The 118325-nt window shown below is 41.5% G+C and overlaps 4 protein-coding genes across 5 annotated transcripts; 2 read left to right on the top strand and 2 right to left on the bottom strand.

Moving 5' to 3' along the window:
• Positions 1-4008: 4008 nt before the first annotated feature.
• Positions 4009-12000, bottom strand: commd8 (COMM domain containing 8). The gene is made up of 5 exons (XM_070920380.1): positions 11880-12000; positions 10650-10805; positions 10217-10369; positions 9159-9314; positions 4009-6008 (listed from the first exon to the last, which is right to left on the bottom strand). The coding sequence occupies exons 1-5, from the start codon at positions 11922-11924 to the stop codon at positions 5988-5990; spliced, it is 531 nt and encodes a 176-aa protein (XP_070776481.1). The 5' UTR covers positions 11925-12000; the 3' UTR covers positions 4009-5987.
• Positions 12001-27587: 15587 nt separating this feature from the next.
• Positions 27588-67220, top strand: atp10d (ATPase phospholipid transporting 10D). Its single transcript, XM_070919764.1, has 23 exons — positions 27588-27874; positions 28865-29059; positions 30403-30607; positions 32552-32637; positions 33290-33396; positions 39738-39869; positions 40135-40247; positions 41049-41301; positions 42979-43211; positions 47240-47431; positions 48641-49322; positions 49448-49554; positions 51394-51520; positions 51628-51812; positions 53957-54257; positions 55448-55524; positions 56108-56233; positions 57010-57210; positions 58466-58546; positions 61948-62052; positions 62289-62476; positions 65078-65204; positions 65569-67220. The coding sequence occupies exons 1-23, from the start codon at positions 27588-27590 to the stop codon at positions 65617-65619; spliced, it is 4161 nt and encodes a 1386-aa protein (XP_070775865.1). The 3' UTR covers positions 65620-67220.
• A 13241-nt stretch (positions 67221-80461) lies between these two features.
• dapp1 (dual adaptor of phosphotyrosine and 3-phosphoinositides) lies at positions 80462-94635 on the top strand. The gene is made up of 9 exons (XM_070920445.1): positions 80462-80525; positions 82989-83111; positions 86652-86785; positions 89268-89398; positions 89806-89853; positions 90045-90107; positions 90275-90360; positions 92666-92753; positions 93517-94635. Exons 1-9 carry the CDS (start codon positions 80467-80469, stop codon positions 93538-93540), a joined length of 756 nt encoding a protein of 251 aa, XP_070776546.1. The 5' UTR covers positions 80462-80466; the 3' UTR covers positions 93541-94635.
• Positions 94636-95258: 623 nt separating this feature from the next.
• Positions 95259-99529, bottom strand: lamtor3 (late endosomal/lysosomal adaptor, MAPK and MTOR activator 3). 2 transcript variants are annotated; one of them, XM_070920471.1, is made up of 7 exons: positions 99437-99529; positions 99146-99195; positions 98993-99027; positions 98814-98872; positions 97162-97295; positions 96325-96388; positions 95259-95654 (listed from the first exon to the last, which is right to left on the bottom strand). In XM_070920471.1, exons 2-7 carry the CDS (start codon positions 99152-99154, stop codon positions 95581-95583), a joined length of 375 nt encoding a protein of 124 aa, XP_070776572.1. In that variant the 5' UTR covers positions 99155-99195; positions 99437-99529; the 3' UTR covers positions 95259-95580. The 2 variants fall into 2 exon arrangements, with proteins under 2 accessions (XP_070776572.1, XP_070776573.1); XM_070920472.1 differs by having other exon boundaries at positions 97162-97226.
• Between the last annotated feature and the right edge of the window lie 18796 nt (positions 99530-118325).

Raw genomic sequence — 118325 nt, 5'->3', positions numbered from 1 at the left:
TTTCTTTAAAAGAAATCTGGTAAAGAATGACCAGTGATGTGACCACGCTTTCAAAATCACACTCAAAATCAAGCCCTGATAAAACACGCTGCTGGTGTTGAAACACTTGGTGTTACAGACTATTATTGAACATTTTTGTCAGATACCTTAACTTATACTGTACATACAATGTGTTACATAATTAAAGGGCAAGCAAGAGATCAATAATTTATTTTTCAGTGGATTACCTCTCAGCTTATTATAAGGGTTATGTAGTCAGGGCTAGGGATCAGTTGTTCAAATTTGCCCCAGCTCCAGTACCAGTCAGGTTCAAAATACATTTTTGAAGACAAATTAGTGGTGAGGAGAGCAAGAGTAAGTATGTCCAACAAGTAGCATCACACAAAATGTATTCAGTAGCCAATTTGGACGATTCCTCTCATCGTGAATTATATTCACCACCACCTTAACCATAGTTTATTTGCCATAACCAAAATCTTGCCCTAAACTTAACCATACCATAGTTGCCATGCACAGAAAAACAGGAGATATCTCTTGCAAAAGAGATATTGACCTCAATGAAATTACCTGATTAAATAAAGGTAATATAATGGCTGTTGACTCCCTTTCCTGCCTAATCTGTTACAGTCCATGAAAGTTCACGTCTAACATGTGATGAGGATATTTCTTTCACTTAAGTAACATCTACACTTGTGTGACGAATAGAAAAAGAAAATCATCATCCAGTGTGTTAGTAAGGTGTTCTTGCTCCAGGATCCTCCAGAACATGACTTTGTTGTATCCACATGGTTGAATGCACTTATTGTAAGTTGCTTTGGATAAAAGTGTCATCAACATACATTTAATGTGATGTAATGAAACAGCTTCTGTGCTGCTTGTCATAGATGAACTCGACTGGAAGGATGAACAGCATTCTTCCAAAATATATCCCTTAAGTTAGTGTTTTGATGACGGCTGTGGAGAGCACTGTCTAACATGTTGCTCCAAAATCTCCCATAGGTCCTCAGTTGGCTTGAGATCTGGTGACTGTGAAGGCCATAGAATATGTTCACACCATTTACATCAAAGCATTCAGTGAGCCCTCCTAACCTGAATAGAAACATTACATTCTTTATATTCCCCTGCTCTTTTATTCAGGATTTTCCTTTAATATATGTGTCTGTTCATCTATTGGATGCTGCATTAGTTAAAAGAAATGATTGAATGACTTAACCTGTTGTCAGTCATGGTCATTTCATCTGAATGTTCCTCAAACAACTCCTGGACATTCTTTGACATGACAGGGAGCATTATTTTGTTGAAAGTGTCCATCATGATAAATCCAGCTACCATGTTACGGTCTTCTTATGCTTTGGTGCTCGTATCAATGTGTTGCTCTACAGGTTACCTAGTGTAAGCCAGTAATTAATACCTGCCAAACAATTGTCACCTGATCCATTGGCATGTGCAATTGCAACCATGTTTGGTTTATGACCTCGGGGTATTTAAGCCACAAACTGATGAGTCCTGGTTCCAGCTGTACCACCATGATGGCACAAACAAGACAGCAGTTTCCTAGTCATCCACAGTGCATCACAGATTTTACTGTGCCAACCCTGTCACCAGATAATAATTAATTACTGGGCAATTACATTGAATAATTTAAATCCACAAGATATAGTTATGGTTAAGGAAAGGCTGTGGTTATGACAAATAAACAATGGTTACTGTAAGTACTGTATGGTTAGGCTTAGGCAACTAAAACACCCAGTTATGGTTAGGGAAAGATTGTGATAGTAAGACAGTAATTTTTAATCGTGTTAACATTGAGCAGGCCACGTGCCCATCCACCACCCTAAGCTCTGAGTCACTTGATATCTCCCGCATTCTTCTTATCTTGATAGACCTGAGAGGGTCTGCCTTAGCAAACATTCTTATGATGTTTCTTTGTGTACTAGCCCTTTCACTGTTTAACTTTGAACCTGCTGCCTTTATATAGCCCATAAAGTATACAGTCTTAGTGAGTCACAATTTTGTTGGCTTTCTCTGTCATCTGCTTACTTGCAAACCAAATGGGGAATAAGAGTCGCTGGCTTTGGCAGAGACATATGCAAATGGTAAAGGAGGGATCACTTCTTTGCTTGTGGCAGGTTTTCTAATTTTCTGGTCCAATTTCCAGTGTGTTTGAACACAGTGGGATGTGAATGTTCAGGGTGGATCAACAGGAGTTCCCCTCCCTCAAGGATAATTCCAATTTATTACAATTTGGACCTTATTTTCATAGATTTGGCCATATTTTCTATCAGCTATACTAATATTATGCTAACCAAGTTACTTGCTGAGGTCAGGAAACACAAGCAGTCAGACGATCAGACAGATTGTAAACAAACCAACTGTTATCCAGATTATCTAAACCACATACTTGGTTGAAAGTGAGTGCACCTGTAATCTCTGTAATAAAGAGATGGGTACAAAATCAAGTGGGTAATGAGCCTTTGGAAATCTTCCTTTAAAACCTGTCTGTAGCAATGTTCCCACTTACTGATAGAAAGTATGTCCAAAACAAAAAAAAATGTGAAAATATAAAATCTAAATGGTTAAAAGTAAAACATTTTTCCCCAGATTCCCCAGTTCCCCAGTTCCCCAGGACTGTTGCTGTATAGTAATGGCAACTTGATGGTTTGGACAAATGTGGACTGCTTGTCTTATCAGGGCTTTAAACAAAAAAACAGCAAAACCAGATAGGCTTCTACAGGACACAATAATAGCAGTGTGCTCTTTCTTCATGGCTGAATATTGTGCCTTTAACAAGAATATCAATATTTTCACAGGGTTTAACTTAACTTCTATCTAGTGAGTACAACTTAAAACAAATCATCTTGTACTTTTTTTAGATTAAGAAACACGAGAACCAGAAACAGAAGCGGACTCTTTAAGATCTTTTCTGAGGCTCTAAAGTACAGTACCGTTATCTAAGCATAGATTGTAGTAAGACATTCCAGCATTCCGATGACAATCTTTTGAATTCAATGCTGAAAAAAATCTCCTGCAAAGCTGGTTTCCACGCTGTCAGTGTTGCTGTTTCTGGACAGAGCAGAGCGGACGGACAGAAGGTGAAAAAAAAAACAGGAGAAAAAACAAAAACAACTTGTCTTTCTTCACAACAAAGGACCCAGAGCAGATGGACATTTTCTGTGGACAGACAAGCTAATGGAAGCCCTGAACAACCAGTTTGCCCACAGGCTGTGGAGGGGGAAGACATGTGCTGGACTTGTGTAAAATTATTGTATAATTTTTCTCTCATGCTCTATATGTGCTCTCAAGTGGAATGCAGTGTGGGTGTGTTTGCGTGTATGTGTCTGTCTGCTTGTTTACAGGCCAACATAAGACACTGTGCAGGAATGGTTGGTGTGTGGGTGTGTGGGTGTGTGTGTGTGAGTGGGAGCATATGGATGCGTGTGAGAGGGAGAAAACACAAAATACAAATTCTTTGTGTCAACTTATGGAGACTTCAAAGAACAGTTTCAATAAAATTGCTGACATCTCAACCAACTACATATACAGTGTATTCTTGCTGGCTTATCAGAAACTAACATTCATATTGGGTTTTTTTTGTTTGTTTGTTTTCGTTTTTTGCTGTTGTTTAATAAACCTCACAACTAATTTGATTGCTTTAATTAGCCAAGCTAATTTGTTTACAAGTAAAACATTTTCCATCAAATCAGAATTTAACATGTCATTCATGTGTAGTTAGGAGGAGTTAGGAGTTTTGCTCTGACATTTTCAGTAGCAGTGGGAAATAGGCTACATTACTATAAAGTTAAACTGTATGGCAGCAGCTTTGAATAAACAATTAGCCTACCTTGCTCATAATGAGAAATATCTGTTCTTTATATTTTATTTCAAATAAAAACTACATTTACAGTATTTTATTTCTTATTTTAAAGGACATACTATGTATTAGTATATATTTAATTTAAATACATTTTCAGTCTATGTATCTAAACAATTTTATCTAACTTCCTTGAATCTGTGGAACATGTTTGTAAATTCTTTGCAAACAAAGAAGTTTGAATCAAATTGTAATTTTCCATGTCAAACATTTTCCAGCACCTCTTTTTCCCCTTGTATTAAACACACCATTTTCGGTAGGCGTACAAATCACATATCTTTATTAAGCTAACGCTTCTCCCTTTTCTAGGGTTAGTATAAACTAGTATTCCTTCCACAGTATATACTTCTGACAGTGATTCCCTTTCTACATTTCATGGTGGTTGCAATTGACTATAAACAACAAGTCCTCATAGCAAAATGGTAAAATTGCAATTGTGTCTTGCAAAACTCCAGGTGCCCAATGTGCCATAGCCAGCCATTTGAATTTCTCACTGCATGAAAGGTACCTTTAGTTTTGACTGACAAGAGTTCAGCTGGGAAAAAGCCTGTTAATGCCTGTTAAAGCATACTGTAAGATCATCTCCCTGAGAGACTGTCTGTCAGCCTATTCTCATTATTAATCAGACAGCCAGCTGCCTAATCGAGTGGAGGTTGTGGCCTGGACACAAACATCAAACATCTGTCATCACAAACAGAGAGAGTACACTGTGACCTCTCTGCCTCCTCTTACATTTAATTTTAGTCTAGAATTTTAGTTCTCATCTATTTTTCGTTTACCCTGAGTAAACATGGCTACCTTCCCTAGTGGTGAAAGTCTGTCTTAAAACAATGCTGACATGCCCATATGTACATTAAAACAAGTTTTTCTTGGTGTTATCATTCTGACTGTTCATACAGACCTACAAAAGATTCCAAATGTGCTTCCAATGTGAGGGAGGATTTTGTCAGCTTTTGGAAACCGAATCTGTTCACTAAACTATAGGAGACTCCTAATACATTTGGTGACCTCCTGATCCTGAAGTCAAGCATTTCCACTTGACTAAATATGTTTTTCATGATATATGCTGTGGATATTCCTGTTTCCCACAGGAACAATACTGCTAGGATGAAGCCTAAGCTCCAACTCTGGGCAAACTGTAAACTTTACAGACAGCATATCTCAAAATCAAATGGGCAGTTTGAAATTAACAATCATGCTTTTAAGAGATAATTTTTCATGGTTTTCCACTAATGCCATCCTCAAGACAAACCTGAAAGTCTTAGCCCCACTAGTCTTAGCTCTTAACTTGATTGATCTCTGCACCTAAATATGACTTGAGAAACAGAACAGCCTCTGTGAAAACCAGGTTGAACCTGTGAAAAGAAGTTCACCCTGATGTTAGTTCTGGTCCTACAGTAGTTGTCTGTCCTTGTTAATTCAGGTGAATTTTACATAACATCATATAGGAGAAAGTTAAAGAGTTTGTTAAATTGTTAAAGCCCAGGTGTGTTTATATGTTTTGTTTTGTGAAGATTTATTTTCCTGGAATGTGATTGGCTGGCCTGACTGACAGACTGCATCCTCAAATGTGGCTCCATCATCACGCATGTTAGACCAATTTCCACTTAACAAGCTGCATGTGGTGCTTTCCTTCAGTCATAAATGTCTGTGAAAGCATGTGATAAAACTATATTCACTTTCCTAGGTCCAGATAGTACTTTACTGTTATTGATTTCCTATTAACAAATTATTTAACACAGCCCTTTTTTTGTTGCTTAACTCATAAACATTCATGTGTTATTGCTCTACCGTACTTGTAGCTAGGTATGTAGGGAAAAACTGGCTTCATACCTGTTTTCTATGATACTCCAATGTATGATACCAGTTTACTTACAACCTTTACTTCGACATGTTCATGATACAACACTGCATTGCAAAAACACAACAAACTGACTAAATTACAAAGGACAGAACTCATCAAAACATCATTATGTCTGAAAAACTGTTATTGTGTCTCCAACACACGAAATCACGACAGAGAATCTCTTTCACACTTTCTGACAACATGACATCCATCAACTGAACATCCTGTAGTCGTAAGCTAAAATGGGATCAGTGGTCCACAATATTTCCATCATTTCAACTGCAGCACCACCTGCAAGACACAAATACATATAAATCATTAGCATTTCATTTGACTGATTAAGTGCAGATATTTACTACTCGTGGAACACTGGAAGTATTTATGGTGGAGTGCAAAGGATGAATTGAGGACTCCCACAGCCTGAGGAAAGAAGCTGCTCTGTAGTCTGGTGGTACGGCAGCGGATATTTCTGTATAGAGTGAACAGGCTGTGGCTGGTGCGGGTATAGACTTTTAGTATCCTTTGGGTTCTGCACAGACACCTCAGCTCACCAATATCACTGATGCTCGGTAGATGGGTACCCAGGATGCGGTTTCAATCACCCGCTGCAGGGCCCTCCGGTCCTGGGACGTGCACTTCCCATGCCAGTTTGTAATGTTTCCAGTGAAGATGCTTTCTATTGCTCCTCTCCTACGGCACAGGAATTTTGCCTTCTTAGGTTTTCTTAAGAAATACATCATTTTCTGAGCTTTCGTTTCCAGGGTGGAAATGTGTGCTGACCATGACAGGTTCTCTGTGATGCCGATTCCCAAGAACTTAACGCTGTTCACCTGCTTCACCTCAGCTCCACTGATATAGACAAGAGTGTGTCTCTATCTCCTTTTTTCTCCGGCATTGAGCACTAGAGTGGAGGAGGTGTGACTGTCTGGGGTCTGTTTGTGAGAAAGTCCAATATCCAGTTTCGTTGTGGTAGAACTGTAAGCTTCCTTGTCACCTAACGGAAAAGTCTGACTCTGGATACATACCATCAGGTTGTTTTGTCACGTGACTGCTGATGACCTCATATAGTTCCTGTAGTGCATTTTTTAAATTTGCGCAGCACTTAATCCAATCCCTGCGCTCCGTTTTCCAACGTTGATGAGTGTTTTTCTGTGATAGGTAATACATGCTTCCATAGATAATACGTGCTTCAGTAATAAAGGAGGTTGTGTTCAAAGGTTTAAATTGGCTGTAAAAAGCACCACCCTTTCACTAATTCTTTTCCTGATGATATAGGATGATGAGCGATATAGATTCTCAGCTGAGGGAATAAGTTACACTAGCTGTGTCTCAATTCAGGGGCTGCATCCTTTTTTTTGCTTTTCATTGACTCAACATTTTATAGTTTAACTGGTATAATTTTCAGTCTATTGTTGTTTATTATTGTTTTTATTTTTTGTCTGTGTTTTAATATTGCATGTTTGCATGAAAGGTGCTATATAAATAAAGCTGAGTTGAGTTGTTAGTCACTTTGGTTAAATATATATATCTAATTGTTTATAATGCTTCGGTCCATCTGGCAGAAGGGTTAGGTACAACAACGTGGTTGTCTTGACTCTACTCAACTCTGATTGTCTGAATATTCATACAATTTCACAAACATCACATATACTCAAGTGTGTTAATGTTTCAGAGTTTGTTCAAAATGTTGTTTTGCCTCACAGGAATGGTTTTGTGGCCATTCCCCTATTTCATACATTTTGTCTCATGCGTTTTGGAGAAACAACAAAAAATCTACTACACACTACTACTACACTACTACAGTAATCAGATAAATTCGACCTTTCCTTTTGTTGGTACTGTAGTTGCCACAGGAATTTTAATATTAATATTAATATTAATAATGTTGGCTATAGAAGGTATTTGACTAACGACTTCATTGTTTCAGAACTTCTTGGAACAGAAAGTTATATTTCTGTGATTTATGGCGCTGTTTGTTTCTTTCCTGGTGTCGCCTATTGGCCAAATTACAAAAGTGACAAAAGAGTGGATAGGGCAGTGAAAAATGCAGAGGGCCTGACTGGAAAAGTTGTTAAATTATGAGGTATGCTAATTCTTAAAAAATATTCTAATAACAAATGGCTATTGTAAGCAAATATCAAAATGTGTTATATAATTTGGAAAATTCCTTTCAATCAACCTCATTCTGTTATTATTTTATACCGTTAATGTGAAACTCAAGTGAAGTTCGACCCATTTCATTTTTAGATCAGTACTTAGAGGCATAACAACTGTTGACGAAATCTCTGACAAGTCATTCAGTGTAATGGTATGACAAACCTGACAACAACCACACAGCCAAAGTCAGCTGTAACAGAGTGAAAGGGTCAGTCAGTTACCTGGTTTCTCAGAGAAATCAGGTTATGTGGGTAATTGGGGAATGTGTTTAGTTAGACAGTATTGACAGATAGGCTAACACATTGTTAAAGGTGGTCTTTTGATTGGATTTGTTGACAAAATGAAATATAGAATAACACTAGACCTATCCTATACTTACAAAATTTGACTCATCAGCCTCCAGACAACGAAATGACCATTAAGTTATGGTTATTTCTTATAATATATAGTAACATACATTCTTTTGCGGCTACTCAATAATGAATTTTTCTGTTATGGTTTATACCTGCATAATGTTACAGAGCCAGTCTCTCTGTCAGATGCTCTCCAGATAATGGTAGTGCACTAGTATCAGAATCAGAATCAGAATCAGAAATACTTTTTTATTCTCTATTTCTTATTTTTATATTTTGTACATACTTTTATTTCTAAATTTATGCTACTTTCTACTCTTGAATGGGAGCACCGGTACTGTACAATTTCCCCCCGGGGGGCAATAAAGTATTTCTGATTCTGATTCTGACTCTGAAACAGAACCTGTTAGTATGCCAACGGTTAGCTGTCATGCTAAAGAGAAAGTCTGTCTTTGTCTTTTCTAGATTTCTAGACATTGGGCGCATGGTGCATGGTGGCGCAGTGGTTAGCACTGTCGCACGGGAGGTAAAGCTGGTTAGAGCGGGTTGGGGGTTCGATCCCCGGCTGCCCCCGTCATGTCGAAGCATCCTTGAGCAAGACACTGAACCCTAAGTTGCTCCCGATGGAGACCTGCAATGCAGCTCGGTCGCCATTGGTGTGTGAATGAGACTTAGCTGTAAAGCGCTTTGGGAACTGTGGTGGTTGAAAAGCGCTATATAAGTGAGATCATTTACATTATAACATAGCATACTTTGTATTTAATTGTTTAAGACTCTCTCTATGCTCAAAACATACAACTAGCCAACTCTCATATTGCTGGAGTTCAAATCATTGGACCACTGGCTCCAGTCCAGACGTGATCTTCTCACACACACACACACACACACACACACACACACACACACACACGAGTATTTAGTGTGTGTCTACCTTAGTAGCAGCCTCTAGTGAACCGATGAGTGTGTTTAACTCCTCTCGGTTCATCTCCATGGTGACAGACCGGAGGGTTCTGTTCTCTGTCACATCCAGACTGAGACTGAGCAGTGGAGTGTGGAGAGATGAGATCTTATCACTTGACAGAGCTAGCTGGAGTGAGAGGACGGGAGACAGGAATAGGAAATAGAAAAGGTGAAATTTAGACATAGAAGCATTGTAGGAACAGTCTGTGGAGACAATACTACTATATTACTGAGACAATGAACTTTGAACATTAGTATGACTTTTCTTCCCTTGACAGCTCTCATAATATGGTATAGGTTGAAAAAACTTATATAACTATTCAGCCAACTGAATGATACAGGTAGGTATTTGACCAATCAGTTGTTATTGTTAAATTAAATACCTAACTTATTAACTTGAATGTGGTATTAATTAATTTACATGAATGTGAATAATTATGGTTCAAATATCCTCAGGTCAAATGATCAACATCAATATCCATCAATATAGCTGTGAATAATAATTTATACTATATTTAATAATCCATATTCTGTGTCATAGCACACCAGAAACAGCTGAAAAATATTCGAATCAGATTTGACAAGCAGCATCTGAATTGCAATCGGAAAGGATAAAATTGAAATGATACCCAACCCTATCTGAGTGTCTTACATTTTGGTAGTCCTGCCAAACATGAACAAACATGTAAAAACATAAATTAGTAAGAATATTTTCAAATAATGCTTTGTAATATTCTTCTGTGTGTTTCATCCTGCCTGCTATCAGCTCAGGTGTGCTGACAGCTAACCCCTACTCCCCTGCAGGAGACCATTTGTTCTGTGTGTTTGCTATGTATCATGCTCTGATGAAGAACTGTTCCACCAAAAGCTTAAAACTAGGTGTTTGTAGTGGAGATATGTGTGCAAATGCTTTCACTTCTTTTCATCTTTAAAATATAATGCTAATCCAGTTAGAACATTTACATTAGAAACACATTAGAAATAAGGAGTAAAGCCAATTAAACACTCAAGAATAAAGCATTAAGTCACCTTAAGCTGCCAGTCAAAGTCCTGCAGAGTGGAAGAGGAGATGGAGGTGGTTCTGTCCAACAAAGCGTGGTAAATCTCCTCTCGTCTGGCTCTCAGCACACTCAACACAGCCTCTGCATGGCTGCTGCCCACATCTGACAGTTCGGCCAGCACCTGTTCACAGCCAGCAGGAGACCTGAGAATCTAACCTGAGAGGAACCACTCACTACTACTGACCACCACAGCCACCATACATCCAGCTGCTCTCCTGCTGTGGAAAGTAAAAGCACCTGATTCCTTGACATAGACTCAGACTATGAATAGATATTATACAGATGAATATGACTATAATAATCTCACATACCATAATTAAAGCCAACATCTCCTTTCATTCCAAATGGCAACTACAACCTTAGCTAAAACAGTCCATCCTGTCGTGTTGTTGCTGTCTCACCTCTTCATCAGAACTGTTGTTCCCCACTGCCAAGTGGAAGAGGGCTGTCAGGGAGTTGAGCAGCTCCAGCCACTCCTCCTGGCTCCAGGTGGTGCTGTAATCCCCCCTCTGAGGAGACTCACGCCCACACAGTCCATCCACCACCCTGTGACACAGCTACACACCAGACAATACTGTGAGGATTGGAGTTTGGCATTTGGTAGTGTGAAAATAACAAGATTTATTATTATTTAGAATTTTTAAGTTACACCCTTGGAATTGATATTTGTTTGATTTTTTTCAATTATTATAAAATAAATTGCTCAAACAAGCTAATTTTGACTGTTGGGCTATGAAAGAGGTCCCAATGTCGCCCATATAGGGGACATGGCTTTAGCTATGACGTGAAACTGACTTGGGATATCCCAGCATGCACTGAGCTAGAGGCAGGGTAAATCACTGGACAAGCCATTAGTTTGGCACAGAGCAACACAAAACATAAACACAGACTGCTTACAAATCTTTAGATTAAAGATTCGACTCTTGATCATGAAATAGAAAATGTGCATATTAAAGCAGGAGACAAAGGAAGTGTGAAATTGAAAACATTGTGTTATAATTAACAATGTTAAAATCAAAATTTTATAAAGTTTCGTTTGTAATTAAAACGAAATGATTAATTCATCATTTATAGACAGAATAGGGGAAAGATTTACCACTTAACTAATGCTACTTTTGTTTTCAGTTTTTGATGTATAATGTCATTGACATTTAAATGAATCACTGTATAATTGATTATAATCAGACACCGACATCTATTTTGGTGGCACACTTCAGACTTTATATTTGATAAAGATTTTGAAATAAATAATGTAATGAAGCCTCAGTTAGAGGCTACACCACGTCTACACCGTGCCAATATTTACTGTATAGTGTTTTGAAAACCAGTAGCCATTTAGGGGCTAGTCTTTAGTAGAGCAAACATATGACCCATCATTTTCAGTACCACTTGAGTAATAGTAATAATATGGTGAGTAATAGAAAATCAATTCACAAAGATGGTATTTTCTGCAACGAAAGTGCTGCTGAATGATGCTGTATGCCCCACGGTAGGTCGGAACTATCTCAATAAGAACTGTATAAAACATTGAGTTAATTATGTTCACGTTTTATGAGGTGCCATCGCCAGTTTCATTAGACATTTAGAAAACTAAATGGATATCATTATTCAATACAACGCTCGGTACTTACTTTAAGACAATCGGTGGCAGGTAACCTGCTCAGTAAAACCACCATGTTGTCATTTGGTTCCGCCTGCTGATCAGCTGATGTCAGTCACATGGTAGAATAAGTCGCGTTCACAGTGCTCGGAAAAATGAACTTCGTCATCTCCAATGACTTTTTAGAATGCGCACATAACGTTAGTCGTGTTAACATATTATTCGGTACTTATATGTGTTTTGCCGTGAAACGATTGTTACAACTGTTGCCCATGTTATTATACAGAGAATGTTATTGAAGTTGCACGCTGAACTCCATTTCCAAATCTACCAATTTAGTGTGACCTTGATCGTTGGCAAGGGGGCAACATGCACAGTGAACCAATTGTAAATGCCTACATTTTTATTTTAGAAAATGTGTACTATAAATCACTTGGATGTCGAATGTAATACAAAGGCCCAATAATTCCTACATTATATTAGCTCACATTAAACTACGCATGTAGTATTGCGGATACTGAAGAAAATTTGAAATGTAACTATTTGTCAGCGGAAATGTGTAGGACATCGCTCCACGGGAAATCGGAACGTCTCGCAGCCAGGCGATTGCGACTAGTATTTCACATCCTGCTTTGTGTTGTGTTGTTTGTGGGGTCCTTTGACTGTCTGTAGACACAGTTATGTGACCGAAGCGACACAGCTGTTGTTATTACTTCATTTCAAAACAGGAAGCGTATGGAAATAAACAGCTGGGTAAGTGTTTTCTGTCATTTTCTCATCTTCTCTTCATGCATTTCAGTAATGGCGAACAACAATGTACAGCACCAACGGACACCTCCTGTAAAATACTTTATGTCAGTTTAGAAGTGAACAGAAATATAGACACTTTCTGTTTCCAGCTGGTCGAGGATAAATACTTACGGGGTTTAGAGATCATCCGGCACGGTGAAAATGGCTTATCATGCGTGTGCTATATTTTGTTAGCTTTGAGTATTGACTAGAGTTGGGTTAACAGGCGTGGTTTACTAGGCTATAGTGCAGTCTGTATTGTATAAAGGTGAGTCCTGTGATTACCTCCAGTTTAACTTTAATGGAAGTAGGTTGTATAAACTCATGCATCCAATTAAAATTGTTGTTCACATAACAAGGCAAACACACATGCAGCTTTTAGGCTATACATAGGCGAGTATAAAACTCAGTTGCCAGTTTATTAGGTCCACCTAGCTTAAACTGATGCAGTCTAACACAACAGTCTTGCAATAAATCCTACTTTTATGAAGGTTCTGATGTTGTTTTTGGTGAAACTGTCTTAGAGAGGTGTTGATTCAATTGTGTGCTCATCATGGAGGCTGTAGTTGGTGTTGAACTTTAATGTGTTATACTGAGAGGTGTTTCCAGTATGTAGTTTACCTGTTTCCCATTATTACAAATTGGATGTTGATGTGAACGGTATTTACAAGTCAGAAACTGGTTACAGCAAAAGTTCCAATGAAGGGAAATCTTATTGCTACAATATACAATTATGATCAAGACAACAGTGTTCTTCCAACTTTGTGTCAACAGTTTACGTTTGTCCCTTTGCTGTTTCAACATGGCAATAACTGTGCACAAAACCAGCTCCATAAAGAAATGGCTTTCTTTTTGTGTCAACAGTTTGTCTTCATCCCTTTCCTGTTTCAACAATGCCTGTGTGCACAAAGCCAGCTCCATTAAAAAAATGACTTTCCAAGTTTGCTGTGAAAGAGCTTTATTGGCCTGGATAGAGCCCTGACCTCAAGCCCATCAAAAACTTTTGGGATGAACCCCAATGCCTACTGTGAACTGTGGCCTTGTCACCCAACATCAATGTTGGATCTCACTAATGCTCTTCTGGCTGAAATGGGAGCAAATCTCTGCAGCCAGGTTCCAACATCTGGTGGATAGCTGAAATGAGAAGAATGGAGGCTGTTCCCTGTATAGTGGCAGATTAATGCCCATGGGTTTTAATCACGTGTTCAGCAAATACATATGGATGTAATGTCAGGGTCATCAACCTGGTTTCAAGAAGCAGGCAGATAAACACTCTGATAATCCACTGAACACTACCTGCCCAGCACCAAACAGCAGGCAGACACAGTTTGAGACTAGTGCACCATATGAGCTTAAAATATCAGTTTAACCACTAAAAAACAGCTATAGTTATATGAAGACCATCGTCATCAACTAAAGAGTATCTTAATTGCCCCCCTCGAGGATTTGAATCATCTGTCAGACACCCCTCAGTTGACTGAGATTCTTAGAGTCGAGCAGTCGTTATTTGTTTTTATCAGTCAAGTTGCTGCAGAGTGAGCGCTCCATCGTTCCACTACATCAAGTCACATTAGCTCGGAGAGCTAACTTGGCCTACATCACTGAACGCCGCTGTCACCCTGAACATCCTGGCAGTTCAATAAAGTGTTGCTTGATAGCCTATACAGAGAGAAGGTACGAATAGTCGACTATTCGTATTGAACAGCCAAATCCGATTCGACTGACAAAATTCTGAATCGGGTACAGCCCTAATTTTAAGTAATCAAAGGTTCTGCTTAGACCATCAAAAGACCAACAATATCACCAGCAACTGATTACTTAAGTAAAACATGGCACTCTATTACAAGTACAATATTTATGCTAATTAGAGATCTGACCAAGCAAATTAACTAAAGATCATAAGGAATGTGAAAATCAATAGCTCTCAAATTGGAGTCTGGGGACTTGCAGGGATCACTGGGTTGCAGGAGTCTCCAGCTACAATATGTGGTACAGTAATTCACTGCAACATAATTCACTGTGAAACAGACTTTTTAAAACAAAGATTTTCACTATTGACATATTATTTACATATTTATGTATAGTGTTAGCAGCTCTACTGCTCAGTTCCAGTGCAACAAAGCTTCAGATAGATTCAGAGATAACAGTGGAGATCATGTGACCTGATGGGTTTCAGTGGTCTAAATATTTCTGGAGGTTCTGTGTTGTCTGGTTAACCTTGTACCTAACAACAGTATAAATGAGCAAATAAAATGGATGGTAGTACTTTCAGGACTGCCCATAAGAAGTGCTGTTTTTTATTACACAGTGTGTGCTTAACACATTCATTCTGTTTTGTTGAAGTAAGTTCAAACTCTACTTACACTTCACCAAAACCATGTTTAAAACTAGTTATTATTAGGAAGGATAGGGCAGGCTGGGACTTTTTAAAGTTCACTTCCCCACAGTATACACTGCATTTGGTCACTGGAACCTGGGCATTTTTGACAAAGGTCTTCTTTGAATATTAGAAATTATGTCCTGTAATTACTTCAAGGTGGGATTTTAGGCCTTTAAGATTAAATATTCAAACTTCCAGGTGCAGGAATAACTCCTAGGCTGTCAACCATAGGAATGTGTGTTTGCGATATTGTCTGCAGAAAAAGATTTACATCCCACTGTGTGGGTTTTCCAACACTTACAACAGTACAAGAAGCCATCATCAGCAGTGACCAAGCTGCAAAAGTCCTGTATTTATGCTATAGGCCTGTGTCCTTTATTTAATTTGATATCATAAAACAAGACATTACATTTGCAGTAGCTTCAGTTGTTATCTCCTATCAGAGTAAGTCATTTTCTCACCCATGTGCTAAGAATGATGGTTAGCGGGTTAGGCATGTCACAGACCTCTGTGAGAGAGCTCCATGCTGTTGTTTAAGGAGAGGGGCTTCTGGCTTTGAGTTGAGACAGACTAGACCACACTAGACAACATTTTAGTTTTTACTTGAATTAACATTTGTGATTCCAAACAATATGCTGCATCATTATTCATGGTTTTCTCAGACTTTGAATTGCACTTGCATGTCCCGAATATGTTTCTTCTTGGAAAGCGCTTATCAAGATTCACCACTATTTGCTGAATTTTTAAAGGCCCTACACACCCACACAGAGGTTTTCAATCACTTTGGTAGATTAGGTATCTGCTCAGGTCAAAGTTGGATTGAGCTACACTGTAAATTGCAACAGCAGCTGTTTTCAATGAAATGAAACACACTGCGATAAACACACTGTATAATACCTGCTTAGCACCAAATAGCAGGCAGACAAAGTACAGAGTAGCTGGTGAACATAGTGGGACATTTAGCAGCCAAAGAGCCAGATATTTTTCTCTGGAGTTGGAGAGCAAACCAGAGCTAAAAGGAGAGTGAATCTTGGACTTACATTCATTGACTTACATTGTATAATTTCCCCCGGGGATCAATAAAGTATTTCTGATTCTGATTCTGATCAGATGGACACAAAGACGATTCTATATGAAGGCTAATGTTGTTCTGTGAGTGCAGGATGTGTAAATAAGAAATTGTTTTCTAACACATTAACTATAGGAACTTAAGATGACAATATGTCTGTATTGTGTTTACAGCTTGAGTGCCCAAGTAGCCATAAAATCTATGTGTGCATCTCTAAAAATGTGTGTTTGAACTCACATGGTTATGCAACATTAATTTGTAGTGAAGGATCCACCATTGAAATTGGAAGAGTTAAAGAGGTTCTATATTCAAGTAATCTAATAAAACAATGCACAGATGTTTCTTTTGTTCACTCTGTGTAGCCTCTGTTCATGCCTGGGTTTGTTTATAATTGTATTTCTGTAATGCTTTTTGCAACAGTGCTGTCAACTGCTCATAAAAGCTTATCATAATCCATTCAAAACAACAAAGAGCATAATAAAACATTTTCGTAAGACTTGGTTTGGTCACTTAGGTGTAAAAATTAACCAACATGCCATATACCTGCTCTGTCTCTGTGCAATATTATACTGCTCATGAGAATGAAGCATTGTTAGGTCAGGTCAGGTGTCTCTGTCAGGCCAGATGCTGTAGAGAGTGTGTCACTCACATGTCAGAATCAGAAATCTGAATCAGAAATACTTTATTGATCCCCGGGGGGAAATTAGACACGTTACAGGTGCTCCCATTCAAGAATAGAATTAGCATAGAGCTAGAAATGAGACTTATGTAAAAATATGATGTAAAAAAAAAATATATAAAAAATATATACATTTGCAGTATTTAAGTGAAAAATATATACAATAACAATGTGTATGTATGTATGTATATATATGTATGTATATGTCCTGTCCTGTTATTACAGTTCCTAGTTACCCTGCCTGAGGGCCTGACCAAAATTATGTCAGCACGTATAAAAGTGTGTCAGAAAACCTAACTCCCAGAATTATTGGAGGCTACTCACAGGAGAGACAAGGATTGTCATGTGCCCATTCCTCTGTGAGTTCATGTTGCCACTTTTGGTAGTTCAAAGACTTGGAAATCAACAACACAATGAATCATTTTAAAATAATTTCACTGTCTCTTTCACACTGTTATTGTGGATTCATCACCATTTTTAGCATTACCCTTGTGATAGGGTTCCAAAAACTGTGTGATCTTTCTTTTCTCCTCCTCTTTTACCTGATAGAATTTGCACATGTTTAAAAAGTTTTGTAGCTGTGGAAATATTTTGTGTATGTGTAATTAAATTTGTGCAGGAATACTTTCAACAGTGAGGTTTCACAAAGTCTAAGAGACGCACACACAAATGTCCTATCTTAAAAATACAAATGGAATGATTTCTCCACTCTCATGCCTTTTCTTTCATCAAGTTCTGAGCCTAGTTCAACAACTGTTTTTATCCATATTTTAACAAGTTTAATTAGAAAACTTAATAGCACTCAGTTTACTTCGTGCATGGCTGATATCGTTACTTTCTTGGTGAGTGTTACTAGCAAGGTAGGTCTTCAGAGTGTGGCTGCAGACCAAAGCCCAATTTCCTAAAAGCATCTTGAGGCTGAGACAATCTTAGTCCCATTGTAACTCCATGGACTAGTCTGAAGGTGATTTGCGGAAATGAAGCCCAGTCTAGTAGGGATTAATTTTGCGGCTCCACTTCAGTAGCCTGACGGAGGAGTTCATGGTAACCCAGGCCAGGGAGATTCTGATGTACAATGACACCAAAGTCTCTGGACTGGTAGGAAGTGGAGGGCACATGAGGCAGTAGGCCAGCTTGGTCAGAGCTCTGGAAGGCTGAGCCACTCAGGATCAAATTCCTGATTCAGTCTGTCTATGACGTCCTCCCCAGCCCATCCAACCTTTTCTGCCAGGGCTTAGCAAAAACTCCAGCAATGTCCACTCTGTCAGAGAAGAGGATCCCTGGAGCATATCCCAAGCTGTTGTACAAAGGCCCTGGGAGAGGGGCACTATCAATGCAGCAGTCAGCAGCAACCAGGAAGGCAGTCTGTCGCCTTTGTCAAGGCCCGGGAGAGGCCGCAACAGCAACCAAGTCCACCAGGGGGGCTCCTTTGCTACAGCACAGGACTGGCAGCTGAAGTTCAATCTTGGGGTTATGGAGCCGCACTGCAGAAGAGCCATTAAGAAGATGTCAACTGCCTCAGAGAAGGTGTCAAGTGGGCTGTTTCATAGGCCACACAAGCTACTTGGACACCAGGGGCCTGATAATCTCCAGCTGGGCCACCTGGGTGAGGGTGTCTGATGTTGAAAGACCCAAAACACCCAATGTCCCCAGGCAACGTAATTGATGAGGTGACCAAGTGGCATCAGAAGGTGTGTGTTAAAACCAAACGATTCCCCGCATCCACATGTCAAAGTGTCCTTAGGCTAGGAGAATCCTTAAGGACCACCCAGATAACAGCGGGAAGATGGTATCAGGCGGCATGGTGGCGCAGTGGTTAGCACTGTCGCACGGGAGGTAAAGCTGGTTAGAGCGGGTTGGGGGTTCGATCCCTGGTCCTTGAGCAAGACACTGAACCCTAAGTTGCATGGCAGCTCGGTCGCCATTGGTGTGTGAATGTGTGAGTGAATGGGTGAATGAGACTTAGCTGTAAAGCGCTTTGGGAACCGTGAAGGTTGAAAGGTGCTATATAAGTGAGATCATTTACCATTTACCATTTATCAAATACACCAAGCCAGCACTGAGGTAGAGCATCTACCCTCAGGCCACTAGGATCCTAAATGTAGTGTCAAGTGAGTTGAGATGTCTCCCGACCCTAACAGCACAAAAAGCCTGTTTATGATTAAAACACACACAAAAACTCTTGGGACTTTCCATCAAAAGGCCGAAGGTAAGGTGATTTCCTACTGCATAAGATAGTGATAGAGCAACACACAGAGCATGTAACCATAAAACAAGTATATGAGGTGATTAAGCACTAGTCGTATCAAGAGTAAAACATGACTAACGATTTATTGATGTGATTATATGTTCACTGATTACTGACTGATTGTATTGTTGAAGTTATAATATAAAAAGTATAAAAACAAGAAGTTGAACTTATGGGTGAAAGTGATTAGGTCAGAATCACGAGTTTATCATGACCTGTGACCAAGAGTGTATGCTTAGCTGTACATGATTTCGTCCAGTTGGACAGTCCGGGAGGAAGTAAAAAGGGGAATTGCAGTACTTGTGTAAGTGCACACACATTTACACACAAATCGGCCAAAGTAACTAACACACACACACAAATACACATAGAATGTTCTAGAAACAACTATGTAAATCTTGTCAACGATGTATAGTATAAAAGAATGAGTCCGGGAGTGGTCGTCGTTCTTTCTCCCTTGAAGATCTTTGAGCAAGTTTGGATTACCTGACTGGATGGACCACTTCAGAGGATTAATTTACCAAAATTTCACGAGACTGAGTTGGTGAGCACCAAAAAGGACCTTGATAAAAATCTACAGCTGTAAAATAGAGACGATCGAGCATTAACCATTTTCCAACCAGTTGTGGATTACAATTCGGAATTATCAGGGTTCTTATGCTCACTCTGCCAACATGGACTGTGGACCTTGAAACACTTTGTGGATTTTGGATAAGATCATGAGGTTTTCTACAAGTTCCTCAGTTTGGCAATAAAGGAAGGATCGCAAGGCGTGGGTGTCTTTCCCTCTCTCTCTCCTAAAATGGACACTGGACTGTTCAGCATCAATTCATTTGATCAGAGTTTCATATATTCTCAGAATTACAATATTTTACTATTTTCCCAATCTTTTCCAAACATTTGTCATACAATTATTTTTGAGTTGTATGCTTTGCCCTGCCTATTGTTGCAATAAATTCCTAAACTGCAATTAAAACCTAATTTGTGGACATTGGCTTTATCCTGTCTTAAGGACTGTGGTCTTAAAGGTATAGTGTGTTTAACAACTTTCATGGTTCCTAAAGGTTACTCTAGCCTATCAAATTAACAGGCCCTTGGGACTTATTTTACGAGTTCCTAAAACATTTCCTAGCACCCATACCAAGTGCACAGATCACTAAGAGGAGATCTGCCGTTAACGGGCGTGGCCAGTGACAGTATCAGGCACAGGGCTACTCAGCCTGGTGCAACACAGGAGTAAGTAGGGTGGACGTTCGAATGAAGGCAGTAAGCAGCTAGGCGTGTCTCCTCGCCACCAGCTTGATTGGTTTTCAGCCACCCTAACCAGGTGATACCGGTAGGGCTGTGAACTCTGAACCTTTTAACGGAGAGCTGGTCCAGTACCTCCTGAACAGAGGTTACGCGTCATCTAACAGTAGTCACTGCCCCCACCTCCCAATCTTACACATATATTTATTACTATTCTTATTCTTCTCTCTAACTCTTAAACTCTACACAGATTGAAGAAACTGGCAGGATTACATTTCACTGTGATTGCACCTTTATATGATTACATGTGACAAATAAACTTGATTAATAAATCAGGGCCAGATAACCTCAGTGCATTTATTTTGAAAACATTTGCAGCTGAGCTTGCACCTGTGTGGCATCTTACTTTTCTGTGTTGTATAGACACATAATTGCTGAAATGTGCAAGACCTCACATATAATACATCTTCCACAAAAAACGTAATAAGGGACCTTGGGATTATCATCTTGTAGCCTTAACCTCTATTGTTATGAAAACTTAGTTTAAAAAAAATAGTGATTCAGCAACTCACCAAGTCTGTAGGTGGCAAACTGGACACTTGTTTGCATGTAAGCGGAATCATAGCACAGAAGATGAAACATCATTGTTGAAGTTGTAACATTGATCCACCTAATACTAAAGCATTTAGACAAGCCCAAAACTAGCTAGGGCCCACTTCTTAGATTTAAATTCTGCATTCAACACAATTCAGCCAGAGCTCTTATTCGTAAAGATAATTCAACTAGGTTCCTCATCTGATTGATCTCAAATACTCAACTTCTTCAATTTCAAAAATGTACCTTCATATTTTTACATGCTTGTTGTCTGTCAGATTATATGTTAAAGCACCATCAGACCACGGTAAATTCCTTGTAATGTATGTTATTTGGCAATGAACAGTTTGATTCTGTGGTATCATTCATTTTGCACAATTCCTTTGACACCACGATCATAGTAATTTTTTTTCCTTTCTTGAGCACTTTTTGCTATTGTCTGAGGCGATCCTGTATGCCTCCTGCATCTGAGCAGCCCATTTGTTGGCGTATTCCTGTCTGGTCTGTGACTGCTGCTCAGGTTCAAGGTCAAACAGCAAATCAATCTGCCAAAGAGAAGAAAAAATGGGGAATAGCCTGTTGCTTCATGTTTGGTGCAATTGTAAACGTGGACTATATGTGGAAGGTGGTCTTTCCACTCTTGCAAAGTGCGGAACATCTGAGGAAGTGTCCTATTTAGATGCTCAACGGTGATAGGGGGTAGTTCGAGAATGGGTAATTCCAGCCAGCTGTTGGAGTTGCTGGAATAGGCTGTTCTCAAATCCCTGGCCCTGATCATGACGTAATTTTTGCGGGTACCCGAAGCATAGAATAAAATCTGAAGATTTTCTCTGCTGCAGTTTTACCCAACTTGTTCTGAGTTGGATAGGCTTGCGTGAAGCGAGTAAAGTGATCTACAAGGACTAAAATGTATTTGTAGCCTTCTTTACTCAGTTCGAGGTTCAGGTAGTCGACAGAGATCAGCTCAAAGGGTGCACTGGTTGAAATTGAGCACACTGGTGCCTTCTTTGGGATGTTTGGTCGCTTCTGCTTAATACATGTATATTGGCAATTTACATAATTTTCGATTTCTCATTGCATGAAGGGCCAATAAAATCTCTGCCTCACCAGGTGGATGACTTTATCTGCCCCTACGTGTCCCATGTCGTCATGCAAATGTTTGAGCACAGTTGACTTGAGCATATTGGGGAGAACCAGTTGTTGATGTTGTCCTGCCTGCCTGTACAAAATTCCCTTGTACAGCTGTAGCCAAAAGTTTTGAGAATGACACAAATATTAATTTTCACAAAGTCTGCTGCCTCAGTTTTTATGATGGCAATTTGCATATACTCCAGAATATTATGAAGAATGATCAGATGAATTGCAATTAATTGCAAAGTCCCTCTTTGCCATGAAAATGAACTTAATCCCACAAAAAAACATTTCCACTGCATTTCAGCCCTGCCACAAAAGGACCAGCTGACATCATGTCAGTGATTCTCTCGTTAACACAGGTGAGAGTGTTGACGAGGACAAGGCTGGAGATCACTCTGTCATGCTGATTGAGTTAGAATAATAGACTGGAAGTTTTAAAAGGAGGGTGGTGTTTGAAATCATTGTTCCTCCTCTGTTAACCATGGTTACCTGCAAGGAAACACGTGTAGTCATCATTACTTTGCACAAAAAGGGCTTCACAGGCAAGGATATTGCTGCTAGTAAGATTGTACCTAAATCAACCATTTATCGGATCATCAAGAACTTCAAGGAGAGAGGTTCAATTGTTGTGAAGAAGGCTTCAGGGCGCCCAAGAAAGTCCAGCAAGCGCCAGGACCGTCTCCTAAAGTTAATTCAGCTGCTGGATCAGGGCACCACCAGTGCAGAGCTTGCTCAGGAATGGCAGCAGGCAGGTGTGAGTGCATCTGCACGCACAGTGAGGCGAAGACTTTTGGAGGATGGCGAAGAAGGGCAGCAAAGAAGCCACTGATATTCTGCAAAAGGTACAGGGATTGGACCGCTGAGGACTGGGGTAAAGTCATTTTCTCTGATGAATCCCCTTTCTGATTGTTTGGGGAATCCGGAAAAAAGCTTGTCTGTAGAAGAAAAGGTGAGCGCTACCATCAGTCCTGTGTCATGCCAACAGTAAAGCATCCTGAGACCATTCATGTGTGGGGTTGCTTCTCAGCCAAGGGAGTGGGCTCACTCACAATTTTGCCTAAGAACACAGCCATGAATAAAGAATGGTACCAAAACATCCTCAGACAGCAACTTCTCCCAACCATCCAAGAACAGTTTGGTGACGATCAATGCCTTTTCCAGCATGATGGAGCACCTTGCCATAAGGCAAAAGTGATAACTAAGTGGTTCGGGGAACAAAACATAGAAATTTTGGGTCCATGGCCAGGAATCTCCCCAGACCTTAATCCCATTGAGAACTTGTGGTCAATCCTCAAGAGGCGGGTGGACAAACAAAAACCCACAAATTCTGACAAACTCCAAGCATTGATTATGCAAGAATGAGCTGCCACAGTCAGGACGTGGCCCAGAAGTTGATTGACAGCATGCCAGGGCGAATTGCAGAGGTCTTGAAAAAGAAGGGTAAACATTGCAAATATTGACTCTTTGAATAAACTCAATGTAATTGTCAATAAAAGCCTTTGACACCTATGAAATGCTTGTAATTATACTTCAGTATACCATAGTAACATCTGACAAAAAGATCTAAAAACACTGAAGCAGCAAACTTCGTGAAAACCAATACTTGTGTCATTCTCAAAACTTTTGACCACGGCTGTACAGTCTGAGTCTTTTCCACTCATGTGTCAGTCTCCGTGTTTCCGGTCCCATGTGTCTCTTGTCTTTGTCATTAGGGTTCCATCCATTGCTTTTTAATGTTATCACCTCACAGATGCACGTATCCCCTTTCTGAGCAGCCCTTATGTCTTCTGGGTTAAACATGGGCGTGCTTGCGGAAAATGAGTTATCATCACTCAAACACAACTGCAGTGCTGCCAACCATGGCACATCCTGGTCTCTCATCAGCTTGTCTCCCTGCCATATGGCAGAAACAACATCTAGCGGCATGATCTCCGTATACTGACCTCCCACATCATGAAGACCCTGGAGAGACTCAGAGAGAGAGAGAGTGGGAGACTCATTCCTCCCAAATATACAACAGAGCGCCACAGGAAATCATTCCTGCCTTTGGCCATCAAACTGTTCACCTCCTCCCTCTGAGTGTCAGACACTCAGACTGAAAATCTGGACCTACTTCACCTGCCATATACTACCTCATTATTTATTCTTTTAAACAGTGCAATATATACAATATTTAAGTGAAAAATAAAAAAATATACAATAACAATGTGTGTATTTATATATATACACATTGTTATTGTATAATTTCCCCCCGGGGATCAATAAAGTATTCTTCTAGTATTCTTATTCTGATTAGCTTGGAGTAGCCGCCAAGATTATCCAGCAGGTCTTGTATGTAGGGAAGTGGGTGGCGGCCAGGGAGGAGTACGGTGAGGTGGACTTCCTGATCCACCCATGGTTGAGCAGCTTTTGTTCTTCGTAAAGAGGCTTCAGAATCGCATTGTAGGACTTTTGTACTGGTGTTTCGTCTTTTAAGTGGATTTGTAGTTGCAGGTTTGGGATGCAACCTATATCTGTATCATCCTTCGCAAACACATCTGACTCACTGAACAACATGTCTGTAGCTGTCTTCTGTTCATCTTCACTGAGATGTGATAAGTCAACAGGTGGATGCCATTTATCTTTAGTTGTTTGTGGATTTGTGTCTCTGTCTTAACTTTTTCTCACATCAGTCTGTTTGTCTGTACTCAGCTGAGCATTTCTTGGACGGTTCGCTATGCTAGATAGATGTCATGTTTAGTGGGGTTTTGAATGGGAATTTTAGTACATTTTGATGACCCACTAGGAGCTCTAGATCCTCTGGGTAGTTATTCTCTGGACTGGGCTGGAACAACAAAGTACCACCCCTTGGCCACCCCCTAACCCTGCACCTAACTTCCTGGATTTGTCCTGCTGGAATAGTTATGCCTGTCTTAACAACTCTTACATTACACTGGGGGGGTGTCTCATGAGACGCCATTATTTCGAGGGCTGAAACTAGGGCTTCCACTGTGCTCTCCTTAACACTCAAAGCCTCCTTTTAAAATTGCAGTGACATCAACCTGATCGCTCTGTTCTTCATTTTCTTTGAGAATCTCTGCAATGACATTACTACCTAGTTAGGAACAGGTACAACTCTGGCTGCCCCTCTCCAGTGACCTCATGACCTTTTTCTATAGACAGCCGATGGCCCGGTGGCCTGCCTGGCCACAAGTAAAACAGTGGGGACAATTCACATTGCCCTTTTGTACACAGTCATTACACCTGCCCCTTGTCTGAGTGGCTGGTGCCTGGGGACGATGGGTGGGTGCGTTAGAGCTTCTGGACGTCACACTATTGGTGGGTTTTACCCTTACGGATTAGCTTGTAAGTCAACTTTGGTCTGTTTAGCCTGGTCAGTCCGTTCATTACTGTCATGCTGAGCGGCACTAGCAGTTATTGGTCTAGTTTTCGCTGAAGTGCCCAGACGGTTTAATCTCCCTTCTTACTCACTTGTAGATTTGGTGATGAGGAAGTCATCACTGACCTTTGTGTCTGAGAGGAAGGGTTTAAGATCACATGACTGCATCTTTCATTTAACCCTTGATAGAGGGTGTGAAGGAAAGTGCCCTGAACAAGCTTTTTGTCATAGTTAAAGCCTGGGCCAGGTTGTTGTGACTCAAAAAGAACTCGCTGCTTTAAACCCATAACCCTGTACATAAACTGCTGCGGGCTCTCTCTATCTTGCTGTCTGGTAATACTTAACTCTTGGAAGAGCTCAGTGACATTTTGTCCCTAATATGGGAGCAAGGAAACCTCTTCAAACCATCAACTGTGAGATCATCTTTACTTGTTAACATGTCCCTGAACGTACCAGGTTTGGTTATCTTTAGTACTGTTCTTATGACCTCGGGTTCACTGAATCCCTCTTGTAAACCTTCATCAAGTTGTTTATAAAGGCTACTATATGACATATCAGAACCAGTATCAGAGATTTGACCACCGTGCAACTTAAATTCCCTACGTGGTAATAGAGCTGCTACATCAGTTAAACTTACCACCTTATCTTACCCACAGGAGCATCACCAATGCCACGGAAGCTGGACTTGGCTGGCATCAATGTGGTGAAGTCCCTGGCTGGGGCATGAGTGTCTCTATTCTCCATGAAAAGATTGGTGCGGTTGAAGAGGTGTGTTCAGGTCGGTGAGTTGGTGTATCTTCCATCAGACAAGGTGTAGTGTTGCCCGCTGCAGTAGCTAATACGTCTGGGTTGAGTAGCAAATCACTGAGCAGATCATCGAGGAGGAGGAGTTGAGTCATGCCTTCATCTTCCATAACTCTCAACTTCTCACTTCGGACATAATCAACAGTCAGTTCATAGAGCTCTGGTTCACTTAGGTCTTCAGTATTCTGACTCTGTCAGCCGTCCTCAATCGAACTCGCAACAGCCTGCAACTGGCTGGCACTCAAATCTGAAAGTTGTTTTTGGATCTTGAAGATCAGCATTCGCCGTGGAGTTACAGTAGCCATCATGACATAAACACTGGTTGCCGCCGCTCTCTGGATGACGTATAACACAACCGCCTTCCTTGAAGCTTTACACAATTTTGTCTCACAATAACCATGCACTCTCTCAGCAGTGTAGCATCCATATCTTGGACGAGCCCCCAAATGTAACTGGCTGCAGACCTAAGGGTATCTGGACCGGTAACATGTAACATGTAACATGTAATTAATGAAGAGACACGTGACAGGTTAGCGTCTTACTCAAGCCAGCGCCATTTATATTCAAATATTCTTAATGTTGCTCTCCAAAATAACAGAAAATACATTTTCCAAGATATATACTATATACTGTAGTATATGTAGTTTATCCAAATAAGGAATTGTGTGCAAAATAACATATAAAGCATCTGAAAACTAACAAATCAGATCTGACCCATTACTGAGACATAAACATACTAGTACAAAAATACCAAATTGACAATAACAACAGCAAAGAATTTGGCCATTACTGCATCAAGACCCTTACATCCTAAGTACAAGTTCAAATGTTACAATAAAGTTACAATATAAACATGTTGCAGGAAAACAACAATGTTACAATGTATGTTACAATAAAGTAATAATGTTGAAATACGTTGATAGTTCTTTTGTCTTTCCCCTCAGTATTGATATCAGTGTTGTTTTTGATATGCAAAATAGTCACACTAGAATGTGATAGCATTAAAGTGGCAATGTTGGGTACTGCCAGCAACAGTTTTAAATATGATAATAACTGGGCTGGGATATAAAAGAATTTGATGGCCGCATAGGAGAAATATGTCAATACAGTATACAACACATTATCCCGTCTGACCAACCAGAAAACACACTTTTTCACCTGCTTTTCCATGTAAATTGAAATAAATAATGATTGATTATTGTTATTAAGGGTAATGACACCAGACACCAGACTAATCCTCTAGACACATGACCCCAGAAAGCCTGGAAAAGAACAAACTATTAAACATGATTTTGTGATTCTCTCTGCAGTATGACGACATTGTGAAAGTCCAATACGGAGCACAGAAGAGCAGGAGGTCAGAGAGGAGGGAGCCCGGCCAGTCTCACAGCTCAGCTAGAGCCTCTGCTGTGTAGATGGACCGGCTTCACTGGGTGCAGCATCGCTTTTGGCAGCTGCTGGCAGGAGACTTAGGGCAAGGCTGGTACTCTTCCCCCGATGGCCTGCCCAACAAAAGCTCCCTGGACACCCACAGCACCCCACAGAGAGTCAGTGGGAAGCGGAGAACAGTGTTTACCCGCCATGGGCCCCACCAACAGGAGTACGAAGCTGTCTTCAAACGCTACAAGGGCAATGCCATCCGCACTACCAAGTACAGCTTGTTGACTTTCATCCCCATGAACCTGTTCCAGCAGTTCCATAGGTCAGATTTTATTTGTGCAAGAAGCACAAAATAATTTAATATGTACCATTGAATGTAATAATAATGTAAAGCATATACTTTACGTAGCTGCTAACTATTTTCAAAAGAATGCCATGTTCTATGTGTTGGAATGTGTTTCTCTAGACAGTCTGTAGTTTCCTACCTATATCAAGTATGTTCCAAGTCGCTGTAAATTATAGTGATGCAGGTTAAACCTGTTTATATGAATGTGTTAGTGTGCAGCCAGCCTTTATGACCCTCCTCCACACTGGCTGGCTTTGGTGAACAGAGTCTGTATCACATAGGGAGATCAGTGTGTTATCAAGCTGTCTTTGGGATTAACTCAGAGATATTGTTCTAATAGTCTGTGTTGACAATGCGGTCTGTAGATTTTTCATAATGAAACCTTGTAAGGCTGTGTTTCATCCTTGTGACAGTGCTCATTTTGCCTATTTTAGATGGAATGCACCCAAAGATATTTGCAATTCTGATTCCAGCAAAGCAACCTGAAACAAACTGAATTTGTGTGCTATTTCAGGGTGTTATTTGTCTGCATTTTTACATCAAATCCACCACATGCAGTTTTTCACCACATTTACACAGGCATTGTATTCTTTGATGTATTCACTGTCCCAGAATTTATTGCCCATTGGTTTAGTTTTAGTCTTTAAAATGGGCAGGAACTGATGATGAATCTTGAGTCACTGACACAGAATCTTGAGTCATTTGGTTAGAAAGTGCTAGTTCAGCTTATTAGTCTTCAGTTTTCTGAAGGCCACACCTTTCATGGCCATCCATTTGACAGTTGTTGAAGATGTTTCAGTCTAAACCAAAGTGGTGGACCAACCGAACGACAGAAAGAAGATGCATGCTGGTCTGGTAGTACACCATTGGAAATGGTCTGGTAGCACTTGGTTGCACTTCCACAGCTTCTGTTATACATGTTTTTGTTTCTATACACTAATTTGAGCTCTGCGCCTTCCTTTGTAGGGCTGCCAACCTCTACTTCTTGTTCCTGGTGTTACTGAACTGGGTGCCAGTAGTTGAAGCCTTTCAGAAGGAAATTACCATGATTCCTCTGCTGGTGGTTCTCATTGTTATCGCCATCAAAGATGCCTTAGAGGACTATAGACGCTACTTGTTCGACAAGAAGGTCAACAACAATGTAGTGCAAGTGTTCTGTGGGTGAGTGAACCTCTCTCAGCTTAAAGCAACTACAAGGAACTTTCATTTTGTATTGACTTGTCCCTGTGGACAAAAGTGGCAGTGTTTCCCATAAAGACAACTTCTTTTTGATCCTGTTTTTTTCTTTTTTAAACACAGCTGTTTGCATAATGCACAGCAATGAGGTACTGTATCTATTTGTGGCTATGTAAAATCAATAACTTAAATATGACGATGGTGAAACAAAGTAAACTTTGTTTTTGTACCGTCCATACACCTAAGTTACATGTAAGCCTACAACTAACAGATTTGTTTGCTCGGTTCTTGGTCTTTGGTCAATTCTTTTGTTTTTCTCTGTGCTGATCCTGCCCCAGTATCTGCTATAACCACAAAATATAACATAAAAAATAAAATTCATTATTGGCATTAAGAATAACTACATAGAAATAGCTGATGGTCTCGTTTGCTTGTGTAGGTCACATAGAGGTATTAAATTGAGACTGTTTCATAACCAGTTATAAATTCTCTTGTAGCATGGCTATGAGGCACTAGAACTATAAACTGTTATGAGAGAATATTGAAATCATTGATCATGAAAATCTAGTCAGCCAGCTCAGGTAGAACAGTGGACTCAGAGCATGTTGGTGGATGCTAGGGTGGAGGTGGGACTGAAATGCTGTACGAACAGCAGTGGCAGAGGTGACAGCCATACCAATGAGTGACAGCATAGCTTTCAGGTAAGCAGAGTGACATCAAGCATCACTGCAAGACTGAATTGGGCTGCCTTAACTAGCTCAAAGCCTTTACTACATATATGATAAATAAACATTGTCTCTTGATTTCAAATTTGGTGCTGGTACTGTTACTGTGTCACTTAGCAAAAAATACTCCATTACAAGTCTTGCATTCGAAAGCTTACCAAAGTAAAAATACAGAAGTATTGTCAGCTAAATCTACTAAAAATATCAAAAGTAAAAGTAGTAACTGTGACAGATATGTTATTATATATCACATTATTAGATGTAAAAGTAACTAGTAACTAAAGTTAGCAGAGTAGTATAAAATGGAAATACTCAAGTAAAGCACCTCAGAACTGTAGTTGAGTTAATGTACTTGAGTTTAGTACAGTACTTGAGTAAATGTTAATTTCCACCACTGCCTGGGATCTCTCTGTACTTTGTCCAAAAAAGTTAAAAAACAAACAAACAAAAAAATATCACAATACTGACCACTCTGGATATGTTTGTCATGTGATTGTGGTAATTTAAACTGTAACCTCATGTACACCAAAAATCTGTGGTCTCATTTGCCTTAGATGTTTTTAATCTTCTGTCTCTTCTGTGTCTACTCATATTGTCTCATAGCAAGCAGAAAGCCTACATTGACCAGTGCTGGAAGGATGTACGAGTCGGAGACTTGGTCCGTCTGTCCTGTAATGAAATCATCCCTGCTGACATGCTGCTGCTGTATTCCTCTGACCCTCGTCGGATTTGTTATATTGAAACTGCAAACCTGGATGGAGAGACCAACCTGAAACAGAAACAGGTGGTTTCAGACCTCCCATTGCAGGTAATACATTAGGTGGATTAATAGGTGTAAGCTGGGTCTTTGCCTCAATTTGTGGGCCCTATAGCAAGTCTGCATTTGTTCACCCCTTTTTGGGTCATTAACTATGTCTATATGTATGCCTTTATAGATCTTTATAGGTTTCTGCTTCCCAAGGACTTTTTTTTAACTTTATTACATTTAGAAAAAAAATATGTTCCTTCAAATGTAATTCATGAAGCCAATGTCATCAAGCAGCAATATTTTCAACCATCTATTAATTACTATTAATGGTAAAACAATTAAGATAAAAGGTAAGATTACCTGTTTTACAACAAATGTAATTTATGTGCTGAAGTGCCCCCTGAAGATTGGATTATGTGCGAATGACAAACAGGGCCTAATGTAGTACACACAGGTGATATGAAAAGCCCTGTAGCTAGACATTTTGCAAAAGAAAAAAGATTACAAGATATCTCAGGTTATTGAACATAGCCTGCCCCACAGACAAAAACGTGATACTGAGAAACCTCTTCATTGAGAACTCTATTAACACCGATTTACAATTTAACACCATAAAACCAGGAACTCCTGGGACTAAATGAACAATTCTCTATAAAACCCTTTTAATAATTAAGATGATTTTGACAGCAGCATTCTCCAAAAGATTATATGTTTCTTTTGCCACCGTGGATTGTTTTATCTATGAAAATGTGATCTGATATAGATTTTTTTTAGGGGCAGATGGTGACTCAAACATTTGGGGAGGGCAGGATGAAAACTAACCCAGAGTGATAAACTTGTGTTAAAGAGGTAGATAGTTTTATAATTATACAGTAGAATATTAGAAAAGAAATTCCAAGCTGTAAATTGCAAACAACCTTTAAACTAAAAACTAAACTAAACTAAAAAAAACATGAAGCAGTGTGCAGTTTTACATTTATCTAGTTAAGTGATCTCAAAATCCTTAAAATAACTTCCCAATAAATGGAACTATAAAATCATATTTCATGCGCAGGCCCTTGTAAATCTCACCCATACCAAATTTATACCAAAATTTTGTGACTCATCAGATTCTGTGTCTATATCACATACTTTCTGCCTGAAAGCCTAACAGAGTAGTTTTGTAGTAGTAGTTTTAAATTGAACTAAGTGGTTTAATGGCTTTTCGCCAGAAAGCCCCGAAGGCAAAAATGAACTGGCAGTATAGCTTGCCATTTGGGTCACATAATCTGATGGGTCACAGAATTTGGTTAAACACCTGAATCCAGTCCTGAGCGGAGTGAAGCAGCACCTCGGGCTGCCACACACCACCATAGTCCTGCTGTGGGTCCAGCCAGGACAGCTGAGGCAGTCCTTCAGGGCTGCTACACTAAGCTAACTGTTGCATTGCTAATGCAAGTAGCTAGCTACTGCTAATTGAGGATAACCCCTGCCTCGCTGTAAAGGTTTGTTTGTGTCCCCGGAGCAAGGGTGTGCGCGCCAAATGTGCGGTCATCGTGCATCGCGCATTACCCCCTGAGCACTTAATTCCCCACCTATTTACCAACTCCAACACTCCACTGACCAATGGTGTAACTTCATCACTCAGTAAGTCACAGATAAACCTTTGTGTTTATGGGGCTGGCCCATGTTTTGCTGCGGTCCAGCAAAAAAGAAATGGACACTGCTGTCTAAAAGAGACACAACGCACCAGATCTGCCTCTGCTTGCAGCCACAAAATAATGAACTCCTCCATCAACTTTAAAAGTGTGTGACAATTTCGTCAGCCTCATTCTCAATAGATAATTGGCATGTTTTATTTCAACAGCTCTACTCTGCCATAAAAGTCACTGTAAAAAATGTAAAATGTGGAGTGGAAAGAGAAGACCATCCCATGTCGTGTGCCACAAGTTGTGGTTTGTATGATTGCATATCTGTATGTGTATTTATCTGCAGGTTTGATTTTTTGTTGTGTGTGTTTCTCAGGGAGTAGAGTTGACTGTTGAGAGCTTCCAGCTTCGTATTGAATGTGAGAACCCCAACGATGACCTCAGCAGATTCAGAGGTTACATGTGAGTTCTTTTTCATGTTACAGTGATCGAATATCATCTATGTTCACTTGAATGAGAGAAATATCAGTATAATACACTTTTCATGGCCGTATCTCCCTCCATTGAGAAGTTAAAATATGCAGGGCTCATATTTATTTAATAATGTATTCATGGTATTGTAAAAAAACACACTGACATAATACTGACCATCTAACACACTGTATACAACCAAGCCCATATCAACACTTAAACATCACTGCATAATGCTTTTTCATTATAAAATTGTAAAACAGTGTTAAAACATTGATGGCGTTTAGACTGTCATGACCCTACATACCTTTATACATAGTTTGATTGATCAAAAGTCTATTGCCCCTAAAGAAACATTGCATTGGCATATTAGAAAACAGACTGAAATGCATCAAATAAAAATCATTTATTGGCACAAATTCAGAAGTGTTATGAGAATATTTCTAAGAATTCTATGTTTTGAAAATAGACACATTAAAGTCCTGCACCATTGCAAATGCACCTCCTCTTGGTTTCAACAAAACATCACACTGCCTGAAACACACTTTTAGTTGTCTACTTGTTGCCTGTAAAACTTGATCATGTCCTGCATGATGCTGAGCCTTAGCCCTGCCCCGTTGTGTGTATGCATGTTGTTTCATAGGGAGGACCCCAGTGGGATTCGTGTCGGCCTCCATAACAGCAACCTCCTGCTGAGGAGCTGCACAATCCGCAACACCGAGACCGTAGTGGGCATTGTGGTCTACGCTGGTAAGAGCACAGCGTCACTGACAAACATCTGACTAATAGCAATAATAGCAATTATTAATCATTAGCCTGCTCACACCTTGGTGTTTTTGCCCGTTTAGTGTAGTTCATTTAGGCTGATGTGAAAGCTGTCAATCTAACTCTGGTGCGGACTAAACAAACAGACCACCTGAACAGGTGGGTCTTAGTCTGGTTCCAAGTTTGTGGTGTAAAAACACAGCAGACCAATCACAGGACTATGATGTGATTTTAGCATGAGTTTACAGACTAAACAGCTATTAAATTCATATTCTGACCATGAACTGTCAAGAAAGCAATCTACAGTATATTTATGCAAGATGATTTGGTTCTTTTAGTCTTTACTATTAGTAGTCTTTTGAATATTTATTGTTAAGTATTATGTAATATTTAGATTGAAATGCATTTTAAAAGATATTCATCTTTTTTATCATGTTCATGTAACAGTATATCTGAGTTTGAACTCTGAGGGCATGGTAATCAAATTCAGCAAAATTGTACAGATTGGTATTGAACAAGTCTGTAGCATTTGATACAATTTCACCTGTAGGTGGTGCTAAAAGATTTGAAATGTTGCTGATGAACTGGCACAGCAGCTCTCACACTTTTGTTATTTTCGCTCTTTATTCTTTCTTTGTTTATGTATTATTCCACAGTTTTTTGGCGTCTATCTACTTCTATACTGTTTGACGTAGGAACTTCATTTCAATTTCAAAACGTACATCTTCTCCAGGAGATGTATGCTATTACTTTCACAGACTCTGGCTCCAAATGACGTCACCAACGCAGCCGTATCTGGGACATTTTGACATTTGGACAAAAAATTTTTGTGTGAGTGGGAGGAAGTGGAGACGCGTCGTCCATCTTTATATACAGTCTATGAGCACAGCCCGTTCCGTGTCATCCACTTACCACTGTGCTCAACAGCATATGACAGCAACAGTAACTTAGCTTGGAAAATAGTGATATGGGGCAATGAATTTGATGAACTTACTGTTTGTCAGACCACAAATGAGACAAGAATTAGGTTGGAAAAAACAATAGATGATCTGACTGGGCCTCACTGATTACAGTACAAAAACACACAACTTTATTCACTGATTTTCGTGAAAATCGATCATATTTTATGGAGAAAATGTTTTCTGGTTTTCCCTCTGATGTCCTCTGGCTGCTCTACCTCAACTCTCTTACGGAGAGATTTATGGAGTATCCTAATGGACAGAAAGCTATATTAAGTAACCGCTAACTGTAGCTGCCATTAGTTCAACTAGCTCTGAGTATCGGGGAGTGTTGGTGTTTACAACGCCAGCACTGGAGCTGTGGACCGCCGCTAGATGCACAGCTAACTAACAAATGGCAGCTACAGTTAGCAGTAGTTAACAATTACTTAAGCAACAAGTGGAGCCATCTGTCCATCAAGAAACTACCTACTACCTACATACTTTCCTACACAACCGAAAAAGCACACTGCAAGACATACTGAACAACCTCCAAACATTTGAAGAGTAATCCTGAGCAGAGCAGCCAAATAACTCAGACACATGAGTGCGTCCCTCTACTTCATTGGTGTGCTTTTTATCTTTTCTTTTCTTTTCTTTTCTTCGTGGCTGTGCTGTTACTGCTGTGCCTGGAGCAGATGACCATATAAGGACATCTGTGCCTATCTGATGTCAGATAGACACAAAGGTAGACAAAACTGTTGGAAACGGAGCGAAGTCTGAAGCCTGAACTTTTCACTCACAGGGATTACTTTAATATATGTTTACCTCATTATTTGGCAATTTTGGCAATGTTTAATATGAATATCCAACATTCTAACATATATATGACAGAAAATAAGGAAAAGCATAATAGGTCCCCTTTAAGAAAATAGTATCAAAACTCTCTGAGCCAGTTTGACTCACACATACAGGCCTTACACACTTCTACAGCCTTTAATACTACCACTACTATGACAGCCTTTACAAGAATTTGTGGGAGAAAACCCTCACAAGGGCCAGATGGGTACAGGTCTCCTGCCACACTACTAGATCTTCAGAGTCTGGTATATTGTAGATTTATTGAAGAATACAACAGTACAATAAATCGAGCTGGTCCCAGAAGCAACTAAACAGGCTGCCTTGTTCATATATTTTTATGGCAAAAGATGCTCCTCCTGATGGATTGTGATGTTTCTGGTAATATAATAATAATAATAATTCAATCACGGAACTTTGTTATTACGCTGTTGCTATGCAGATCACCTATCTGATATGTTCATGATGGCGCCGCGCTGGTGGCAGCCTGTCACAGCAGCTCCGTAACTTTCGATCTGTTTTTAGTTTCTTAAGTGTGTTTTTTTGTGTACTTTTTAAATTATTTTCATATACACGGACCCCTCAGCAAGTACGCAACTATGGATGTTCATCTGGTGACATTAGTAGTTTGCCTATTGCTATTTTTCGGACTTTTGGAAACTCATTCATTCACTGATCCATTGTTTACACTCGGGATCAGCTGATAGCCCTGAGCCGCACACCGCTTCTCGGCGCGGAGAGACCGGACATCCCCGCGGAGGTAAGGAGAAGGAGGAGAGGCTGCAGAGCTGGAGTAAAGCGCCGGGAGCGAAAAAGACTGTATAAGCCATGTATACCGTCTGTCATCTTGGGGAACGTAAGATCGCTCCCCAACAGGATGGACGAGCTAACGGTGCTAACCCGGCTACAGAGGGAGCATCGTGAGTGTAGTCTCATGTGCTTCACCGAGACGTGGCTGAATGAACTTTCCCCGGACTCAAACGCAACCCTGGATGGCTTTCATCTTATTCGGGCCGACAGGAAAGCTGCGGAGAGCAGTAAGAAGAAGGGCGGGGGTACTGCTATGTTTGTAAACGAGAGATGGTGCAACCTGGGACACGTCAGCGTCAAGGAGCAGCGCTGCACCAGAGACATTGAGCTGCTAGCTGTTGGTATTCGGTCATACTACCTCCCAAGGGAGTTCTCGCATGTTATTGCTGTAACCGTGTACATCCCTCCATCGGCCGATGCTGCTGCAGCCTGCGAGCTCATTCACACTGTCGTCTCTCAGCTACAGACTCGGCACCCCCAATCCCTCCTCCTCATCTCCGGTGACTTCAGTCACGCTCCCCTGTCTGCCACTCTCCCCACCTTCACCCAATATGTGAAATGCCACACCAGGGACAATAAAACTCTGGACCAACTGTATGCAAACACCAAGGATGCATACACCTCACTCCCCCTCCCCCCGCTTGGCCGATCAGATCACAACCTCGTTCACCTCCTTCCTGACTACACCCCCCTGGTGAATAAACATCCACCTGTGGAGAGGTCAGTGATGGTGTGGTCTGAGGAGGCCAGTGCAAGGCTCAGGGACTGCTTTGAAACAACAGACTGGGAAGCACTGCATTGCGGACTATATCAACTTCTGTGTGGAGAATACGGTGCCTTCCAAGAAGGTACAGTGTTTTCCCAACAACAAACCCTAGGTGACCCCCGACATTAAGCCCCTGCTGAATGAAAAGAAGAGGGCCTTTAGGTCGGGGGACAAAGAGTAGCTGCGGAGCATCCAGAAGCAGCTCTGGCAACAAATAAGGAAGGGCAAGGAGAGCTACAGGAGGAAACTGGAGGAACATCTGGGGCAGAATAACACCAGGGATGTCTGGAGAGGACTTAAGAAGATCTCTGGACATGGAAAAGGTGAGGGGAGACACCAGGACAGTGGAGACAAGGACTGGGCTAACCAACTGAACCTGTTTTTCAACAGATTCGTTTCTGCGCCACCAAAAGCCTCTTGGATCACTTTACTCTGCCTGACTAGATTTTCAGCCATTTGGAATTAAGTCTGATTGCCCCCAAATTTTCTGTGGATCATTATTGGACCAAGTTTATCAAAAGTTGACAACATTTTTGATTAGAGGATAAACCCCTTGAGATGCACCATCTCATTTTTAAGGGGGTCAGGCACAAAACATCGAAGATAAGAAACATTTGCACAAAAACTAAAAAGTACATACATACATGATAAATAATGCTGATAATAAATGAAACAATCCTACGACACAAAACAATTAACATAGTAACATCAACAAGGACATACACATATGGGCTCTCCCACCATCCCAAACCACACCTACTACATCTGTTGCAAGTGTCATATGTACAAAAATAATTGAAAAATAAAATACATGAAGAGACCAAAAAACATTATGTGAAAATACTGAGTATAAACCAAAAAAAGAAAGGAAAATACGATCAAAAATAAGAGCAAGTAGATTTAAGGTAAACAAACAAAGAAGTCTTGAAGAAGAAGTAATTGATCTGAATGAGTTGGGCAAATTATTCCAATCTGATGGTGCTTTAAACTTTAAAGAAATTGGGAGACGTGTTTTTAAGATTGTAGGTACAATAAAAAAAAGGTTGTTGAGTGTGTCCAAGTGAGTATGATGACCTGAATGGAACTAAAATCTGTTTTAAGTATAAAGGATAGTTAAAGTAAATGCATTTGAAAACAAAGAGCAACCAATTGAAATGTCTCCTGGAGAGAAGTGATAGGACAACTCAGGACAAATCTACAAATATTATTGTCAACTACATTTAAAGGATGAAGATGTTTTTCAGAGGTGTTCTGGTATATGATATCACCATAATGAATAATGGGAAATAAAAGCTGTTGGACAATTAGTTTTCTTACTTGGAGAGTAAAACAATTAATTGACCGATATAGTATTCTGAGACTAGCAGAAAAGCAGAAAATTCAGAATGAATCCAAAGTCCCACTTATGTATATGTATGAACTCTATTAAGTGGAGACCCATCAGTGAAAGTAACCAGTAGCCAACTCAGCAGATGAATAAGATTATATCTAGTACCAAACAAGTGAATTGTTGAATTGTCGGGACTGCATTCACTACGTCATTGAGGGGGGATCTCATCACAGCCAAGGGCCCAGCCAGCAGCTAGATGAAATACGTGGCCCTGTTTACACCATTAACATGCATTTTAGGTGATCAGATCACAAGTGGACAGCTGTAAGTACATCAGTTCACACCACGCACCTCAACCTGTGATTGGATCTCACTTCCCTGCTCTATCAACTGCATCATCTCCTTTTGCAAAGACCAAATGTGTTGTTTTTAACCTGAATTTGATGCATTTACTGTATCAGACTACAAATGAGACAACAATTAGGTTGGAAATATTAGTGTTTCTGGGGGCAGGACCTCATTAATTACTGTATAAAAACACAACTTTATAACTTAATTCACTGATTTTGGTGAAACTGGATATTCTGGTTTTCCCTCTGATGTCCTCTGGCTGCTCTGCCTCAACTCTCTGTGATTTATGAAGTTTCCTGATGGACGAATAGCTTTACTTGTTGCTATAATAACCGCTAACTGTAGCTGCCATAGCTACCATAAACAATAAACTGATAAGCTCAGTTAGTTGTGCAGCAAGTTTTACTATTACCTTTAAAGCTTAAGTAAAGCTTTATTAACCCACCTCTCCCTGGCGGTCCAAAGTTACTGTGCTAGCAGTGTAAACACCAACACTCCCCCAGAGAGTTTGAAGCTCTCAGTTCAGGCAGAGTCAGCTAAGCTAATAGGACCGCTAGCTGCATGGCTAACTGAGCTAACTAGCAACGGCAGCTACAGTTAGCTACTGTTTTGCACTTTAATGAGCAAATGAGTATGAACTTCCACTTATGTGCAGCAGGTCAATCGAGTAGGCGGTCCTTCAATGTGGCCCAGTACACACTGCTAAAAGAATGTGGCCATATGCAGCCCACCTCCGAATGTGGTGCATTCACACCTGTACTTAGAGCTGTCAAATTGTGATTTTGAATTTGTGAATTTGATAGCCAGTTTTCACGCCTAAACTAATGGTAAATGGTCTTCACTTAGATAGCGCTTTTCAACCTTCAGATCAGGTCTCATTTACCCATTCACACACACATTCACACACCAAGCAGCCATGGAAAGTGCTGGCCTCCATCAGGAGGCTCACTTGGACACTTCGACATGACTGTGGGAGCACCAGAGTTTGTTTGAAACCTGAACCAGAATATAACCAAACAGGAGTGAAAGGTGTGAAAGCATCCTTAAAAGATTTGGAGAATCAATAAAACAGAGTTTGAAATTAGTGTAAAGTGGAGCTGATGTAATATAGACTCAAGGAATAAGACTGATAGTGATTAGACTATAAACGAGTGAAGCTTTATGATGCCCTCATAATGTAAATTTCCAGTTTTGCTGATGTTTTTCCTACAGTATAATGATCTGTATGACTGGACATGGCTGTGGTCTGTTCTTCTCTCGCTATGCGACTCAGGTCATGAGACTAAAGCCATGATGAACAACAGTGGGCCAAGGTATAAGCGCAGCCAGCTGGAGAAGCGTCTGAACACAGACGTACTGTGGTGTGTGCTCCTGCTCATCATCATGTGTCTGACTGCTGCTATAGGTTTGTACCAAGAATGACTGACACCACATAACTGTCACTTCACAACATAGCTGTGAAACAGCAGCAGTATTATTGCAGTGTATAGCTGGCAGTGTAAAACAACATGAAGACCACTGAAGGGCCAGTATTTCATGGTAACCAGTGTGTCCAGTCACCAAAAGGACAGTACCAAAAAGCTCCAGAGGCTATGGGATTCAACCATGTCCAGCTTTAATCTTTAGTTGTCAAGAGTCATGACCTGCTTGGCTGTCTTGGTGTTTTTCAGGTCACGGCCTCTGGCTGAAGAACCTGAAAGACCCTGTCTTTCAGGTTGATGGGAAGACGTCTCCCACCCTTGCTGGATTCTATGTCTTCTGGACAATGATCATTGTGCTGCAGGTATAGTGTTAACCATCCCAGGCCAAAAATTGCATTTTAAGTCCCTTATTAGCTGCAGTTATAGATCTACTATATTTATTTGTCAGGATAACTGAAGATATTTGAAAATAAATAAACATTTAACATTTAGTTTTTGTATGGATTATGTAGATGTAGAATTTAGGTTCATGCATTAATTAGAATTCTGAAGGTTTCAAAAAGTACAACTCATTGCAGAACAGTATCCAATTTATCAGTGAACTCTTTCGTTAAACTGACATGAATGTCACAACCAACAGATAACAGAGGCCAAAACTGATGAAGAGAAACAAAAAATCATTTCTCAAAGTAACTTTTACTTAGCTATTACTGCAGTCAAAACACTGACCTTTCTGACTTCATAGAGGTCAGGGGTCAGCACCTTGATTGTCAAAAATTCTTAACATACACATACCCATATCAGAAGAGTGGGAAACAACCAAACCTGATACGCACATGTTGCTTGGATCACCATAGCAACATGAAAACAGGGGTTACGGTCATGATAGGACTAGGACTATTGATATGTAGATGACGCTCACGCTGGGTGTAAATAGCTGAATGGCTGCTGTATGACTATTTGTACCTAGTGCCAATAGACACTTCGTTTTTTTATGTCTAGATTACATAAAGACCTTTGTTTCAAACGCAGTATATGTGTGCTTATATGGAACCTTTACGATACGTGTTACATGTTCAATCAAAGTTGGTCGGTTTCCAGTTTTAGAGGTTCTTGTCAATAAATATATCATGTAGAAGGTGTAATCAATTTCTGTCCAACAGGTGCTGATCCCCATTTCTTTGTACGTGTCCATTGAGATTGTGAAACTAGGCCAGATCTATTTCATCCACAATGACTTAGACCTGTACAACGAGCAGCTGGATTCCAGGATTCAGTGCCGGGCCCTCAACATCACTGAGGACTTGGGTCAGATCCAGTACTTGTTCTCTGATAAGACAGGAACTCTGACAGAAAATAAGATGGTGTTCCGCCGCTGCAGTATCTATGGGGTTGAATATCCTCATGAGGAAAATGGTAAGAATTGATCATATGACTGCTAGAATGCTTTGACTTTCAGTCTTTCATTTACCTCTGTATTTTAACAGCAGTGAGGAATTACCTAATTAGAGCAGAGATCCAGTAGGACAATGATAGTTTTTTTTAACACAAACAAATTAAAAACTGGTGTGTTCTCACAGGCAATATAGTGGGTGGCCAGAAGGAAGGGCTGCTTTGGGCTTTGATCATTGCAATGTGTGCAGGATAAAGATGTCAGCCGGTCTGCATTATAAAATATCAGTAATTTAAGCTTATCAGCGTAATAGTTTTGAACCATGACCTTCAGTATTTGGATCAAGAAACTTGTGAGAAATAGGGGGTGCCAAATTTAGAAGGCTTCATCTAATTTTTTTCTTGTTCACTGCCCTCCAGTGCACCAGCACATTTGAAATCATATGATGTTAAAGGATAATTCTGGTTCATTACAATTTGCATCTTATTCTTTTTGTGATCAACTTTTTATTGAACATTATAAAACATACAGTACATAGGCAAAACAGGCTGGAGAAGAACAAGCAAATAACTTTATTTATGAATAATCTGAAAAAAAAGAGGAACCTGCATTGAAACTGTTAAAATATTAAAATAATCATATAATTAAGTTGAACGACATTGTCCAGTGGAGAGTACACATTCAGAGTGGTTAAGAGGTTGGACACAGAATCAGCTGCTTTACACAAAGCATTAATGGTACATTCAGGATGACACAAATTCAGCTCGATTTCTTGTTCTCTATTCTTACTGACAAAACAAAGTTACCACTCAGTGTTTCGTTTTCATTGGTGGGTGGGCCTTCAGCCTGTTTCTGGTTTCTGTCTGTGTCAAATGTATCGAACAAACAAACAGTTAAAATGTACCTTGGCCAACAGTACTACAACAGTACTAATTGTACAAATATCATATCATATGGTCATGATGAATAATAACTTCATCATCATTACCTTTTTGCATTTATCAGGGATGATCACAAGTTAACGTTACCAAGAAATCTTAGCTAGCTAGCCAACAGTCAGTAACACAGATACTCCCTTTCAGATGTTTAGGGATAATATCAAGGAGGAAAGGTAGAAGCCCAAAAAAACTTAACAGTCTCTTCCTCATCGCCGTCCAAAAAACAATTTCTAACATTTGTGGTTCTACCGAATTAGCCCATGTTAATTTAATTTCTTTTGATTTCTTTTGTTGTTGAAGACACAGCACTCCGAGACTGTACATTGTCAGATTATTTATAAGGCCCTGCTATAGGTGTAGATTTTTTAAAGGTGTATTGAATAAATTACTTATTTCTAACTACACATTACTTACTCATATTTTCAATCGCCTGTGCCGGGCCACTGAACCCTGTCAAAAGACACTTTTCCACTAGTCATAGGTCTTAACAGCAGAAAAAAAAACTTGTATCATAATCACTTTTCCACAGCATTAAATTCTGTCATTTTAATTTGATTACTATATTATTATTATTTTTATATTCATCAGGTAAACTGACATCAATTGATACTTTGTGTGCAATGACAATAAGGTTGAATATAATCTGAATCTAATGTAATTGTTTGATTATAATTAATCCTTGAAACAAACACAGTTGCACGCTCCAGACTTCATAGTTCTGTCCTATAAATGCTCTGTGTTTGTGTTTGCTGTGTGCATCAGCTCGAAGGCTGGAGGTGTACGAGGCGGAGAGGAACAAGGCGGAGAGGAACAAGGCGGCTGGTCACTCTGTGACTCTGAAGTCGGGCTGCAGTGGTAAATCTCTGAGCTGTCGCTCCCTTAGCTGCAACCGCAGCTCTGTGTCTCTGCACACACTCACTGCTGAATCAGAAGAGGAGGAGGACCAACTGTCCAATAACATCCAGCCCAGAACCAGTGCCTTCTGTAGCTGCATGGTCAGACTCACACACTCACAAACACTATAGACACTTTATTTGTGCACTAGCCTTTTTGGTTCCAGAATTGAGAATTGCAATTGCAATTCATGCAGCTGAAGTTATTCTGCAAGCTTGTTTTGATATTGTAGTCAGTTGAAAAGAAGTACTCGGAATGTATCTATGCTTATCTTGAATATTAAAAAACAGGTGAAAGTCACTTAAGATAAATAAGACAAACATTTAAGTGAAAATCATATTAAAAAACATACATTTTGCATTTGACTGTTTGTTAACTCAGCAGGTCATCTGTCTTTATCATTAGAAGCATGTGAACATACAGTTAGGCCCAGAAATATTTGGACAGTGACACAATCTTCATGATTTGGGCTCTGCATGCCAACACATTGGATTTGAAATGAAACAATTAAGATGCAATTGAAGTGCAGACTTTCAGGTTTAATTCAAGGGGTTGAACAAAAATATCCTATGAAACATTTAGGAATTGTAACCATTTTTATACAAAGTCTCCTCATTTCAGGGGCTCAAAAGTAATTGGACAAATTAACATTACCATAAGTAAAATGTTCATTTTTAATACTTTGTTGAGAATCCTTTGCAGGCAATGACTGCCTGCAGTCTGGAACCCATGGACATCATCAAACGCTGGGTTTCCTCCTTTGTGATGCTTTGCCAGGCTTTACTGCAGCTGTCTTCAGTTGTTGCTTGTTTGTGGGTCTTTCTGCCTTAAGTTTTGTCTTGAGCAAGTGAAATGCATGCTCGATCGGGTTGAGATCTGGTGATTGACTCGGCCATTGCAGAATATTCCACTTCTTTGCCTCAAAAAACTCCTGGTTGCTTTCGCAGTATGTTTTGGGTCATTGTCCATCTGTACTGTGAAGCGCCGTCCAATCAACTTTGCTGCATTTGGATGAATCTGAGCATAAAGTATATCCCTATACACTTCAGAATTCACCTGGCTGCTTCTGTCTTCTGTCACATCATCAATAAACACTAGTGACCCAGTGCCATTGGAAGCCATGCACGCCCATGCCATCACACTGCCTCCACCATGTTTTACAGAACATGTGGTGTGCTTTGGATCATGAGCTGTTCCAATTCTTCTCCATACTTTCTTCTTCCCATCATTCTGGTACAGGTTGATCTCAGTCTCATCTGTCCAAAGAATGCTGTTCCAAAACTGGGCTGGCTTCTTCAGATGTTTTTTGGCAAAGTCTAATGTGGCCTTTCTATTTTTGAGGCTGATTAATGGTAAATGAAATGGTCTCACTTATATAGCGCTTTTCAACCTTCACGGTTCCCAAAGCAGCTAAGTCTCATTCACTCACACATTCACACACCAATGGCGATGCCATGCAAGGTAATGGTCTCCATTTGGGTTCTTGCTCAAGGACACTTTGACATGACAGGGGCAGCCGCTCTAACCAGCTTTACCTCCCGTGCGACAGTGCGAACCACTGTGCCACCATGCGGCATGGTTTGCATCTTGTGGTGAACCCTCTGTATTTACTCTCATTCAGTCTTCTCTTTATGGTAGACTTCGATACTGATACACCTACTTCCTGGAGAGTGTTCTTCACTTGGATGGGTGGACGTTGTGAAGGGGTTTTTAGGGAAAATCATTACAAATTGCAAATTATGGGAATATAGGGTGCAAATGTCAGCGAGTGATGGGGGAGATTTCCCCCCTCTGTGCTTTTGATAAAAAAAATGTATCCCCAGTAGAGAGGAGATACGTGTTATCCTTGCTTCTGGTCAAACTCAATAAATGAAATGCATTTCCTATGCCTGCCAGTAGATGGTACAAGTTGATAAGATATACTGACTATCTTAAAAAGACATTATGGATCCTCCTGAGTGGACAGAGTCGCAAGTGGACTGAACTCTCATATGTAACAGTGGTGATGATGGCTGCATCTCACTCTTAGAATGACACAATGAATCCAGTTCCATAGTTTGTTCCTGCCATTGTCAAATTAACCATTACTATAAACAATAATAACTATCAAAAATGAATACACACTGAATGTGACGTAAGGTGACATACAATGTGACTTGCATTACCGTAGGTACGCATAGTTCCTTGTTATCAGGGGTTAACAACCCCTCCTCTATATAGGGGAAATACTCCTCAGCAGGAAGTAACTTTCAGAATTGAGGTGACACTACACTGTGATGTTGATCTCTATTCTCCTTGGTCAAGCTTAAATAAATGCTTCTGCATAAGACATCCAGGTCTACTGACCCTCTTAAAATCTTGAGAAAACCAGCTGTTCAGATTTCCATCACAATGACATTGCGACAACACCAAAACCCAGCAGCCAGCATCACTGGACAACCCTTCCACACAGGTCCAAGCTGATGCTTTCAAAATACCTCAGCAGCTGTCTTCTCTACCCTCCCGCCCGAGCCTTGTTGGTGGTTGTGTCAATGTAGACCGCTTCAGATGGAAAGAGAAGAATGGCTTTCAGTCAGTTCATCTGTACACCCGAGACACATATGATAACTCCACCTCTGCAGGCTGGACAGTTGCTATTACACAATGTCAAAAATATTGTAAATCTCAAATATTTTACTTTTATCTTCATTAATTTAGTTTTGGCACTGACACATACAGTACAATAATGTAATATAATAATAATATAATACAATACTATAATATAATATAATATAATATAATAATACAATATTACATACAATGTAGTGCATCAAGTGTTTGAGACCAGTGTCAGATATACAGTGCAGTCATATGTAAACATCAAATAATGGGGCTCTAGAGCAGCTAGGTAAGAGCTGCGGCTGTTGTCTGCCCCAATATGGCCACCACGCAGACGCAAGGTCAGATCGCGAATGCAATATCTACATTTCTATATCTATGCTTTGGCCACTATGTGAAATTGGCTTTAAAGCCTGGCGCCCCTGGGGCTTGGGCTAGATTGGGAAAACCGATGAGTTGATAACCACTGTTGTGCGATTCCCCTGAAGGTTTATAGCCAAGGCGCTGGTCAACTCCTGACTCAGCAGCAGCGAACCATGAGTTAATGTTAGTGACAGTTATACATTAACAGCGAAATATTGCCGAAGATTAAATGTTTTGATAAGCAGGAAAAATTCAAGTCATTGAAATAATGTTTCAGAACAAAGCCTTAGCATGAATCTGTATATATAAAGAACATTGGCGATATATCGATATCGGAATGTTTTACTTCCTAATCAGACTTTTCTGTTAAGGCTTGTGAGTGAATTTTTTATTTGAAAAGCCTACAATTATCATGGTTGATAAGCAGTAATTAGCATGTACTCTGGGTTTAGCAGACAGCACATTATCGTCCCCTTTGTTTCACCCGACAAATTTTCCTTTTTATTTTTGTGTTCCAGGTTTTTCTTTCCAGCTTGGAAAGGTAAAACCTGCGTGCGAGATAGCCTATAGCCTTCCCTACCCTGTTGACTCTGGACCAAGATGACTGAATCTGAATTTCTTCATTAGCACATTTTAAGCTAAAGTTACCACACATGAAACTAATTAGCCTCATTCCCTCCCACTACCACAAGGGCAATGACAGACAGGTTGCTGAGCACGCCACAACTGAGCAGGCATGGTGGATGTAAGAATATAATTACTGTTGGATGTCAAAATATAAGCCTAATTACTTGACAGTTGGTTCAAGAAAAAAAAGTATTTGATGTTGGATGTTGTTCAAGTTTACCAGAATCTGGGGGGGATTAACCCTTAAAACAAACAAACAAACACACTGGTGTAATCATTTAATCATACATTTAATTTGGTTTAGTTAAATGTTTTAACAATGATTCAAGGTGCACTCCCCCAACTTTACAATTACTCAGTGGACAAGTGATGGTTAATAGCCAAAAACAATTGTTGATATTATCAGGGTTATCTCAGCCTGCGTTACATATTAGAGGTGTGGAGATTCAAAGACTACTTGAAAGTTTTCCGGAATCCACAATTTGTTCACTCTCTAGCCATGATGGATAAGCTGCTGTTGCTCCTGTGTCTATGTCTTCAGGCAAAGGAGGTGGTACCTGACCCTGAGCTGGTGAGGAAGTTGAATTGGCTTTGCTATCCTGTGCTGCCTCTGACTGACGACTCCTCTGGGACTCCATCCAGCCTGGAGCTCACCTACATCACTGACTTCTTCCTGGCTCTGGCCATGTGTAACAGTGTGGTGGTGTCCTCACCCGGCCAGCCTCGACATGTGGTGAGTAGATGACATCTGCAAAGCATGTTACATTATCTATCTCCAAAATGATCTAATCTAAGATCAAGATTATATTTGTCCTTGTACAGGTTGTTCATTTGTTTACATTGTTTGAATTGATTTATTTGGTTGGAGAGATTTGCTTTCCATCCACAATTTACTGACTATAAGGACTGTTGGTATGTGTCTGTTAAAAGCTTGCTTCATGGGTAGTTTATGCAACTCAATGAGATGTAAAAAGTAAAAAGTTGGCTTAACTGTATTGAGTGTGTAAATGCTCTAGTTCAATGTGATGTGGCGTCACAGTTAGCTGATTATCAGGGGTTCACTGCTGATCAGGAGGTCACCTAATTATTAGGTACTGTATTTACCTAGCTATTTAAATCTGTGTTTGATTATTTTTCACATTGTAAAGTTTCAACCAATGATGAGTTGATTAAAATGTGAAATAAAAAAAATGGTTGGAAGCCCCTTGTTTGGAGAAAATGAAGATTGTATTGATGCTTTTGATGGTCGTAAGACAAACAAGGATGAACAGAGGGATGCACACACACAAGCTGCAGATGCTGTATGCCGTGTGTGTCATGAGTTTTAATTTTCAGATGTTTTGGCAAAATAAAATGTGAATCAGTGTTTACATGTTTCTTTTAACTACCATTATACAACTACATTCAAGAGGTCATAAGAAGATGACAAAAGTAACTGAGAAGAAGTAACTTGGATACACCATGGCATTTCATTAATAGACACATCACATGTACCTGAACACTGACTCCACTCCACAAATGTATTTAAATCAACAGTATTTAAATCTCAGTCAGATCTTTGATAGGTCAAAAATGTTAAAATCTATGTGGTAACCATTTTAAACATCCTGACCTGACGAAGATCTGACTGGGATTAAATAGATTCTGATTATGGTGATAGATGGGAGCTGACATGCATGTCTCATCTGAGACTAGACCAGGAACGCTGAGGTAACATCTAAAGTACATCCTTATTCTGTGTTTTTTGGTCTGTCTGGTGTAGATAACAGTTAGTTGTAACATGCAACGCCATGGTATTGTCAAAAAACTGTATCCATCTTCTCTTTTTTGATAGGTTGACTTCTCCACCTTAGCCCATGAACGTTTCACCATATTCCAAGAGACCATACAGATATTGAATTTTCAGAAATGTTCTCTTTTTATTCTTTTCTCTTACCTGCAGTTGCCTGGAGCACAAACACCTCTCCAGTCCCTGGAGGAAATAAAGTTGATGTTCCGGCGCTTGAGCTTCTCTCCTTTCTCAGCCCTCTCCTCTCCGCAGATCAAAGGCAGCCCTCGCAGCTTCACCAGCAGGCTGTTTGCCCAGGGGAAAACTGGCTCCTTCACCTTCTCCACACTCCCCAGCAGCATCACAGACGGGTCAGAATCAGGCCAAGAAAGGAACCTTGAAACCTCCAACCAGAAGCATGAACTAGACTTATCTTCCAGAGTGAAAGGAGGAGATGCTGGACAAGTGGAGGACAGGGAGAAAGAGGATGATATCAAGGATACAAAGACAAACCCTCATGGGGCCAGGAAGGATGTGGAGGACCTGACCAGAGGAGTGGACTCTGAGAGTGACACTAATGATGAACAGTTGTATGAGGCAGAGAGTCCAGACGAGGCAGCTCTGGTCCATGCAGCCCAGGCGTACCATTGCGTCCTGAGGGGACGTTCTACAGAGAGCCTACTGGTGGATTTGCCAGGAATCAGCTCTCTGGCTGTTCCACTGCTCCACATTCTGCCCTTTGACTCCAACAGGAAGAGGATGTCAGTGGTGGTACGCCATCCACTCTCAGGACAAGTGACGGTTTACACCAAGGGAGCCGACTCCGTCATTATGGACCTGACTGAGACACCTAGAGGTATTTAACATAAGGAATATGGGCAAAAAAGTAGGACATATGACCCTGAATTTTGTCTCCTTACTGATCCAAAGACAAATAATAATATTAACAGCAATGTTTGTCTGTCCCCCTGTTACATTCAGGTGCAGAACAGGCTCAGGAGATCTACAGTCACATCAGAGTGCAAACCCAAAAACATTTAGACAGCTATGCCAGAGATGGCCTCCGCACACTCTGCATAGCTAAAAAGGTAACACTCCAAGAAAGTTAGAGCTTTGTACATTATTATCAAAATATACGTTTTCTTACACATTTTCATCAAATATTATTTACGATGTCAGGTGGCTCTAAACAAAAGTAAAGCTCATTAAAGCCCTCTCCACCTCCAAATCTGTCTTTTGAGTTTGAAACACCGTACATTTGAAGAAGTATGCGTTACCTTAGTCTGACTCACAGAATGTAGGCTGTTGGCATAAGCCTGCCATTGACCGACTATTTCGAATTCTCCTCCCCTTCACTACACTATTTTTCTAAGGGCGCCATTGCTGCATCCTGGGCTTTGCGCCACCAAACACGATTGTGATTGGTTTATAGAAATACAAACAAGCCAGAGAGTTTTTTCCCCCTATACAAGAATGATAATGGGTTCAGCCAAACCTTTCTCCAGCACTGGCACAGCGCTAAAATGAAGTGTGGAGTGTGGATTGAGTTCTGGCTATGCGAGACTAGCGTAAACTTGGCCTCACTTCCTTTTGCCAGTAGGTGGTGAAACACAAGTGAGTTATTAATCCAGCAATACATTTACTGGCGGTTGCACTACATGGATATATATTTTCATGAATATTGGACTTTGCATTACGGAGTTCAATATCTCTTCCTGTTTCCACTATGTGGCGCTAGAGAACACATACTAATTATACATCACATTACTGTATATCAAGTGTAAACCTCACAATGTAAATTGAATGTAAATTGAATGATGTTTGTGACATAAGGCTTGCTTCCTGTTGCAAGTAGGTGGCGCTATGGCTACGACTCAATATTGGCTGTAGATATCTTCAGGCCTGGACTTTTATCAAGCATGTGAAATGTTGGGAAGATCAGACAATGTACAGTTGAGTTACAACAGCTTCCTGTTTCATAGCAAAATATGCAAATTGTGTGCCTCACCATGGCAACGGCGTTCCATAAAAATTCAAAAGCTTAGCAATTTAGCATTGTCAAGGTCTTCAAATGTTGCTTGCCAAATTTGAGGTGGATCTGATTAACCTGCTAAGAGGAGTAAAAATATAGTGCCCGTAAATGGCTTGCTCAGTCAAGCTAGCTGAAGGAGTTAAATATCACTTTCTGTTTCCACTACATGCTGATGAACCTCTTGGAGGAGTTCGAAAAAGTTTGCATAAAAGACAGAAATTCAAAATGGCCGACTTTCAGTTGGGCTGAGTTAAATGGTAAATTAATGGTAAATGATCTCACTTATATAGCGCTTTTCAACCTTCACGGTTCCCAAAGCGCTTTACAGCTACGTCTCATTCACTCATTTACTCACACATTCACACACCAATGGCGACCAAGCTGCCATGCAAGGTGCTGGTCTCCATCGGGAGCAACTTAGGGTTCAGTGTCTTGCTCAAGGACACTTCGACATGACAGGGGGAGCCAGGGTTCAAACCCCCAACCCGCTCTACCCTGCTCTACCTCCCGTGCGACAGTGCTAACCACTGCGTCACCATCCCACCCAAGTTAAAGAAAGCCAATGTGCATACATTGAATATCAGAGAATATCAGAGAAATCAAGAATATCAGAGAAACTTTATTGTAAGTGTATATTCTTGCAATGTTCACAGTTTCTGATTTGTGTGCCAAGTTTCGTGAGTTTTCGAGTATACCAAAGACGTCAAAATTGCGTTTGAAGGTTAAAAGTAATTAGGGGGAGCTTTTGAGCCGACGAACCACACCCAAGCCCAATTGTGATGTCACTCACATACTCTCTTCCAGTCACTGCTCAACTCTTCCTAAACATAGACTAGTGTGTGCTCATGAAGATTTGTGTGTTTTTCAGTGACTGTGTGTTCTGTGTCTGGGGCAGGTTCTGGAAGAGGAGGAGTATGAAGTGTGGCTGAAGAGACATTTGCTGGCAGAAAGCAGCATAGAAAACAGAGAGGAGCTGCTGCTGGAGTCAGCTCAGAGACTGGAGACCAACCTCACTCTGCTGGGTAGGAGAGCCGCTCACTGCAGCTGACACATGGACCAGTCATATATCAGAGCTGGGAGCAGTCAGTCGCATCTGCATTTATGTGTCTCTGTATTTATGTGTGTTCAGGCACCACAGGGATTGTAGACAGACTTCAGGAGGAGGTCCCAGAGACCATTGAAGCTCTTCAGAGGGCTGGGATCAAAGTCTGGGTCCTTACCGGAGACAAAAAGGAGACAGCCATTAACATCGCCTACTCCTGCAAACTCCTCTGTCCCAACGACCAGCTGCTGACTGCCAATTGTGGAAGCAAGGTCAGTGGCTAAGGGATAGAAGCACTGTTGTTTGGCTAATTTGGAGAAGTTCATGTGCAAACTAAATTTTACTTAGTTTCACAATTTTACTTAATTATTGTGCCCTACTGGTGGTAGGGACTACTGTACATCAGCCTGTCGGCCAATCACTCTTCAAAATGTACAGTGTTCAGTGTTTCCCAATAATTACCCAGACTATGGCGGCCCGCCACAGTTTCCTAATGAACCAAAAATATTTTTACACTACTGCTGCTGCATTCGAGAAACCAAGGCATTTTGAGGACACAACATTGTTTGAGGTTAGTTAACAGTAACCACTGCAGTTATCCACTAGTCAAAACACATTTTTATCATTATCAATATACGACAGCAAACAGATAACGTTACTGCAGAAGTTATCATTGATAACACTGGGGAACACAATTTTTGTTGAGTTAGGTCTGACAGCTGTTTTTAATAAATTTTTGGGTGCGGAATCCAAAACTGATCTCAGTTTTTCTCTATCACGTCAAGTTTTTGAACTATAGGATCCCTGTTTTCTTAAAAAATATGAAAAATACTGTACTGAACAGATATGTGTGTGATAGTACTGACCTATTGGGAGCTGCACACCCCTCACCGCACTGTCTCAATTGTGACTGCACAAACAAGTTGCCACGTAGCTGTAGATGAGTCCAATCGTAATCAGCTGGCAAGTCTTACTACAGCTAATCAGTGGAATTTTGCTTATCTGGAGGGTAAGCTGTGGAGAAAAAACTTGACGTGCTAGAAAAAAACTGACTGCAATTTTGGAATCAGCATGCCAATTTTAGTTTTAATCAGCATAAAAATCTAACTCAACAGAATTTTTTTTTCAAATTGTTCCCCAGTGTAATTAACGGAAATCATATGCAACAGTGCAATACATACATATACATTGTTATTGTATATATTATTTACTTTTATTTTTCAGTTAAATATTGTAAATGTGTATATTTTTTATTTTTTATTTCTTATTTTTATATCTTATTTTTGTACATACTCTCATTTCTAAATTTATGCTACTTTCTATTCTTGAATGGGAGCACCGGTAATGTATAATTTACCCCCTGGGGATCAGTATTTCTGATTCTGATTCTGAAACCAAAGCTATGGGCTGGGCTAAGCTAATTCTCTGAAAAAGGAAAAGAGACATTTAAACTACCCACACCTGATTTCCTAATATTCTGTGTCAGCCCAAGGGGAGGCGTCTGAGAGACCCAACTCACAAGAAGGTTCAAGTTAGCTTCTCAAGGCCTATACAGTGGTCCATACAGAGAATGGAATTGACATTTGTCTTACAGCCTCATGTTAAACAACTGGATGAAAGGAAGTGCACTACACTTTGGGAAACTTTACACCTTAATTAACACTATACCAATAAACAAAGCTAATTTCCCGGGAAGGGGAATACACCCTGATACACATGTTGGTTCTGTTCTGAATATATAAATGACTGTTGAGGAGAAAAACCCTTATTTACTAACTATTGGATAAGGAGAGAATTAGAACTATAACTCTGTTTCCACAGCTGCCTATTTACTCTCCTCTGCTCCTAGCTGGACTGTTACAGTGCATAACATTCGTCTCCTCTTTCTCACAGCAATAGGCTTTATTTTGTTCCCAGCCTTCATCCCCTCACGGATAACGTCATGTATTCTACTGTTTGGTGCCACTGGGGTGCACATGGAGTTCTATGCGTTATTACGCATGGTGCAGTGGCTTGGGAGAATGAATGTCCACATCTAATTTCATTGAAATCGGCCAGTTATTTTATGAGATAGCTTGTCATAGACCAAATTGTTAGTCAAGAAGAAATTTAATCTGACCTTGGTGCTAGAAGAAAGGTCAGGGGGTCTGGAAGAAAAATAAGGGCTCATCCACTAGGGGCTATATATGTCTATACCAAATTTAATTTGCCCTGAAGATATCTTACTCCAAAATAGTTACACAGACTGACTTACCAACAGCTATCACTATCTTCAGGCCCAGCAGTTTGAAGGATAAAATTATACAAACAAACAAAAAATAATTGCATGCATTGCATAATTGAGAGATTATGGGATACATGCAGTAAATGTACAGTAACTCTACTTATCAGTACTTATGGATTTCTTCTCCATAAGGATACATGTGCAGCTTTACTTGAGGAGCTCCAACTGGAAGTGCAGCGTGGTGAAGACAGTTTGACTGAACTGCCTGCAGCAAGGAATCATGGGGAATCCTCCTCAGGCAATGTGGCCAGCTTCATTCTGGTTATAGATGGCCGCACGCTGGACTGGGCCCTGCAGGAGGAGCTGAAGAGCAACTTTCTTGAGCTGAGCCGTAGATGCAAGGCAGTCATCTGCTGCAGGTCCACTCCGCTGCAGAAGAGCCAGGTGGTCGGGCTGATCCGGGACCAGCTCGGCGCCATGACCCTGGCTGTGGGTAAGGACTCAGCCTGTAGGAAAACTGCTTAGAAGTTTCCTTGTTAAAGTGGCAATAGGCTCTGTCCACTATGTGCCGCTGGAGAACACGCACTAATTATACAATATGTTGCCATATATCGGGTATAGACCACACAATCTAAACTTTATGTAAATCGAATTATGTTTGTCACAACATGTGACTGGGAGTGGTCTATCCATAACCATATGAAGTTTGAGACTGATCGTTCAAAATATTGTTGAGTTATTCCCACATCCTCTTTGGCATGCTGTCATACATCTGGCATGGTGAGTGTTTGACATATCAACAGATGTTGCTGCATAACAAGTGTATACCACACAAAGTAAATTTAATGTAAATCGAATTATTTTTTTCACATATGACTTGCTTCCTAAGGGTGGCAAGATGGTGCAGTCGTTAGTTCTGTCGCATGGGAGGTAGTGCGTGGTAGAGTGGGTTTGGGGTTCGATCCCCGGCTCCCACTTTGCATATGTCGAAGTGTCCATGAGCAAGACACTGAACCCTAAGTTTCTCCCAGTGGAGGCCAGCACGTTGCAAAGCAGCTCGGTCTCCATCGGTGTGTGTGAATGGGTGAATGAGACCTAATCTGGAAAGTGCTTTGGGAACTGTTATAAGTACCATATAAGTGACGTCTATGAAGTCCATTACTTCCTTTTGCCAGTAGGAGGCACTATGACATGTAGAAATCCTCCACATTGTTGGAATCAGTAGTGGTCCATCAATAACCATATGAAGTTTGAAGCAGATCAGTTGAAACATTGCCGAGTTATTCCCACTTCCTCTTTGGCATGGCCTCATGCATCCGCCATGTTGACGGTGTTGAACGCAGATGGTATTATTATTCTATAGCCATTACATTGTGCAATTAACATTTACTTCATCTTGATAAGTCAAAGCAAAAAAAGTCTTTTGCCACTTTAATGAATAACACATAGTCTGGCATTTAATTTCCTAAAACTAAACTTCAGGTCTAAGCCTGAGGTGCATGGCACATAGGGAGCAATTATTATCAGACTTCTTAATAACTGTTCAACAAAACAAAAAAATAAAATACAATACTGACTATAATGGTGGGCAATATGGATAAAATCTTCTATCATGGTATATGTGATATGCTTTGTACATACCTAAACATGGGGGACAATGAAAAGTTGTTTTTGTTCATTAAGGTGATGGAGCCAATGATGTGAGCATGATTCAGGTGGCTGATGTGGGCATTGGGATATCTGGTGAAGAGGGCATGCAGGTAATGACTACGAGACTCATCCTGACAGAACACCCACCAAAATGACATAGGTCTTTATAAATGACATGAAGGTAGCTTTTGTTAGAACATGTTTTATTCAGCTGCCACGGTTGAGACAGTCACAGAGCAAGGAGGAGCTGCAAATTGTTGTTTGTAAACACAACATTCAAAATTGGCCCCTCCTCCCCGGCTACGTAGCTTCCTCATGGATGCCTGCTTAAATCTGGCACCTGACCGCTACAAGTGCCGCCCTAGCACCCTATGCTCTGTTATTGACTGGGGGCTGCACACACAAAGGAAGATGCGAGGAAATGTCCCGAACACAGCAAAATAAGAAAATATAGGCACAGGGCAGGGTCTGTGCAGACACAGACACCGCCACACACTGTAGTGGGTCATAAGTAGTGATTAAGTGGGATTGTTTTTGTATGAGTCTATACATTGTTTTTAGGAAAATCCAACTCATTCCGCCTTTAATTATTAGCACCTATTGTATTTGAAGCAGTCTGAATATAGCCATGTCTTCTATTTCTAAACATTTCCCCTTGTGGCAATACTTTTGTCACTGTGTATCGTTCCCCAGGCTGTGATGTCCAGTGACTTTGCCATCTCAAGGTTTAAACACCTTAGTAAGCTGCTGCTGGTCCATGGCCACTGGTGTTACTCTCGTCTTGCAAACATGATCCTCTACTTCATCTATAAGAATGTGGTGAGAGTTCTTTACCAACTTAGTCTCTGTGTGTATAAAATGTTTATAAAATAGCTTGATTTAAGTATCTAGTTAAGACAGTGGTTTTGGCGCTTTTCTCTACTCTCGAGTAGAGAAAAGTTTCACAAACACCCCCAAAGATACCCTAAAACAGCTTGATGTCAATTCTCGATCTTGATTCTCAAAAATGCTTACTTTGGACAAGACAAGGCCATGTATTTTGCTCACATGATTTTTCCTGCCACAGATGTCACTCAATCTGACATGCCTTAAAACTGATATTGTACAGTCAAATTTCAACCAAGATTATATTAGACCTACCTCATAGTGTGACATGAAGATTGTTGTTATTGCACTGTGTTTAGCTTAAGGACTTTCCCCTAGTAAGTGGAAAATCAAAAGATAAGATACATATACTAAGAAAATGAACAAATAGTTGAAACCTTTGTACTTTGTTTAGCTACTAGCTACTCTGCAGTCCCTTGTTGACACTACAAAATACAAATAAGATTAAAAAAATACAAACAAACATGGTGCGCTTGGAGCTCACCTGGCAGAGCGCGTACAATTAAGGCTGGGTCTGTCTCCCACCTTTCCTGTCTCTCTCTGTCACTATCCATTAGTGGCAAAAAGCCCATTAAAGGCAAAAGGGTTAGGGTCTCTGTCACTATCCATTAAAGGCAAAATGCCCACTAAAGGCAAAATGCCCAAAATAAAAACAAACAAACAAGACAATCCTCAGTTCTGTCTTTGTGTCTGGTTGTCTGTGTCTGCAGATGTATGTGAATCTGCTGTTCTGGTATCAGTTCTTCTGTGGTTTCTCTGGGAGTGTCATGACCAACTCCTGGGTGCTCATCTTCTTCAACTTGCTCTTCACCTCCATTCCTCCTCTCATCTATGGTGTCCTGGACCGAGACACGCCTGCAGACACTCTGATGGAGCTGCCTGAGCTCTACCAGGCTGCACAGACCTCCAAGGTATCAGTTCAGTATTTTATCATAATGTATCATAGTATTTTATATCATAATGTCTGAGGCAGATATTTTCTCTTTTTATTTTAGATGCTAAATGTAAGCTGCTTTTATGCCTTGACAGATACTATTAAAATCGAAATAAGTGCTAACTAATATATTATTTAGCCTCATTAATTAATTGGAACGCACACTGAGTTCCCAAGTGATGATTTAGGATTCACTGCAGGACTGTTACATTGGGTTGTGATACATTGTGCTATACCGGACTAAAACAGGCAATGTTGTGACCCCACCAGGTCGTCATCAGGCAAATAGAGTGTTGCAAGGATGACGTATTTTTTTAGGCAAACCTGGAAGTTAGCATCGCCCTGGTCCCTCGACAAAAAGTGGGATTTTCATTGTAGAAAATAAGATCTGTGGCAAACAAAAGTTTATGATACTTATACGTTTTTGTTCAGCAAGATAATCTTACATAATCTTAATCACTAATGAACACCACTTTTATGATTTTTGAAGCGTAAATGGAATCGGCAGAAGTAAAAAGCTAATGTAAGGCTATAAGCGAACTACACCACGGTCGCATTGCGGTCGCATTACTTCAACGTCACCATCACTGGGCGGCATGGTGGCGCAGTGGTTAGCACTGTCGCATAGGAGGTAAAGCTGGTTAAAGCAGGTTGGGGGTTTGATCCCCTGCTCCCCCGTCAAGTGTCCTTGAGCAAGACACTGAACCCTAAGTTGCTCCTGATGGAGACCAGCACCTTGCATGGCAGCTCGGTCGCCATCGATGAATGGGTGAATGACACTTAGCTGTAAAGCGCTATATAAGTGAGATCATATAGATATATATAGACTGACATAGAGAATAAACACAACAAGGCTGTAAAGGTGGACTAGTGAATAGATGACTTTCCGGCATGAAGATGTTAATGTCCGTGGCACAAAATTGATTGCAACATGCTGATCTCATGGTCAACTGATCACACAAAATTATTTCCATAAAGATCCTCAAGATACATTGTCAAAGATTTTAATGATTGCAGAAGAGTCAATCAATCATTACCCAATGATTATAGTGAGATATTAGACAGCTCCGGTGTCTTTTGTTTTGTGTGGACAACAAATGAAACATGGACCGCATCCATTTGAGCAAGCAAGGAAAGCATGCATGAAGTCAATGGTACTCAAGTCTGACCTCTGTCATGCCTGTTGACACTGTGTCTAGAAGGACTAACACCTGAATCCTGTTTCTCTACAGGTCTATGTTTCCTACATGTTCTGGATCACAGTCCTGGATGCTTTTTATCAAAGCCTTGTCTGCTTCTTTGTGCCTTACTTTGTAAGTACACTGTGTCACATCATTCTGTCCTGTCAAGTAGTTCCTTCATCACTGTTTTTATTCCATTGCTTCACTTCACATGTGTGATGACCAGGGGCCTCATTTATAAAACAGTGCGTAGGATCCATCCTAAAACACTGCATACACACAAACTTAAGAATCTAGTTAAAGGTTCTGTATGGAGTTTTCAGAGAGTCGTTGTTTTTAATGACACCGGTGGCCGTTAAGTCAGTTGTCAGCATCCTGTTGCTCATGTTAGTTATACACTAGGGTTGGGCGTTTTTCCAGCCGGCCATAGACAGCCCAACAGTCAGCGGTTGCCGATATTCACGCAGGTGTGTTTGTGCAGCTAGCCCCGTAGTTTCAGCTGGGAGATGTGTAGGAGTGGCAAGTTCGCTAAGCTCCACATGCTCTCTTACCTTTTTTTAGTCTAATAAATAAACTCACAAAACTACTTTACTTAATAAACAGAAAAATTGCAAACTGCATGCTTTCTGAATTCAAGTTTCTCTCTTCCACTGGACTAAGACTAGCTTAGTGACTTGTAAACTCATCATAAAAGACACTTCTTTCACCAAAACCGTGTTGTTAAGTCTTTCCACTGATCCAACAATCACCAACTCGTCGATACACCTTTGCTTTGTACTGTTACATAATTTATTGTTGGCTAAAATCAACGCCGTTTGTCATAATATATCAATTTGTATCATGGATCAGTTATTATCATTTTTTGTTAGTCATACTGTTAGTGAGCAAGTTAATGTTGGGCAGCTGGCTGTAACTTAGCTACGCTGCATGGATCTGCCATTTATTGCTTCGTATCGTTAGCTGATCAGTAATTTGCAAACGGAAAGCAAGCCAATTTACCAGCCAGATTAGCCCTGAGAGTCTGGATGAATTAGCTGACGTTATCCACTCAAGACAGCATTTTGCTATATTAGCAAAGCAATTTGTCCACCTTAGCAAGCAAGGTACGTGAACTTTGTGTTGGGCTCTGTGTTTCGGTGGGTGCTGGTCTTTTGATGATGACACATTGGCAATAAAAAGCGATGTAAATTGTTGCATATTGTTACATATGGCACCTTTAAGACCTTTTAGAAAATATTCAGATCTATAAAACTGTGTGGCGTACACCTGTAGGCACTTTTCTCGTTACAAGATGAGATAAAATAATACTTTATTAACCCCTCAGCGGGGAAATTTGTATTGTTACAGCAGCATACAGGATAGAGCAATAGCAGAGACATAAGTAAGAAAATCAAAATATAATGAATATAAACAATAAAAACCTTTATTAAAAAAAACAACTATAATTTACAAATTCACAGAACGAAAAAAAATAATGGTAAGGGAATTATACTGTATTGCACATAGAGAGATATAGATATTGCACCATTTGTCATATATATATACGCACACACATATATATATCTATATATATATCTATATATAGATATATAGATATATATATATAGAGAGAGAGAGAGAGAGAGAGAGAGAGATAGGCCCACCAGTGTCATCCCACAATCATTCATAAATGGTCAATGCAAAACAAACTGGAGGTTGAGCACCGTACGGTAACTGTAACTGTTTGGGGGGCTCAGTAAAGGCATCAATGACTGAACAGGCTCGACCATGCATTTCGTTGTACCTTCTCTGCACTGCATTCGGTGCGTGTGCGAAGGAGGTGAGGAGCCATATTGATTTCTGATAGAGGGTACTCACTATCACCTGCATGATGATTGCATGTTTTTAAAATATTGTCCAGTAACCACTAAATTGGCAAATCGCTCGTCGCGTTCTCTAGGAGAAAAAAAGAAAAAACCAAGAAGCCAACTGTCACGCACAGCGCCAGCTTGAAGTCTTCTTCCTACACTACTGTGCCTCACAATAAATGAGACGTGGGTTGAGCAAGGCCATCGAGCCACTACATTTGTCAGAATCATGTCAGCACTGCAAATGACTTGAATGTTTATGGAATGGTAATGTTTGCGATTAACAAAAGCAAATCCGTCATCATTTGGGCTTTTATCACAACATGAATGCAGTCGATTACATTTGGAAAACTGGACATTGCTGCAAATTGCATTTTGATGTTGGCCTGCTCACCCACAGAATAAGCAAACCTTATATAACAAGGGCTCATTTCAATAAGGCAATCCAAGACATCTGATAATGACAGATAATAATAAATATATATAATTAGAATGGAGGCCTATACATTATGAAATGCAATGATAGTGGTGCAATGGTGTTGTGTTTTTAAATCCAAGTACTGAGCTTTATTTTGTGATCTCACCATTGGGTGGTGATTCCCATGTCTGAAAAACTTTGCATAAGTTCTATATACATAGTGCCCTCCGCATGGATAGAAGATGGGGAAATTGGCAGCGACAACGGTGAGGTGATGAATTGAAGCCCGATTGTATAATGAATCCTCTCGCACATTTAATATCACTTAATATCAAATGTTAATTATAGATCCATGTTATCAGGAAAAATAAAACCAGCAGTGTTATTTGTACCTACACTTGTAGTGAGCCGCTCAATATTTCAGCGCCTTCTATCCATCACATTCCCCACCCCCAGAGCACAGAGGAGAGGGCCGGACTGTACTGTAACAAATGAAATCATCATCATTAACATTACATTAAATAACATTAAAGAATTGCAGAACACAGTGGCAGCAGTTTTTACTAATGTCTTCTAATACTGTGCATATCACCAAGTAAGTAAGTAATAAGATTTTAGTTCTTATATAGTTTTTGTGTGTAAAATCGCTGCAGTGAACAGACGGTGCTGTCAGGCGCACAGAGTGCATTGGAGATACCGCTGTGGCTGCCACACATACTCTGGTTTCTCCAGTCACCTCACCCGGAACATCTTCATCACCCGCGCATGGATTGCCATGATTCACAGAGACATACCATTGATCAGCAGGCTAATTTATATACATCAGTATTAATTTGGTGCTTTGCATTTATGGTTGAATGTGGGCGGGTAGAGGGCGGCTGATGTGAGGCTGATCCACGTGCACACATTTCCAGGTGGACTGTGATTTATAAAGGGAACATTGCCTGCAGGTGAGTGTACGCACGGTTTTATATGTCTGATTTTTTTGGGCACACGCCATTTTCAACTTTTGTGCGCACGTACAATTTTAGTATGGATCCTACGCACTGTTTTATAAATGAGACCCCTGGTTATTTAGCTGCAAGAATCTACTGTTACGTACTGTTCCTCAACAAACACTGGTATAAATGTTTTCTTCTACAACCTCCAACCGACAACCTTACAGCTGATGATCAGATGGCATCACATTTAATATCACATAGTAATAAACACTGCTCATACAGTGCTGGTCCCATCCCACTGTAAGATTGTTGTGATGTTTATTTCAGGCATTCACAGGTTCAGACGTTGGGGAGCTGTCCTTTGGTTCTCCAATCAACGTCTCAGCTCTCCTCATCATCCTGCTGCACCAAGTTATCGAGAGTCACACTCTGGTCAGACACAATGCTACACTAAAAGCAGTTAGAAATCACTTATTTTCAAACTAGGTTATGTCTCTCTTGTTTTGCCATTGGAATTAATAATTGTGTGTCCTGGATGTTATGTATGTTATCCAACGACACCAAAACATTGGAGTGTGTAGTGTGCTAAATGTCCAGACAAGAAGTGATATTAAGACTGTGTGTCTCCTGTTGTGTTGTGGAGTTTCTAATCCTGTGTTGTTTTGCAGACGTGGATTCATGTGCTGGTGTTGGTTCTCAGTGGTGGTTTCTACTTTGGTTTTGTGCTGCTCTTCAGTTTGCTCTGTCTGACCTGCAGCCCCCCCACCAACCCTTTGGGGGTGGAAACACTCCAGATGTCCCAGCCTCTCTTCTATATCATATGTGCTCTCACTACTGTGATGGCTCTGTTACCCAGGTACACACACCCATCCACTCAAATGCACACACAACACATATACAACCATATGCATACATGTAAACACACACAAGCTGGGTCCCCCCCTTGCATGGCAGCTCGGTGTGCGAATGTGTGAGTGAATGGGAGTGTGACCTGATCTATAAAGCGCTTTGGGAACCATTAAGGTAAGCGCTATATAAGTGAAGACCATTTACAATTTACAAGCTCAACTTATCTTGGTCACTTTCAGCCATTATGCTTCACAATCAACTGTTGCAGGGAATACTCAGGGCTGAAAAGTAATACTGAATCATCTCTGCATGTTTCTTGGGGAAATAAATAATTTAATTTATATTTTAACAGTTGAAAATGTGTACTTAAATTGGCACCTATATCTTCAGGCCTGGACTCTTATTTATTACTTATATTTATTATTTGAAATTTAAGAAAGATCTGACGATGTGGAGTCGAGTTTCAACAACTTCTTCTTTCATGGCACTTGCCGCATCACCACAATGCCATTTGATTAAAACTCAAAAGCTCCACTATTTAACACCATCAAACGTCTTGAAGAGCAACTTGCAGGTTGAATTTTTTCTCCACGCAACAGAAGTGGCCAGAGGCATCATGTTTACGGGTTGTCCGTCCATCCATCCGTCACATTCTTGTGAATGTGATATCTCAGGAACGCCTTATGGGAATTTGGCACAAACGTCCACTTGGACTCAAGGATGAACTGATTAGAATCACGTCCATCCCATTCTCGTGAACCTGATATGTCAGGAATTCAGGAACATTTCACACAAATATTTGATGGGATACAACAATGAAGTTATGACACTGTGACTGATCATAATGTTCTGCAAAAACACTTTTCTGGCCATTATTCAACACCATAACTCATAAACAAAAGGGGAGATTGTGACCATATTTCATTTTACACTTGGTTGGACACTGAATAGGTGACACTTTTGACTCAAAGCTCAAAGGTCATTGTGACCTCAAAATAGGTTTATAGCCTTAATTTAAGAATTACTTGGCCGATTCGAGATTTCACACACATGTTGACTGTATCCAATCAGTGTTTCCCATTTAGATTCTCTGTAGGGGAGCATTACAGTTTCCTGGTTAGTTAGCGAAAATGGACAACTATTAGTGTCAAACTGTATGCAGACATTGTTCAGCTGAAGTCGTGTATGTCTGTGGAAACACGTAGACATGACATTTAAGACGGCATCACCTGAATGTGACGGTTAGCAGAACAAGGCAAAACCACAGCGTTTCAGGCACATTTGCATTCAGTTAAGTTAAGATTATGTAGACTGTAATACAAACAGTTCAGTTTGTCATGTAGATGCAACATTAATGACAGGTTTTTATGACAATCCTATTTTTCTGTCATAAAAACGATTGAAGTGAGATGAACAGACTAAAAACTTTATCTTTTTAGATAAAACAGATGTTTTCTAGAGCTTTTCTTTGGGGACACAATTTTCTGTTGATAAAAGGTAACACATCACTATGTATCACATTATATGTTATCGCAATACTCAGCATATCGCAATACTATCATATTGAGACTTCAGTATTGTGATAATATATCGTGGGGCCCCTGGTGATTCCCACCCCTACTGTTTACTTTTTTCAAAATAAATAACAAAAATGGTAGGTAACACAACAGCTAACTAATGTTAGGTCTCTGAGATATTCATAAACCTTTGTTTGACCAATTTATTACTGAACCTGGCCGTCACACGCACCGCACCGTCACACGCTTCGCCAATACATCTATGATAATCCTTCATTAATCAGTTCAACAATGTATATTCACTGCAATCATACATACAGTATGTATCATCAATAACGTGATAACTTACATTCAGCCAAAAAATGCACTACCTTTTACACAATTCCTTCCAAGTACTCATTACATCTATGAGCCTGGATAGACATGGATCTGAACTGCAACTTGACTGGCTGGTGGAGGCATACAACCTTGGAGCGATAATTCTAATTTATACTTAACCATATCTGAAAAATTACTATTTAAAAAGTTAATGCAGAATTTTATGTGTTTTAAAAGACATAAGGGAAAAATTCATAAGAAAATGTGGCTGTTTTGTGCAATACAAAAGGAAGTCATCCCTGATTTTGCCTCAGCTCAACGTGCAGTAGTATAATTAACTTGATTGATATAAATGGATATACAGTAAATGCAGCATTATGTATTTATGTATATGAATAGCAATATAATGTATAGTATGTATATACATAGCAAAATAACATTCACATAGTTGGGGGGGGTTCTTTTCTTTTTTTAACCCTGATTTTATTGTGTCCCCCACTACTTAAACCAAACCCGAGCCCTTGAAATTACTCAAACATATCTTTGGCATTTCTTTGCCATGTGTAATTTATTGTGATATATATGTTATATTTGTTAAGTTATTTCATTCAAGTTAGTTGAGTGAAAAACTATAGTAAAAAGAAAGAAGTAGTTTTTCTGTTGGGTGTTGAATGTGCCAATCTCCTCAAGTTAAACATTTACTGATCCAAGTGAAACCACAGTCCTGAAGGACAGACTGATACCCATACTGTCCTGTGTGTTCTCCTCTGCAGGCTGTTGTTCCGGGCTCTGCACAACACCTTACACACCTCTGCTATTCTGAAATCAGCTCAGATGGACAAAGTGGAGTCAGAGAAGTATCGCAGGAGAATGCAGCGCTGGAACCTGAGCCACTCCAGAGTCAACAGGCTGCAAATGTGTGCGGACAACCCTGGCCTGGAGCCCAGCACAACCTCAGTGGTGTCCTGACCTCCCTCTAAACACACACATGCAGAGCTGCAACCCCCCCGTCAGCAGAGCATACCAGTGTATGACCTGGCCAGGGAAACATGGTGACATGCTGGATTTAAGTGCATGTCACTGGCAGAATGGATTCTTTGGTGCAGCTATTTATAGGCTTTTCTGACAGACTGCTCATTTCGCTACATGTCAAAACCAAGGAAGGCGGGGGATATCAATAAATACTTAATGTATCTGTGGGGGGGGGGTTATTTTTTTTGTATCTTCTGATATTCGTCATAAAGTAATGGAAGGACAGTGGTAGACCTCACTAAAAAACAATATTGAAATTCATCGTCTCCTGCATGTGCGATGAAATTAGTCAAATCGCAGTTTCATTTGTTTACTTTCAGATGAATGTCACAGTTGTAGTATTGAGTTATTATCGGGGTCATGAACAACAAAATGAGACACAGAGCAACATTCATATCCCATTAGAGTGATGTTTGTGTCCACCATTTAAGTCCAATATTCCCCAACAGTCCCCTTTTTAGCTCTGGTTTGGTCTCAACCAACTCCTGAGAAAAATATCTGGCTCTTTGGCTGCTACAGTTTGTCTTTGTTCACTTTGTTCACTTGAGTTCTTTGGGTTTTGGTGCTGGGCAGGTAGCATATGGCTAAAGAGAGTAGTGTGACTCAAACATCTATGTGCTGGAGAATCAAAACAATGAGATAAAAAGATGTTGACAGCTGAGCTTGATGATTCATTCCTGTTTTTGGAAACAACAGCTTGGCAAAAAAATTAATCAGCACAAGGTACACTTGCAACACTTGTTTTTTTCCAAAGCTTTCAACTACAACTTCTGGCCTTCCTCAATGGATGGAGTTGCTAAGTTTTTTGAACAGACACAGGAGTTACTATCTTCTTTGTTAATATCAAAAAATAACTCAATCGAAAGAAAGCTTGCAGTGTGGATGTAGCCAAAGAGACTTTGACACTAAACTAAAAGGGTGTTTTTTGTCCCACACAAACAAGGCCTTCAACTTATATATGAAGGAAGCAGGCAGGATCCGAAAGCAACAATATGATTATTGCTTAGAGAGAGCCATAGCAGTACCAGTGCCACCGCTGTGTGTGATCCAGGTGTCTGGATCATGGTCTCATTAGTTCCTGTTGACTACAGTATACAGTACCAAGTTGCCACTTGTTTTGACTCAGTCTTGTCCTGTTAGCTGTGAACAGTGTGAGATCTAACAGCCTGTTGTTGTTTACCTACTCAGCTGCTCTCTCTGCATTGGTGACACCAGAGCAGATGAGGTCAGTTGGTCTGTTTATTTATTTGCTGTTTGTTTCTTGTGTTGCTCTAATCAATATTCACACATGAAGGAAATGGCAATACTACATGAAGGAACAAAGACTGAATCTGAATTGTTTCTCAGGTTAGACTGATGCATCTGCACGAGTCATAATTAAACTACACCAACAATGATTATCAGATTAAATTAAGATTTAAAGGTGATTTTGTTTCCAGTAGTCCCTAATTTGTAATATTTTCCAGCTCACTGTTTTTATATTATTAATATTTTACCCATGATTGAACCAAATAAAATGCAGGTTTGGTTTATTATTGTCTACATTACAGTGCACCAAACTGCTGTCTGTGTGCTTGAGTTGTGCAGTCCATTACAGTGAAGATCAAGTCTGCATTAGGTTACATTATTCTTACATGGTGATGCAGTTTAATTAGAGTTGGATTTGAAAAGTCTGCACTGCACTGTCTCTTACTGTAATTTGCATTGTACAACATTTTTTCAGACTTTATGTTCACTGTGATGGATTGGACCACCAATGAATTTCAAGAGTCATATTGTATAAAAATGTGTGGAAACTGACAGATGCTTGAAATGGTGGAAAAAACACATTCACATTAAGAATGATGTAAAGTATACACAGATTAAAACATGCAGAACCACTGGTATGGCCTAACTGTCAAATTTGGTGTTTAATTAGTTAGGAAGGCAGCACCTAGGCCAGCCATTAGTAATTATGGACAGGGGGATAACATTTTCCAAATTGGGCCCCTCATCCACACCCACTCCAGCACCACCACCACCCACCCACTAGGCTCGAATAGAGTGTTGCAGGGATGACGTAGGCAAATCCAGAAGTTAGTCACCCTGTTTCCCTCAACAAAAAGCCAATGGGATTTTTCCATGGGATTTTGGATCATTTCAGAAAATAAGGTCTGTGGCAAACAAAAGTTCATGATTATATATAGAAAATAAGGAAATGCATAATAGGTCCTATTTAACTTTTAAGAGAATATAGATAGATATAGATATAGAGTATAAATGCAACAAGGCTGTAAAGGTGAGTAGATGACTTTCCGTGTATCGGCATGATACGTCTGCATGAAGACGTTAATGTTCGTGACAACCACTGTAATCTCATTTAGCCACTTGTTTGCAACCGCCTTTTTAAGACACGTAAAACATTCAAAATTCACGAGGGGGGTATTTACTGACTACGTATTTTATGTTGTAGAACACAACGTTGAAATCTCTGAAGCTTATTTAACCACAGACCTTATTCAGAATCAGAATCAGAAACTGTTTATTGCCAAGTAACAGACATTACAAGGAATTTGCTGTGGTCTGAAGGTGCTATTGTTTTGATAACAAATAAGTATAATATAAAAGCTAAAATAACAATAAGAATAAAAATAAAAATAAGATAAGATAAATAACAACAGTGCAGTGACCAGAATAAAGTAAAGTGTCCAGATAAAGTGTCCAGTAGGGGGTGAGTGCGTTAATGTAACGCAGTGGGGACAGGGGTGATGTACGTTAATATAACGTATAGCTTGTGGTAGTGTTCGGGGGGGTGTCAGTGAGAGTTTGTCAGGTTGACTGCAGAGGGGAAGAAACTGTTTTTGTGGCGGGAGGTTTTGGTCCTGATGGACCGCAGCCTCCTGCCAGAGGGGAGGGGGTCAAACAGATGGTGTCCGGGGTGGGAGGGGTCGGCAGCGATCTTCCCTGCTCTCCTCAGGGTCCTGGAGGAGTACAGGTCCTGAAGAGATGGGAGGTTGCAGCCGATCACCCTCTCTGCAGAGCGGATGATACGCTGCAGTCTGCGTCTGTCCTTGGTGGAGGCAGCAGCGTACCAGACGGTGATGGAGGAGGTGAGGATGGACTCTATGATGGCAGTGTAGAAGTGAACCAGCATTGTTTGTGGCAGGTTAAACTTCCTCAGCTGCCTCAGGAAGTACATCCTCTGTTGGGCTTTCTTGATGAGGGAGCTGATGTTCAGCTCCCACCGGAGGTCCTGGCTGATGATGGAGCCCAGGAAACGGAAGGACTCCACAGTGTCCACTGGAGAGTCACACAGGGTGATGGGGGCGGGTGGGGCTGCGCTCTTCCTAAAGTCAACAACCATCTCCACTGTCTTTGAAGCGTTAAGCTCCAGGTTGTTGCTGTTGCACCAGGTCACCAGGTGGTCAATCTCCCACCTGTAGGCAGACTCATCCTCTCCAGAGATGAGTCCGATGAGGGTGGTGTCGTCCGCGAACTTCAGGAGTTTGACGGACTGGTGACTGGAGGTGCAGCTGTTGGTGTACAGGGAGAAGAGAAGAGTAGAGGAGAAAGAACACAGCCTTGAGGGGAGCCGGTGCTGATCGTCCGCGAGTCTGAGACGTGTTTCCCCAGCTTCACGTGCTGCTTCCTGTCAGACAGGAAATCTGTGATCCACCTGCAGGTGGGGTCAGGCACGTTGAGCTGGGAGAGCTTGTCCTGAAGAAGAGCCGGGACGATCGTGTTGAAGGCAGAGCTGAAGTCCACAAACAGGATCCTGGCATAGGATCCTGCGGAGTCCAGGTGCTGGAGGATGAAGTGTAGAGCCAGGTTGACGGCGTCGTCTACAGACCTGTTGGCTCTGTAGGCGAACTGCAGGGGGTCCAGCAGAGAGTCTGTGATGGATTTGAGGTGGGACAGGACCAGGCGTTCAAATGATTTCATGACCACAGAGGTCAGGGCGACGGGTCTGTAGTCATTTAATCCTGTGGGCCCTGGTTTTTTGGGGACGGGGATGATGGTGGAGGCCTTGAAGCAGGCTGGCACGTGGCATGTCTCCAGTGAGGTGTTGAAGATGTCCGTGAACACCGGAGACAGCTGATCGGCGCAGCGCTTCAGGCAGGATGGGGAGATGGAGTCTGGTCCAGCAGCTTTACGCGGGTTTTGTCTCTTGAAGAGCCTGTTCACATCTCTTTCAAGGACAGACAGAGGTGTCGATGCTGGAGGAGTGGGGGGCGCTGTGGGGGGCAGCTGTGGTGGTAGGAGGTGTGAGAGTTCAGCCCCAGGTGTGATGAGGGGGTTGGGGCTGTTGGGCTGGAGCTGGTGGGTGATGGTGTGGGGGATGGTGTCAGGACTGTCCCATTGTCTTTCAAAGCGACAGTAGAAGTCGTTGAGGCTGTTGGCGAGGCGTCGGTCGTTAGCAGAGTTGGGGGCTCTTGGCTTGTAGTTGGTGATCTGCCTGAGCCCCCTCCACACAGAAGCAGAGTCGTTGGAGGAGAACTGGTCTTGTAGTCTCTCTGAGTACAGTCGTTTAGCTTCCCTCACCGCCTTGCTAAACTTGTACTTGGCTTCCTTAAACTCCGCTCTGTTGCCACTCTTAAACGCCTCTTCCTTTTCCAGCCTCAGCTGTCGCAGTCTTGCTGTGAACCAGGGTTTGTCGTTGTTGTAACTCACCCTGGTCCGAGTTGGTACACAGCAGTCCTCACAGAAGCTGATATATGAAGTCACAGCCTCTGTGTACTCATCCAGACTGTTGGTAGCAGTCCTGAAAACATCCCAGTCAGTACAGTCCAAACACGCCTTCAGGTCCTCTGCAGCTTCACTGGTCCACTTCTTCGAAGTTCTCACAACAGGCTTAGAAAGTTTTAATTTCTGCCTGTATGCAGGAATCAGGTGGACCATGTCGTGGTCGGAGTGTCCCAGTGCAGCGCGGGTGACGGCGTGAAAAGCGTTACTGACTGTGGTGTAACAGTGATCCAGAGTGTTCCCCTCCCTGGTGGGGCATTTAATAAACTGTTTGTATTTTGGGAGTTCGTGTCTGAGGTTACCTTTGTTAAAGTCACCGAGGACAATAACTAAGGAGTCCGGGTTGGTCCGCTCCGTTTCCAGTATCTGATCGGCGAATGCGCGCTGTGCGTCCTGCACGTTGGCCTCCGGTGGAATGTAAACACCGACCAGAATGAATGAAGCGAACTCACGGGGGGAGTAGTAAGGTTTACAGTTTATGAAAAAAGTTTCCAGGGAAGGAGAGCAATGCCGTCGGATCACTGTCACGTCGTTACACCAGCTGCTGTTGATGTAGAAACAGATACCTCCACCCTTTGTTTTGCCGGAGAGGTGCGCGTCGCGGTCCGCTCGGAGAAGCTGGAATCCGTCCAGCTGCAGCGCCGCGTCGGGAGTTCTTTCCCCCAGCCATGTCTCCGTGAAGCACAAAACAGCAGATGAATAAAAGTCCTTGTTTCTCCTCATCAGCAGCTGGAGTTCGTCCATCTTATTCCCCAGTGAGCGCACGTTAGAGAGAAATATTCCGGGTAGCGGTGTGCGTTGTCCTCGCCGGCGAAGACGCACGAGCGCACCGGCACGTTTCCCTCTACGTCGGCGTAGAGCTGCAAAGGTGAGAGCACCTTTGACCAGAATGTCCCATAAAACAGTTAAAGGTGCGAGAAATTCGGGAAACAAATCCACTGGAGATGTTCCCCTGATGTTCATGAGCTCTTCTCTGGTGAAAGAGCTCCGTGAACCAAAACAAAAAACACTGTTTACAAACAAAACAAGGCAAAACAATGCGCTCCAACAGACCGAGGCAGCCATCCGCGGCGCCATCTTGGATCACCTATGGCCAAGGTCAAGTAGCTCTCCAGTTTCTAAAAACATGAAGATGTGCGTCTGGCCTGGCGTTATTCCAGGCATCTAACCAAAATCCCACTCAAAAAACCCACTGACTTCAAGACGGGACCGGAATTGTAAAAATGCGAACTAATTTCTTGGTTTTAGGACTCATTCCTGCAGCACTCTATACCAACCATCATGGCTATTAGCCTTGTAGTGACACAGATAGAGGCTCTAACAACCACTTAAAGTAAGTAAGTTGTAAGTAAAATCAAACATTGACTGAAGAAATTGCTGAGATCAAATCATGTGTGAAAAAATAAATGTACTCTTCATCTATCGAATTCAATCTTGAGGGCTACTACCGTATCCGTACCGATACGGTTGTCAACTGATATACAGTGCATCCGGAAAGTATTCACGGCGCTTCACTTTTTCCACATTTTGTTATGTTACACCCTTATTCCAAAATGGATTAAATTAATTTTTTTCCTCAAAATTCTACACACAACACCCCATAATGACAATGTGAAAAAAGTTTTTTTGAAATTTTTGCAAATTTATTAAAAATAAAAAACTAAGAAATCACATGTACATAAGTATTCACAGCCTTTGCCATGAAGCTCAAAATTGAGCTCAGGTGCATCCTGTTTCCACTGATCATCCTTGAGATGTTTCTGCAGCTTAATTGGAGTCCACCTGTGGTAAATTCAGTTGATTGGACATGATTTGGAAAGGCACACACCTGTCTATATAAGGTCCCACAGTTGACAGTGCATGTCAGAGCACAAACCAAGCATGAAGTCAAAGGAATTGTCTGTAGACCTCCGAGACAGGATTGTCTCGAGGCACAAATCTGGGGAAGGTTACAGAAACATTTCTGCTGCTTTGAAGGTCCCAATGAGCACAGTGGCCTCCATCATCCGTAAGTGGAAGAAGTTCGGAACCACCAGGACTCTTCCTAGAGCTGGCCGGCCATCTAAACTGAGTAATCGGGGGAGAAGGGCCTTAGTCAGGGAGGTGACCAAGAACCCGATGGTCACTCTGTCAGAGCTCCAGAGTTCCTCTGTGGAGAGAGGAGAACCTTCCAGAAGGACAACCATCTCTGCAGCAATCCACCAATCAGGCCTGTATGGTAGAGTGGCCAGACGGAAGCCACTCCTTAGTAAAAGGCACATAGCAGCCCGCCTGGAGTTTGCCAAAAGGCACCTGAAGGACTCTCAGACCATGAGAAATAAAATTCTCTGGTCTGATGAGACAAAGATTGAACTCTTTGGTGTGAATGCCAGGCGTCACGTTTGGAGGAAACCAGGCACCGCTCATCACCAGGCCAATACCATCCCTACAGTGAAGCATGGTGGTGGCAGCATCATGCTGTGGGGATGTTTTTCAGCGGCAGGAACTGGGAGACTAGTCAGGATAGAGGGAAAGATGAATGCAGCAAAGTACAGAGACATCCTGGATGAAAACCTGCTCCAGAGCGCTCTTGACCTCAGACTGGGGCGACGGTTTATCTTTCAGCAGGACAACGACCCTAAGCACACAGCCAAGATATCAAAGGAGTGGCTTCAGGACAACTCTGTGAATGTCCTTGAGTGGCCCAGCCAGAGCCCAGACTTGAATCCGATTGAACATCTCTGGAGAGATCTAAAAATGGCTGTGCACCGACGCTTCCCATCCAACCTGATGGAGCTTGAGAGGTGCTGCAAAGAGGAATGGGTGAAACTGCCCAAAGATAGGTATAGGTATATAGGTATAAAGTAAATTTATGTGCTTTGTCCCATTTAAGGGTCAACCATAGACCTTTTCATGGGCCCCTCCTCGGTCCTGGGCCGGGGTCATCTGTACCCTCTGACCCCCCCATGGTAACTTCAGTGCCATCAGTGTGAGTGTATGTGTGTGTAATAGTTGAATAAGAGGCAAATTGTAAATCACTTTGTCCACTAACAGAGAAAAGCGGGTTAGGGTCAACAAATTCTAGATGATCTCATAAACTGTAAACCATACTACTCCCCCCGAGAGTTTGCTTCTGGTCGGTGTTTACATTCCACCGGAGGCCAACGTGCAGGACGCACAGCGCGCACTCGCCGACCAGATACTGGAAACGGAGCGGACCAACCCGGACTCCTTAGTTATTGCCCTCGGTGACTTTAACAAAGGTAACCACAGACATGAACTCCCCAAATACAAACAGTGTATTAAATGCCCCACCAGGGAGGGGAACACTCTGGATCACTGTTACACCACAGTCAGTAACGCTTTTCACGCCGTCACCCGCGCTGCACTGGGACACTCTGACCACGACATGGTCCACCTGATTCCTACATACAGGCAGAAATTAAAACTTTCTAAGCCTGTTGTGAGAACATCAAAGCAGTGGACCATAGAAGCTGCAGAGGACCTGAAGGCGTGTTTGAACTGTACTGACTGGGATGTTTTCAGGACTGCTACCAACAGGATGAGTACACAGAGGCTGTGACTTCATATATCAGCTTCTGTGAGGACAGAAATACTTTATTGATCCCCGAGGGGAAATTGTATAGTACCGGTGCTCCCATTCAAGAGTAAAAAGTAGCATAATTTAGAACTAAAAGTATGTACAAAATATAAAAATAAGAAATAGAAAATAAAAAATCTACACATTTACAGTATTTAAGTAAACAATGAGGTAAAAAATATATACAATAACAATGTATATGTATGTGTTGCACTGAAGTGTATGACTATATATGTATTGCACTTAAACATTTAAGAATAAATAGTGAGGTAGTGTACATTATAAAGAGTCGGTCTAGACCTGCTCTATTTTGTAAAGTGTCATGAGATGACTTTTGTTGTGATTTGGCGCTATATAAATAAAATTGAATTGAATTGAAATGAAATTGTATGAACAGGTGAAGTAGATACAGATTTCCAGTCTCTTCCTGAGTGTCTGACACTCAGAGGGAGGAGTTGAACAGTCTGATGGCCACAGGCAGGAATGATTTCCTGTGTCGCTCTGTTGTGCATTTGGGAGGAATGAGTCTCCCACTGAAGGTGCTCTTGTGTCCGACCAGTACGTCATGGAGAGGATGTGAAACATTGTCCAAGATGCCCCGCAGCTTAGACAGCATCCTCCTCTCTGACACCACCGTCAGAGAGTCCAGCTCCACCCCCACAACGTCACTGGCCTTGCGGATCAGTTTGTTTAGTCTGTTGGAGTCCACCACCCTCAGCCTGCTGCCCCAGCATGCGACAGCATAGAGGATAGCACTGGCCACCACAGACTCATCAAACATCCTCAGCATAGTCCGGCAGATGTTGAAGGACCTCAGCCACCTCAGAAAATAGAGACGGCTCTGGCCCTTCTTGTAGAGGGCATTAGTGTTCTTTACCCAGTCCAGTTTATTGTCTATGTGAACTCCCAGGTACTTGTAATCCTCTACAATGTCCACACTGACCCCCTGGATGGAAACAGGGGTCATCGGCGCCTTGGTTCTCCTCAGATCAACAGTCAGTTCCTTTGTCTTTGTCACGTTGAGCTGCAGGTGGTTCTGCTCACACCATGTGACAAAGTTGTCCACAGCAGCCCTGTACTCCTCCTCATCACCTTTGCTGATACATCCAACTATTGCTGAGTCGTCAGAAAACTTCTGAAGATGGCAGGTCTCTGTGCAGTAGCTGAAGTCCCTGTTGTAGACGGTGAAGAGGAAGGGAGAGAGGACAGTCCCCTGCGGGGCCCCAGTGTTGCTGACCACTCTGTCTGACACACAGTGTTGTAAGCGCACATACTGTGGTCTGCCAGTTAGGTAGTTGACAATCCAGGACACGAGGGGGGCATCCACCTGCATCTCTGTCAGCTTCTCACCCAGTAGAGCCGGACGGATGGTGTTGAACGCACTGGAGAAGTCAAAAAACATGACTCTCACAGTGCTCGCCGGCTTATCCAGGTGGGCGTAGACGCGGTTGAGCAGGTAGATGATGGCATCCTCCACTCCAAGTCGGGGTTGGTAGGCGAACTGAAGGGGGTCCAAGTGTGGCTTGACCAAGGGCCGGAGCTGCTCTAGGACGAGTCTCTCCAGGGTCGTCATGATGTGGGAGGTCAGTGCCATGGGTTTGTAGTCCTTGGAGCCACTGGGTCGCGGTGTCTTTGGCACAGGAATGAGGCAGGACATCTTCCACAGCACGGGGACCCTCTGAAGACGTGGTGAAGTACTCCACATAGCGCCCTGGGGCTGACACCATCAGGGCCTGCAGCCTTGCTGGAGTGGAGTCTCATCAGCTGTCTTCTAACATGGTCGGCAGTGAAGCACACTGTAGAGATGACCGGTGGGGGAGGGGTGGAGTCGTCAGGTTGAAGAGTGCCGTCAGCCTGGGGACTGGGGGGCTGTGAGGAGGAGGAGGGGGAGGGGGGAGTGGAATAGGTGAAGGTTGGAGGCAGACAGCAGAAGAGTCATGGGGGGGTTGAGCAGGGCCCACAGAGTCAAATCTGTTGAAAAACAGATTCAGTTCGTTGGCCCGGTCCACACTGCCTTCAGCTCCTCTGTTGTTGGTCGGCCTGTAACCCGTGATAGTCCTCATTCCACTCCAGACCTCTCTGGTGTTGTTCTGCTGGAGTTTCCACTTCAGCTTCCTCCTGTACTTCTCCTTGGCCTCCCTGATCTTTACCTTCAGTTCCCCCTGGATCGTTCTCACCTCGTCTCTGTTGCCAGCTCTGAAGGCCTTCTTCTTTTTGTTCAGTATGGCCTTGATGTCCTCTGTCACCCATGGCTTGTTGTTAGAATAATAATGGACAGTCCTTGCTTGGACAGTGGAGTCCACACAGAAGTTGATGTAATCCGTGATGCACCCTGTGAGCCCATCAATGTCCTCTCCATGCGGCTCACAGAGCGCCTGCCAGTCAGTCACCTCAAAACATCCCTGAAGTGTCTCATAAGCCTCCTCTGACCATCTCCTCACTGTCCTCGTGGTTGCAGGCTGGCTCTTGACTAGAGGCACATAACAGGGGTTGAGGTGCACTAGGTTGTGGTCTGACCTACCCAGAGGGGGGAGGGGAGAGGAGCTGTATGCATCCTTAACCTTAGCATACAGCAAGTCCAGGGTCCTCTCCTCGCTAGTGGGACAGCTCACATACTGAGTGAAGGTGGGAAGTGTCCTAGCCATGAGTTATAACAACGACAAACCCTGGTTCACAGCAAGACTGCGACAGCTGAGGTTGGAAAAGGAAGAGGTGTTTAAGAGTGGCAACAGAGCAGAGTTTAAGGAAGCCAAGTACAAGTTTAGCAAGGCAGTGAGGGAAGCTAAACGACTGTACTCAGAGAGATTACAAGACCAGTTCTCCTCCAATGACTGTGCTTCTGTGTGTAGGGGGCTCAGGCAGATCACCAACTACAAGCCAAGAGCCCCCAACTCTGCTAACGATGACGCCTCGCCAACAGCCTCAACAACTTCTACTGTCGCTTTGAAAGACAATGGGACAGTCCTAACACCATCAGCCACCAGCTCCAGCCCAACAGCCCCAAGCCCCTCATCACACCTGGGGCTGAACTCTCACACCTCTTACCACCACAGCTGCCCCCCACAGTGCCCTCCCCCCTCCTCCAGCATCGACACCTCTGTCTGTCCTTGAAAGAGATGTGAACAGGCTCTTCAAGAGACAAAACCCCTGGAAAGCTGATGGACCAGACTCCATCTCTCCATCCTGCCTGAAGCACTGCGCTGATCAGCTGTCTCCGGTGTTCACGGACATCTTCAACACCTCACTGGAGACATGCCACCATCATCCCCGTGCCCAAAAAACCAGGGCCCACAGGATTAAATGACTACAGACCCGTCGCCCTAACCTCTGTGGCCATGAAATCATTTGAACGCCTGGTCTTGTCCCACCTCAAATCCATCACCGACCCTCTGCTGGACCCCCTGCAGTTCACCTACAGAGCCAACAGGTCTGTAGACAACACAGTCAACTTGGCCCTACACTTCATCCTCCAGCACCTGGACTCCGCAGGATCCTATGCCAGGATCCTGTTTGTGGACTTCAGCTTTGCCTCCAACACGATTGTCCCGGCTCTTCTTCAGGACGAGCTCTCCCAGCTGAACGTGCCTGACCCCACGTGCAGGTGGATCACAGATTTCCTGTCTGACAGGAAGCAGCACGTGAAGCTGGGGAAACACGTCTCAGACTCGCGGACGATCAGCACTGGCTCCCCTCAAGGCTGTGTTCTTTCTCCTCTACTCTTCTCCCTGTACACCAACAGCTGCACTTCCAGTCACCAGTCCGCCAAGCTCCTGAAGTTCGCGGATGACACCACCCTCATCGGACTCATCTCTGGAGAGGATGAGTCTGCCTACAGGTGAGAGATTGACCATCTGGTGACCTGGTGCAACAGCAACAACCTGGAGCTTAATGCTTCAAAGACAGTGGAGATGGTTGTAGACTTCAGGAAGAGCGCAGCCCCACCCGCCCCCATCACCCTGTGTGACTCTCCAGTAGACACTGTGGAGTCCTTCCGTTTCCTGGGCTCCATCATCAGCCAGGACCTCCGGTCAAGAAAGCCCAGCAAAGGATGTACTTCCTGAGGCAGCTGAGGAAGTTTAACCTGCCACAAACAATGCTGGTTCACTTCTACACTGCCATCATAGAGTCCATCCTCACCTCCTCCATCACTGTCTGGTACGCTGCTGCCTCCACCAAGGACAGACGCAGACTGCAGCGTATCATCCGCTCTGCAGAGAGGGTGATTGGCTGCAACCTCCCATCTCTTCAGGACCTGTACTCCTCCAGGACCCTGAGGAGAGCAGGGAAGATTGCTGCTGACTCCTCCCACCCCGGACACCATCTGTTCAACACCCTCCCCTCTGGCAGGAGGCTGCGGTCCATCAGGACCAAAACCTCCCGCCACAAAAACAGTTTCTTCCCCTCTACAAAAGCCTTAAAAACTGATGTAGTCAACAGCGGTCACTGATGATAATTTATTGGATGTATGCTACAAATTTCCAACTGTTTGATCGGTTCCAGACATTGCAATAAACAATTGTTAAGATATTGTGTAGTCTGTGCAATGTATTCTGAAATTACCTGAGATCTCTCATAGAAGTCATCTTTTTAGATTTGTAATGTGATAGCCAGCCTCAAGAAGCACATTTACAGAAAACCACATGTTTCTCCACAAACAGTTGAACTACATCAGAGTTATAGGATAACATCCAGCCTGAGAGTAACCAGAGTCAGAGTCCCAGCCAACCTGGATGCTACTTCATATTACTGTTTTGTTTTGTTGTTGTTTGTTGTTTTCTGTTGTTTGTTTGTTCAGAATCAGAATCAGAAACTGTTTATTGCCAAGTAACATACATTACAAGGAATTTGCCATGGTCTGAAGGTGCTTTGTTTTGACAACAAATATGTAGAATACAAAAGGTAAAATAAGAATAAAAACAAAAATGAGATAAGATAAATAACATACAGTGCAGTGACCAAAATAAAGTAAAGTGTCCAGATAAAGTGTCCGCAGCATCTTCCCAGCTCTCCTCAGGGTCCCGGAGGAGTACAGGTCCTGAAGAGATGGGAGGTTGCAGCCAATCACCCTCTCTGCAGAGCGGATGATACACTGCAGTCTGCGTCTGTCCTTGGTGGAGGCAGCAGCGTAGCAGACAGTGATGGAGGAGGTGAGGATGGACTCTATGATGGCAGTGTAGAAGTGAACCAGCATTGTTTGTGGCAGGTTAAACTTCCTCAGCTGCCTCGGGAAGTACATCCTCTGTTGGGCTTTCTTGATGAGGGAGCTGTTCAGCTCCCACCGGAGGTCCTGGCTGATGATGGAGCCCAGGAAACGGAAGGACTCCACAGTGTCCACTGGAGAATCACACAGGGTGATGGGGGCGGGTGGGGCTGCGCTCTTCCAGAAGTCTACAACCATCTCCACTGTCTTTGAAGCGTTAAGCTCCAGGTTGTTGCTGTTGCACCAGGTCACTAGATGGTCAATCTCCCACCTGTAGGCAGACTCATCCTCTCCAGAGATGAGTCTGATGAGGGTGGTGTCGTCTGCGAACTTCAGGAGCTTGACGGACTGGTGACTGGAGGTGCAGCTGTTGGTGTACAGGGAGAAGAGTAGAGGAGAAAGAACACAGCCTTGAGGGGAGCCGGTGCTGATTGTCCGCGAGTCTGAGACGTGTTTCCCCAGCTTCACGTGCTGCTTCCTGTCAGACAGGAAATCTGTGATTCACCTGCAGGTGGGGTCAGGCACGTTCAGCTGGGAGAGCTTGTCCTGAAGAAGAGCAGGGACGATCGTGTTGGAGGCAGAGCTGAAGTCCACAAACAGGATCCCGGCGTAGGATCCTGTGGAGTCCAGGTGCTGGAGGATGAAGTGTAGGGCAAAGTTGACGGCGTCGTCTACAGACCTGTTAGCTCTGTAGGCGAACTGCAGGGGGTCCAGCAAAGGGTCGGTGATGGATTTGAGGTGAGACAAGACCAGGCGTTCAAATGATTTCATGACCACAGAGGTCAGGGCGACGGATCTGTAGTCATTTAATCCTGTGGGCCCTGGTTTTTTGGGGAGGCCTTGAAGCAGGCTGGCACATGGCATGTCTCCAGTGAGGTGTTGAAGATGTCCGTGAACACCGGAGACAGCTGATCGGCGCAGCGCTTCAGGCAGGATGGGGAGATGGAGTCTGGTCCAGCAGCTTTCCGGGGGTTTTGTCTCTTGAAGAGCCTGTTCACATCTCTTTCAAGGACAGACAGAGGTGTCGATGCTGGAGGAGGGGGGGGCACTGTGGGGGGCAGCTGTGGTGGTAAGAGGTGTGAGAGTTCAGCCCCAAAACACATTTCAGATGTTAATTGCATGTGGAGCACCTCTTCATATAAAATACATGACAGGCAATTGTGAATTTCAAATGTAGAATCTAAGAAAATATGAATTCACATCTAATATCACATGTGCAACACCATTTCACATGGGAAAAGTTCACACAAAAGAACGTGGATGAATTCACCCAAATGGCATATCAGATATATCACATTTTAAATGTAATATTTCACATGCATTATTTTTGTAATGGTAGATTTAAGTACTTTTACAACACAAATAACAAATGAACAATGAACCTATTAGACTATTATTCTTCTTCTACCCAGGTGATTTCTACCTGGAACCTGGAATTCAGCCCTGTCACAAGCATGAATGTAAAGGGAAAGAACACCCATGTTGTACACACACAGTAGTCTCAGCAAAGCATATTTCCTCTTAGGCGTGTCTGACACAAGCTGACTGCTTTCACTTCTGTCTGGCTGTTGCATGCTTAAATGATCGCTAGCTAAACTTTGAGGTAGTGACTGGATCTTCCTGGAGAGATGAGCTTCTACAGTGATGCGTCCACTGAAGACGTGAGAGATGAGTTAGAATCTTTGTGGTAAGACTGTCTGGGACTAACTTAATGTACTGTATGTAAAGCTCTCTTCTGTTTTTCACCTGTTATACAAACACACTTTAGAACATAAGTATTTACAGTAGCCTGTGATTAAATAATTCCCTGGCATTACATTGCCTTACGTTCTTAGCTCTTCTCAATTGTTTCCACGGCTCACAACAGCTTTGCAAAATATAGAAGAGTAGCCTCTTAAAATAGTTTTGTTTGCAGTTTTTATTGACTACATATATACAAATATAATTTACAAGGGTGAATTACCAGGAAATCGTTTTAACTTATGTTAACAAGTTCTCTCACAGTAATGTTTTTCAATAATAACACAAAGAATGTTAAGATGGTTCAGTGTGCATGTTTTTTTTACACATTCTCAGCAACTCTTAATGCAAATAATAAACTTTCACATCCCTTTACTAGTTTCCTTTGCATCTGTCAGTCTAAGGTTTGTTTAACGGCCTAATTTCCACTTAAAACTACTCAAAGGCCTGTTCTTCCACATTGTTTTTGGCAACAATGTATCTACAAATAGTATTCAGGTTCATGTTAGGTACATTAGGTCAGAGAGCTTTTTCCCCCTTTTCAATAAAACCATTTATTGAATGAGATGATGTGTAATTCTGAGATCCAGGGAGGAATAAATGGTGATTCCAGCTGGTTAGTGATTAGCTTGCTGCTTTTGTACCATCTGCTCTTATCTCATAACTATCCGCTAACCATTCTTCTTTTGTGGAGCAGCCTGTACTTCAACAGAGGAGGGCTAAATAAAACTAAAATAACCTACTGATGGCTTCCTCCATTTTGGACTCAGCTCTCAGGTTCACTCACTCACTCAACTGTTGACTTGCTATTGGTCAATATATTCATTTCATCAACATCCGAGCTGTTCCCACTCCAACAGATCAGATCTGTGCATGCCTATCGAAAAATAATTTTTCAGTCCACTTAAGTCAAAGAAACTTTATTTTTATCTGCAGAAAGTTGTAGTTGGTGGTATGTCTCTGTTCTGAGAGAGCACACTTCCCTGCCCAAAGACCCCCAACACAGCCATACCAGGCAAACCTCCCCGGCCCTCCATGCGCTTACATGAGGAGCTAGCTGTGCAACTTAAGTAGCAAAGCAAATCAGATTAAAATAACATGCAGAGACGCCAATTAAATCTGCACAGATACATAGCAGCCGAAGAAGTTATGCCATAACATTTATTGTATGAGCCAGCAGATCGCGGAGCACTCATTGCTTTTTGAGCATCGAGGATGGTTTGAGCCCAAGAAGAAGAAGAAGATGCCCAAGAAAGCAATTCTCTTTTTGAAATCGCTACTGCCTCCTGCCCTTTTCCTATGACCCCTCTGATGTGGTTTAATTTTTCAAGAGGCAGGGATGCTTGCATCAAGTTGCCATCTAGGGTGATGCTACAGATTTTGGGGCACACACTGAGGGGGTGAGAGAAGGAGCCACAGATTGAGCATGAGAGAGCTTGGTGCCTGTGAAATGCCTACTAATGAGAGCCAGATCGACTACTGACCAATCCAGTCTCAGGTTGAACCTTGGCAGCTTTTGCAGAAAATTACTTTTTATTGTATTCGTAAAATAGTGTTCCTACGTTGTGTGTGCATCGCTGAACCTCTTTTTTTCGCCACCCATGTTAAAAGGTTAGAGCAGCCACACAGCCTGGGTGAGCAGTGTGTCTCAGGCCCATCTGCTATTTTTACAGCGGGTAGTATGCGGTCCTCAGCAAAAAGACAGTGAAAATGAGCTGTTGATAGTCATATTGACACCATACCAGCAACATCACATACATTTCACTACAGTTTCAATGTCTTGTATCTGTAAAATATGTCACAGGCATGATTTTTTTTAACTCAACACTTACAATTGAGCACATGCTTCTTTACCCTTTTCTGTCTAAACTAAATAAAGATTACATTTATAATGAAAGGATATGGAATCTAGTAATATTATATTTCCTCAGATGGTAACAGGAATTTAATGAGGGGCCACAGAGAAGGCTGTACTTTCAAAATAAAAGCCCCAGATGGTAACAGGAGCTTACTGGGGGGCCACGGACAAGGCTGGAATTGCAAAATAAGATTAATTTCTGCATTTTCAGCAGTGCTTTGAAATATTTTTTCTTCTGTATTGTGCTTTTTTCAACAATTTATTACAAAAGTGAAAACCATTGAAATATTACTTGAAACATTACAGGTTAGCTTCCAGCTTTTCTAGCAATGTGTTTCAGCTCTAAGCTTCTTTAGGTATAGCAGTTCAGCTTCCAATTCTGGCAAGTCATTTCATTCTATTCAACCTTTCAACTTTTCCAATTCCAAACTCTGACAGATTTACATTTCAGCTTCAAAACAACCCCCCCCCCTGAAATTTAATAGATCAACATTGCTTCTCATATCACCACAGTATTGAGTTACAGGTTATTTCTCATATATTTTGTTGAAGGTGGTACCACTATGACCTGTCCCGCCATGCTGCTGAAGCCCTTCTCTTGTCCAATGGGACTGATGGAAGTTATCTCCTGAGAAATGGTAATGAGGGACCAGGCTGCTTCGCCCTGTCTGTCAGGTCAGTCTGCATATATCAGAAATACACCATAGTTTTGGTCAGTTGAGTGGCTTATCAGCATCTGATAAGTGGTAACACCATGAACATCTATTGTTACAGTAGATGTTAAAGTAGTTCAACAGATAATAAAACATGTGGGGCCCTATTTAAACGATCTGCAGCGCATGGTCTAAAGCGCATGGTGCAAGTGCATTTAGGGCGTGTCCTACTCCCCTTTTGCTAATTAAACGGCGCATAATCTGGGTGCCCTTTAAGGCGCAAAGGGGTTGTATTTAGTCATAGGTGTGTTTTGGGTGTAACATGATGAGGAGAGCTGCTGCGAGTCCCTTTGAGTGTAACAAGCAAACAATAAAACAATAAAACAATAAAACATGTTTTCTTCGTAGCTGTAGAGATCATAGGCGTAAATGAGGTGATGTAAGAACTTGTGAACATGCGCTTTCCCTCCTGTCTGTTGATGCATGGAGAGCTGCCTTTTTTCCCGACTGGTATAGTGCGTATCGTCTCCTCTTTCTCACAGCAGTAGGCTTTATTTTGTTCCAAGCCTTCATCACCTCACAGAGAATATCAGGTATTCTAATGTGCGGTGCCACTGGGGGGTTCTATGCGCTATTATGCACAGCGCAGTGGCTGGGCATGGAACCCTTATTGTTTCATTGCTTGTGGTACCGGACGGACCCAGTGAGGGTCCATATAGACTATATCCTGCTTCACCCCCCCCAACATAACAAATCCTAATTTAACCCCTGGTATCAAGTTAGTTGTATGTGCGTTGTGAACCCGCCTATGTCAGTGCATCTTGCTATCTGAATACTGCACCCTTTAAATAGCAGGAAAATACTGCGCCAGACTTTAGATCAGGTTTTTGTTTTGCCTCAAGATAGCAATGCGCCAACAATGCGCCTGTCCACAACCCATTTTAAGACCAATACTTCCATGGGCGCTCAGATGGGGGCAAGTACATGTTCTACGTACACAACATGGGCGCTTGGCGTGAAAATGACAGTTGGAAACTAGCAATGACACTTGCGCTGCTCTGTATGCCGCTTTGCGTCGGGTGTAAGATGGTCTTGGTCTTAAATCAGATCCTAGATACAAAACAAATTTTCAATAACCTATATGAAAATCAAGTAGAGAAGAGAGCTAAAGTAATTTCTAGAAGAATGGCCAAACTCTGTTGTCTTGGAGACAAGCAGTTATTATTATAGCATCAGTACTAGCAAAATTATTGGAAAATATAATCCCAGATCTGAGAGACACAGACCTGACGGGCTTTGTAAAAAACAGGAAAACCCAGGACAATGTGAGGCGAACTCTCCACGTTATTGACCATATGAGAAACAGTAATATAGAATCTGTAGTTATTAGTCTTGATGCCCAGAAGGCTTTTGACATGGTCCAATGGGAATGTCATATTATATATTATTATATTGTGTATTTGGTTCTTAAGCACTTTGGCTTCGATAAACAGGTCATTGGATGTCTGAATTCTCTATATTGCTCTCCTGCAGCCAGAATTAAAATAAACAGTATTTCTTCTCAACAGGGATGTCCCATTAGTCCACACCTTTTATTCTTTTTATTGAGCCACTGGCACAGGCAATTAGAGAAGACAAATATAACAGGTATTTGTGACAGCCCTAGGCTTCAAGGCCTATTCTCTGATTATTAGGTTTTTGGGATCTGGGGAGTGGCTTATCAGGAGTTATGGCTGACACCTGGGTTGGTGTGACGCCTCACCTATTTATATACGTGCCTGAGCAGCCAGTCTCTCTCTTCTCCCCGGGTTACTTGGTTTGTCTGGACTTTGATTGGTTTAGTTTTGTTTTCTTACACCTGTACATACACACACACACACACACACTGCACACATTACTGATGAACTGACTGCAGACTTAAGTTAGTTTTCTTAAATACATTTATTTTACTTTAAAGAGTATTGTGTGGTCTCCACATTTTGTCCTTCCTTGGAGCCAGGTCATGACAATATTGATTGTGGATACTGAATGTAAGATCTGTTCGTATGCGTACGACATTCTTGTGACCCTTACCAACCCTAATTTACCCTAATCTCTGCGTACAGAATTTGGTTCTACGAACCACAGGGGACTACAGAATGTATAGATTTAAATAGAAAGGTAACATAATTGAATGTCTAGGAGTACAAATACCTAAAGATTTATCTGCCACCTATGAACACAAAAGCTGATATGATAGCAGATCTAAATCATTAGTCATTATTACCAATGAATATGTACAATCCTAAATGTGATGCAAAATGGAAGGACTTAGAACAAAGTCAAATAAGCATACCTCTCCAATCTATACTGGGTGAAAAAACTCTCCAAAAGAAACACTTAGACAAATTAACTGGATTGCAGTCCCTCTAGACATCTGGCATAAAGAACTCAAGGACTTATTATGTTGGGTGGTATATGACACAGATTTCATACCAGCTGGTATGTGCGTTAGATTTGAACATTGGACAAATATGGGTATTTCACTTCATATTGTATAATATCCTCCAATAAAGGTTTAGATACCTTTCAAAAACTCACAGAAACATATCATTTAGGGACACATTTTTTCTTCAGATGTCTTCAGTTGAGACATTATTTTGATGAAAATATTAAAACTACCAGAGAGAAAGGAATGAGTGATTATAATTTAATTGATGCATGTAAAGGTAATACTAAAAGAAAACAGATTTTCAGGATTTATTCATTTTTACAGCTGATAAAGTTAACTGAAGACGACTGGTTAAACATATGTAGGTCACAGTCTATCAGCTCAATTTCAGATCTATGGAGGGAATTTGCCTGGAAAAACATTTTAAGATTCTTTATAAATCCCCAAATAAAAAAGTCATGAAGTAACAAACCTGAACATGGTCAGAATTTTGAGAATTTGAGAGTCATTTTCATGATTTTTGTGAGTGTCCTAATATTTCTTCTTACTGGGTAGACGTTGCAACAGAGATCAGATCAATAATCATCCCTGAGCTTGATTTAGATTTTAGTGTAATGTATTTTGGAAATGCACCAACGCCATGCAATGTAAACTGTTCAAACTAAGTTAGACATTCTAACTTCATCTAAAGCCCTCTGCCCTTCAGGAAAAAAAGACAAATGACAGACAAAATGTTATTTTAATACCTTAAAGACATTCATTGTCCTTTGGACATTTCATCCACTTAGGTGATATGTAGGCCTAAACAAATAACGTTTATGCGCTGACATTCTTCAACAATATTATCCTTGTTTTTACATTAATTAAGGACAAACTATTTTGATCACATTACAGTAAAACTACAAAAAGAATGTAGGCTACATCTACACAATTTAATTATTAGTCTACACGAAACCATGGTTACAAAAAGTTATGAGAGGGGGAAGTTCGTCCTGAAGCTTGCCGCTGTATCTATACTCATTTATATTCATTCAGCTACGAATGTACAGTGAACATTTTCCAAGATTACTCTATTTTTGCATTTGTGAAAGTACAACATTAAATGTTGTTTGTTTGTCATTTGACACACAGGGCGAAGGATTCCGTCAAGCATTTTCATGTGACACGCAAAGACAACGACTATGTGTTTGGGTTTAACAAGTTTGCAACCCTTCAAGACTTTGTCAACCACTTTGCTAACCAGCCTGTGCTGGGCAGTGACACAGGTATGCATACTTCAGATCTTCACTCAACAAGCTTTCTGCATGTTACCAGCTTATACAGTAAAACAACATATCGCTCTTTTGCCTCTCTTTCTGGTTCCGTGCTTTCATAGCAAAGGTGTGCCTCTTTGTGGTTATACTAGAAATCACTTGCTACAGTACAAGTTTGTGTTAGAAATGTGGGAAAAGCTCAAATCAAACCGGCAGTAGTTTGAAACTGAAATATACAGAGCAAACAGTATTCTAAAACTGTAAGTGAAATATAGCATACAAAAATAGAACCAAAACAGGATAAAAACATTCTTTCAAGAAGTGAAAGATGCTACTGAGTTGTCTAACCTGAGATACCCAAGCCGGGATTTCCGAAGCTGAGGGGCACACACTGAAAAGGCCTGGTGGCTCAAGCAACTAGGAGACCCCTGCCCAAGGATCTCAGGCTGTGCTGTAGAGCTGTAGCTCATTAAATTCAATTGTGAGCCAGTGCAAAGATGCAAGAATGGGAGTGATGTGAGTTACATTGGTCCAAGCGAGAGAAAGGCAAGGACGACTAGTACAGAAGGTATAGTAGATATTGTATGTTTACTTTGAGCTGTGATGACCTGGGTTCAGTTTTCAGCTCACTCACAGCCTTTCTGCTGTTTTCTCACAAAGCCCAGACCAAGCATTAACCAAGCATTGCACAGTGTTTAAACTGTGTAACCTTCAACCACAACTCAAAGGTTTTTACTTGCCTTACCTAACTGTTGACCAATCTTTGTGATAAACAGATGTGTCAAGTTTCTGTATGTCACACTCAACTCCATGGCATTTTTGTGTCTTACTTATGAGGCCATACCTGCCTTTGGGTTTACCTAACTCTTGTCCCTGATAGAGGACATCTTGACCTTTCTAGTGATATAACATGTTGGGGTTTGGACATAATTCAATAGTTCAACTGGAAGCCAATTTGGAGGAATGTTAAAGAGAATTCAAGGTTCAACGCTCAGCTTTATTGTCATACAATACAGGGTAGCACAAGGACGTGCAGTTGTAGCCCCCTCCACGCTACACACACAGAAAATGTATAAACAAATATATATATATATATATACATACACATATTTTAAATTAGAATAAAATAAAACAAAACATGTAATAAAATAGAACACAGTATATAAAAGTAACACTAAATGAAAATGGCAGAGCGGGTTGGGTGGTTCAATCCCCGGCTCCCCCTGTCATGTCGACATGTCCTTGACACTAAGGTGCTCCCAATGGAGACCAGCACCTTGCATGGCAGCTTGGTCGCCATCGGTGCATTAATGGGTAAATGAGTCTTAGCTGTAAAGCGCTATATAAGTGAGATCATTTACCATTTAACTAAATAATTATTTAGTAATTCGTTCATTAGTAGAGTGATGTAGGTGTGCAAACTGGTGAGGGTTCAGGCTGGATGGGATGTTGTCTTTGATGAGCTGGAGAACCAGTTTCTCAAAGCACTTCATATAAATGGGGATGAATGCCACAGGGCGGTAGTCATTTAGACTAGACACTGCAGACTTTTTTAGGTGCAGGGTCGATGGTGGCTGTCTGGCTAGCTGGTAGGCACATGTTCTTAGTACACGGCCATGTTATCAGACCCAACAGCTTTACTCACATTCACTCTCAGCAGGGTTCTTCTCATATCTGCTGTGGATATTGAGAGTGACCAGTCCTCTGGAGGCAGGGCAGACCTGGCAGCTGACTCCTTTAATTCAATTCAATTTTCTCATTTATTTCAATATCTGGGGAGGAATTACCAGTAATAAGATATCAGAGCATAGTATTATCCATCAAAAATATATTTTATTTGTCTTCTGTCGATGACATCAGGTACATCAGGACACACAAACACAAACTGAGGCAGACGCACAATGTCCTCCTCAATGGATATACTGTATAATCAAACAAATCAAAATGTTCATTATTTTCATAATTCTATAGAGAAGAACTTGTTATATAACTCAGGGACAAGTCTTAGGTAAAACAAATACAATACAAAAACATATATATTCAGGGTTTATCAGAAACAAACAGTGCAGTCTGGTGCCAGTTGTCACACTGAGGTACTACACACTTCTTTGTTTGCAGCTGATGATTTTCCAGTGTTGCACAGTGCACTCATGACATACATAAAACATTACAACATACCTCAGCATGGTGGTGCAGTGGTTAGCACTGCACGGGAGGTAGAGCAAGGTGGAGGTTGGAGGCCAGCACCTTGCATGGCAGCTTGGTTGCCATTGGTGTGTGTGTATGAGACCAAGCTGTGAAGCTTTGGGAACCATTAAGGTTGAAAAGCACTATATAAGTAAAGTCCATTTACCATTTATAAAATCTCCATTCCACATTTTGCAATTCAATAACAAGAGGAAAGCCCCACAAAGGTCTGTTGTGTTTGGGTGTTGTATTTTCTTCTGTCTTTTCAGGTAGTCAGATTGTAATCTCCCCTCTGCCTCTGAACCAGGAACCCTCATCGTTCTGAAGTGTCCATACCCGTGGCGTGTGGAGGAGCCGTCCATCTACGAGTCTGTGCGAGTTCACACAGCTGTACAGACGGGCCGCACAGAAAACGATCTGGTCCCAAATGCACCATCGGTATGACAACCACTGCACACACCAATTAATACAAAAAAATATCAAAATACCTCTGTAATGTAATGTGACCAAAGTAACCTACAGGAGGGTTCAAATTCAACTTTCAGCCTTAAAAGATCATTCTATTTTATTATATCAAGGGTATTATATCATATAAGTGTCAGGAAGGGATTAATTGGTCTGGCATCACAAATGCAAATTAGTCTAGAACCTCTCAATTCTTTTTCGACTTGCAAGGTGCAACAGGTGCAGACCAAAATGCCTCTGGGTGGTACAACCAATCAGATGATTTTGGCCCAGATCCAAGTTGTAATAAACCAGAATTATCTTTGAAAGTCAATACTTACATACATACATACACTCACTGTAGAATCATATTTCTACTAATACAAATCATGTCTTTTCAGCTGGGCACAAAGGAAGGCTATCTGGTGAAACAAGGAGCAATTGTAAAGGTAAGAGTAGTGGAACTGTAAGGGAGTTACACCTCACTGTGTCTGAAGACAAATCAGCTTTTATCAGGGATTCTGTTCAGTTGTACTTCTGTGATTGCAGTTGAAAATGTTATCCAACTGCAGTGGAGCAGGACTCTTTTAGAAACATATGGTTCAGTGTTTGAATACATCCACATTTAAATGTTTTGCAGAACTGGAAACAGAGGTGGTTCACACTCAACAGATATGAGCTCAAATACTTCAAAGACAAAATGGTGAGTCTCTCTTCAGTTCTGAGACAGTGTGTGCTAAATGTGCTATTTCGAGAAATTTCGAGAGCAATTGTATTAAGTTTCAGCCACTTCTAGTCACACCAGACAAACAACAAGAGGATTTGAACTTGTAGTGTGTAAGTGTAATCTGTAGAGTGTCTCTGTTGCAGTGTGAGGAGCCTATTCGAACCCTGGATTTGAGAGCCTGCTCTGCCGTCCAGTTTGACTACTCTCAGGACAGAGTCAATTGTTTCTGGTAAGTGATGGTCTATCAGTGACGAGCACTGGGAGCATTAGGGAGTTTGAGTACATGAATGTAGAAATTAAAACCCAACCACACATGTGTCTGTTCATCTTTCAATAGGAGCCATACTCTTTATTTAAAATGAAGTAACGTGCCTTTAATTATTTTCTGTGGCTAAACTGAGCTATTGTAGAGGGAGGGTAGTGGCTTAGGTCCATACACTATGGTATCTGATTAATTAGAAGTGCATTACTGTGCATTTAAAGGACAGTTTTGATGGATTTTCATGCTGTAGCACATTAAGTACATTAAAACTACTAAAAGTATTGCACTACGACTCACAAGATAGTAACTTTTAGTCTTTAGTATGTGTCAAGAACAAAAAAGTAGTGGCGTTTGGTATAGAGTCATTGTTGGAGAAAGTGGTACGTTGCTTATTACATAATGTTTGCGAACAAGTAACCTACTAGCTAACTTGTGGGCATTGACACTCCCACAGTGACAAGTGAGAAGTGGCGGAGACCATTTAGCACCATTTATTAGCTTCCAGTTGGTGTTCAACTTGAAAGGAGAATTTTTAATGTTTGGCTGACCTGCCAGTCTGGTTATACCACCAAGTCATGAAACTGACATTTTGCCTGTCATACTATACTGCCAGCAGGTATGGCCAGATTAACCTGTTTTAAATTTAGATTATGTAATAATCCAAGGGCCTGTTAGATGCGTATTATGCGTGGTACAAATACCCCAAAAATTTGCAAGTGATATAATTGATATAAATATATATGATATAATTAAGAGATATAAATATGCAATATGGACACAAATACCAAAAGCAAAATTTGTGCAATGTGTATCTAATGACACCGATAATATGAAGAAAAAGCTAACCAACTCTATTTCAGATCAGTCACAGCATTGCACTCACAGGGGTGTTTTCTCTGGGCTTTACTTCCCCATGGAAGCAAAGTCTGACAGTTGTGTTGTTTGAAAAAGGGGAAGTCTGAACCGTTACATAACACAACACAATACAACAGAAGGAAACGGGGAGGGAAGGAGAAGTGCACATGAGCTGAAAGGCAGCAGTGGCTTTACCGAGGTTACAACCACTGACCCACCTTTATCTTTTACACAATGTTCAATGGTGCTCAGTTCGTTATCAATCCAAACAGGAAGTGCTGATTTAGATTTCAATGCTCTTCCTTCTCGTCTTCTTTTTTCATCTTTCAGGAATGTGGTTGTAAATGACCCCAATGCACAATGTGGTTAATATGTTAAGTTTGCATTTGTAATGTATTTGTTAGATTGCTCTTATTTTGTTACTTCCTTTGAAACCGGAACTTTATTTTGAAAAGACAATATGCATTTAAGGAACGGAAACCAAACGAAAAAAAGGAGTAAACGGTGCAGAAATGGTCTGTAACTTTTGAGCGTTTTTGGAACGATGAAGGTTGAAAAGCGCTACATAAGTAAGACCATTTATGGCCTCATGGGTAATATGTAGTGCCTGAAATATATCAAGGCATTTTCAGAAGGGAAAGCTTTTTTGTTGTATCCCCTTGTGGGGCATATAATACATTCAGCTGCATTTTAATCATTGAAATGAAAAACGTTTATACATACCCATCATTAAACTTACTAGGGACCTATACCTGAACCTATAGATGGGTATGTTAACTCTTCATTTTACGTTCAGTGATTTTCTTGTAAATTCATACTAATTATAGGTAAAAAAAAGAGACAGTGCTCAGCTCTTACATTTCCAATTCATAATTTGTTAATCAGAATACAGCAGGTCAACTGAATGAAACCTCTGAATGGCCAATACTTGCAAAACCTGTTTCAATGTTCATATGAATTATTGACTTGAAAAATAGTGAATCCTTTAAACTTGAGAAACATAGTCTAAACCATATCCTGACTATGAAACAAAACTCTGCCAAGGTTTCTGAGAAACTACATTTTAAAGGCACTCTAAAACGAGACCGCTTTCTGACTCAATGATTCACTCTTCTTAAAGGTCAGATCTGGTAGCAAGGTCATGAACCCTCCACAGAAACACATTCTGGTCCAAAATCAGTTGTGCAATGCAATTGTATTGTGATGTTTACTGTCTGAACCAGAGAACTAGGAGCGACTAAGAGTGTCTTCTTTCTAGTTGTCTAAAGGCAAATGACAAAGCAAATGTTTAGTCCTGTGTCCACTTTTTAGTGTACACACACAACTTTCATTTGTAAAAAATTAGATAATCTACTGTAATGCACAACTCTTCATTCCTTTCCCTTGAGAGACTCTCCATATCTCTATGTGTCCACAGCCTGGTGTTTCCTGAGAGAACATTTTATCTTTGTGCAAAGACTGGCGTAGAGGCAGACGAATGGATCAAGATCCTGAGGTGGAAACTGGTGAGTTTGTTCAGGCTGTATGTTTTACACAGAGCTGGCAGGAAATTAGATATTTTACCAGCAACGCAAACTGCTGGAGGACCTCCCTTCTCACTCCATATCATAGTGTAGCAAAGGGAAAGAAATTACACAATAACATTTAAAGAAGTACTCATAATGTGCTGTGCATCTCTGGACATAGCAAGGCAAGGTCCTGACTTTCATGGGGATTGTTGGGAAACAGAGGAAATCATTAATTGAAATTCAGTAGAAGCAGACAAGGCAGGTTGAGAGAAAGTTGACAATGACAACACTTCATAACTCAGTAATCTGAGTGCCATAAATCTGTATTTGTGTCTGAGGAAGGATTTTTGCACAGAACAAACAAATTGAAAGTGAGTAATATGTCATATAGCTTGTGTAATATTAACCCACTTCCTTATGATTGAAAAAAAAATCTTCAACCGCTGATCGTAAAAAACACACTGCTGTACTGTATTACAGTATGTGTGTAGCACAAGACTCTGATACTGCCAGTTTGAAATTTAAAGTTGAAACTTTGTGATGTGCATGCTAAGGTTTGTGCACTGTAAAATAATTGGTAAAAAAAAGTCCTGTTGCCATACATTTTTGAGATACTATTCCTGGTGCCTGTCTCGTTTGGCTTGTTTACTATATTACTGAGTGTTGCTGTCACCCTGAACATCCCGCCGAACCCCGTTCAAAAGTGTTGCTTGATAATCTATATGAAAAAAGCTAGCAGTGACACTCTCTTTGTTTCCAGTCCCAGATAAATAAAGGTCGATGACTGCTGTCATTGGAGACACTGGAGATGGAGACAAACCCCACCTGCATAGAAGACTTCACATCAGCAGGATGAACAACGAAGAACAGCATCATTCAAAATTGAAGAAACCTCGAGCGTGAATAACGCTGGGACACACTTCCCTGATTGTCCTGACTGGAGGCTAACTATGGAAGTGTATTGCCAGAAAAAAAGTATCACATTATAACGTGAAAAGCTTATTGTTATAACAAGATATTTTCACATTATTACAACATACAAAAGTAAAAACACGTTATAACAAGAAACTTTTCTTTTCTTCTCTAACAAGAAACTTTTCTTGGTAAAACAAGATACTATTTATCACGTTTTAACGTGAAACGTTTCACACATATTGTTAGAATGTGAAACATGAATGAGGAAACGATGTGCGGAGAACGGCTACATTGAGGCATACAGCTCATTTACACAGTTTGATTAAGTTCTGCTTCATGCTTGGGTTGAGAGATGGTGTGAAGGTGGATGATATTAAGATGAATTTGAGGATACTATGACAAGCATATGGGGTTCTATGCGCTATTACGCATGGCACAGTGGCTGGGCATGTAACCCTTGTTTCATCTCTTGAAGTAGGTGTGCGTTTGTGCTTGTGGTACCGGATAGACCCAGTGAGGCATAGACTATATCCCCCACCCCACATAACTAATCCCAAATTAACCCCAGGTGATAATTTAGTGTATAATAAGTTCCATGCCCCTCCGGCTAATCAATGAGAAATTGCACTACGGGTCAGACTCATTCTTCCCTCTGTACAGCCCCATGCATTACAAAAATCCTTTTTAGTGTACATATAATTATCATAGTATCCTCAACCTTATCACAATATCATCCACCTTCTTGCCATGTCTTAACCCAACAATGTCTTAGTCCGTCTCAGCTCCAAGCCCATTGGTGGTGAGGAAAATCTTTAAAAACGGCTCACTGCGAAGCATTATGTTCTCTCCTGTGTATTTTTAATACTGTAAATTCAGTCTATGAATGAATCAGCTTTATTTTTACATGAGATGTTGAGATTCAGGGAATTTGCCGTACATATTACAATAAAATAGATAAACACAATATACACAAAGGATGCTTTTCAGTCAGTTGTGCGGTTATCTATGTTCATGCACATGATGCGGTCATACTATCACATGTCCTACAGGAGAGCCAGTCACCTCAGCTGTGGGGGTACTGCTTGAGAACCTACTGAAGACTGATGTAGTCAAGAATAGAAAAATATTAGCCAAGTGAAGGATTCTAATCACTCCTCTAAAACTCCAATCATACATGCTACACTTCCATTTCAATGTCAAAAACCCATGTACTCTATTAGTGACACTTTCAATGCTCTTTCAGGAAGAGCAATGGCCAGCGCTGGTAATATAAAAATATGTGGAAATATAAACATTTATATTTCCACATGTACATGGTGTGAAGAATTTGGACAGAGTTTTATGCATATGGCTCCTGGATTTGATGCTGTGTAGGTTTTAACTTTAAAATACTTTTGGCTGCTTGTTGGAAAGACATTATATGGAAAATGGTGTCAGCATCCAATATAGGTTGACTGGATTGCAATTGTCAATGAAATAAACTGTATGGATAAATTGACCTTTACCTTAAGGTTTAAATGTAAAAATACATAATGTTCATATCATAGTCTTAACAATGAAAAAAGCAGGGAAAGCACTTAAGGGGCTAAAAATTTAACATTTATTCAGACTTTTTGACATTTGATTTGACATATAAACTGTCTTAGATGTGAAAATGCTGATGCCTCTAAATTCAATAGAAAATGGCAGAAAGCAAATTCAACAGAATGAAAAGTGTACAGGAAAGTTAAATCATGATGTAAACAGGTCTGAAGATGTTAACACTTCCAAGTCATTGCTTGGAACAGTAAAAACCTCCAGACAGGTTTCCCATAGGACATAAATACACCATAAGATCAGTTAGCAGAATGTGATCAAGACTAGTGATTCTGTTGTGGATCCTGCTCAGGGGTGTCATGCCTGTCAGAGCTTATGTCACCTCCACCACCTGCCTCAGCTCCTCTATTAGTGGAGCCAACTCCTTCTCCAGACTCATGATGAGACCTGAGGACACAAAGTTTACTGTTGTTACTTCACCGGTCGACTAGATGCTCAACAAACAAAGAAGCACACGTGGAAAATAACTCCGCAGTTCAACACAGGGTGAACTTTAATGTCTGTGGTGACCCCCTGACTTTCCTCTGATGATACCACCAGTCAACTCTGCACACAAGATACCCCACAATCTGACTATAGCAGGCAGATAAAACTTAAGGTTCTATATTGAGTTTTCAAAAAGTTGTTGTTTTTAATGACACAGATGGCTGTTCAGTGAACAGTCAGGATCCTGTTGCCAAAACAGTGAAGTGACATAACTGAACCCAGCTGTCACACGCTGTGCCACCCACCACCACCGAATCCGAATCCACTTATTGAATGCTGATCAAATCAGAATCCTTTCAAATCCCTTATCGAAGGTTTTTATGTTGTTTGTTTTGTGGGGAATGAAGATATCTTAGTTTAAAAAATTATATGTTCTGTTTCTATTTCACTCACCTACTGTGCTTTAACAGGGCTTTCCCCCTTACTACTACCACTTCTACAAGTCATTCTATTTCATAATGGTATCTGTGCTTTATTATCTTTAGTATGTGCGGCTTTGAGAGAAGTGCAAAAACTACTGATGTTACTGTGGACTGAGGTAAACAGTACAGTGAACATTGAAAGATTTTACCTGTGTTGGCATTGCTGCTGGCAATGAAACTGATGACCAGTGGTAACCGATTGAACTGCACAATCTGTTCAGCACAGACACAACAGACATGTTAGACACATTAGACTTAACTTTAACACAGAGTAAGCGCACTTTAGATTACCATAATTACGTCACCGTTTGCGCTATCGGAAATATTCCAATGGTTTCTGAAAGCTGAGATGTTGCACTTTACAGCCAATATGGTGTCATTACGGTAATATGGCTTAGGTTTTAACCCTTTAAAACCTAAACCTGGCTGTAAAGCGCAACGTCTCAGCTTTCAGAAACCATTGGAATTTTTCCGATAGCGTAATTATGGTAATCCAAAGTGCGCTTGCACAAACGTGTCTCCTATGACACACTCTGTGTTAAAGGGTTAAGGAAAAGCGCATCACTATAAGTTCACCTAAAAACTGACACATTATAGATGATGGTTGGCCACTGACCACCTGACAGCAGATAACAGTTGACTGACGGCTTGATGTGTCAGTGCCCTTAGAACAGATGTTTTAAGTTTGACTGAAAGCATTCACATCATGTCTGCCGCAGCATTCATGTCTGCCGCAGGATTCATGTCTTGCACTGATATGAGGGGTTATCTAGGAAAACAGCTTGGATGTGTTCAGATCAGAACTTTCTGAGCAGAGATTCCTCATAAACAAGCTGTTCAGTATGTGCAGTTCATGTGCATTTTGGAGGTGGTTGAAACTGACCAAAAAGGGGCCAAAACTTGGCATACAACCTAACATAAATAATCAAACAAACCTATCATAGCTAATTAAACATAGAATCATTATTGGAAAGCTGGCCTCTGACCTGGTAGGTGTTGTAGTAGCAGATGATGCTCTTGTTCTTGGAGAGGCCCAGCTTGCTGCCTTGATCTGTGGCAAGAGCGAAAGTGGACAAGAAGCCAGGTCTTAGAGCGTGGACTGGAGCGTTGTCATTGGCAACTGCAGGGACACAGAAGCAATGTTAACAACCGTCTCCTTTCTGACCACACCATTCATTTCAAATATTGTCTTACAAAATATGCACAATATATATATATAATATATTTGCTTGCTTGTTTTCTTTGATCAGAACATGTCCTTTAACTCCCACCTAAAACAAACTTCAAGGACTGCCCTAGGTGAAAACCTATGTAATGTTGCAAAAATCAGGCACATCCTGTCTCTAGCATTTATTAATTCTAGACTGGATTATTGCAAATCCTTATTATCATGTTCCCCATGGGTCAGGTGAGCCATGAACCATACCTTAGGTATGCTGCTATAGGCCTAGATTTCACAGAGACTTCCTATGATGCACTGAGCTCCTCTCTCCCTCTGTACTAACTGCATGTTACTAACTTGACATCTTTTCTCTCCCGTAGTTGTGTGCTTTCTTGTTTTCTCCTATCTCCTATTACTTTCTGCAGCCATTTCTGCCTTCTGAGCTATAGAGTCTGGATCTACGATTCCAAGCCATCTACTGCCCTCTACTTATTGTTGTTATTGTTTCTATCCTTATTAATATGAATGTTATTGCCACTACCATTGCTTTACATCTCTATTGTACTACTGTATGTTTGCTTTCTCTCTCTCTCTCTCTCTCTCTCTCTCTCTCTCTCAACCCAACCAGTCAAGGCAGATGACCGCCCACCCAGAGCCTGGTTCTGCTCAAGGTTCCTGCCCGTTCTGTCCTTGCCAGTGTCACCAAGTGCTTGCTCATGGTACAGTTGGGTCTCTGTACTCAATACTATTATAAAGAATATGGTCTAGACCTGGTCTATGTGCCCTGAGATTATTTGGCACTATATTAATAAAACTGAATTGAATACTGTTGAATTTCTATTCAGCTAATATACATGTGCAGACATGGGTGGGTATGGTTTTCCATTCAACAGGAGTGAGATCAGTGAGATTGAGCCTTAATGATATGCTGAAGGTATGAGATTCCCCAAAACTGCTACAACCACCTAAGATCAGTTTATAAATTGAACAAGCAGTTAGTGGTAGTATGTGAGTCTCCACCTACCATCCTGTTATTTTTAACTATGGTGCCAGATGCCAAATATCACATGAGCTTTGCAGTTCTATTTGGTCCTGTCATGTTAGAATTAAGTCTTTATGGAACATTAATGTAATTAAGATGTATGAATGACAAAAAGCCATGATTCCAGCATAATTACAGATTACATGTCTGAAAAGGACTAAAAAAGGGTAAAATAAAAATTCAAATCACAGTTTCATCTATGTTAAACAGGCAATACAAAACTACAAAAAGCAAGGCTTTTAAAATGGTGCTTTCTCTGTAGTCCACAGCATGCCGAGCAAACCAGTTTTCTGCTCCCAACAAGACTACAATACCATGGATCAGTGTGGTTACCCTTTGCTGTGGGGTTGTAGTGGAAAAAAAGTATAAAGTATATACAGTATTTTGCCCAATATACAAGTTGACGATCGAAAGGTTCAAAAATGATTTCATACCTTTGATAACTGGGACACCATCCCTGTCTGTCACTACAATAGCATGAAGACCTTCAACACTGAAGGAGAACAGACAGTAGATTTAACAAATTTAAACAACGTTAAACATTCTGATACTTTAACTGTCAACTGTGACATGACACATAGCTTTAATTTTAGGCAACATCAATCATACGCACCTTTGCAACTGCTTGTACAGGTATCTCTTCAAATCCTGCAAAGAGAAATGTGTTAGACAAGCTCTTAGGTGAGTGTCACAACCGAGCGAGAGAAGGGCAGAGACTCGTGAACGAGCTAACTGGAAGAACAATGCAGGCCATAACGTTACTCACATCAGCCATGGTAGCCAATGTTTTATCGTGCGATCCAGACCGCTCGGCAACTGTGCAGAGAAAACATGCTCCATTAAACGTCCACAGCGATGAAGAGTAACATAGCCTGTTAATATAACTGTGGGTTCTGACATGTTAGCTACTTAGCAAGGTACCTGGCGATATTTAGTTAGCTAACTGTTACTTCCTGTAATAAATCAACTACCAACTGTTTAAGTTAATCTCTGCATGCTAAATGAATTTGAAATTATAAAGTAACAGATAAAATAAGAATACAAATCAAAACAGTACCTTCTTTGACTCCTTATTTAACTGGCTTCACAGCTAATATACATACTAAAGAAGAGATACAAGCAGAAATCACGTGACTCGTTTTGTTTCCGGCTCTTGGACGAGTGTTGAGGATTGTCAGTACTGCGCAACAGTGTTGCAACGCATGACACACTGCACACTGCCGCAGCATTCAACAGCTGCTAAATTCAACTAGTTAGTCCCCTTCCACTGCCAGATGGTGGATGTTGTAGAAAATGCAATTTGCCCCAGCTGGTGTGGTTATTCTTAGGAATGAGTGTGTTTGTTTGTTTGTTTGTTTGTTTGTTTGTTTGGGGTGGGGGGGGGGGGGGTTACATTAGATTACATTAAATTTATTATTTAACAGACACATCCAAAGTGACTTACAATAAGTGCTTTCAACAATGTGGATACAACTAAAAAAAATGCAACATCATGCAAGTAAATCAGCATCATCAAACATTTATAGCTTTAAGTGTTACATTTAGAAACAATAAGAGATAAATTGTTTGTTCGTTCCCACACCAATATTTTTCATTTGTTATGACACCCTGGTTAGCTCTGTACAAAAGCATTATGTGCACATTTTGAAAAAGTTGAACAGATACATTTATTTTGGCTTTGTACACGGAGTACTGTATCAAAATATGTCCTGATTGACACTTGAAAATGTAATGTCATTTGTACATTTTATTGACAATGCTTGTTGTTTTAAGTAATTAAAAAAAAACATCAAGCATAGACAGTGACCTTGCAGATTTAGAAAAGAGATAAAGAGGCACTGAGTAGTTGTCATATCCTGGAGACCAGTCCAAATATATGGACATATACAATGCATTGCATTGTAATAATTGCTGGGACAGAGCCACCAAGGTTTTCCAATTATGACTAGTCAAAATGGCTGTGAACAAGGTCCAAAAATCTAATTAGTCCATTTTTGGAACAATAAAGAAACTCAAGTGCTCTGAAGCTAATAAGACAAACAAGATTCAGAATTGTTCAGAAAGTAAAACACGTACATGATAGACAGATGTTTTACAGAACAAAAGAAAAACTGTCAAAACCAAGTTATAAGCCATATTAAATGTTGCCAAAGTTGCCAAATAATGAGGTAAATGTATGTAAAAGTAATCTCCTGTGAGCAAAAAACTCTACACACTACACTTCCAACACTTTTTCTACCTTTGTACCAAGCTGATGTCAGATAGGCAAGGATTTCATTATATGGTCATCTGCTCCAAGCACAGTAGTGACAACACACCCACAAAGTACAGGGATGTGCTCATCCAGCCACTCAGTCTCTCTAAGTTATTAGACCACTCTGCTCAGGTTCAAGTTTTTGGAGGTTGTTCAGTATGTCTCGAACAAATGTCAGAACATGCTTTTTCAGTTGTGAAGCAAAGTTTCTTGATGGACAGATGGCTTTACTTGCTAAAGTAATCACTAACTGCGGCCATTAGCTGTGCAGCTAGCCGTCCTCTTAGCTATAGATATATATCTATATCTATGCTCTTAGCTTGCTGACTCTAACCATCTGATTTTCGGAGCCTCGACCTGAAAAACCTCCTCCACCCAGCTGTCCAAAGCTCCTGTGCTGGCGGTGTAAACACCAACAATCCCCCTGTGCGCCGAGCTAACTGAGCTAACAGCAGCTATAGTTAGCAGCAGTTAGTGGTTACTTTAAAGCAGAGGTGTAGTGCTATTTGTTTCACCATTGATGAATGTATGCATACACATGGCTTGTTTACATACATAAGATTTAATCTAACAAAGATTTAATTTAATAATGCATTTTAAGAAACAGTAAACCCATTATCATTTCACATATTTTCACATTGACATGATCTTTACCAATAAAGTGGATTAGATAACACATGACCCAGCAATTATCAGGGCATGTCATGCTAAAATGTAAGTATTTGCAAGGCTTTGTGAACTACTACAAACTGTATTATAGAAGTTGTTGGTACCAGAAACAAAACTAAAATATAACCAAATATTGCACTTACTGGGAGTACAGTGTTTGGGGTTTTGAATGTCTCTGCATGCTTTGTCTGCAGTACTACTGGACTGCCATGAACAAGACGCAATGCCTCACCATTTAAATAGTTGATTAAAATTGTTATTGTTCTAAAGTGTTAGGGTTAGGGGTTAGCTTTTGATTCGCTAATCCTATCCACGCTGATGGGCAGTGCTGATGGGTTCTTACTGAAGTCCACTGTTATCTTGAGTGTGTTCAGCTCCAAGTTGTTTGCACCAGATTACCACCCTACCCTGTCATTGTGAAGTGAGAGTAGTCAGTGGAAAAAGTAATTTTCCTTTAAATTCCTAATTTAATTTTGATAGCCCATATATCACAATTGAGAGGGTTTTAATTTCAAAATTGCACACCAGAATGAACTGATATTGTCTGAGTGACACTCTGGGGCGGTCTGCTATCAGCCTGATGTGAAATTAGTCTGTGGCAACAGGAAGTTTCCTTTTTAATACCAATCTGAATCTCAATTATAAATATAGCTTTATTAAGAGATTTCAGAGGGCTTTAATTTTGAGATGCAACATCAGAATGTCTTGATACTTTCTGAGTGATACCGTGAGGTCGTCTATGACAAGGAAGTTTCCTTTTTAATTGTAAGCTGAACAGTGCTCATATATGATGCTGCTTTTATTTTGAAATCCATTCTTAGACGCTCTTACTGTCAAGCCTAGTGTATACATGCACCACAAAACAACGTGGGGGCTAGTTTGACCGTGTTTTTCGAAGTGGAGGCTGGCTTGACTGCAGTGGGGGATAGAGTGTGTGTCAAATCAAATGTTTAGGTGTATGTGTGAATATGAGGTAGTATGACAAATCCACTGGAGATATAAAAGCAAAAAAGGAGTGAAAAGAAATATGGACACATTTATATCTGTATATTTTCTCCCTATTTATTTTAGTCCAGAGGATGAGAGAGGGGATACACTGGCCACCATCAGCATCATACATCAGCATACCTCTGAGACACTGAGGCTGAAGAATGTGACAGTTTTCACTATTTGTTGCACTGCTTGCATTTGTTGTTCATGTTCAATTGATAAGTGACATATTTCTCTGAAGAAAAATCACCTTTGCTTCAATGTCCTCTGTTTTGGACACATTTATGTGTTCACTAAATGAAATATATAGAAATACACCACGATAATGATGATTGATGAATGATGAGGATAACACTAAAATAACGTCCTTAGGAAATGTTAGATGTAGACAAAAAATCATTTAGAAGTCTAAAACATCTAAATACAACTTTCAAAATTCAAAAAAGAAAAGAGCAGCTGAGACATTTCTATGATAGATAGTATTTCAGAAGAAGGCAATGAAGTAATTGAAGTGTTGACAGGCACATATAAACAAACTCCCTCAAAGATTGTATCTAAATTGTACAAGAGTTTACAAAAACGAAGTGGAAGGAACTCTCTCTATGTAAAAAATAAATGGGAACTAGAAATGAATATTAATCTGTCAGAGAGTGATTGGCATTCTAAGTGCAGAACACAACAGACATCCACCAGCTCCAAAAGGTGGAGGGAATTTGGTTGGAAGAATCTGATCCGTTTCTTTATCACACCCCACATAAAAAATAAACAATTGAGTAAACAGCAGACATGCTGGAGACAGTGTGGACAGGTGAATCACTCACATATTTTTTGGTCATGTGTGAAAATTCAAGCATTCTGGGACAGTGTCATTCAGACACTTGAGGAGATTTTCCACTGCAAGATCCCTAATGACCCACGGATTGTGTACCTCGGACTGATACCTGTGGATTTAATTCAAAAGGAGGACACCTATCTCTTCAAAATCCTGATACTGGCGGGTAAAAAGGCGATCACAAGGAACTGGTTGAAATGCGACCCTCCTCAACTAGGACAGTGGCTGGATGTTGTGGAGGAAATATGCTCCATGGAAAGATTGACTCATTATTTAAGGATCAAAGCAGGTCTCCATGAACAACGCTGGGGAAAATGGACTGAATACAAAAGGAAACGTGTATCATGTTAGTCTGAAAAAGACTTGTTCAAGAGAGTTTATTTTATTTTTTGTTGTTTCTGTATTATTGTACTATTACATTCTATTCTATTCTATTCTATTCTATTGTACTAAAAATAAATAAAAAGAAAAAAAAAAGGAAAAGAAAAAAACACTACATTTTACAGATGAAAAGATTCTGGTAAAATCATTCATTCTCAGACAAAACAAACGTAAAATTGGGACTTTAAATGAACCAGACTGAAACTTCAAGTGGTGTATGGCACTTGATGCTGACTGCTAGAATAGGTTAGAAATAAAATAACTCAGGCACCCAAATAACTAGGTCTTTGAAGGTGCATGTTTAACTTGACGGAGCTGGTTGCTAGTTGTTTTACTATACAGCAACAAAACTAATCACAATTTCCCAGAGATCTAGATGTTTTTATCCTCATGCTGATGCTGTTTCATTTTAAAGGAATAGTTGGAAATTTTGGGAATGCGCTTACTCACTTTCTCGCTGAGAACAGATCAATACCACTATCACGTCCGTATGCTAAATATGATCCTCTCAACTGAGCTGGAAAAGTCGAGTTTTCACCCAAATCAGCGCCAAAGTGACATTTTCACCCAAATCAGCTCCAAAGTGAAATTATCAGCCAAATCAGCTCCAAGGTGATGTTTTCATTCAAATGAGGTGGAAAACTCAAGTTTTCACCCAAATCAGCTCCAAAGTGAAATTTTCACTTAGATGAGATGGAAGACTCAAGTTTTCACCCAAATCAGCTCCAAAGTGACGTTTTCACTGAAATGAGCTGGAAAACTCAAGATTTAACCCAAATGAGCTCCAAAGTTACGTTTTCACCCAAAACACCTCCAAAGTGACATTTTCACCAAAATCAACTCCAAAGTGACGTTTTCACCCAATTCAGCTCCAAAGCGACATTTTCACCCACATCAGCTCCAAAGTGACATTTTCACCCAAATCAGCTCCAAAGCCACATTTTCACTAAAATGAGCTGGAAAACTGAAGTTTTGACCCAAATCAGCTCTGAAGTGAAGTTTTCACCCAAATCAGCTCCAAAGTGAAGTTTTTGCCAAAATCAGCTCCGAAGTGACGTTTTAACTCAAATGAGGTGGAAAACTCAAGTTTTGACCCAAATCAGCTCCGAAGTAAAGTTTTCGCCCAAATCAGCTCCGAAGTGACGTTTTAACTCAATTGAGGTGGAAAACTCAAGTTTTCACCCAAATCAGCTCCGAAGTGAAGTTTTCACCCAAATCAGCTCCGAAGTGACGTTTTAACTGAACTGAGGTGGAAAACGCAGGTTATGACTGAAAGAGGCCTGAAAGTGAAGTTTTCATTCAAATCAGCTCCAAAGTCACGGTTTCACTCAAAACAGGAGGAATACTCAAGTTTTCAGTGAAAGAGGCCTGAAAGTGAAGTTTTCATTCAAATCTGCTCCGAAATGACCTTTTGACCCAAATCAGCTCCGAAGTGACGTTTTAACTGAAATGAGGTGGAAAACGCAGGTTATGACTGAAATTCAATTCAATTCAATTCAATAAAATTTTATTTATATAGAAATCACAACAAAAGTCATCTCATGACACTTTACAAAATAGAGCAGGTCTAGACCGACTCTTTATAATGTTATTACAGAGACCCAACAGTTCCCACCATGAGCAAGCACTTTAACGACAGTGGCAAGGAAAAACTTCCTTTTAAGAGGCAGAAACCTCGAGCAGAACCAGACTCTAGGTGGGCGGTCATCTGCTTTGACCGGTTGGGTTTGAGAGAGAGAGAGAGAGGGAGGGAGAGAGAGAGAGGGAGGGAGATTTTTTTGATTTTTACAAAAACACTTTATTTACATACTTCACATATTTACAGACAACTCAATAAAGTGCTAATTAAAAATAAGTTATCCAGTAAAAACCTGTGCAAAATGCAATTCATCATTATTAACAGAACAGAAGATGTCTCCGTAGCACCAGCGCTGTCTAAAATCGTCCAAATCACCAATGTGTTTAAAAAACCTGTATTCGAGCCACAGTCTGGCCCTGATGTTACAGAGCCAGACTGACCTGGCCTCCTGTCCCTCACGGTTCTCCACCCGGTTCTTCCTGCTTACATATATGGCCATCTTTGCTTCTCCTGAGAGGAAGTTTAGGAGCTGCCACTTCTCTCTGTTTGTCTTTTTGTAGCCAGCTCCCATGATAAAAACACTCTGAGAAAACTTCACACCAAAGAGACTAAAAACCAACGTTAGAAGAGTGAAGAACTCCATGAGTCTCTGACACTCAGTAAAAACATGGAAGACAGTCTTGCGGAGATCACAGAATGGACACTTGTTAAAAACAGCAGGATTAAGAACAGAAATAAAAGCATTGGAGGCGACGGCATCATGTAAAATCCTCCACTGGAGGTCGGCAGTCCGTTTCTTTAGGGGAGGTTTGTACAAAATCCTCCACTGTGGGCTGGGTCCGGTTTCCCCAGCCAGTCTTTTAGTCCACACAGTGGGGGGCCTGTTGCTCAGTCCTTTTCTGTTGGTGCTTTTTACACAGTTGGAATAAAAAGTATTTTTGTCCGCTCTGTGCAAAGTCAGTTTGTTTGGGTGAATGACAGTCAGCAGGGGGCCGGTCAGGTATCCTAACCCTGGGCTCAGGTAGATCTCCGGAAACGGGTCTGCGGGGTCCGGTTTGGTCGTTCCCTGGCTCCTCTCCTCTCCAGAGAGCCTCTGCCTCCAGAGCTCCAGGACCCCCTGATCCACCCGGACCGAGCGCAGACCCAACAAAGAGCCCAGGGCCACAGCATCGCTCAGCGCCGGCCCCGCCTCATCCACCAGCTGCTGTAGGCACAGGGTCCTGGACCTGCACAGCGCCCCCATCAGGCCGGGTGTGGCGCTGCTGCTGATGTCCAGCCTGGCCCCGTGTATCAGTGGCTCTTTCAACAACCAGTGCAGAGAGTCAGACTTCTGGCACCTTTTTTTATTAAAAAGGGTCCAGGACTTAAAAACACCCTGATAAAACGGAGGCAGCCCACTTAACTTTAAAAGTTTTAAATCAGTTAAGAACAGAGCAGCGTCCAGCCCCAGGTTGTTAGCACGTCTGAGAATGCAGCTGGCCACGTCTCTCCAGATTAAATCTGCTGGACCTGTTAGATATTTCTGTATAAATTGGAGCCTAAAAGTGGCTGTTCGGCTGGCCAGGTGGACGAGGCCCTGTCCCCCCTCATCTCTGGCTAAAAACAGCACCCCTTGTGGCACCCAATGCAGACCGTCCCAAAAAAAATCCACCATTCTCCTCTGTATTTGTGCTAATAGGCCTGAGGGGGGGTCGATACATGTTAGACGGTGCCACAGTTGGGATGCCACAAGGTTGTTTAAAACCAGAACCCTACCTTTAAAAGACATTTGAGGGAGCAGCCATTTCCATTTGGAAAGTTTTCCCTCAATCTTTTCTGTGACGTTCTCCCAGTTCTTCTGGACCATGTTTTCTTTCCCCAGAAACACTCCCAGGTACTTTAGGCCGTCTCTCCTCCAGGCCAGGCTCTGGGGAAGAACTGGGAGACTGCCACGCCACTCACCGACAGCGAGGGCTTCACTCTTCTTCCAATTCACCCTCGCTGCCGATGCAATAGTAAATTTTTCCACCATAGTGGCTAAAAGGTCTGCATCCCTCTGGCTTCCGATAAAAACAATGACGTCATCGGCGTATGCTGATAAAACAATGTTTCTACTAAAACCAGGTAAAACCAGTCCTTGTATGCTGGAGCGTATCTTGTTCAGTAGGGGTTCTAGGGAGAGTGCATAGAGCATCCCCGACAGAGCACAGCCCTGCCGGACCCCTCTACACACTCTAAAAGGAGCACACAGACCGCCGTTAAACTTCAGCACACTCTCCATCTTAGCTATAAAACCTGCGCTGAACCCAAACTTCTCCATGACCTTCCAGAGGAAGTTGTGCTCAACGCGGTCAAAAGCCTTTTCCTGGTCTAGAGAAATCAGACCAGTGTTTATACCCAATGAGCTAGAGACCTCCAAAACATCCCTAATTAGGTAGACATTGTCTACCATGGACCTGCCGGGCACACAGTAAGACCTACGGTCCCGATGGATGACCTGCTCCATAGCTCCCCTCAGCCTGTTGGCCAAGGCCTTGGACAGAAGCTTGTAATCCACACACAGCAAAGACACGGGGCGCCAGTTTTTGATGTCCTGAAGGTTTCCTTTTTTAGGCAAGAGCGTAAGAACAGCTCTGCGGCAGGACATCGGCATGGAACCAGAGGCCAGACTTTCATTAAAAACATCTAAAATATCTACTGCTAAGATGTCCCAGAAGGCTTTATAAAACTCTATTGTCAGGCCATCAATGCCGGGAGCCCTCCGACCCTGCATACTTTGCAGAGCGGCCTGAAGCTCCCGCATCTGCAGCGGCTCCTCGAGCTGGGAGTTAATATCTCCAGAGACCTGAGGCAGTTCACTGCAGAACTCCTCCAGCAGTGTGTCCTCCTCCTCGTACTCAGTAGAATACAGAGTGGAGTAAAACTCCACCGCTCGCCTTCTGATCTGGCCTGGCTCCATGAGCTCCTGCCCCGTGTCTGACAGCAAGGAGTGGATTACCTTCTTCTGTCCGTTCTTCTTCTCCAGGCCGAAGAAGAAGCTAGAGGGAGCATCCATCTCAGCGATGTTCTGAAATCGGGACCTGACCAGTGCACCCTGTACTTTACTGTCTAGCAGGTCGGCTAAAGCCAGTTTTTTTACTTTGAGGACTTCAATATATCCTCGATCTCCTGTGGACTCACTCATTTTCTCTAGTTCCACTATATCACTCTCCAGGTCCTTCATAGATCTGGTGACGTCTCGTGTAACATTGAGGGTGTGCTGTTGACATAGAAGTTTAATTTCAGTCTTCCCATGGTCCCACCACTGCCTGAGACTGCTAAAATCACCCTTCCTCTGTCTAAAAAAAACCCAGAAATACACGAGAACCTCCCTGAACTGTGTTAAAACAGAATTAAAATGCCAATATGCACTTTTCGGCAAAATATTTCTAATAAAAACATGACATAAAAGCAGGGAATGATCCGTAAAACCAGCAGGTATAATTCTGCACATTTTAAATATATTAAAATTATGCTTAAAACAATAAATACGGTCAAGTCTGGCTGAGGAGATCCTACTCTCTCTGAGGTGGGACCATGTGTACTGTCTGCTGTCTGCGTGCATCCTCCTCCACACGTCCACCAGGCCATGAGAGTGGACCAGCTGCCCCAGAGCATGCTGGGATGCTGGATGAGGCTCTGCGTGGTTGCGATCTAAAGACGCATTTTCAGTACAATTAAAATCCCCACCCAAGAATAAAAAATCCTCCGAGGCACAGCTGTTTAAAACATCGTTAACTTTTTGTAAAAACAGCTTCCTCTCTGCACCGTTTGTTGGAGCATACACATTGATAAAAACAGCAGTGAAATTCTCAAACCGAGCTTTAGTTAAAAGTAACCTCCCCTCAATAAAATGCTCGACCTGGAGAGAAGTTCCTGAGAAGAGGAAGCCCACTCCTCCACTTAGAGTGGTGTTGTGGCTTAAAATGGCTTCCCCTTCCCACTCTCTCCTCCAGTCTGCCTCATTTCCAGAATTACTGTGCGCTTCTTGTAAAAACATGACATCAATGTGTTTCATTCTGGCAATTTCATAAATAAGTTCTCTCTTTCCTGCATCTCTGGCTCCATTGACATTTAAACTTCCCACTCTAAAGACATCCATGTTAAGTGAGATATTAAAAACAACAATTAAAACCAATAAGTTAATTAAAACACACATTGGAGTTTTTGACATCATCACTGTTCATTTGTTTCTTTACTTTAAGCACAAGTTTTTTCAACCTAAAACCCTCCTGGTCAGTGAGGCCAGACTCCTCTCTTTGGCTCATATGGAGTCTGGCCAATGAATAAAACACTGATAAATCAGGGAAATGATCTTCCACTTTAACACCATGTTGGCTCTTTGTCTGTTGGAGAAACGACCTGATCTTTTCTGCAGTGTACAGCTTTCTCTGCTGGCTGCTGCTCAGTTTAAAACACGGCACATCACTGCTGTCCGACACACACTCCTCCTCACTCCCGCTTTCATCCATCTGCACCTGTTTCCTCACGGTGTCCTCCCCAACTTTACTTGTTTTTGCCTCACTGGTTGCATTTTTTGTTTGTCTCCTGCGTTTGTTAGCAGGTTTTGGTTTTGCTGTTGCTGCTGCCTCCTCCTCCATCTCAGCTTCCTCCACCTGCTCACTCCACACAACACTTTCCTCACCTGCCTGTATCTCTCCTAACTTACCTGTCTCACTGACCTCACCTGTTCTGTTTATCTGTTCCACCCCCCCACTGTCACCTGTTTCTGACCCCTTTTCTCCCCCAACCTCACTGTCCCCTACTTCACCTACACCCTCACCACCTTTTTCTTCATCACACCCACTTCCACCATGTACATTATCCCGTGACACCCCGTGTACCGGGTCAGACACGGCAGCCAAGCGACGCGTCAAGGCTCGCGGAAGCAACAGCGGCTACCCCGGGTGGAGAGACCGCCGCCGGGGAGCCGGACCTGCCAGCGGCGGCCGCCCCCAGCCCCGAGTCAACGGGCAGCCCCGCCGCAGCGCCGGTCGCCCCCCCCGGGCCAGGCCGAGCCGAATCACCGCGCCCCGGACAGGCCTTCACGGTGTGTCCCTCCTCACCGCAACCAAAGCACTTCATTACCGATGAGTTTGCAAATATCACGTAGTCATAATCATCTACTTTAAGGTGGAAGCGGAGGTTGAGCTCCTCGTCCCGGTTGTTCAGTATCATATATAACTGTCTCCGGTGAGACACTACGTGCTTCAGTAACTGAGATCTGCATCCAGACAGGATCTTTTTAATGGGGGAAACCACTTTCCCGTGTCTGGAGAGTTCTCTACTGAGAAACTCATCGGTAATAAAAGGAGGGACATTAGACAGGACAACTTTGGTTGCCGACGGCGCTGTTCATCCGCGCGGCCGATCTGACACTACCGTGTCAAACCCTGTCCCCCACCGCCAGCCCGATGTCCTCCACACTGCACGGGAAACCGGCGGAGATCTTAATACCGTGTTTCCGCGTGAGCCTGGAGAAGTCTCCATTTACCATGGCGTCTAAGACGCCGGCCAGCAGAGACACCGGCAGGAGACAAAGAAAACCCCAAACAAACCCCAAAAACCACAAAAGTGCACCAACTATCAATTAAAGTAAACCACCACCAAGAAACTACTTTAAATTAAACATATTACTGAAAAAAATAAACGAAAAAAAGTACGAAATCCACTCACTCAGCGTCTCACTCACACACCACAATCTCCCAGCATGCACTGAGAGAGAGAGAGAGAGAGAGAGAGAGAGAGAGACAGACAGACAGAAAGAGACAGAGAGAGAGAGATAGACGTAGAGACACAGATAGACAGACAGACAGACAGACAGATAGGCAGAGATGTATGGCAGCACTAGCAGTAGAAATAGCAGCTATAATTATAATAATACTGGAAATATGACTGATAATAGTAGTTACAGCTGTAATACTAGCTGAGATTAATAATAGCAGCTTTAATAGTAACAGAACTACGACTAAACATAATAACTGTAGTGATGAGAGTCAGGCAGGCCCATGGCAGCAGCACCCAGGCGTACCAGGACCACGATCCACAGCAACCTGCGAGATGAGAAAGCACAAAGAAACTCCGGGGAAGAAATAAAGTTAGTAACATGCATTGGACTGTGATGAATGTGCAAAGATGAAGAGGGAGAGGAGGAAAGCTCAGTGCATCATGGGAAGTCCCCCAGCAGTGTAGCCTATAGCAGCATAACTAGGGGGCTGGTCCAGGCAGGCCTGAGCCAGCCCTTAACTGTAAGCGTTATCAAAAAGCAAAGTTTTAAGCCTACTCTTAAAAGTAGAGAGTGTGTGTGCCTCCTGGACCCAAACTGGGAGCCGATTCCACAGGAGAGGAGCTTGATAGCTGAAGGCTCTGGCTCCTGTTCTGCTGTTGGAGACTCTAGGAACCACAAGCAACCCTGCATTCTGGGAGCGGAGTGCTCTAGTGGGGTAATAGGGTACTATGAGCTCTTTAAGATATGATGGTGCCTGACCAGTAAGAGCTTTGTAAGTCAGGAGAAGGATTTTAAACTCTATTCTTGATTTTACAGGGAGCCAGTGCAGCGAAGCTAATACAGGAGAAATATGATCTCTTTTCCTGGTTCCTGTCAGTACACATGCCGCAGCATTCTGGATCAGCTGGAGAGTCCTCAGGGACTTATTGGGACAGCCTGATAATAAGGAATTGCAATAATCCAGCCTAGACGTGACAAACGCATGGACTAATTTTTCTGCATCTGTTTGAGACAGGATCTTCCTGATTTTTGCAATGTTACGGAGGTGAAAGAAGGCAGTCCTTGAAGTTTGTTTTATGTGGGAGTTAAAGGACATGTCCTGGTCAAAGACAACTCAGAGATTCCTCACGGTGGCGCTGGAGGCCAGGGCAATGCCATCTAGGGTAACAATATCCTTAGATACTGTGTTTCTGAAGTGTTCAGGGCCAAGAACAATAACTTCTGTCTTGTCTGAGTTCAACATCAGATAATTACAGGTCATCCAGGTCTTTATGTCCTTGAGGCATGCTTGAAGCTTGGCTAAGCCTGAAAGAGGCCTGAAAATGAAGTTTTCATTCAAATCAGCTCCAAAGTCACGGTTTCACTCAAAACAGGAGGAATACTCAAGTTTTCAGGGATAGAGGCCTGAAAGTGAACTTTTCATTTAAATTCGCTCCGAAGTGACCTTTTGACCCAAATCAGCTCCGAAGTGACATTTTAACTGAAAAAAAGTGGAAAACGTAGGTTATGAGTGAAAGAGGCCTGAAAATGAAGTCGTCATTCAAATCAGCTTCAAAGTCACGGTTTCACCCAAAACAGGAGGAATATTCAAGTTTTCGGTGAAAGAGGCCTGAAAGTGAAGTTTTCATTCAAATCAGCTCTGAAGTGACCTTTTGATCCGAATCAGCTCCGAAGTGAAGTTTTCACCCAAATCAGCTCCAAAGTGACGTTTTAACTGAAATGAGGTGGAAAACGCAGGTTATGACTGAAAGAGGCCTGAAAGTGATGTTTTGATTCAAATCAGCTCCAAAGTCACGGTTTCACTCAAAACAGGAGGAATACTCAAGTTTTCAGTGAAAGAGGCCTGAAAGTGAAGTTTTCATTCAAATCTGCTCCAAAGTTCTTCACATGTCCACTCGGGTGGACAGCATGCGTTTGAGTTTTCAACTGAAGAAATATGTATTTAACACACCAATAGAACAAAATGGAAATTTTAACTCCTTAGTTGTTACTTGATGTTACCAAATTTTATTCACCTGCAAGGGTCTCCTACTATAGAAGGATTGGCAAGGTATTCCTGAGCTGCTCAACGTTCCTGCCTTCCGTTGGCCATCTTGGTTTTAAGACATTTGTGTTGCACTTACAACGGCTGGCCAGTTGGTGGCAGTGTATGGGATGACGCACTAGCGTCCACTGTAGTGGTTGATGTGCAACTGCACCATTAAAACCCATGCATATGAAAGAAAACAGCTTTTGAATAGCTGTCCACTGTAGTGACCACTATGCGTGAAAGAGTTAACGCAAAATGAGGTGGAAGACGCTGGTTATGACTGACAGAGGCCAGGAAGTGATGTTTTCATTCAAATCAGCAATAAAGTCACGGTTTAAATCAAAACAGGAGGATTACTCAAGTTTTCAAGCTGATTTCGATAAAAACTTGACATTTCCTCCTGTTTTGAGTGAAAACTTCACATTCGCCACACTTTCAGTCATAAACTGCTTATTACACCTGTTTTGAGTCAAACCGTGACTTTGGAGCTGATTTGAATGACAACGTCACGTTCGCCCCTCTTTCAGTCATAAACGGCGTATTACAGCTGTTTTGAGTCAAACTGTGACTTTGGAGCTGATTTGAATGAAAACTTCACTTTCAGGCCTCTTTCACTGAAAACTTGACCTTTCTTCCTAATTTGAATGAAAATTTTACTTTCGCCCCTCTTTCAGTCATGAACTGCATATTACACCTGTTTTGAGTGAAACCTGACTTTGGAGCTGATTTGAATGAAAACTTTACTTTCGCCCCTCTTTCAGTCATAAACTGCGTATTACACATGTTTTGAGTCAAACCATGACTTTGGAACTGATTTGAATGAAAACTTCACTTTCAGGCCTCTTTCACTGAAAACTTGACCTTTCCTCCAGTTTTGAGTGAAAACTGACTTTGGAACTGATTTGAATGAAAACTTGACTTTAAGGCCTCTTTCACTGAAAACTTGACTTTCAGGACTCTTTTACTGAAAACTTGTCCTTTCCTCCTGTTTTGAATAAAAGCTTCACTTTGGCCCCTCTTTCAGTCAAAACTTGACTTTCAGGACTCTTTCACTGAAAACTTGACCTTTTCTTCTGTTTTAAGTTGAAACTTGAATTTCAGGCCTCTTTCACTGAAAATTTGACCATTCCTGCTGTTTTGAGTGGAAACTTGACTTTCAGGCCTCTTTCACTGAAAACTTGTCCTTTCCTCCTGTTTTGAATGAAAGCTTCACTTTCGGCCCTCGTTCAGTCTCAAACTGCATATTTGACCTGTTTTGAGTCAAACCGTGAGTTTGGAGCGGTTTTGAATGAAATGTTCACGTTCAGGCCTATTTCAGTCAAAACTTGACCTTTTCAACTGTTTTGAGTGAAAACTTGACATTCAGGCCGCTTTCACTGAAAACTTGTCCTTTCCTCCTGTTTTGAATGAAAGCTTCACTTTCGGCCCTCGTTCAGTCTCAAACTGCATATTTGACCTGTTTTGAGTCAAACCGTGAGTTTGGAGCGGATTTGAATGAAAAGTTCACGTTCAGGCCTATTTCAGTCAAAACTTGACCTTTTCAACTGTTTTGAGTGAAAACTTGACATTCAGGCCGCTTTCACTGAAAACTTGTCCTTTCCTCCTGTTTTGAATGAAAGCTTCACTTTCGGCCCTCGTTCAGTCTCAAACTGCATATTTGACCTGTTTTGAGTCAAACCGTGAGTTTGGAGCGGATTTGAATGAAAAGTTCACGTTCAGGCCTATTTCAGTCAAAACTTGACCTTTTCAACTGTTTTGAGTGAAAACTTGACATTCAGGCCGCTTTCACTGAAAACTTGTCCTTTCCTCCTGTTTTGAATGAAAGCTTCACTTTCGGCCCTCGTTCAGTCTCAAACTGCATATTTGACCTGTTTTGAGTCAAATTGTGAGTTTGGAGCTGTTTTGAGGGAAAACTTGACATTCAGGCCGCTTTCACTGAAAACTTGTCCTTTCCTCCTGTTTTGAATGAAAGCTTCACTTTCGGCCCTCGTTCAGTCTCAAACTGCATATTTGACCTGTTTTGAGTCAAACTGTGAGTTTGGAGCTGTTTTGAGGGAAAACTTGACATTCAGGCCGCTTTCACTGAAAACTTGTCCTTTCCTCCTGTTTTGAATGAAAGCTTCACTTTCGGCCCTCGTTCAGTCTCAAACTGCATATTTGACCTGTTTTGAGTCAAACCGTGAGTTTGGAGCGGATTTGAATGAAAAGTTCACGTTCAGGCCTATTTCACTCAAAACTTGACCTTTTCAACTGTTTTGAGTGAAAACTTGACATTCAGGCCGCTTTCACTGAAAACTTGTCCTTTCCTCCTGTTTTGAATGAAAGCTTCACTTTCGGCCCTCGTTCAGTCTCAAACTGCATATTTGACCTGTTTTGAGTCAAACCGTGAGTTTGGAGCGGATTTGAATGAAAAGTTCACGTTCAGGCCTATTTCAGTCAAAACTTGACCTTTTCAACTGTTTTGAGTGAAAACTTGACATTCAGGCCGCTTTCACTGAAAACTTGTCCTTTCCTCCTGTTTTGAATGAAAGCTTCACTTTCGGCCCTCGTTCAGTCTCAAACTGCATATTTGACCTGTTTTGAGTCAAACCGTGAGTTTGGAGCGGATTTGAATGAAAAGTTCACGTTCAGGCCTATTTCAGTCAAAACTTGACCTTTTCAACTGTTTTGAGTGAAAACTTGACATTCAGGCCGCTTTCAATGAAAACTTGTCCTTTCCTCCTGTTTTGAATGAAAGCTTCACTTTCGGCCCTCGTTCAGTCTCAAACTGCATATTTGACCTGTTTTGAGTCAAACCGTGAGTTTGGAGCGGATTTGAATGAAAAGTTCACGTTCAGGCCTATTTCAGTCAAAACTTGACCTTTTCAACTGTTTTGAGTGAAAACTTGACATTCAGGCCGCTTTCACTGAAAACTTGTCCTTTCCTCCTGTTTTGAATGAAAGCTTCACTTTCGGCCCTCGTTCAGTCTCAAACTGCATATTTGACCTGTTTTGAGTCAAACCGTGAGTTTGGAGCGGATTTGAATGAAAAGTTCACGTTCAGGCCTATTTCAGTCAAAACTTGACCTTTTCAACTGTTTTGAGTGAAAACTTGACATTCAGGCCGCTTTCACTGAAAACTTGTCCTTTCCTCCTGTTTTGAATGAAAGCTTCACTTTCGGCCCTCGTTCAGTCTCAAACTGCATATTTGACCTGTTTTGAGTCAAACTGTGAGTTTGGAGCTGTTTTGAGGGAAAACTTGACATTCAGGCCGCTTTCACTGAAAACTTGTCCTTTCCTCCTGTTTTGAATGAAAGCTTCACTTTCGGCCCTCGTTCAGTCTCAAACTGCATATTTGACCTGTTTTGAGTCAAACCGTGAGTTTGGAGCGGATTTGAATGAAAAGTTCACGTTCAGGCCTATTTCAGTCAAAACTTGACCTTTTCAACTGTTTTGAGTGAAAACTTGACATTCAGGCCGCTTTCACTGAAAACTTGTCCTTTCCTCCTGTTTTGAATGAAAGCTTCACTTTCGGCCCTCGTTCAGTCTCAAACTGCATATTTGACCTGTTTTGAGTCAAACTGTGAGTTTGGAGCTGTTTTGAGGGAAAACTTGACATTCAGGCCGCTTTCACTGAAAACTTGTCCTTTCCTCCTGTTTTGAATGAAAGCTTCACTTTCGGCCCTCGTTCAGTCTCAAACTGCATATTTGACCTGTTTTGAGTCAAACCGTGAGTTTGGAGCGGATTTGAATGAAAAGTTCACGTTCAGGCCTATTTCAGTCAAAACTTGACCTTTTCAACTGTTTTGAGTGAAAACTTGACATTCAGGCCGCTTTCACTGAAAACTTGTCCTTTCCTCCTGTTTTGAATGAAAGCTTCACTTTCGGCCCTCGTTCAGTCTCAAACTGCATATTTGACCTGTTTTGAGTCAAACTGTGAGTTTGGAGCTGTTTTGAGGGAAAACTTGACATTCAGGCCGCTTTCACTGAAAACTTGTCCTTTCCTCCTGTTTTGAATGAAAGCTTCACTTTCGGCCCTCGTTCAGTCTCAAACTGCATATTTGACCTGTTTTGAGTCAAACCGTGAGTTTGGAGCGGATTTGAATGAAAAGTTCACGTTCAGGCCTATTTCACTCAAAACTTGACCTTTTCAACTGTTTTGAGTGAAAACTTGACATTCAGGCCGCTTTCACTGAAAACTTGTCCTTTCCTCCTGTTTTGAATGAAAGCTTCACTTTCGGCCCTCGTTCAGTCTCAAACTGCATATTTGACCTGTTTTGAGTCAAACCGTGAGTTTGGAGCGGATTTGAATGAAAAGTTCACGTTCAGGCCTATTTCAGTCAAAACTTGACCTTTTCAACTGTTTTGAGTGAAAACTTGACATTCAGGCCGCTTTCACTGAAAACTTGTCCTTTCCTCCTGTTTTGAATGAAAGCTTCACTTTCGGCCCTCGTTCAGTCTCAAACTGCATATTTGACCTGTTTTGAGTCAAACCGTGAGTTTGGAGCGGATTTGAATGAAAAGTTCACGTTCAGGCCTATTTCAGTCAAAACTTGACCTTTTCAACTGTTTTGAGTGAAAACTTGACATTCAGGCCGCTTTCAATGAAAACTTGTCCTTTCCTCCTGTTTTGAATGAAAGCTTCACTTTCGGCCCTCGTTCAGTCTCAAACTGCATATTTGACCTGTTTTGAGTCAAACCGTGAGTTTGGAGCGGATTTGAATGAAAAGTTCACGTTCAGGCCTATTTCAGTCAAAACTTGACCTTTTCAACTGTTTTGAGTGAAAACTTGACATTCAGGCCGCTTTCACTGAAAACTTGTCCTTTCCTCCTGTTTTGAATGAAAGCTTCACTTTCGGCCCTCGTTCAGTCTCAAACTGCATATTTGACCTGTTTTGAGTCAAACCGTGAGTTTGGAGCGGATTTGAATGAAAAGTTCACGTTCAGGCCTATTTCAGTCAAAACTTGACCTTTTCAACTGTTTTGAGTGAAAACTTGACATTCAGGCCGCTTTCACTGAAAACTTGTCCTTTCCTCCTGTTTTGAATGAAAGCTTCACTTTCGGCCCTCGTTCAGTCTCAAACTGCATATTTGACCTGTTTTGAGTCAAACCGTGAGTTTGGAGCGGATTTGAATGAAAAGTTCACGTTCAGGCCTATTTCAGTCAAAACTTGACCTTTTCAACTGTTTTGAGTGAAAACTTGACATTCAGGCCGCTTTCACTGAAAACTTGTCCTTTCCTCCTGTTTTGAATGAAAGCTTCACTTTCGGCCCTCGTTCAGTCTCAAACTGCATATTTGACCTGTTTTGAGTCAAACCGTGAGTTTGGAGCGGATTTGAATGAAAAGTTCACGTTCAGGCCTATTTCAGTCAAAACTTGACCTTTTCAACTGTTTTGAGTGAAAACTTGACATTCAGGCCGCTTTCACTGAAAACTTGTCCTTTCCTCCTGTTTTGAATGAAAGCTTCACTTTCGGCCCTCGTTCA

This window comes from Enoplosus armatus, chromosome 15 (genome assembly GCF_043641665.1).
Source record: "Enoplosus armatus isolate fEnoArm2 chromosome 15, fEnoArm2.hap1, whole genome shotgun sequence".
NCBI classification, from domain to species: domain Eukaryota; kingdom Metazoa; phylum Chordata; class Actinopteri; order Centrarchiformes; family Enoplosidae; genus Enoplosus; species Enoplosus armatus.
Note: the sequence above shows the minus strand (reverse complement) of the source record. Positions and strands in the feature narration are given on the sequence as shown.

Coding starts and splice junctions, on each gene's coding strand:
- atp10d (XM_070919764.1), top strand. CDS start 27,588: ATGGACCGGCTTCACTGGGTGCAGCATCGCTTTTGGCAGCTGCTGGCA. Junction 30,608..32,551: donor TTTCAGACCTCCCATTGCAG/GTAATACATTAG, acceptor TGTGTTTCTCAG/GGAGTAGAGTTGACTGTTGA. Junction 57,211..58,465: donor AGGCTGCACAGACCTCCAAG/GTATCAGTTCAG, acceptor GTTTCTCTACAG/GTCTATGTTTCCTACATGTT.
- dapp1 (XM_070920445.1), top strand. CDS start 80,467: ATGAGCTTCTACAGTGATGCGTCCACTGAAGACGTGAGAGATGAGTTA. Junction 83,112..86,651: donor TGCTTCGCCCTGTCTGTCAG/GTCAGTCTGCAT, acceptor TTTGACACACAG/GGCGAAGGATTCCGTCAAGC. Junction 86,786..89,267: donor TGTGCTGGGCAGTGACACAG/GTATGCATACTT, acceptor CCTCTGAACCAG/GAACCCTCATCGTTCTGAAG.
- lamtor3 (XM_070920471.1), bottom strand. Junction 98,873..98,992: donor CTGTACAAGCAGTTGCAAAG/GTGCGTATGATT, acceptor GTTCTCCTTCAG/TGTTGAAGGTCTTCATGCTA. Junction 97,296..98,813: donor TGGTGTCCCAGTTATCAAAG/GTATGAAATCAT, acceptor GTGTCCCTGCAG/TTGCCAATGACAACGCTCCA.
- commd8 (XM_070920380.1), bottom strand. CDS start 11,924: ATGGTGGTTTTACTGAGCAGGTTACCTGCCACCGATTGTCTTAAA. Junction 10,370..10,649: donor ACAACAGTTCTGATGAAGAG/GTGAGACAGCAA, acceptor GGCTGTGAACAG/GTGCTGGCCGAACTGTCAGA. Junction 9,315..10,216: donor ACTTTGACTGGCAGCTTAAG/GTGACTTAATGC, acceptor CTCTCACTCCAG/CTAGCTCTGTCAAGTGATAA.